This window comes from Macrosteles quadrilineatus, unplaced genomic scaffold (assembly GCF_028750875.1).
Source record: "Macrosteles quadrilineatus isolate MER2022 unplaced genomic scaffold, UCM_ALF_1.0 Scaffold_2__2_contigs__length_208266976, whole genome shotgun sequence".
Taxonomy (NCBI): Eukaryota; Metazoa; Arthropoda; class Insecta; order Hemiptera; family Cicadellidae; genus Macrosteles; species Macrosteles quadrilineatus.
The window spans coordinates 185477729-185621907 of record NW_026542595.1 but is presented as its reverse complement, the minus strand read 5'-3'; the positions used below and the strand labels follow the sequence as shown (position 1 = coordinate 185621907).

General features: G+C 35.4%; 4 protein-coding genes across 7 annotated transcripts; 3 read left to right on the top strand and 1 right to left on the bottom strand.

Moving 5' to 3' along the window:
• Window positions 1-1768: 1768 nt before the first annotated feature.
• On the top strand, window positions 1769-14044 carry LOC128986944 (uncharacterized). The gene is made up of 5 exons (XM_054407563.1): window positions 1769-1852; window positions 7093-7280; window positions 9050-9164; window positions 11019-11174; window positions 11868-14044. The coding sequence occupies exons 1-5, from the start codon at window positions 1826-1828 to the stop codon at window positions 13329-13331; spliced, it is 1950 nt and encodes a 649-aa protein (XP_054263538.1). The 5' UTR covers window positions 1769-1825; the 3' UTR covers window positions 13332-14044.
• A 2538-nt stretch (window positions 14045-16582) lies between these two features.
• On the top strand, window positions 16583-37570 carry LOC128986943 (uncharacterized). Its single transcript, XM_054407562.1, has 3 exons — window positions 16583-16636; window positions 23965-24073; window positions 35760-37570. The coding sequence occupies exons 1-3, from the start codon at window positions 16607-16609 to the stop codon at window positions 37481-37483; spliced, it is 1863 nt and encodes a 620-aa protein (XP_054263537.1). The 5' UTR covers window positions 16583-16606; the 3' UTR covers window positions 37484-37570.
• A 1832-nt stretch (window positions 37571-39402) lies between these two features.
• Window positions 39403-134717, bottom strand: LOC128987951 (high mobility group protein 20A-like). Of its 4 annotated transcripts, none has more exons than XM_054409080.1 (9): window positions 134611-134717; window positions 114451-114537; window positions 113542-113661; window positions 99593-99717; window positions 99320-99454; window positions 81577-81661; window positions 64221-64390; window positions 41282-41327; window positions 39403-39582 (listed from the first exon to the last, which is right to left on the bottom strand). In XM_054409080.1, the coding sequence occupies exons 2-9, from the start codon at window positions 114515-114517 to the stop codon at window positions 39440-39442; spliced, it is 891 nt and encodes a 296-aa protein (XP_054265055.1). In that variant the 5' UTR covers window positions 114518-114537; window positions 134611-134717; the 3' UTR covers window positions 39403-39439. The 4 variants fall into 4 exon arrangements, with proteins under 4 accessions (XP_054265055.1, XP_054265057.1, XP_054265058.1 ...); XM_054409082.1 differs by lacking the exon at window positions 134611-134717 and adding an exon at window positions 122071-122089; XM_054409083.1 differs by lacking the exon at window positions 134611-134717 and adding an exon at window positions 120298-120316.
• A 2080-nt stretch (window positions 134718-136797) lies between these two features.
• Window positions 136798-139755, top strand: LOC128985204 (uncharacterized). The gene is made up of 3 exons (XM_054404590.1): window positions 136798-138297; window positions 138769-138915; window positions 139747-139755. The coding sequence occupies exons 1-3, from the start codon at window positions 136798-136800 to the stop codon at window positions 139753-139755; spliced, it is 1656 nt and encodes a 551-aa protein (XP_054260565.1).
• The last annotated feature ends 4424 nt before the right edge of the window (window positions 139756-144179 follow it).

Here is a 144179-nt window from a genome sequence, read left to right as displayed (position 1 = left end):
ATGTCGGTGATCTCATCTTTTGAGCTGTTTTATATGTATATGTACGTAATAGAACATCCCAAGCAGGTCTTTGACCTAGGGATGAATTGTTTCATCGTAAAATAATTCCCAAAAGTGTAAGTTAGTTAATCTAAGTTATTCTTACTTTACTCTGTGTGTAAAGCTTTGTAAATCAATATATGAAACAATAACGACGTTTCTGATATCTGATTTTCTTTTAGCGAATTTCCCATATAGGGAATAAGCTATTACCGTAGTACTCATGGTAAGACCTGGACCCGGGACCGATTAATTTTTTCGTTTTGAGGTCCCTAGAGGCCAAAAACACCATCAGTTCATATTCATATATATATATATATATATATGTGTGTGTGTGTGTGTGTGTGTGTACGTGTGTGTCCGTTAGCACGATAATTCGAGCAAAAATGATTCGATTTTGATGAAATTTGGTACAAACGTGTAAACCTACGTTTATTCGAACGAGTTCGCGATCCAGCATGATCGGACCATGGGAACAGGGGTTTACGGGGGTTTTATGGGGTAAAAATGGGTTTTTCCCATTTTTGACCCAAAAAACATAAAATTTAGTAATTTCTTTCCAAACCATTTTGTAGAGCTTAAAAAAACAAATAATTTAGTATATTGAAGTGTTATTATGCGCCTAATAGTTACGGAGAAAATCCAAAAAAATTGTAAATTTAAAATTCCCATGTTATTTTTAAAGAGAATAAGTAAACTGTTGTAGTTTGCTTGTTTATGAACATATTTTGATCAAATTTGGAAAATGTTTTTATTTCTTACAAACCTATTAACATAAAAAACACCTTTTTACCCTCCCTGTTGCAGCAAACCTAAGTAGGCCTACTCGTTTAACTAATTCTATTTAAATAGGGAATAAATATGATATTTTTAAGGAGACATTTTAGTGTAAATCCTATCAGGCTAATGGAAATTTGCTTAGTCTGCAGGTTTGCTGCGGCGGGGGTATTTTCTGTATTAATTTAGTAAAATATAATAACAGTTGCTTCATTAATCACCACGATAATCACTGGTTTTGAATAACTGTAGGTAACATATGTTTTATCGGAACTACTTTCTTGGTCAAAATCAGAGGACGAATTTAGCAAAGAAAGAATTTACAGAAGGCGTAGGCCTAATCCATTCCAGCCTTGTTGGTGAATAAAGGTTTGGGATGAATAACCTCTACATCGCCGCAATTTAGATGAATTTTGAAAACAGCCGGTTTCTCTATAGTATAACACCCGCTGAAGAAAATCTGCAGATTAAGCCCTATTTAAACTATCGGGTTTTAAATTAAACTTTTCTTTAAACATATTAGATAATTGGTCCCTATTTGAATAACATTAGGTTTAATCGGATGATGTTCACTCGAGTTATCATTCTAACGGACACATACACACGTATATTTTTGTATATGAATTTTTTTATGAATTTTAACAGATTGTGTTTTTGGTTGGAATGAAAAATTAAATTGGTCCCGAGTCTAATTCTTACCATGAGACCTGCGGTAATTCGCTAAACCAATGTATTTATCTACTTCACGACTTTAACTGGCAAAAGCTGCATTATCGTTTAGCTAACAATAGGGGTGATTCAACACACCGTACTCCAGAGGAACCCCCTACACCGGTAGGCCTACCACCGCCGCCGCCGGCTCTACGACTCCCACGGCGTCAATGATGCCCCATTATCTCTCATCTTTCCGCCGCTGGGTCGACCTCGTCCTTGCAGAAGTGCTGGTGGAGGTGGAGAGTATAAGACCATCAGGGTGTCTTCCTCGGCAGTAGTGGCTAGTGACGTCAACATGTGGTTAAAGGATTGCCTTTTAGCGGTAGGTGACCTATTTTTTTTATTTTTCATAGAAACTACTTGGTAGGTCAAAGGTAAAACTAGAGCGACCTTCGGTGAAGTAGTCCGAAATAGCTTTGGATTGGTTAGCTTTGGTAGGCTGCTCAAAAACTTTATATCGAGTTTGCTTGTCAACAAGTGTATTGGGTTAACAAAATAAGCAACTATATTATCTTGAATCCATGTTAAACGTGGTTTTCTAACAACTTCAACTTTGAAGTTGCAATTTGGGCTAAACACATATAAAGTAGATGTACCTGAAATCCCTGAAATGGCACGTGCCCGAATTTTATCAAATCAGAAGTATGTTTCTCTTTACTACTATTTGATTTCCGTGCTAAAGCCTCCCCTGTGTTACGCTAGTGCTTTTCATTAGGATGTCGGCACAAAGTTTTTAATAATATTTAAATTAAATTACAAAAAACACAACCCATTTTTACGGTTATAATTATAGACATTCGGTCAGTGACATCATTTGTTTATGTTTATCATCCATACAGTTTCTTTATAATATTCGTGGATGTCATCTTTAATGTAAGCATAGGTTCATATGCACATCAGTTTAAAGGTCTGGTCAAGTGGAGTTCATTGCCGGAAACCGCGTCTCAAAAGGTTCATCCGTTACAAAATGGCGGCAGTACAAAGTTCTTGCGGAAAATGCCTGCACAGGCCTTAGTATTGGTCCGGGAAAGCTGAAACCCAGTTTAATTTGTTTTGAAGATTGAATAATATTAGTCTATGAGTTACATGACTTTAAAATACAATTTCAGCTCTCAGCTAATGATCAGACCAATACTAAGGCCTGTGCAGGTATATTCCACAAGACTTTGGACTGCCGCCATTTTGTAACAGATGAACCTTTTGAGACGCGGTTTCCGACAATGAACTCCACTTGACTAACCCTTTAAAATTATGTGCATATCGGCCTATGCTTCCTTTGAAGATTATGTACATACTCCTCATGGGCCGTCGCCTGGTGTAGGTAAAAAAAATGGCAATGCTTGCAAAAAGTTGTTTTCATACAATATAAGTTTATGTGAAAGGTTTGAATTTTCTAACGAATTTATTTAAAAAGATATCAAGCCGTTTCCAAATTTTTTGTCATCCTGTATATACTGTATATATAATATGAATTAGAACGGATGGTGTTTTTGGCCTCTAGGGACCTTAAAACGAAAAAGTAAATCGGTTTCGGGTCCAGGTCTTACCATGAGTACTACGCTAATAGCTTATTCCCTACATGGGAAATTTTCTGAAAACTAAGTTTCATTTATACCCCATTAATAATGGTTTCATTTAACCTACTTATAAAATAACTGCGAGATAAAAACTATTGTAAAACGAAAATATTTATCTCTTTGCCAAACAATTAAAACATATTACATAATGTATTTTAATGTATTTTAGATTTTAAATTTACTCTAGGCCTAATAGGAAAATATTTTTGTACAATTTATAACTTGTTTAGGCAGGTTCGTTCTTGTCTGGGTCCTTCCCCTTGGTCTTTTGAGGGAGAAGGATTGGACCTACAGATGGAGCCGAAACCTGGAAAAGTTCAAACTGTAATATTAATTTTTTTAAAGTAAAGGAATGCACGCAATACACTTTTACTCATAAAAATAAATACACAATTTTCAAATTGGTTTAGCTGCTGACAAAGTAAATAACCATTTATTTATTAAGTATACAGTAGCTAGAGAAAGTTCTACCAACTAACCAACTTCCTTAAACCAACTTCCTTATCGTGATAATGCATAGGTTGAAGGAAATTTCAAGGTAGCCTAAATATTTCTCACCGGTATTTATGTAAATAGTAGTCTCAAGTAAACGATATAGTTAATATATATTCAACAAAATCCTCAATAAAACGTATGTTTTCCTACAGTTACCTGACAAAACGGGCTTCCTTGCAACTGATTATAGCACGCAAAGTACCTAATAATTGCTGCATTAACTACTTACTTTTGCCGCACTCATTACAGTCAGATAACACTAAGATACATTATACTTTTGACTGCTGCTTGCTATCTTGTATTATATTATAATGAAAAGCATGCCGTAAAATCTATTCAAAAATAGGAAATAAACCTGTTGTTATTTAGCACAATTGTGGGTAACCAAATTTAAACTTTTCAAAGAAGCTTCACATTTTAGAAAAAGATGATAAGACTTCGCATTAATTTTTTGAATGTTTGGGGTGTAATCAGTAAAATTATTCGATTTTTCCCCGATGAATACTGTAATATCAGTTCGTTTAAATAAAATGACTTCTATCTAGGGAATGCAAGACCATTTTTTATAGATAAGAACTTTGCTAACCAAACATTTGTTATAAATTTGTTCTGTTCGTCTTTTCCAATAGTTCACACTGTTTTTTAGTGTTTTAAAATCTTTACACCATGCATCTGTCCATACCGTCATCAATATCCATAATATAAAAATAAGCGAAGGTTTAAAGGTTGAGATTCGGGTTGGGTTGTGTTAGAGGTAATTGCGGATCCTTTCCATCACTGTTAGTAAAAAACAAACATTCACGACGTATCAGGATATGAAATCTGATTCTATCCTCAGGTGAGTTAGTACCTAAATTCACCGACAAAGTAACAAGAAAAGAAAAGAAAAATAACAAAATGTTCAATCATAGCAATATTTATTCTAACCCAACCTAAAATTGTTTGGGTTTGTGGATACCCTGGTATTCGAGCTTCGATTCTACTGGTACTAGAACGTTCTTGGTCGAGTTTAGTTCCACAGAGAACCTATACATTATCGGATAAATATGGGTTCGGTACAAATATCGATTAACCTATTTGATCCTTTTCCGTTATTTTTACTACCACGACTTCTTTCTTGCAATTTCGTTTATTTACTACCAGAGTTTTTTTCATAATCGGTTTGGTTGGTTAGTTTAGTTTAGAATAGTTTCATTTTATAATTGACATATTCATAGACTATGCTAACTGTTAAAAATATCGGAATTGGGTGAAGCAATTTTCGATTCAATTTATACCGATACTACATTATAGTTTGTTATTACTGTTTTACTCACTGCCAGCTTCACCCATTACTTGCTGCACCAGCCTCCGTCGGTCTTCCTGAATTTTTGGCTCTGCATTTTTGACGATTGCTTGCTCAATGCACCAAAGCCCAGTAGCAACTAAGATAAACCTAAGAACTTCAACTTTTAAAAAGGGAGCTAATAGATTTAACCAAGCCATGATACAATTTTTGTGTTTAGGTAAGTAAATAAAAATAACAAAACTAAATAGAGTCATATGTTTTTCTGGCTTTTTTTGTACACGGTCCCTCGGAAATACTTTTTATTTTGGTTTCCAATAATTTTAGTGTTATTGTGTTATTTATTCAAAGGTGTTGTTTAATGTGAGGTTAATTAAGAATGATTTATGGATGAAAGTACCTTTGGAATTATGTCAGACGTAGTGAGCGGCAAGGAAGCGCCGCCGGGTCGAGTTGCGATGGTAGGTAATAGAATGTCCTCAATACGAAGGCACAACACTTGACACTATCTTCTTGTGTTGGTGTCTATCTTGATGCCAGAATAACGCACGTCTGAAGTTCATAAGGTCCAAAATGAGCGCTCACAAGAAGTTCCTACGCGACCGCGGTAGACCGGAATGGGAGGATTCACTGCTAAAACTGACTTTACACTGGTTAATAAAATTAATTTAATTTAAAGAGGTGAAAATGTTATGAGTACTGTCTAAACGGGCCACGGACTAATCCGAGTGGCAATAATAGAGAATTAAACTATGAGAGGGAAAGCCGCAATGACAGAGAAAATTAATTATGTCAAAGTGACATGTGTTAGGTAAACCCGGCAACCGACAGACTGGCCAAGCGTCCCGATGCGACGCTAAAACTTCGCAAAAATATCCTTCCGCCAAGTTAACCAATGGGCATTGTGCTGACCCCACTAGGTTCAATTGAAAACCCCTACTCTCTCTCTGTCGGCGGCAAATACAAATGCATACATTATATACAGTACAAGAAATAAAAACATTTTCCTGAAAACTTACTTAACAGGTGTTATGTAGTCCGACTCCTTATTTTAATGTAGAACTGGATCATTTTTTTAGGTCAAAGGACGTTTGGTAGGTAGGATCATAGATAGATAAAACATGGTAGGATTAATCTACCATGAGCTAGATACAACTGGAGATACCACTGAATGAAAGAATTGTGGTACGATGGCATCCATTTGAAATATGGGATAAAGTACATTGTACTTAGTTCATTGGATCGAGGGTAATGGGAGATCGTTTGTCTGTAATAAAGCTATGAGCCAATAAAGTTTTTCATCCCTAGTGTGTACCAACCAAACACAATTTTACAACAGAGTTACCGTGTTAGTGTGACCTCCAGTTGACTTGCTCAGTGATTAAATCCAATGGAATATTAGCAACAACAGGGGACTTTTAGATCTTGACAGATTCCCTTTCAAGCCTACAAGCTGCTGGACTGTTAGTAAGCTAGGTGTTCGATTGCAAAGGGCTGATCTACAAGCAGTTTGTGAATTAGCCGACTCGCGAGTTGATTGTAAACATTCCCCAATCAAGCCTTTAAAGGCCTTTTGGGAGAGGAATATGATTCTCTTCATCTTATCAAGAAAAAACGTGACATGTTGCTAACTTTAGATTCTTCCATTGGTGTTAGTATAATGACGTAGATCAAGGCTATATGGACCAGTGAAAAATTTTTTTCGAAAAGAACATAGATGTGTGTTCTACACACGGAATGTGTTATAGTATAACATTTTTTTCAGTTGTTTCTGAGGTATTTGGTGGCAAAATATGCTGTAACACACAACACGTAATCCGTACCTCCGTACGTAATCCGTTTATCTTTAATACTTTTTTTTACTTTTCGACGAAATGGCGACCATACAAAGTAGGTATTTTAAGTCAAGTATGAATGGAGATGAGTGTAGGATGAGTGGCGCGATCTTGTAGTCTTTTTAGTGACTACGGTTGCCGGATCGATCCTGAGGAAAGTCCATAGCTTATTGATGGTTCGAAACTCGACCCAGCTGTCCTTGATCATTTGACTTTTAAATGGTCCTGATTGATGGAACAGCTGGTCTTACTCAGTAGACTGCCAAAGGTACACATCACACTCCTTTCTACACTCATCCTCCACGCATATTTGGGTTACGCACCTAGGTGGGATCCCCATCTCAAATAATAATGATGATTGATGCCACAGGCAGTGGTGCTACTCGGGGTTGAGGCACAAACGAAGACAGCCCGTCAAGAGGCCAGTGGGGCGGCGCCCAGTGAGGATGTTCTGGATATCAGAGAGGACGGTGGTTATGGTTTCCGCTACCAGGCGAGGGATCAAGGAGGCCACTACGGGGAGGGGGCGGCGTCACCGGACAACACCGTCACTGGCAAGTAGGTGCACGCTTGCTTTATGGTAGTTGAATTTGTCGTACGAGTTTGTAAGTCCGATGTTATGTGGTGTGCCATTGGTCATATGATATGACCGTTGGAATGATTCTGCCTCTTTCAACATGCTTTTAACTGACCACGCGGTTGGTACAGATTATCACCATGGAATCTAATATTATAGTCTGTATGATGTGACATGTATCCTAACCTTCCAAATAGCTGGAACCGGACCGGGCCTAACATCAATGGCCAGTTCCAGGTAGATATAAAATCAGGAGTCACGTTCCGTCATACAGACTATACATCTTAAATTACCAAAGGGTCATTGACAATTACTTGATGCAAACTTAAAATCTTACAAAGATCACCTAGGAGAGTTACTTGTTCGGATTCCATATCGAATGTAGTTGTTCCACTGTGGCCCATGTTTCATTGCGGCTTCCTTTCATAGGTTCTCACTTTAAAATGAGTTGACTATGAAACAAGCGTTAGAGAGACACTGCTGGACCTAATTTAGGACTATTAAACTTAGAGACCAAGAGTCCTAAATTAGGCTCAGCTGTGTCTCCGCCCAACAGAATCTGGAATCTCACGATGACAAACATATTACTAGAGACGGCTATGCAAACACCCATTATAACGCCCGTTTTCTACATCAACTATCTTCCTTACTTTACATTAATGCGTTGAGCATTGCAGTCATTCAGCGTACAGGCGCCAAACCTTGAAGCTCCGATCTATAGTCTTCGCCACTTAACTAAAGTCGTTCACAAGCCTACCGTCTTCGCCACTTAACTAAAGTTAAGTGACGAAGACTATAGATCGGAGCTTCAAGGTTTGGCGCCTGTACGCTGAATGACTGCAATCCATGGCCGAATGGCTTGACCTGCACGACCATTTTACAATCATATTAGCGACGCTTCCATGAACGCCTGTTCAATGTTAACATTAATAAAATAATAATCTGCGTTTTTTGTAATGACATTGAATATTTCTGTTTTCGTCCCATCAAAAACCGACATTGTTTACGGTCTACTTAAGTTACTAGTTACTGGATATTTTTATAATAGCTCAAAAACTGTAAAAATTGTCTTTTTTAGATGGAATGTTTGTTAAATCAATGAGTAAATTAGTACATCAGATTATAACTTTATTATTGTTATATTGAACTAGGGCGTCAACGGAAGCGTCGGAAAGCGTCGCTAATAGGATCGTAAAAGGTTCGTGCGGGACCAGCCGGTAATGGCCCTGCAGGTCAGTTTAGGCTGCCTCACACTCAAGTTAAGGTGGCGAGGACTAGAGTGGAGTGTTGTGTTAAAATTTTGATTCTGTGGCAGCCCTAGAGATTGCGGGGCCCAAGGCAAAGTTCAATTCTCTTAATATGTGAAATTCAGTGGTGCGGGGAACTTGGAAAGCGCGGGGGCCCATGTAACGCCTTGTTCGCCTTTACGTAAGGCCGCCTTTGATTTGAGTTGAAATAGTGAGTGACCAAATAAATTTCATGTAGTTGCAAATAGATTCTCCAACCATCCTCTGGGTCAATGATTGTGTTGTTCACCTTTACAGCTATTTCTCACATGATGGGATGTAACTTGATTTGATGGGATTGATTGATTTGATTTGATTTGATTTGAACTTTGATAACTTGGTGTCTTAAAGTTAGGTCTAGTAAATTTAGATTGTTTTATCACAACAATCGAGGTCTGTATTGTTATACTTTGCAGTAGCTTGTAAGTATACGTTAGTTAATGTACTAATTGCTCATCTGATAGGTTCGGATACCGTGACCCAGGCTCTGGAGTGAACGTAGAGACTCGCTACACAGCAGGAGAGAGGGGCTTCCGAGCACAGGGACCTCTGGTGCATAGACGCATGGACCTATCCCAGGTAGTGATAGAATTACATTTTGAAATCTGTACTGCAATAGTAATAGACCATACAAATTAACACGTTCATTCAAAACAGGACAAGCGTCTTAAGATAAAAAGGTAAAAGATAGGCTATTAAGATATTGAAAAGTCGTTTGATTTTTTGATGGTCACATTGTGCTCGCCTAACAATCAAAAGGTTGCAGTATATTGGTTTAAATCCTGAGAAAAGTCAGTCAGTAGCTTTTTTTTAGCCAATTTCCCATCTACGGAATAAGGTATTACCGTAGTACTCATGGTAAGACCTGGACCCGGGACCGATTTACTTTTTCGTTTTGAGGTCCCTATAGAGACCAAAAACACCATCCGTTCAAATTCCTAACCTACATTTATTCAAACGAGTTCGCAAACCAGCATGATCGGACTTTGGGAACGGGGGTTTATGGGGGGTTTTATGGGGTAAAAATAGGTTTTTCCCCTTTTTGACCCTAAAAACATAAAATTTCACAATTTCTTTCCAATCGATTTTGTAGAGCTTAAAAATCAAATAATTTAGTATATTGAAGCGTTATTATGCGCCTAATGGTTATGAAGAAAATTCCAAAAAATTGTAAAATTAAAATTCCCATGTTATTCTTATGGAGAATAAGTCAACTGTTATAGTTTGTTTGTTTATGAACATATTTTTATCAAATTTGGAAAATTCATTCATTTCTTACTGAAGTACAGTAGCCATTATTACCATTTTACAACAAAAAAACAATTTTTATCCTCCCTGTTGCAGCAAACCTAAGTATGCGTTAAACTAATTATATTTAAATAGGGAATAAATGTGATAATTTTAAGGAGGCATTTGAGTATAAATCCAATCAGGTGAATGGAAATGGTCTGCAGGTTTGCTGCGGCGGGGGTATTTGATGATTCAAACTGGACCCAGCTGTCTCTGATCAAGCGATCATTGGGCTTTAAATAATATGCACCTAGGTGGTGTCCCCATCTCATGTGAGATACAATTAATAAAGATATTTGACAAAAATTTAACCTGAAGGTCATGTTGGGCACCCCTATTTCGATGTAGAAGGGTATTTCCAGCCAGTCTGTAGTTAGTACTCTAAAGCTGGTTCAATTTGTCTCTTGTTTAGGGTGCTCATTAACTACTTATGGTATGCAGCTCCTTTATTTGTTTTCTTTCTGTGAGTCTTCGCATATGGATTGGAGGGTGTAACCTGATGGATGTCTAGTGTTGTAATGGTGCAAGTCCCTATGTTCCTGAGTTCCTCTGGTTTTCTGATAGGATATTGCATGAAGGAATGGTTTGACAGATGTGGAATGATATCTTTGTGTATTTTTTTTATGATTAAGAGCAGCCGTTAAAAATGGCCAAGAACAGCTGGGTACAGCTTTGAAACATCAAAAAATTATTGATGTTTCTCCTATATATTTATTCAATATCTAATTTTTAGTGGTAAAACACAGGACTTCGGTCCCTGAGGTCCTGTGCTCAAGTCTCACAAAATCACCAATGGATTTTATCTAAGTGATTATGCCGCAACCACTAGTCTGAAGTTATGTCCCAAGCTAGATTCTATAGTGTCCTAGGACAAAAAAATTGTTAGAAAAACACTACTCGTATAACCAGTTAACCTCTCAGTACATATTCAACATCTACCAATTTATGTTACAACATTGCTGTTTAAAGCCTATGTCTTTCAGGGAAGAAAAACTGAATGAAATAGTTATCAAAATAAAATCAGTTGAGGAGGACAATAGCAGTTATGGAAGCTAAGCAAAAAATTTACCCCTAGTCATATAACTTTTGGTTACATCAAGGACCAAGGAAGAGGATACCTAATCTTGTTTGTAATGTTTTCAGATAAAGCTACCCTACAATCCGCCGGTCCCTCCAGACTCCCCCGACTACAATCCATCGTACTCCACATACCACGACCCCAACGAGGACTCTAGCTATCACTTTGACTTTGCCACTCAGGAGTACAAACGTACTGAGACAGGAGGACCACGTGGAGAGGTCAGTACAAACGTACAACTTCTACAAACATCAAACAATCTTTTTAGCTTTAAAATGGGAAGTACATAATTCATTTTAGAAAGCTGTAATTAAGTTATTAACTGATTAAATATAGATAAGATCGTATGATTTTTATCTAAACAAATGTTAAGGAGCAGGAAGGAATATACAAATTATTAATGATATTAGTATGATAAATTAATGATAAGGTATAAAATATATTGTGAAGGTAGCCTTTATTCCTTAGAAAATCTATTTACTCATTTTTCACTCTTTACTCACTCTGATTTCTCTGAATATTTAGGCTAGTGTTTGATTAAAGAAACACTACCCTAAAGTAGATGGGCAATTCCATTAAAATTTTAGAGATTTTATTATAAAACTTATTTTTTCAATTGAGCCAAAAGGGTGATGTAAAATGCCATTTTCTTGTTTTTATGCTATATTTTAATCACACCAATCTAAATGGATAACTTATTGTTAACTATTGTTCTTATGTTCTTATCAACTAATAAAGTACAAATAACTAAGATGTAAACAGAATAGTAAGTAGCACACTTTAATTTTTGTTCATTTTAGTAAAAAAACCTTTCAATTTCAATTGCTGGTCTATAAAGATGGAATGTCTACTCCATTATCCAAAGTCAATCGTTTAGCTCAATTAACACATTAAATTGGTAAATTTGCTACCAGGTAGCAGGAGCCTACTCCTATGTGGACGATGTCGGAGACATTCACAATGTGGAGTTTGAAGCAGACTCTCAGAGAGGTTTCCACGTCAAGACTCCATACCCAGACTCCAACCACAACTATAACGAACTGTACTTCCGAGGAGACGGTCGAGTACCACTGAGGGGTCGCACATCTATACAACGAGGTCTTGACGGAAGTTACAAGTTCACAACACACAGTCAAGACCAGAGAAGATCAGAAGTAAAAGACGCCCTGGGGAACACCAAAGGTTCATACACTTACATCGACAAAGATGGAACACAAAGGTCTGTACAGTACGTAGCCGGGCCGAATATTGGGTACAAAATAATCAATCAAGGATTAGGAGCAAGTCTGGACCCAGTGTTTCCCTATATACATCAAAACTACATCCCATCTAATTTACAAGGTGCAGGGAGCAAGCCGGGGTTTGGTTCTGGAGGCCCTTCTTTGTTTGGGGATGGCTCTGGAGGTACTAAACCGTTTAAAGGTCCTACTACAACACCTTTTGGTTTTGATAGTACACCTTCAACGGTAGGACCACTACCACCCTCTGGGGGGTACGGGCAAGGCTCTTATGGGAGTGGAGGAGGAAATAAAGGAGTAGGGAGTGGAGGGGGAAGTTTTGGAGGAGTGGGAGGAGGAAGCGGAGGGGGGAGTTTTGGAGCAGGAGGTAGTGGAGGAGGAGGAGGTACTGGTGGTTTTGGAGACAAAGGAGGAACTTTTGGATCTGGAGCTATAGGAGGCTCACTAGGGGGAGGTGGAGGATCATACGGAAGTGGTGGATCCGTGTACAGACCTGCTGCTGGACCTTGTTGTGCTGCCAGCACTGACAAAGGACCTAGACCATCACCAACTCCTAGGCCGGAGTCACCCCCTAAAGGTCCTGGGAAAGATGAAGAGCCCCCTTATCCTCCAAGTGGAGAAAAACCTCTCAACGGACTCAAAGACCCTCTTTTCACAACAAGTGATAAAAAACCGATAGCCTCTCCAGGCAAACCATCCAAACCCTCGTCCAACGATGATTTTCTCTCCCCCACATCAGGGTATCCGCCTCCTCCACACGCCGGGTTCCCAGAAGAAGACCCGAAAGCCAAAAAACAGAACAATCCTAACTTCAAACCATTTACGGTCGAAGACAATCTTTTTCTACAAAGGCCATTTTCTTCTTTACCTCCTGCAGGAAGAGAATCCAAATTCAACACAGATCGCTCTGATGACTTTGGTACCGAAAGTTCCATCACAAGCCGTCCTGAGTATGTTGATGATTTTGACAGAGACGGAGCTTATTCCGAAGACGAGTTTACAGGTTTTCCTCCTGGAGTCTCTGTCAAAGGAAGAATTCAATCTTTGGATATAAATCCGTTTGGGAATAAAGTTCCAGCTCCAGGCGAAGCTTTAGAGTTCAATATTGGAGATGAGGAAAGAAGGGGTTCTTATAACTAGAATTTGTATGCAAATTCTTATTTTTAGGTTGTTATGTTACAATCTACGCTTGAATCACAAACATAATCTCTATTTCAAAAATGTATCCACAACTTTAATAATATGTGTTTACACAAAAATTGGGCTCTTTCGTTACTAGTTTGACTAATGACTAGCAAACAAATGAACATAATATTTACACAGAATAGTTATTAATTACATCAAGGAATGGTATATATATATAGTTCATCACTCAAATAATGTGCTTTTTAGAATGTTAAGAAACAAAAGCCTTGTTCAACAATTATTTTCTTAGTCTTCTTTTAAGTAGTTACCATAGGGATTAGAAGAATTCAGTTTGTTTACTAATATTTTATATACAGTTTGTATTAGTTACCGGTACTCTCATTGTATTGTTTGTTTCTTGTATTACATTGTTGTTCCTATAACCGATTTACCTTTTTGAACTTCAAACTAGAGTTATACAATCTTTATTTTGTTTAATTGCTGACTTACCTGAAAATTACAACAATCTAACAACGAGTTTTTATATTGTTTTATTATGAATTATGAATTTATGATTTAAGCCAAAGAAATAATACTTTGATGTAAATATTGTACAAACTCATTAAACGTGTGCTATGTGTGAATGTTATCATTAGCAATAAGGTTGAGACACTTCTAAGTGAATGTAAATAATGTTACCAAATAAATAAATTTTAATATTTTTTTTTTTCATACCTTTTCAACATTTTTTCCCCATAAAAGACACTTCTAATTACTAGTCTTATCAAGGATAAAAATGTAGCAGGACATGAAGATTTTGATCCCAAAAATGTGGTTCGGATTCCACTATAAACTGAAGGTCCCTTAGTTGCCATCAGCTGTATGGGCTATGAATTAACAGCTGTTTTTAAGGAATATCTCGGCTTTAGTCACTAACAAGACTACAAGATCGCGCCACTCATCCTGCACTCATATTTGGGTTAAAATAAGCAAATAGTGGCGTCTCCATCTTAAATAATTGATTGATTGATTGAGTGACAACATTATTATTCACCATGGAATATATTATTTTTCAAATTAATTTTCATTTAATTTATTTGTTCATTTGTTTGTGTGTTTTTTGGGGACGTGTTCACAAACACACAAGCCATACTCATAACCAAGAAATGTACATTCAGAGGCGTACCCAGGGGGGGGGGGAGGGCAGGGGGCCTGGGCCTCCTCAGATTTAAAAAAACATACATTTTATTTTGGAACCCCCCCCCCCCAAACCAGTCAGTTGGTCCCTCAAACTCTATCCGTGTGTAACCTCCTGTGTTTATTGTTATAATTGTACTAAGAATATTTATTTCACTAAGTTTCAAAGTTGCTTACTGGAAAATAATACTACCTACAAATTACTTTTTATTATGATTTAAATTTACATCAATAATATAAAATTGCGTAAAATCATAATTTACCATGCAGTTTCTTTCATTGGGAAGAAATGTGTTCAAACAATATCAATCAGTTGAAGTTCTAAATACTTAGTGACTGGACTCAAGTTCTTAGAAATTCCAACTTCCTAATGGTCGGTCAATGAACTTAGTGTGGACTCGTGTTATAGGTAGTGAGTGACTCCTAATCATTTTGAAACTTAAACTTTTGACTATTGATTCAACTAGACATTCCCTCTCCACATTAAAGTTGATACAATTTTTTCAATCAAAATGGTCATAGTTTATGTCAGGGAGGCAACTTGGGCTGATTTCAATTACTGGTTTCTGACGAATACACAAATTCTTTTACCAAGTCAAACTGTGCATGGTACTTATGGACAACTATAGTAACTGTTGGGACCTATGTCAGCAAAAAAATATATAACGGTAGAAAATAAAATTTTAAACACTACAACATTCAGTAACTGGCTCAACTATGTTTTTTGGTAAAACATTGTGAAAGCTGGGCCATATAAATGGGATGACTACTTCAGAGTCTTAAAGCAATCTAAAGTCAATGCTAAAGCCCAAAGTTACAGCTGGGTCCAGCTTACTAGGATCGAACTAGGCCCCCAGTTTAGTAATTAGGTGGGCAATATAACCACTCAGATATCCAGCTTATTAATTTATGAAAGCCTATTTATTTTTACTACCAAGCAGATGTAGTAATCTTGATGTCATCTCAAATTTGAGGAGTACTCGGACAGTATCCAATTTTCTGCTTAAGTCACCTACTGACTCACCTCACCTATAACTTCCAATTATCAAGAGCAAATAGTGATGTCATCACTCCTGTTAGACATATGATGTCATACTTTGGCTTCAGTGAGACTGTGGCATGGGCATCTACAGGGGGGGGATTAAAAAAATCATCTAAGCTTTCTATAATGTTACACATCACAATGAGTCAAATAGCTGTCTAATTTATGTATACTCATAATTTTATAAAGGTGTATTATAACTAGTTAACTACAAAATATCAAGCGAAAAAAAAACCAAACAAAAAATTATTAATAATTAAATTTTGTTTAGAAGATTGCCTAGTAGAAGCTTGTCCAATCATCACTTTAGTGACTAGTGTCTATTGTTAACATATAGGGAAACAGTAATACACAAAAATTAGAAGTTATGGGAAAATATGGTTGTATTAGCAATGGGTATAATCATAGACAAATAGAATTAACTATAAACCGACAGCAGTGCTGCGGTTAGCATAAGTTCTCGCGTCCACCGGTTTTATTACGCTTATTAAAAATAAGCGTAATATAATTATCACAAACGCTTATTTTTTTATTATTCTAATTGATAACATTTCCCTCCACACATTTTTCACAATCAAAGAATTACTAGGATTTCCTACTGTAATTTTCTAATCAAATCAAATCTTTATTGATCATTAAATAAAATGTGTTACAACAGATTTTGTCAAATTATAAGGTAATCTCCATAAAAATAGCTCAAAAACATGACTAGACCTAAAGCATGAATGGCATTAAACAATATATTCAAATGTTTCCTATAAATAAATAATCAGTTCAACAACAAGGCAAGGAATTGGTAACTAAGTTAACTATAAATAAATAAATACTGGTGTATTTAAACTAGCGGGTTCTTAAATTTATTTATTACATTTTTATTTATAGTGGTCGAGTAGTACAAAATCAAACTAAACCCCTTGGAACACTGCATAAAATAACCGAAACAGTGGTATCAACCTGTCCTTGATCTTCCCATTTGACCTTGAGTATCACATATAGTTGACACTGCCTCAGCCATTGTCATCAAACACCTTCCTACCTCCACACTAACAGCATGGGTAGGCATACTACAGCCCTCTCATTGGTGAGTTAAAAATATATATTTTTATTTTGAAATTAATTTTAAGTACAGTACTGCATATTGGTTTTGAAAAGTAGAAATTGTTTATAAAAAACTGATGTTATTTTTTCTGCATTTAAAAAGTATTTAGTATCTAAATTTCGTGTTTCTATTTATTTCTGAAACGTAGTCTATTCAGAGAAATAATCAATTGTAGTTCAAGAACGGTTTATTTATTTTTTAACAGTAACAATATTATTTCGTAAAATGTAAATGGATACCCCTAAAATCCCAATCATATACTATGGTTTAATTGTTTGCATGGTTCTAATTTCCTTAGTCAATGGTTCTATGTTGAACCTGTGGTTGAACAAACCAATACAGATGTCACAAAAACAAAATTTAAAATGTTTAACACTTGCACTGTAGTTGCAGAATCCAAACAAATAATTCAAAACCAGTAATGTCTTATTCTTATCTAAGATTTAACTGGCAAAATGTTTTTTTTCTAGATTACCCTAACTAAAAATTAATTTTATTTATTTGCAATAGTTGTTAATTTAATTTTTTTAAAGTAGGCTAATAAACAGTGGGAGTATGTAAACAGTGTGAGTTAACTGTGACAGAGCAGGTAAAAATAACCATTTCGAGTGTTTTGTTTAGGGATAGGAACAAAATATCTGGCTAAGCTCGGTCACAACTAATGGAGAACTTTATTTTTTCATATTTGTAAAGCTGCTATTATTTTTCAGCACTCGGTATACGAAAATAGCTGATTTACAAACAGCTAAGCTTTACGAAAATAGTTGATCTCCCATCTACTACATATGACTTAACATGTTTCAAAAACTATTATCTGTCCAGCTGTCCAAAACAGAGGTTTTACAATAACTTTACAAAATTAGAGATTGTATAATTTGTTCTAGTTAAAAACCTCATACACACTAAGTTTTAATCAAAATCATTCAACCAGATCATTAGATTTTTCCGTTATTTTATTTTTTCTATAGAAAAATTACCATTAATTAAAACAAATTTCAGAGAAATGAAAAAGACGCCTGGAGATATCAATACCGTAGTCTTCACTGTGCCATCTAAATGACCTTTGTATCTATTTGATTTTTTTGTCTATGCCTTATTTGTTATGTACTGTAATTTATCTTTGACTTGTGTTTTTGCAGCATGTATTCAACTTTTTTGACGTATCCTAATGCATGTACATGTCTAATGGAATAAAATATTGATTCTGATTCTGAATGGATTTTATGGTACATAGTACCCATGTTCCAAATTTAAACAAAATCGGACGTCAGGTGCAGTCTGTAGCTCTATATTAAAATACGGTTTCCAACTATATTTTTTCTCATTGGGTAGCCAACAATTAAAACAGCTGATTACGGAAAGTAAATAAAGCGTCTTTGAGTCGAAAATGTGAATGACAAGAAACTGAATGACTTACGGAATTTAACTTATTGCCAGGAACTTCTGGTAACCAACAGGATAAGTAGGGACGCCATCGAGATTATTTTCATTTGACGATTGTGTCTGATAATTAGAGTGACCAACAGTATAGGTGGATGACTTAAGGGGTTTTAAAATGTTAAACATAAAATTTTAATTTGTCTTTGGTCCAGGAATGATTCCTCAAAAGGTTGGTAGAGTGTCCAAGGATGTTGACATCTCATCTACCTTTGAGTAAATTTCCCCCAGTTTTCTGCATTCATCCAAAACAAACACACAGACCCCACTTCTTCTGTAAAATATTTTATTTGTACCATAGTTATTACACTTTAAAGTGAACCGAACACAATACAGTATTTGTTTGATGAAATTCAAGGGTGATTTAAACTAAAACAAAAGTGTTAAACATGGGTGTGTCGTAGGTCAGCAAACTGTCATTAAATTCCCATTCTCAGCTTTAGCCTTGAAGAGGTGATAAGTCTAAGTGTCATCACTGACTCAGAAATATTTTGCACAACAATTAATATTTTTTTAGGATTAATCAGCAGTCTTCTAATTGAAAGGTTACGTATTACCTTTGACTATTAATACAACTTGCCCAACAGGAGGCCTTCATAATACAGCGTCCTGAATACATATTTTAATTTCTTACATTTTTAAGTTCAAGCCACAAAATGCCTTGTAAACCATAAAATTGTTGCTAGCATCTTAAGTAGGCTTCACTACTAGGGATTTTGGAAACCTGGGTAAAATCAGTTAATGAGCATTTGCAATGTTATTTTTTGTGTTAGTTTTCACCTAATATTAGTTTTCTCATGTTTGAATTTTATTTTCACTGTTCGTGAAATCAGTTCAAGGGAATTACCCAAAGTCAAAGGATCTATTACTAATGTAAAAATATTGTAATATTTATACTTGAGTCATAAGGTTATTGGCAGAATCTTTCAAAGGTAAAACTCATGTTATGAAGGTTACTAATACAACATGCCATCTGATTAAATATTTCTGTTCTAAGTAATCTAAAATGTTTAAACCTTTAGGCTTTTTAATTCAACAACCCAAATGGTATTGGTTAGTTAAAAAAGGACCAACTAAATATGTAAGTAAATAAACGATACCAGCAAACTGACACATACTTTCTCCCATTAGCTTGTCAAAAATCCATATAATGGGCAAGCGGTGAAAGCAACTATGATATTCTATGGTGAAAGTCACCAAAGTTGCAATAACTTTAAAACGTTAATTTTTATAGGAATAGGGAATGCACTATTTTTTGGGAGTTACAAGGACCATAAAATACTAAATTTTTATCAAAATTGTTCAAGTTATTTTTGTTAAAGCCTATTTTCTATGTTATGGATTTTTGTAAGAAACTCCTCATTGAAAAGCTAAATTTCAAAAAAGTTTTAATAAAACGCCTGGAGATAGTCTGTAGCTCTGTATGCATCCACATACTATGAAATTCATAATAGGAAAACATTTTACTCCTCTGAGGAATTTTACAATTTAAAATATTGTGAATAGGCTACAAGTTACGTTTCTCACTAACTCTATTTATCTGTATACTTGTACATTTATGTTGGTTTGATTTCACACACACACAAAGGTATTACTTCAAACGCAGAGGATACGCGTCCGGTAACCGGACGTGGATTAGACGTCCGGCAGTTACTGTCATAACCTAACCTAACCAACCAAACTTGCTGATAATTAAAAAATCAAATGAAGGTTCAATTCTTTATAACATAAAATTATAAATGCCAAAAATTCTAACAAAAGATGTACAGTTAAGAAGAAATTACATTCAAAGCAAAATCTGTGACAAAAGTTAAAGAAACCGATGGGTTTCGAACCAGGGACCTCTAGGATATCAGCCGAGCACTCTATCCACTACACCACGAACAAGGCTGACCGAACACCGTATCGTTGTGGTAATGGCGTTCCGGGACCCCGCAACCCGGTGACGTCACTACCGGACGCCTAATCCACGTCTGGTTACCGGACGCGTATCCTCTGTGTACTTCAAAACCCATTTATGGGTTCAGGGGGGCCTAAAACTCAACTAGAAAATATGAACAAAAAACGTATTTTTTCATATGAGTTACTGAGTACATAGGGAGAGAAAGTAAAAATTTAAACATTTAAAACCTTTCCACTCTCATTTTAGGGCCCACCCCGTGCCCTAGGTTTAATTTATTATTCAGGTAATAGAATGTAGATAATGATGTAATAAAAATGAGAATAATTACCTGAACAGAATAAGGCTTTCATTCACTAAAGAATCACACTTGAAACATGTTAGGAGTTATGTACAAACATTCAATAAATAAACAAAATAAATAACATGTGATTAACAAATTGAAACATAAAGTAAAGAAGGAAAGGCAGAGTATAGTTATTTGTGCAACTAGTAAACAAAGGGAGCAATCGACTCACTCGAGAGAAATACTTACTCGAGCCGTAGGCGAGTGAGGAATGGTTTCTCAAAGGCAATTGCACTTTGCACTCGAGTTGCACATAATATTTTTCCTACAGTTACCATAAAACAAATAAATTGGTAAAGAAACGTGACATATTTTTACACAGAAATACGAAATTTAATGATACAACAGTACAACAGCTGACCAGCTGATTTACAGCCAGGCTGCCAACGTATTTCGCGCGCATACAACCTTGTCTGCACGTTACGCGCTCAATGTTAACAATGTCAACAATGTTAACATTGTCTCACTGATGAGCGAATTGGCCACTTTTCTTTCTCAAATCAGTGAGAGAACATGTACATTGTTAGGTAACTGTAGGAAAAATATTTAACATAAGCCTACCAGTAATTGAACTTCAAATTACACTAATAATTACAAATAAAAAATTTTACTAAAAAAGAAGTAAACAAAATTTTTTTAAGCCAATATGTGATACGGTTGCGAAACGGCTGATGTCGGCTCACTGCTGACTAGAGAGTGGTAAGGGTTAAAAATAGATCTAAAGAGAATGAAAAATAAAACGGCTACTTTACGTTACCATTTGTACTTACTCAGATATTATATAACAGTGCATCTACCTTTATTAACCACTGGTGTACTCTAGTGGTTGTGGTTAACCTTGAGTTATCTTTACTTATGTTTCATCATGTGGTTGTCACACTTCTGTTTGTTTTCTTTTCACCCCTATCTTATTTAAATAGGGATAATAATTCTCACTTGTACCACAGTCTAACCAACACAAGTAGACTTCTCATCCCATTGTAAATTTTAAAGCTAGTTTTTCTTGTCTAGTTCATGTCCGGTGACACTGAACGTTAGGTAGTTGACGAAATTTTGTTTCTATCATTTTAGTGTTAATTTCATTATTTGTGCTTTACTGTTTGGTTATAACTGATGGATTAGTTTTTTAATGTTTATTATTAGATCGTTTTATTTGGTTAAATAAGGTTTTAAATTACTGAAAGAACAAGAAACTAATTGTAAACAAAACACAACCCTACACTGCACAGGACAGAACTAACAATAAAATTGGCTTCAGCTATTCCATAAGGATGAGAATTCTACTTAGGGAGTGTGTTCTATCTATGCGTGTAATACATTATTTTTGTCTTCAGTTAAGAGCCTTTCATATGTAATCTTACTATATATCCTACTAATATTATAAATGAGAAAGTTTGGATGTATGGATGTATGTTTGTGACAAGTAAACGCGAAAAATACTGGTCAGATTGGGCTGAAATTTGGTGTGATGATAGCTCACATTCCCGATTAACATATAGGCATATTCTTATTTCAAAAATCCTTTCGGGCTCCGCCCCAGTGGCTCTGGAGTTTCCCATGTTAACCTTATGAGAAATGGAATTATTGAATCTTAACAGCTGTTTCAATTAAACAAGTTGGTTCTGTTCTATGATGTTCAATAGCATTAAAGTTACAACTGTTACAAGGATTACCAACAGGGTGCAGCACTATTATTTCTTTTAAATTTATGACAACAGCTAATTTGCAACCAAAAGGTGAGTGAGCATAGCGAACGAACTTCAACCTGGAGGCGAGTTAGCGTAGCGAACGAGCGAACCTGAAGGCAAGTGAGCGCAGCGAACGAGCTCCAACCTAAAGGTGAGTGAGCGTAGCGAACGAGCTCCAACCTAAAGGTGAGTGAGCGTAGCGAACAAACTTCAACCAGGACGTGATTGAGCCATGCGAACGAGAAAATCTTGAAAATTAAGAAGTTAAACGGGGCAAAGCCCGCGGGTTACAGCTAGTAATATTATAAATGAGAAAGTTTGGATGTATGGATGTATGTTTGTGACAAGTAAACGCGAAAAATACTGGTCAGATTGGGCTGAAATTTGGTGTGATGATAGCTCACATTCCCGATTAACATATAGACGCATTCTTATCTCAAAAGGCCTTTTGGGCTCTGCCCCAGTGGCTCTGGAGTTTCCCATGTTAACCTTATGAGTAATCTATCTATATATTAATAGGCAAGCATGTTTCTTTAAAACCTTTTTTCTCAGCTCGTGTGCATCGCAGGGAAAATCTACGTATACTGTTGGAAAGATAGTTTCCTGTAGATGTGCAGAATGCCTTTAAAAATTAAAATAGGCTAACAAAGAAGAACAAAAAATGAATTTGAAAACTTCAAAAAATTAACATGGACCATATGGGTTGCCATGATGGTGACAAAATAACAACAACATGTAAACAGAAAATCAAAACAAATGGAGAAATTCCAATCATATGTTTTATTTACAGTGTGGGGAGAAAATAGAGAAGTCTGTACATTAATTATTTTTGGTCGAGTTTCGACCACAGGACGACCACTAGTTATATTTAAAAGGAATAAAATAATTTTGTCAGCTGTTTCAACTATCCAAGTTGGTTCTATGATATTGAATAGCATTAAAAAGTTACAAGGTTTACCAACAGGGTGCAGTCCTATTATTTTTTTTAGATTTATGACAACATCTATTATATAAGAAATAGTTTAAAACAAATCACTTTTCTAAATCCTCAGTTAGTGTCTGAGGAGACAGTCAATTTTTTGGGTATTCATATAAACAAAAATCTTGACTGGCTAACTGATTGACTGACATTACATACATTACATTAAGAAATTACGAAAAAAACCTTTCTTCAGCAATTTTTTCTCTCAGAACAATTTCTCAAGTCACTGACACTTAAACTCAATTAACAGTTTATCACTCATATTTTTCATCTTTAATCTCATACGGAATTCTTGTGTGGGGAAATTCTTGCCATAGTAAAAAGATTTTTAGGCTCCAAAAGAAGGCACTTAGAATTATTGCTAAAGTACCCCGAAGAAGTCCATGTAAAACCATCTTTCAGGCTTTTCAAGTTTTAACATTTTACGACCTATATATTTTAGAAGCATTATTTTGGGTTTTCAACAATTTGTCCATTTTCAGGGAGAGTCACACAAACCACAAGTATAACACTAGACAAAAGGACCTAATTAAGCCCACTAGCCATAGATTATCACTATTTGAAGCATCATCTGAATATATTGGACCGAATCAATCAAGGATTGAGAGAGAGAAGTAAAATTGTAATGATTGAACTTCAACTAATCAGCTGTTCAGGCCAATTTAGTTGTTGAGTGGTGCATTAGTGTTTGGTACAATGTTTGAGAGGTTATAATAAACAAAATCATAAACTCTCTTAGAAGTTAATGAGAAGTAATTTTTGGTAATTAAAACACTGACATAGGTAAAGTTGTGTACGCAACTCGCGTAAATAGTGTTAGCGCCACTCGTAGAAGTTTTTAAGGCTCGTACCTTAAATTTTCTACCTGTGTCGTTAACACTATCTTTACGCAATCGTTGCGTAAACTACAATTACTATGATGAAAAAGTATTTATTTACAAAATTAAACTGTTTCAGGGCCTAACCGTCTGTCTTGTAATATTCGCCAGTGTGTGTTATGCAGCTCCTCCCATAAGTCAATCAGTTTCACGAGATGGAAAATCATTGAGTCCACCAATAGGCACAGGTAGGTAACATTGCTATTAGGTTTGTTAGAAGGTACAAGTTATCGAAACATGTAAACGTCTAGTTATTTTACATAGTAGGTGAGCATTCTTAAGAGGTCTCATGGGCCTGATTTGGCATAGTGATTAGATAAAAAAATTACTTTCTACAATAGTTTTTATCAAACTTTCCACGCAACGTTGCATTGCCTTCTAACTTAGCCTGTGTACTTTTCCTTAATTTTGTTTTTGTACATTCTGTCAAACCGAACTTGGAAAGGCAAAATTTACATTCCTTGTGTAAATTAATGTAGCTTCTAAAGTTAGGCCTTACAGTTCTTGGATTATACTGATAATAGAGCTGATTTTATCAATCGCCACAATATGTTAACAGCTCATCAGTATTCCTATGATTAAAAACTGTTGCAGATTCGATTTAATGCCTGCATGTTGCATATAGTTTAAATACTCTTCAGCCAATAAACTCAACCTAACTCAGTGTTAGATCAAATATTGATCAGAAAAGTTCAACCGATTTATGTATGCTACTTACCAACAACAAATACAGTATACTCTATTGCCAAGGATATGTGCTAATTATGTCCCAGCTTCACTAGGCCTATATTAAAAAGTGATTTCTTTGTGTTTTTTATACTTTAATAGTTTAAGGTTCTTTTATTTTAATGAGAACCAAAAAGTCAAACCTTTGACTTCAGTATCTACAAGCTGCTATACCCCTGCTTTGCAACGGGAAGAAAATGTGACTTAGAGAGCTATTAAAGTAAAGTGGTGCTGATGTGTGTTTTGAAATACAGCAACTCTATGATTTAGTTTGAAAATATAAACTGATTTAAAAGCGTAAACCTACTTACTTTCAAACCCCTACTTTTTATATTAATACAGTCCACTCTTGGTAATTCAAACACTTGATAATTCAAAACTTTCGATAATTCAAAATGAAGGCTCAGTCCCTAGAGAATCTCTCAATATTTCAAATTTTTACCATGCATTTTGATACACTCGGTATTTCAAAGTCCAAATAGAGAGCAGGTCAATTTGTAACACGCAGTAATTCGAAGTTTCGTCGGAAAAACACTCTATAATTTGAAGTAACTCAGTAATTCGAAGTTTCGTCGGTTAACACTCTATAATTCGAAGTCATGCTGTAATTTGAAGTTTCGTCGAAAAAACACTCTATAAATCAAAGTCACGCAGTAATTCGAAGTTTAGTCGGCAAAACACACTATAATTCGAAGTGATCTCTTCCTGTTATAACAGGAAACTATACAGTACAGTACATCCTATTCCCATGGTAGGCTACTGTCGGGGAAAAAAGTTTAGACACTCGAGTTTGGAGCTCTACAGAATAGTAACCAAACTAACTAACAAAATCACGTAGTATATATAAATTTTCGTTGTTTTATTCTACGTATTCCTGTGAAAACAAAAAATTTTTAGCTCATTTAGGAAATTTTTTATGGCAGTCGGAAGCTAAAAACTCCCTGTTTTTAGAGTATCAAAACCAATCTTATGACTTTGAAAATTCGCACAATGTAAACTAAACGTCAGAACTTTATCAAACTTTAATACAATACATATATACATACATACATATATACATATATAATTAACTAATTTGTGAAGTTTCAGAATTTTTACTCTACCCAAAAATGTTTTTGTTGTAACTTTTGTAAATTAACTTTTACTAAAAAACGGCGAACGCTAGAAAGAAATTGAAAAGCTTGTTTTGAAGGTGATTGGTTTTGTACTTGAAATATTGATACTGCTCGATCACATTGTTACGCATATTATTTATATAAGTTAACATTTTATTTAGATAAAGCGGAGGCCGAATACGGCACTTCCAGACCGCCACCGGCTCTGACTGGGCGCAAACCCCGTACAGTGTTGCCAAATTGTACCCCTGGACACTGGGCAGCGATGGGCTACGAACTGTTGAGTCAAAACTAAACAGCAGTTATTATTATTATTAATTACTAACCATTTCCTATCACCTTTTCTAAAGAGGGCTTTGGACACCAACGGCACTCCCTCACTTCTAAAAAAAATATATAGCACTGGCAATCATTGCATATTCCGAATCTGACAATTTAGATTTAGCACCCAGTTTTAGCGATGTGACACTTACTAGCTAAAATTGAAGACAGACTGAGGTGGATTACTGATGACATATTTGGGATGGTAAAACTTTGGACCCTTTGAAAGAATGCCAAACATGATATTTCCTGTGAGTTAGTCGTCAGTGACACACACTGCGGGAATCACCTTACGCTCGGTCAAGGTCCATCGTGGCAACACTGCACTGGATTCCTGCGCGGGCGATGGCGTTTGCACCCCTTGCAGGCGCGAGATCAGCCAGTTTTTTGTTAATTTATATAAATAACATGCGTCACAACTTGGTTGAGCATTATCAATATTTCAAATACAAAACCAATCCCCTTCAAAACAAGCTTTTCAATTTTTTCCTAGCGTTTGCCATTTTTGAGAAAAAGTTAATTTACCAAAGTTACAACAAAAACTTTTTGGGTAGAGTAAAAATTCTGAAACTTCACAAATTAGTTCATTATATATGTATCTATATTGTATTGAAGTTTGATAAAGTTCTGACGTTTAGTTTACATTGTGCGAATTTTCAAAGTCATAAGATGGGTTTTGATACTCTAAAAACAGGGAGTTTTTAGCTTCCGACCGCCATAAAAAATTTCCTAAACGAGCTAAAAATTGTTGTTTTCACAGGAATACATAGAATAAAACAACAAAAATTTATATATACTACAGTACGTGTTTTTCTAAGTTAGTTTCGTTACTATTCTGTAGAGCTCCAAACTTTTTTCCCCGACAGTAGTGTTGGACGTTTTGATGTTTGTTTGTTTAGTTAGAGCAGTAGTCAGAGTTAGTTCGCTGACTTGTTTTTCTAAGTTGGCAATCCGATCTCTAGATTGCGCGACATCTCCTTGAGCACAAACGTAGTTGTCGACAGCTGATAGTTCAGCTATTGGCGAAAAATATAGCGCTAAATAACAGATTTCTTTGCAACTACAGTAACTGAAAAATAAGCCGTTGATTGGTTAAAAGTGTACTAAAATACGGTATGATGTTTTATTGTAACGTGCTGTACCTTTGTATGTATTAAACAAATGAACTCTCTGTAATTCGAATGGTTTATTTTTCTCCCGATAAATCGAACTCTTGATAATTCAAAACTCTTGATAATTCAAATTTATATGCTTGGCCCACCAATTTCAAATTATCAAGAGTCTACTGTAGATCCAAAAGAATATGACAACATACCTTAGTGTAGCAATAGCATCAATTGCTTCATATTGATGCTTCATAAATGACATGTTTTACTATAATTCTTCAATCTTATTCAAGCCTCTTTACATGTAGCTTACTATATAAATTACAAAATGAAACTTTGAGCAATACTTACTACCAAACGTATACAACCTTTCTTAAAAACCAAACATAACCCTCCTCAATCCACATAAAGCGTCACAAACATAATTTTCGAGTAAATAAACAAACACCAGTTCATTGTACTGACCAGCTGTTTCAATAACTAAATTAAATTAAATTATTTCAACTTTAGAATAAGAAGAATAAGAATAAGAATAAGAATCATTTATTCCATTGATCTTTTTACAAAGAAATAGGACACGTCATATACCGTACATTACAAAATAATCATCAAAATACAATAAATACAATCAAGTTTCTGATACATCAAAATATTATAAAAAAAAATAACAATTAATTAGACATAATAGCTTATTTTAATTAAAATTTAACATCAAAATTACACTTGATAAAGTCATTTATGCTGTAGAAAGGATTTTGAATCAGCCAATTATAAATTATATTTTTGATAATATTGTAATCAACAAATTTTGCACTGTCAGGTAGTTTATTAAAAAATCTAATTGAGTTGATTTTGAAGGAGTCACCCGTTTTAGCCAGTCTATGAGGTTTCATGCTGAGCTTGCCTCCACCCCTAGTGTTGTACTCATGAGTGTCAGATCTAAGGGGGAAAGAATGCAAGTTTGACTTGGTGTAGAGTAATACTTGAAAAATGTACAAATTTATTACTGTTGGAATTTTTAATTGTATGAAAAGAGGTTTACAATGAGCTAGGGATCTTGAATTAGAAATATTACGAATTGCCTTTTTTTGAATCGTCAAAATATCAGCTACATGAGGGGAATGTCCCCAAACTAGAATGCCATAGAGTATGTGGGACTGAAACAGACCGAAGTACGATAGTCTCAAATATTCTTGGTTAACAAATTTTTTTAATTTCCATAATAAGCAATCTACTCTTGATAACTTTTTGCAAACCGCCTCAATATGATTTGACCAACTTAATTTTGAATCAATGTGAAATCCTAAAAGCTTAACAGAATCTAGTCTAATTTCCTGCTTGAGACTCAATGTCAAATATTGTGTCTTTTCAAGATTAGAATGTAGCTCATTTGAAGAAAACCAAGCAAGAGCCTGTTCCTCAGCTTCAGCAGTGACCTGTTTCAGGTACTCTAAGTTTTTGTGACTGGCTAGTAAAGTGGTGTCATCAGCATAAATTATTGAATGGATATTGAGATTTTGAGACAAGTCATTTATGTATACTAAGAAAAAGAAAGGGCCTAAAACAGAACCCTGAGGGACACCGGTCTCTACAGGTTTCATAGCAGAACATTTGTTTTTAACTAATACATACTGTTTTCTGTCATACAAATATGATTGAATAATTTTTATTGTGCCATCTTCAATGCCATAGTATGATAGTTTACGTAGTAATACATCAAAAGGAACACTATCAAAAGCTTTACTAAGATCACATAAAACTAGCGAAACCGACTCCTTATTTTCAAATGCATTTAGTGATAAATCTGTTAAGCTAAGTACTGCCGAGGTGGTGGACTTACCAGGACGGAAACCATGCTGGCATTCAGAAAATAAATGTTGGGACTCGAAAAAATAACTAAGTTGATTGTACATTAGAGATTCAAATATTTTAGAGAATATCGGAATAATAGAGATAGGTCTGTAATTTTGATGTAAATTTTTATCTCCTTTTTTAAAAACTGGAATCACTTTAGATATTTTGAGCAATGAGGAAAAGTATCCTTCTGACATACATTTGTTAAAAATAAAAGCAAGTGGCTCACTTATTATATGGATGGTTTGTTTCAGTACTGAGTTAGACAGCCAATAATAATCCATTGAATTAGAGTTGGAGAATTTAGATACTACTTGTATTACATCAGTTGAGGAAATTTCTGACCATCTGAACATTGTTGTGTTTTTTGGAATATTACTCAAGAGTTCTACTGGATTATTGGGACCGAGATTAGTTCCTTTGCTTAACTGATTTATTGAGTCTATAAAGAAATTGTTAATTTCATCTGGATCTAAATTGACATCAGAACTGTGAGTTGGAGAAAACTCACTGCTTATAACTTTCCATGCAGCCTTGCAGGAATTTGAGGCATTGCTTATATACTGCTCCACAGCAGTTTTTTTGGCTTGCAGAAGTTCCCTTTGATATAATCTTTTTTGTTGCAAATAAACATTATAAGCAGCCTGACAGTGCTCTGAACCTTGCTTAAGCATATTCTTATAAATTGTGTACAGAGTTAACATTTTACTTTTTGTTTCTGCTAATGAAGGAGTATACCAATTAATAATTTTGGATTTTTTACATGCAACCTTATCAGTTACTTTAATCAAAGGAGAGCAAAAATGCCATAAATTAACATACTTCTTAAAAAAATCATCAAATAACATCTGAACATTAATTTTATTTTGTTTAAAATCATCAATCATTTGCCAATTTTCTTTTTCTAAATTATATTTAAATAAGTCAACATTTTCATTTTTTTGTAATCTAATGTATGTACTGCCAGGTTGTATTTTACTTCTGAGAGAGTTGGTAGCAGAATACATATTAAATAAAAGTGGTACATGATCAGAAAAACAGTGATCTCCCAATGTGATGTCAAACAGATTCCTATTAAAATTGACAATTATATTATCTATACAGGAGTTGGTTGATTATTTGAAGGAAAGAGATTAAAAGATCGTAGAAGGTTTAAAAATCTAAGGGAAACTGTATTATTTTCACATCCAACACCCATTTCAATGTTGAAATCACCAGCAATAATAAGTTTTTGATCATGTTTTAGTATTTTTTTCAAGGCATGCTCAAATTTAGTCAGGAAAATATCAACATCACCATTTGGAGATCTATAAATACTTAAAATAGTAACATTGTTATCAAGTAATTTAACACAACAACATTCAAAATTCATCTCAGAGTAAAACTGTGTAACATCAATAACTGAATATTTAATTGAATTTGAGATATAAATTCCTACACCACAATTTTTCCTGGCTTTTCTACAGACTACAGTTGCAGGAATAAAATTTTTAGGAATAAAAACATTAACATTATTTTCTTGTAACCAATGCTCAGAGATACACATTAAATTGACATTCTTATCAATGCATAAATCTTCCAACTCTAAAATTTTGTTTCTAATACAACATACATTAACTTGCATTAGCCTAAAAAACACACTTTGCTCTGCTTTTCACTCTCACTTTGTTGACCACTTATCACTGGCGATATGGGCAGGCAGTCTTGAAGTGCAGCAGCATAGCTCTCCAGGTGGTGACCCCTCACCTTGGGTGTCGAAGAGTGACAAATCTCTGTCTCGCTTGTCTGGTCAAGTGCAGTTGTGGAAGATGGAGCCGGGGAATAGTTGTCTGCTGGTAAAGTGATATTTGCTCTAGTTGAAGTAACCGGGCCGTTTGTGGTGTTGAGTAGGGTGTTAGTTGAAGTCTGTGCAGGAGCCGATTCATTTACTAGCTTATGAAGTTCACTTGTAAAAACTCTGTGTGACAAGCCATTTCTTAATTTACGAAAAGACTTTTGAAAGTAAGAAACTATTGTAATTTTTGCTAGAGTATGCTTTTGGAATTTAATTATATTGGATATAAAGTCTTTTGGAAGCACATTGTCTCTCACACACCCAATGGGAGAGCATATTAAGTGTTTCAGGTTTCTCTTTTTGAAGTCTTGTGTTAAGTGCTCAAATGCGGTTTCATAGTCCTGACGGGTGGGCTTGCCATAATACTTGTCTTTAGTAACAAGACTGTACACAAGAGCTCCAGATTGACTTTCCTGCCGTGTAAGGTGGTCTGTGATGCACTGGTCAGCAGAAGGCTTTTTGAAGTACTTTGCAAAAACAACTGCTACACCTGCCGTCATACGTCGCTCATCATTAAAGTCGCCAGAAATGCTGTGGGCAAATCCAACAGATCTGTCCTCTTGAAACTGCTCAATGACAGAAGACATGTGTGTCTCAATAATCCTTATATTTGCGTTGCTGGCTGTACTGTCCACAGTAGTGCTGGGAGGGCGTGATTTTTCTTTGTTTTTTCCAAAAACCTGTTTAAGTTTGAAGTAAATTTGTTTCGCTAATTTGTGCTTGCCTGTGCTATTCAAGTGAAGACCTTTACGGGTGAAGTGATTTCTGCTCAAAATATCCAAGTCAACCAGGTGCACCTTATTAATTCTATCAACTAACTCTCTTATGTAATTGTTAGCAAGACAGATTTCATCATGAACTTCATGCTTCTTGCCTACATCAAATCTTGGTGGTACTGTAGTTACAATGAGAGTTTTATTTTGGCTAATACTCTTGATTTTCTCTTCTAAGGCTGAGTATATAGGAGAGAGATCTTTCCGCAGTGCATCATTTGTTCCTGCAATGAGGACAATTACATCATCATTGGACTTTGAAAGCCGCGCTGTTTCTGCCACTTGATTAATGCATGCATTCGGCATAACTGTTCCAACAGCAGTGATCTCATCCTGATTAATTTGGTTAAGTTTGTAGCCTACATTTCTACTTTGGCTATCACCATACACAGTCACTCTAACTTTATTTGTAAACACCTTTTCAACTTTATCTTTCTTATGTTGAGGTTTTTTTATCTGTGGTTTTTTCTTTAGGCCAACATACTGATTATTTGCCTTTGATAGACTAGGAACATTTTGAGACAAGGTATCAAATTTGTTCTCGGTTACAATGGGACTGGATCTAATAAAAACTTTAGACTTAAATGTTTTTTGCCTTTTTTCTTTTGTCCATTTTTGTTTGTTTAGGTTGACATTCTCAGGATTAGGTGCTACAACGTGTGGTGGTACATGGTTTGCGTTAGGGTTTTGCTGGGTCAAGTTACTCTTTATTTCCTTTTTCAATAGAAGCTGTGTTAATGTATCTCTATTTATCCTCGTATATTGGTCATTGTAGATTATAAGTGCTAGCTGTGCTCGTTTCGTCAAGATATCCGATTCTGTAAATGTTGGAACTGATAAATCTGTCTCCAGTTTATAGTTGGAGGAGGCAAAAAGCCCAGTATTAATTTTTGAAGATATGCACTCAGCAGTCAGGAGCATGTGTATTCCACAATCTACACTGTTGGTTTGTCGAGCTGTCCTTACACAAGCCAAGGAATGGTTTGCGTCAGCATTGTAAAATGTAGCCAGCCTTTCGTATATACACTTAGCATGCAGGTGGTTAAGATTTTCTAGTGAGTCAAAATGATAAAATTTGTCTTGATCCTTATCCCACAGAAGAAGGCTCCAATGTGTCCCTGATCCCCCAATGCTCTGAACCTTAGAAGAATCATTTACAGGGATGAAGATAAACTTTTTATTTTCCAGATTTTGAGGTAAAAGAATTTCCCCAAAATTATCAAGGGTTTTAATAGCTAGTGTTAATACTGGACTGATGAAATGTACATCCTTGTGTGCAATATTGTTGTTTAAGATGTCAAAAACAATTTGAACTGTGTCATCTGTTACCCACTTGGACTCCAATAAAGCCAGAGAAATGTCCTTTTTATTTAGCTTATTTTCTTGTGGATTGGAATTTAGGATTGATTTCTTGAGGCTAGAACCCTTTGGTGAAATGGGGGTCTCATCCGCTTGTGTATTATTTGTCTCGGGTGTTGTCTCAGTTACACTAGGTGTAATGCCATCATACGGTACCAGTATTTCATCACTATTCTCTGTGGAGGATTGTTTGGCAGAGTGTATGGACTCACATGAGCTAGACAGATTCACTATAGTAACTGATGAGGAATTACTTTTATTTATTAAAGAATTGTTCTTGTTCAGACTTAGTTCGATTTCCTTAATAGCTACTAAGAAATGTTCTTTATTTTTTAGCTTTGGAGTCCCATATCTGGTTTTATTCTCCCTGTATAAACATACATCTATTTCTTTTGCACATCCTTCCTCACCTGTTCCATAGAAAATAACATTGTATCGAGGGATTTTGTATTTACAGTCAATACCTTTTACTATGGCTGGCCAATGAGAGTGCCCTTTCAGTTTGGCAAAAACTCTGTCACCAATTTTGAATTTTGTTTCTTTTTTTCCATCCATAATTAGGTTGGGTGGATTATGTCACACATTTACATGCATAAACCAACGAACTATCAAGCTATAACAATATAGCTACAATATATAATATATTGTGATACCCAATTTTAAATTATGAAGAAAGTTACTTTTGGTTATTAAAGGATGAGGTGGCTACTCAGTTCACCACCAAATTGAGCAAAAAAATGTCCATCACAATAAAGTGTGATAAATAGGTAGTTAAGTTAATATAAAATTAATAAAACAATAGAGATAAAATCTTCTATTTAAGCTGAAATATTAAAAGGCCAAAATCAACAATGAATGTTCATAGTCCAACTGGAAGTTCCAGCATTGTCATTTACTAGAGTCTCGTCCCTTATCACTCAGTATTTCCCTCTCACTCACTCCTTGTGCACAACCACTGTTCCAGTCAGTTGTTTCTTGGACTTGAAACTAGTTTCTTGAACCAGTTGTTTCTTTTCATGCAGTTTTATTCAGGAAATAACTACTTTAGTCAGATTTATTAAAAAACTAGCTGTGTACCCGTTCTACGCACGGGGATCTTATAATATTCAGTTGAAACCTTCTTATATAACGAACAGCAGTTGGTTTGCATATTTTAAGATATGCTGGCCAAACTATTATACATAGCTTCATTTTATGTTGTTTTTTGTTGTTCCGGATCGGTATGACAATCAATAAAAGGTTAAATTACCTCTGTGTCTGCCGGTCGATCCTATAACGGTAGGCTTACTTTTATTTTTACTATCTGATCTCGTTTGCATGGCTCAATCACGTCCTGGTTGAAGTTCGTTCGCTACGCTCACTCACCTGTATGTTGGAGCTCGTTCGCTGCGCTCACTTTCCTTCAGGTTAGCTCGTTCGCTACGCTCACTTGCCTTCAGGTTAGCTCGTTCGCTACGCTCACTCGCCTCCAGGTTGCAAATTAGCTGTTGTCATAAATGTAAAAGAAATAATAGTGCTAGTGCTGCACCCTGTTGGTAATCCTTGTAACTTTAATGCTATTGAACATCACAGAACAGAACCAACTTGTTTAATTGAAACAGCTGTTAAGATTCAATAATTTCATTTCTCATAAGGTTAACATGGGCTTCCAGAAATTCCACGTCAAAAATCGACAAAAACTTGATTTTCAAGGGTTTACTGTTAAATATCTAACTGTCTCATATTCGATGAAATACGTCTAAAACCATCTCATATATGTATAGTATTTGGAAAATAAGTTTCAGGCGGGACAGTGCTATAGTTATTGAGGAGTAGTTGTAATAAAGTGCGTATTTTAGCGTTACCAAGAGAATGACAGATAGACAGACAGACAGACAGACAGACAGACAGACAGAAATTGAGATAAGGTTTGATTCGGTTTCTCTGACCTATGAAATGTAAAAATAACCAAAAAGTTCATTATTCTAAGCAATGTACAGACAAAACTCTAATTTTATTTATATAGATATTGCAGTGTGTTATTTTAGAACAAATCAATTTGAAATTTTGTATCAAAATAATATTTTTTTATCCTCTATTAAATATATATTTACAAAGAATAGTGCCAAATATTAATTATTAAGTGAGCAGTATAGCTAAAATGGTCCAGTGAAAATCCATGTGATGGGTCCACAGAAACAATTAAGGTAAAGTTTAACTTTGCATATTTATTTTAATTTATGAGGATTTTCTAAATTTAATGGTTCTATAAAAACTAAATGCTTTACCAAACTTTTCTTGTTCACCTCATGCTTAAAATATACTGGAGCACTGAAAACTTGTCACTTTTTGAAGCACGCCCTTTGGAAATCAGCCTGTGGGGCAGAGCCCTTAGGATATTCGTCCATATCAATACTTTTCGGCAAATCTACGACACTCTAAGCTTCATTTTGATGTTCCACATGCCTATACTTTTATTTGGTAAATGGCCTTAACCGTTTGCATAAAATTTGATTGTATCACTTTAATAATATAATAGATAGTCTAGTGACACAAAGTTTAACCTGTGGTTTGAATATGCCTTGATCATATGAGTATACTATGCCTGTAAATTTAGGAAAAAGAGTTGGTGTGCAGTTAAATTTCTGTATCCTCAAATATGTCAAGATAAATGTAATAAATTTCTATCAAACTAATCTTTAAAACTAAGTTGTCAGCGATTTCATGATGTAAGAATAAATCATGTAAATCAAAGAATCACCATTTCAAACACATCCTTTAAAATTAAAGCCTTATTTTTGTTGCAGAAAAGGACGATATACTACACAAAGAGGCTGAGAGCCCTAAAACATCAGCACATTCAGTTGACATATCAAAGGAACATTCAGCAATCATTGCAAAAACTGATTCCATCCCTAACATCTCATCAACTTCTAGCTTAAATGAGGACAAAACTGAAGAAAAAGAAGAAAATGGAATCATCCGAGGCAAGTACTCATATGTGGAAGATGGAATCCCTGCCCAACTAGAATATGAGGCAATTCCACAAGTTAAATTTGAAGTAACTAAATATACAAAAGGTTCAAAAATTCTTACATCTCCGGACATTATTGCAAAAAGTAGTCCAGTGAATGAAAAGGAGCCTGAATATGAACATGCTTCAGTAATAAGCAAACCTTCAAGTATCACACGGAAAACACGATCTTTAACTGAACAAAACCGGCAATCAGAGCCTACAGAATATGAACTTGCAAGAGATCAAGAAAACAATGAAACTGATGTACTTCCTGCAGATGCTTCATATAAATTTGGATTCTCTGCTGATGGTCAGACCAGGAATGAAGAGTCAGATGCTGAGGGCAATGTTGAAGGGAGCTACTCGTACATTGGAGAAGATGGGATGATAACAAAAGTAGAATATGAAGCTGGTGCGGGAAGGGGATTCAGTGTCAAAAGGATAATACAACTACCAGGTCCAGTGAAGGTGGATCAGTCTTTTAGTAAACTAAATACAGAAGAAGGTGTAGGGCCGTCCAGTCATGGTGTAATATCTGAAGATCACATAGTTCAATCCCCTCAACGGACGTCCCTTGAACAACAAGATGATCCTGTTATTGAGAACGATGGATCATATTCGTTTTCTTACGCAACACCAGATCAATGGAGAGAGGAGTCAAAGGATACTAATGGTAAAGTAAACAGTCACTTTTATTCTATTATAAGAGAAAATAAATTCACACAAGCGCAGGCAGATGACTTGACTAAAGAGTTCATTGAAAAAGAGTTTAAACCTCGTATGACTCATTTTCTTGAAAATATTTTTACAACAGCCCTAAAAGAGAACACTAAAACTAGTATTGAAGGCTTACGTTTAGTACCATATGAGTCAAGTGAGAAGTCTGATGTGGCGAACAACGAAGGAACTGTTAAGACTGGAGTTTCATCTGATGGTCAAATGGAATTGAACCGTCCAACACAAAATGAAGAAATTGTTGAGCCAATGAGGGATGAAAATTTACCTCAAAGCGAAAGTGAAAATAATCCGCAAGATGTAAATGAGGGTATTGCAACAACGTTGAATGAAGATACATATTCCAATTTAAATCAAGAAGCGGATCCTAGCCTAAAGGCTAGTCAAAATGTATCCCCTACAATTCCTGCATTACTACAAGAAGATAAATCTGCAGTTGGGGAAACAACTAAGACAAATAATCCTGATGAACTGATAACTATATCGGCTAGTAACTCAATGGCTGATGGTTCATACAACTTTGCTTATGGAAACAATGAACAACTGAGGAGGGAATCTGTAGATACTAAAGGCAATGTTTATTCCAAGTATCAGTATAAAACCAAAGACGGAGGAAGAACAGCCGTGGTGTTTAAGAGAAGAGTAGTAAAAGATTCTACGGCCAAGGACGGTGGGGAGAGACAGTTTAAGAGAGATATACCTGTGGAGCATGTGAACACAGCACAAGTTCAGTCTTTCAGAGGTAGTGTAAAACATCAAAGACAAAGACAGCTTCACTGATTGAGGCATACAGTAGAACGAATGTTAAAATCAAAAGCTTAAAATAACTGATTTTGTACATTTTTCAATAAATTTAATACTTTCATATTAGTGTTTTGGTTCCTTCCATTGAAAAAATGAAACTTATATTTTAAAGAGTTGAAGTTCAGAAGAAATTGGTCACGCAGCAAGACTAATAGTTAAAAAATTGCAAAATGCTTGAATACACTTTTCTTAAAAACGTTCTGTTACTATAGCATGAAAATTGAAAATAATACCATTAGCATTAGCAGAGCTTAAAGGTTTTGTAATACGTTCATCTGAAAGTAGATTATAAATATGTTGTAAGAACATGTCTATAGGCTATGTAAGGAAAAAGTGTGTGAATTCCACTCACAACAACCAGCTTATCTCTGAGGGCTAAAACACTCAAACCATCCAACACATCATCAATAAAGGCCATTAACCACCTAGAATTATCCACCTTAGGTGTGTTATTTTATTAATACCACCTTAGGTGTGTATTCCCAGAACATATTCATATTCATATTCATAGTTCTTTATTCATTTTTTTGTACATAGTTTGTACAGTAAATAGCGTCATATATAATACAATACTAAATCTAATTAAAATCTACTATTAACAGTTAACCAAGCAAAAATGAAAAGTAATAACAAAAATATTTATATCTACAGTAGGTTATATCTGGGAGGTGGAAAATTCTTCTATGGAGTAAGGGGCCAGTTGTATTAAATATTCTTTCAGCAATTTCCTGAACTTATTTAAATTATTTTCTCTTCTTATGTTTTCTGGAATATATTTAAGAAAAGTATATCCTGTGTAGGTTGGTTTCTTTTCAAAAAACTTTAATCTATGTGGCAGGATAACCTCATTTCTCTTTCTAGTATTATACGAATGAGCTGGGGACTTAAAATTGATAGTTGTACAATTCTTTGCAATGAGAGTAGTTTCAATAATGTATTGCCCGTAAACTGTTAAAATATTTAGATTTTTGAAATGTTCTTTTGCTGGTGCATCATAGTCTAACTTAAGCATGATCCTGATTGCTCGTTTTTGCTGTTTTAATATTTTTTCCAAATTTAAATTTTTTGTTGAACCATACAGCGCTATGCAGAACAATATATGAGAGTGAACATGGGCGAAATAAATATTTTTTAATGTTTTCAGATCACAGTAATAAGACATTTTAGATAATGCGTGAATTCCTGAATTAATTTTGCCCAAAATTTTATGCACATGTTCGTCCCAACTCAGATTTTGATCTACTGTCAGACCCAAAAAATTTATACTTTTTTCGTGTTCAATGTTATGGTTATCATGTATTATTAAAGGTTCTAGTAGTATTTTACTTTGAGCTGTCTTGAACATTACAAATTTAGTTTTTTGTGGATTTAAAAGTAAATTGTGATTTCTCAAATAGTTTCCAAGGTTTTCCAATTCAATGTAAGAACACACTTCAGTTTCTTCTTGTGAGGCAGTTGATAAAACAAGATTTGAATCAAGCGTAAAGACACAACTTACTATTAAGCTTATAGATTAATGCGCTGTTTACTCCTCTCAGGTAGCAAAGAAAAAGCAAAGGCCCAAGAATTGATCCTTGAGGTACTCCAAACCTGATTGGCTTACAATTTGATGATATTTTTGTAATTTTATTATATTTAGTTAAGTGGGAAATTTCTACATACTGAGATCTATAATGGAGGTAAGAACTGAACCAATTTAAAGCATTTTGAGAGAGACCAAGAACCTGAAGTTTTTCTATTAGCTTTGAATGTCTAACACTATCAAAAGCTTTTGAGAGGTCCATAAATATACCTGTTGTAAAATTTCCTTTGTCTACTGAGTCTATAACAGACTCAGTATACTTCAAGAATAATAACACAAATTTACCCGAAGGTATTGTTAAATAATATTGCAATTGAGTTGTAAAAGTATTTTTAATACATTAAAGGTAGTTATTGGTGGAATTCTAGCTTGGACACAATTTCTTTCACAGAGTTGGTAAATGTTTGGTTAGTGTTTATGGGATCCAAGACTATTGAATGCACTTTGCTCATGTACTCATCAATGTTTTGAAGAGTTGGTGTTTCTTTGTTACCTGTAAAAGTAAATTGAATAAATGATAAATATCCTGTCAAATTTGTCAAAACATCATTAGTTATTTTTTCCTTAACAATGATTTGAAAAAAACATTTAACAAGAACAGTTCCAACTTATTGGCAAAATTGACAAATTCCGACAATTGAAAAATAATATCTTTAATCATTGCATTCAACATAGTCCTACCGTAATTCTTCTTAACAAGCTCAAAAACTGATTTAAGTGCAAATGCCTGCAGTTTTTGATGATTCTTGAATTAATCCCTATTACAGTAGATCCCCTCTTATCCAGACACTTTTTAACCGGACATCGGTTTAACCGGACTACACTCGGCAAAATTACATCTCTTTAACCGGACAATTTTTATCAGCACATCGGTTTAACTGTTATCGTAGGAAAGATTTGAGACCAGTGACCACATGTCTAAGTACAATTCTCTCCTAAATTTAAGTAAAATACTGTATACAGTATCCATTTAGACGGTTCATTTTAACGAGTGGTTGGGGACGTCGGTTTAACCGGAAAACCCGTTATCCAGACTGGCCTTGGTCCCAAAGAGTCCGGATAGGAGGGAGTCTACTGTAATTCTATTAGAGATTTTTAATGAAAGATATTTGATACAAGATATTTATTATTACGAAAAAAAAAAAACTGCCGGAACGGTTTTGTTTATTTTTTATTTATTTTTAGATTTTATTTGATTATTTGTTTTATTTTTAAATTTAACTTTTTTAAAGATATTTATTTGGTTTTACAGATATTTGATTATAAAAGTTTTTAGTAGCACCAATTTAGAAACAAAATTAATCAGCAGTAAAAATGGGTTAAAAAGGTGTACTTAGTCATTTTGTTGGCTTATTTACAAACGGCTGTTTTACAAACGTTAATTTGAAACTGAAAGATAGGCATTGCTGTCCAGGGCCAAAATTATATTTTGTGGCCGAGCAAGATTTTACATCCCTAGGGCCGAAAATCAGATGTTAGCTTATTTACTTAAAACACATTAATAACAGTAATAGAAAAGATATTCAATAGTCAAGCAGCATCTATTTGCATTGCAATAGACTTGTTTTATTGTCACCGCTGCCTAGCAATTATTTGTTATCATTTCTGCTGATTCCTTTCTTCACGTAACCTTAAAGTTTTAGTTGTGTTGACTATTAGCTTTGACTTTCATTAGTGTGCATTTTTACTGTCCATATTTTCTCAATTTTGAATAGTTTTATGAAAAATAGTGCTTGTACCACGGGTCAACAGGATTTTGCAGCTCTCGGTCGTTTTAAGCTCTCTACTTCGTCTCGAACATCAAAATAGTCTTGAGTTGGCAAAACCTAATTTTCGGGCCTAGGTACGAAATATACTATTATGAGTTCCTGGTTTGTGGTAAAAAATCTAACACAAACAAACAGAACAAAACCGTTTGCGACAAGACATCAGATCTTTATTTAATAAAAGTTTCTCGTGTGGAATAAAAGCAGGCTCAGTAATAGCGAGAGAAGCTACCTAATTCGGATAGGATTGTTATGATGTGTATGAGATCTTTCCAATACCAAAGCAGTTAATATAACATGAAGTTAAAAAATTTTTGAATAAAACTGTAGTTAAAATCTTAATGGAATAAGTATAAAAAGTAATAAGCATAAAAGTAAAAAGACTTCAGCAGTGAATTAATAAGCATTAAACCTATATAAACTCACCAGGAAGAGGAAGATTTGCAAATCCTGCAGCCAGAGTTGACCGCACCTGGAAAAAAAATAACATAAACATCTACTAAACTACTTAACAACCGCAACTCAACAAGGATTTAATCTGGAAACAGCTGTTTGCCGCCTGCTTAAGCAAATGGGATTTCATAACAGTAGGATAATGCAATTTGCCGGACACCAGCTGATTACAATTGCCGACTTTTAGTTATTCAACACCTCAGGTATTTAATAAACATAAATAATTATCAATTTACATCTAACAATATTTAAATAACTCATATAAAATTATTTTTGTACAGAAACCTAAAAAATAAACGGTATCAGCATTCTGACACATACTTTCTCCCATAAGTTTGTCAACAACCTTTATTGTGTAAGTGGTGAGAGTAAATATACGCAAATGGGATTTGTACAATTTTGTTCAGAATTTAAAGGACTAACATAACATAATATAACATGATAAATTTTTATCAAAATCGTTCGGGCCATTTTTGGGAAAATCCGATTTTTCTGTTATTTTATGGGGGTTTTATGGGAAAATGACATAATTTACAATAACTTTTGAACCGTAACTTTAACAGAAATGGGATTTGTACCATTTTTTTCAGAATATAAAGAGCTACAACATACTAAATTTTTATCAAAATCATTCAGGCCATTTTTGGGAAAATCGTATTTTTCCGTTATTTTATGGGGTTTTATGGGAAAATCCCCATTAAAAGTAATAAATTCTAAAAATTAAAAAAAAACTATTAAAACTGTAAGGACTATAACATACTATGTTAAATCAAAGCCGGATTTTTTTCTAAAATCCTATTTTTCGTTATTTTATGGGGTTTTTAATGGGAAAATAACATATTTGACCATAACTTTGGAACCGTAATTAATTTTTACAGATATGGGATTTGCACCATTTTATTCAGAATTTAAAGGGCTACAACATACTAAATTTTTATTAAAATCGTTCGGGCCATTTTTGAGAAAATCCGATTCTTCCGGTTTTTTATGGGAAAATCCCCATTAAAAATTAAAATTTCAAAAAAAATTATAAAAACGCCTGGAGATACCATGGATTAGAACCTACATACCAAATATCATCGAAATCGGACCACAGGTGTGGTCTCTAGCTCTATACACATCCAGACACACAGACACACACACCAATACCTACAAATGTGTCGGAACGAGATCCGAGTAAAAATCCAGCTGTTGGAGATCCAGCAGAAGGGGTGCTTTTTGAAAGAAAATACGTGATACTCTATATAATTAAAATGTCTGATACATGTTTGTCATGCCATATTTCAAATAATGCTAAAAAACTCCATTTGATTTTTCACATTTACAGTGAGATCCAGTATGTAAGTCGATATGAGATCCGCTTTGGCCTTGAAACTCGCTCTAATACACGCGTATAAAATGTCACGGTCAAACTGAGATCCGACACTTTTTCTAATCTGAATGATTTCACTGACATTGGCATTTGTTTGTGTGTTCACTGTATATTTAAAGACAGTCACTTAGAGATCACATATCCAGAGCTGCAACGATAACTGCTCCGGTCCGGAGACCAATCTGTTTGGGGAGGCCAACGTTCATATCCGAGATTCTGACATGTTGTGATGGGTGCAAATTTACAGAAGAAAATGATTTTTTTGCTTCATACTTCACTGCTGTGAAAACACCTGTTAGCGAATTTCCCTATAGAGAAGTAGCTATTACCGTAGGTCTCATGGTAAGACCTAGGCCCGGGACCGATTAACTTTTTCATTTTGATGTCCCCAGAGGCCAAACACCATTCGTTCAAATTTTTATATATCTATATATAGAGATATTTATATATATGTCCATCCGCACGATAACTTGAGTAATTTTTGTCCGATTTTGATAAAATTAGGTTTGAAGGTGTAAGGCAAGATAAACTTAAATGAGTTCGCGAACCAGCATGATCGGACCATGGGAACGGGATTTAACGGGGGGTTTTACGGGGTAAAAATAGGGTTTTCTCATTTTTAGCGAATTTCCCATATAGGGAATAAGCTATTACCGTAGTACTCATGGTAAGACCTGGACCCGGGACCGATTTACTTTTTCGTTTTGAGGTCCCTAGAGACCAAAAACACCATCCGTTTAAATTCATATATATATATATATATATATATATTTATATATATATTTATATATATATATATTTATATATATATTTATATATATATATATTTATATATATATTTATATATATATATATATTTATATATATATATATTTATATATGTGTCCGTTAGCGCGATAACTCGAGCAAAAATGATCCGATTTTGATGAAATTTGGTACAAACATGTAATCCTACGTTTACATCCTGTAATCCTGGATTCGAACGAGTTCGCGATCCAGCATAATCGGACCATGGGAACGGGGGTTAATGGGGGGTTTTATGGGGTAAAAATGGGTTTTTCCCATTTTTGACCCTAAAAACAAAAAATTTTGCAATTTCTTCCTAAACCGTTTTGTAGAGCTTAAAAAAAGAAATAATTTAGTATATTGAAGCGCTGTTGTATGCCTAACGGCATGGCCCCCACATTTAATTGTGGGCCCTGTTACCAGGATCTGGCTCGGGCCCCCCTACCAACCGGGGGGTCGGGGGGGTATGGAATACCCCCCAGCGTAGAGGGGGGGTCCGGGGGTCCCCCCCCGGGAAAATTTTGAAAATGTCATGTATTTTAGTGAGTTTTTAAGGCAATCTAGGTATTAAATTTGTGAGTGGTAAATGGCACTTTTGCAGCCTTTTTTAAGGAAGAAAAGAGTTCTTCAATGAGTGTTATAAGACTTAAAATTACAGGAATTCAGCAATTAAAACTATTATATCAATACACAAAAGCTCCATGCCTATTAATATTTTGTCCTTTTTATTTCCCTGTAAGAGGGTTTGGCTATCTTAACTGCTATAATTGTACTTTGTAATATGGAGTAGGAAAAAACTTACGTAAATTGAGTTTAACAGCTTACACCAATGAAATCATATTTTATTCAGTGACAATTTTCATCAAGAATTTTAACAATACTACATTTTTTGGGAGTGGATGCCTGAGCTGCCGAACTTGCGCCGAGTCGTCACGTAGAAAAACAAATGTGCTCGAGTAATGCCGAGAATGACCGATGCTATCCAATCCATGCTTTAGTACAGTATTATACCGAGCAAATTGGGAAGAAAACTTAGGTCAAAATTATTAGGCCTACAATCTTTCATATTTTTAAAACTCCAAAAGTAAAGAATTTTTAAGTTTGTGTCAAATAACCTAGATTGCAATAATTATTAATTGAAATATTCCATACATAAAAGTGCAACCGGGACCAAATGTTGATAAAACAGGACAAATAAGCGTCCCGAGAGGATTTGTCGGGACGGACCAGTCCCCCTAAAACGGGACGTCTGGTCACCTTAGCTATGGTACATAGTACATGTCAATTTTTCAATGCTTTACAAATTTTATTTTAACTTATAACTATAAGGATTCATTCTTGAAACTATCAGTTCAATTATAAAACCAAACTTTGTTTATTATGGGGGGAATGAGGTAGGAGTGGCTAGGCGCCTGGCGGGAGGAAGGGGTAGAGGGAGTTTGTGGAGCCGGCCACTGGGGCCCGAGCTGGCTGTTCTGCTGTTGTATAGTACATACGCACCTACGCACCTATAGAATTTAAATATAAACTTCCTTAGAATGAAGAATTAATACATTTTTAATTATTTAACTTTGTTTTTTGTAAAATATTTAAATATTATTTTTTTATCTTCAATTTATGAGCTGTAAAGTGATCTTCAATGGGGAAAAAATAAAAAACAAATGGGTAGGCCCGGGCCCCCTGAGGGCCCGGGCCCTGTGACTAGAGTTGCGCCAGCCCCACCCTTGTGGGGGCCATGCCTAACGGTCACGGAGAAAATCCAAAAATAGTGTAATTTAAAATTCCCATGTTATTCTTATGGAGAAAATGAAAATTGTTGTAGTTTACTTGTTTATGGATATATATTGATAAAATTTGGCAAATTTATTTATTTCATCCTATACTATTGACGTATAGTCAAAAAACACTTTTTACCTTCCCCGTAGCAGCAAACCTAAGCACTCGTTAAATATAATGTTATTTAAATAGGGAATAAATATGTCTTATTTATGGAAATATTTTAGTAAAAATGTAATCAGACAAGTTGAAATTCGCTTAGTCTGCAGGTTTGCTGCGGCGGGGGTATTTACCCTTAAAACACACAATTTTTCAATTTTTCTCCAGACCTTTTTAAAGAGCTTAAGAAAACAAATAATTTAGTAAATCAAAGTGTTTTTGTACGATAATTGGTTACGGAGAAAATTAAAAAAAATAGTTAATTTAAAATTCCCATGTTATTCTTATGAAGAATATTATAATATGTTGTAGTTGGCTTGTTTATGGACAAATTTTGATCAAACTTGGTGTGTTGATTTATTTCATACTAAGCTATTGATATTTCAATAAAAAAACAGACTTTATTAGTTTCCCTGTAGCAGCTAAACTAGGTACTCGTTTAACATAAATGTTAATTTAATAGAATCTAGGCAAAATAAATTTGCTAAGTCGGCAGGTTTGCTGCAGCGGGGGTATTATTTTTGTTATTTGTTTATGTTTATAAACTGCTAAATCCATAATTAACTTGTTTACTTTGCAACAGTAATGTTTATTATCTTTTTTGGATTTTGCCGTTATTAACAATCAAACATTATGTTATTGTACCATAAACTGTTTCAATTTGTACGACAAAAACTGTAAAATCAATGTAAATTTGATCTTAAAAGAAGGCATAACCTAAAGAATGCTATAGTTTTTTAAATGTTCATTTTTATCCCTTCTATTTAAAGTTCAAACTCAAATTTATTGTTTAATTTTGGTTGTTGAAAATTGAACATTGAACAGTTGATGAAACAATAACAAATGTTAGTTTTTTATGTCGGTAAAATCCAAAAAGATGAATACCTAACATATTTTTTGCATTGTAAACATTCTTTTCGCTTCTAATTAGTCTAAACAATGTAAAGATAATTTGTCAAAGGTGATTATTTTGTCATGACATAACAACATAAAATAGCTACTTCCCTATAGGGAAATTCGTTAAAACCCGGAAAGAACAAACAATAACGAAACTAGGGAACTTAACAGTGGCGTAGCGAAATATACTATTTTTGTTGTAGGCCTACTGCAGCAGAAACATTAATTTTTAATACATGAGTTGCGGGTCTAAAGAGCTCGTTTTCTTCCTTAGTAAAAAACAACAACAAAAAACAGTGTCTCCGCTGTCGTAAACTTTGATTGTAAGCAATCGCAAGTATCGAAAGTAAATATCAATTGTTGGTTGCAGCCTATTGTTGAATTTTTCCCAATAGCTACATTACCAAAATAAATAAAAAAACTGAAGTCGTTTTGATATTATTTTTGCATGAAAAGTATTTTTGCTATCTAAAATAGTTTGCCTAATAGTCTAATACTGCAATATTGTCAAAAATATAGTTCGTTACAAAGGCAAAAAGGGGTTTTTCAACCCATGCTCATTTCCCTGAAACTCGAGCTCGAGTTGAAAAGAGTCACTTCCTGCCCTAGTGATGAAATCTACTATTGTTTTACTTCATAAATATAGCTAACAAAGTATGAATAATTTTTTTTCACGCACCCAACTACAACTTTTCTCATAAAATAGTATGTAATTTGCATATAAAAAAATTCTGCTCATTGAATAAAGGATTAGGAGTTTGGAAGACAAGGAGGTGGGTACGACTACGTCGGAAAGCAAGAGTGTCAGAAGAGAGGAGACATTAGATGAGTGGAAAATGCAAGGGGACTGGATCAAGATTGGGAGATGGCCCATTATTGAACGCAGTTTCTCACAGGACATAGAAATTTCAAGGCGGAATTTCAATTCAATTAAATTTAATTCAATTCAAGTATTCAATTAAATTTAATTTGCACACATAGTGTATCTAGACAAGGATTGAAAATAGGACAAGCATAAGAAGAAAGAAGATTATTCACGGGGAATCGGCCTGGCAAATAAGTCCCAGATTTAAGCCAGAGGTGGTGGTGGGGACCAAGGGGCTTTGGTCTATCCTTTAGAGGTTATCGTCCATTAATCACAAGAGAATCTTTTAATGACTTTCACAAAAAGAAACTGCAAAAACAGCACGTAAACTGTGAACTCAATTAGGCCTTTTACAATCTCCACCTAACCAAGAAACCCGAAAACGCTAAATAAAAAAGATCAATACAAATCCTTCATCTCGTACGTCTAGATTGTGCACGATTTCGTGCGCAAGGTTCACTAGTATTTCGTTATGCTATTTCGTTAGAAAAATAAACCAACTATCACCGTTCGACCGTTGTATCATAAATTGTAAACAGCTACTTTAGCATAAATGAAAACAAGCTGCCAGTCGTTTAAGAGGTTATCTTTACATGAAAAGTATTTTAGCTTTCTAAATTAGTTTGCATAAAATAATGTCTCAGTATGACATAACATATCGTCCCCAAAAGTGTATCTTACCCATAATTGGAAACTTGAATATGTAAAACTGGTCATAAGCTTGGCTCATTATCTGGTCAAGTTTCCTCGAATCATGGTACATAGCGAATGACTGGTCATATCAAGTCCTAGTTAGTTATGAATTAATGAACAAAATATTTATAATTCTGTGCAAATAAATTTACTTAACTTTTTTAAATGACAGTACTTGTCTTTATTAATCTTTGATATTGACATATTTGATAAGAAATGGTACTTCTAAAGTCAACTTTTATCAAATTTACTTCAAGCTGGCCAGGAAAAGCATGACTAGACTACTTCAAACATACTTTCCCTTACACTATTACAATAAAACTTCTCACATATTGTTATACCAATGAAATAGGCAAAGGAATAGAACAACAAACCAATTATAAGAAACGGTTTTATTATATACTAGCTGTAACCCGCGGGCTTTGCCCCGTTTAACTTCTTAATTTTCAAGATGATCTCGTTCGCATGGCTCAATCACGTCCTGGTTGAAGTTCGTTCGCTACGCTCACTCACCTTTAGGCTGGAGCTCGTTCGCTACGCTCACTCACCTTTAGGTTGGAGCTCGTTCACTGCGCTCACTTGCCTTCGGGTTAGCTCGTTCGCTACGCTCACTTGCCTTCAGGTTAGCTCGTTCGCTACACTAACTCACCTCCAGGTTGAAGTTCGTTCGCTACGCTCACTCACCTTTTGGTTGCAAATTAGCTGTTGTCATGAATGTAAAAGAAATAATAGTGCTGCACCCTGTTGGTAATCCTTTTAACTTTAATGCTATTGAACATCATAGAACAGAACCAAACTTGTTTAATTGAAACAGCTGTTAAGATTCATTAATTCCATTTCTCATAAGGTTAACATGGGAAACTCCAGAGCCACTGGGGCGGAGCCGATTGGACGGATCACGAAATTGATGGTGTATATACCTATTCCATGACATTCTACACGTATGTACCAAGTTTCGTGGCAATCGGTTCAGCGGTGTCTGAGTTTATCACTGCCAAACAAACAAATATATATATATATATATATACAAACATCCTCTTTTATACTTATAGATTGTAATTGACTTATAACCTATAGTATTAAAAAATTAAAAAAATGTAACTTTCTACCTTAGAACCCTGATGACCAATGAACAATAAAATATCTTGGAGTATGGCTGGACAAAAAACTTAATTGGAACTACCACGTCAATAAAAAACTGTCCCAAGGTTATGCACGCCTTGCAAAGCTTTTCCCTTTAATCAATAGGAAATCTACTCTGAAGCCAGCTTGTACAGTTCTAATCTATAAATCAATAATTCGGCCTTTGATTACATTTGCATCTTTTATCTGGGGATTAGCTATATCAAAAAACAAACTCTTCAAAATTCAAGTGATTCAAAACAAAATTCTAAGAATAGCGGTGAATGCTCCCTGGTTTGTTAGAAACAGGCATATACATGTAGAGCTAGGAGTGGAGTCTATGGTCTATATCGGCCTAGGCTGTGGTTTCCTAGACACGTAATAGATGCGCTGCGTGTGCGTATCTAAGACGCAGCACACTTGTCTTATGGAGTTTCGTGTAAGCGGTTTCCTAGGCTGCGTATCTAATGCGCGCGCATCTAATACGCGCGCACCAATAGCTACGTATTTGACCGACTGCTTTCAGAGCAGTCTGAGTTACGCTGCGTTTTAGACGTGTCTTGTGCAATGGATTCGGAAGTAAATGTTGTACATAAGGCAAAATTCTCCAACAACAACGAAAAATTGATTGAATTTGTCTCTTCTAATGACATATTATGGAAATACTATGTTCATACAATTACAATTTTATAGTATTATATTTCATATCATTCACATTCGTTATGTAGAGTTAATTTCCCCATAATGTGTGATTTTAATATTTAATCCCCTTGTTACATGTTCCCTACAATTAATTTGTCCTCACATATTTTCATATTGTTGTTACTATATCTTCTATATAAATAAAATTAGAGTTTTGTCTGTACATTGCTCAGAATTATATACTTTTAGGTTATTTTTACGTTTTATACATTAAAGAAGCAGAAACGAGTCTTATCTCAATTTCTGTCTGTCTGTCTGTCTGTCTGTCTGTCCCTTTGTCTGTAACACTCAAGATGGCATTTTACGCAATCTTCTCCGTGAAAACCAGAGTACATATCAAGATCCAAGCCATTTTAATGTATTCACTGGATTGGCGAGAGTGTCTTTAGTGATTTAAATATAGCCTCACTACTTTGTAAATAAAATTATGGACGTTCAAAAATGCAGTTTTGTGCGATTTTTGTCAAATTTTCGTTCAATTTTTATCACAGAATCGTCTATGAAATAACGAACAGCTGTTCGGATCAAGATTATTTTTTCTAGCTGTCAATGACATGTTTACAAATGCTGTTTACAAATACCGCAACTATTTCGAATCACGTTTTGAAAGCAAATCCCAACCAAGTGAGATTAAAAACGTTTTTCTTACATAACGGATTTAATTAATCGCAAGTGCAATAATATAGTCTAATAGTGTAACCGTAAATGAAATTAAATAACTAGACATCGTCCAAATCGGAACCAGAAATTCTTTGAGTATAAAATGTTTCTTGAGTTTTGACAACCAGAAAGAAGAAGACCTTGAATCAGTGTTGTATAGGGCTGTGACACTGAAATGATCGTCGCCAATAGCTTACAAAAAAGGTTTCCACTCATTGACGGCGCTTCAATGGCGATTGTGTAAAGTGTAAAGTAAAAAATCACAACTGCAGTGGGTGATTGTAACAGAGGTTTAACAGAGGAAGTGCTAAACTCGCTTTTCCAATGTGTCACTTTCTGTTTCTACTCACCGTGTGATGCAATCGCTGGACCATACAGCCAATAGGCCCATAGCTCATATCTTGGGTACGTAAGCCTACATATTTATTCATAACAACCTTTTTGACGACGATCCTTGATACCGGTACTTTTCCATAGAATACATGGCCTACCTACTTAAAAAAAAAATTACAAATGACCAAAACCCCAACATTGTGTGATTTTCGTCACATTTCCTTCTAATGTTAATAGATATACTAATCATTGTTTAGAGAATGCGCAATCTATTAAATAACAAAAAGTTGTTTGGGTAAGGTTGCTTTTTTTTCAAACTGACACCGATAAGTTTACGCTATAACTTTTTACGAGAAAATCCAAAAGCAAGAGATCAATAACCTCGAAGCTAGATATTAATGTATTTAATTGGTCCGATTTACTGTAATTCTTAGGTAGGTTCTTACGTAGGTACTGGTTCTTTTCCTTAGAACCGGTAGTTTACAAATTAGATATCGTTGGTGTTGCACCTTATTTATTAGAGCCGTCCGTATTCAATTTAAGTGATGTATTAACTCTGTATAAGTTTTGCTTTTTCTGCCTGGATTCCAAATCTTAGCTTACCCGGTATGCTAAGAAAATGATAACCTATTTGAGTAAAACATTTGTTGGGCAAACCATCATGAATTGTTTACGCCTTTATATTGTTTATGTATCAATAGTTCGTGGCCTTTGTTGGATTGTTGTATTGTGTTGTTTTGTTGTATGTTGGTAACGCATTAATGTCCTTATTTCTCAGTGTTTCACGGAATGGACAAGAGCACCTTTGATACTGAAAATGTCAACCGGAATAAAGTGTTAAATGGTGAGGTTGAGGTAGTACTTTAAATACGTTTAAGTTAACCGATGTGGAAAGTAACTTTCAATTATAGGCCTACTTTAGGGCTACGCTTCATGGATCTATAAAACATTTTTAAGTTTAATCATTGGACATATGGACCAACACGATCCGGGCGACATTTAATTGCGAAGCATTTATTTTGGCTTGAACTGTCAGATACTGTATTTGCGAAGGTTTATATATAATAGTTTTGCCAGCATATCTGCAAATATGCAAACTAATTGCTGCTAGAAGGTTTCAACTGACTACTATAAGATCCCCGTGCGTAGAACGGGCACACAGCTAGTTAATAAATAAACCTCATACTGAAAAATATTCTTTTCAAGTCAGCACAACCAACTCCCAAATATAAGTGCCCCCCATAATCATTTTAAGAACTCCTGAACATCTTAGTATTAACTCTATATTAATTACTAGCATAGTACCCAAACTTCTTACGGGGTGGGCATATAAGTATAAAATGTATTTTCATCGATTCGGTAAATCCCTAATAGGTAAACATAATAACAGTAAAAGCAAAGTTTGACAGGGTAAATTAAGATTTATTGTTTTCATTTTAAATTGACATGTTTGCTTTAACACTACGGTTAAAAGATGCGTGAGGGCCACGTACGTAGCCTACAGTTCCTAACAAGTACTTTTCACTGCTTACGCTTCTTCAAAGCTTTTAATGCCAAAATATCCATTTCATTATCTAAATCTTCGTATAACATCATAGTAGCCACTGGTAATCTCTCCCGTGAACTTATGTTACGCACCAACCGTGTGTATTGTACGCAGTCTAGGAAACCACTCACGGCGGCTGCGTTTTTGGACCTGGATAAAAGACGCTGCGCATCTAAACCGCTGCGCATCTATTACGCGTCTAGGAAACCACAGCCTTGAAAAAACCACCTCAAAATTTTTGAAATCTTTAAACAATGTTCCTGGTGCATTAACTTTTCATCTTGGCGAAGCAACTGAGAACAGGAGGCTACGTCGAAGGCTCCCTCAAGATCTATTGGATGAATGAAGCCTAAAGAAGATTAAATATATTTCTCTAAATTAATTATGTTACAGGGTGTCTCAGGTCTGGGCGAACCCACGATGTTATTATTGTTAATTGTTTGTTCATTTTGTTAACACTAGTGTGAATAATGTCATCATTGAACCAGAAATAAATGCTTAAAAAATGTAATCACAAAACATAAAGATAACATAGATATCATATGATAGCATATGGTTTACATAATCAAAGATATGTAAAACTATTATTAATGATAATGACCATTTTAAAAGGAAAATGTAATATCAAAGATAACTAAAGTATAAACAAAAGTATTCTGAATAATAATCAAAGGATGACACCCGGCATTGAATATTATGTATCCATAAAGTTTATACTGGATCTTCATTAACATACATTTACAACAATGTGATTACTACAAATTTAACAATGTAATCAAACATTTGCAAAAGTCTTTGATAACGAAATATAACGTAGTCGTGAGGACACATGTTACAAGATTTAATGATTAGTAAAGTAAAGACCTCAATCACTTAAATGGTTTTTGATGTAGTAGGCTAACTACTAGACTACAGAGCCACTTGGCAATCGAGCTAATACAATTTTATATATATAGATACATCATCAGTGATTCAGGAAATTCAACCACTTCACTCCGCAGTCCAAAGTCCAACTAGGATCAGACCAGAACTACTCTTTTTACATTGGTCAGTTAAGGGGATCTCACTGTGACCGGGTGTGTATGATCGGTGTGCGTAGGCGACGCTAGCGCAACGTGGTGCCGGATTTCAGAACTTTATGCACACGCACACTATAGAAAAACCAGCCCAAATGAGATCCACCTGTTTTCGGCAAACTTCGGGTATTTCCGTGATCCTGACAAGCTCAGGAGGACCAATCAGAGGCTTTGGCGTTCCGAGATCAACCACCCCGGATCTCGAAGCGCCAACGGATCTCACTATGCCGTTGTGTAAACAAACTGCGGATCTCGTTTCGACACATTTGTAAGAGCACACACACACATACGGGGTTTTACCGAATACTCGTAAACACCTTATTGTGGCATCTTTCAAACTGCGGCCACCAGTGGATGAAGGAAGGTGGTAGAAACATGTGTGCATCGATATTTTTAATGAACACTCCATTTTAACATCTAACATTCCAGATTTTAATTGTAGCATCTTGCCACAAATCGGTACATATCAACAGTGTGTGGACAGGATGCCACTAATGCGTTGTAGCGCTTGAGCGGTGTGTTCGCCCCCCCTACTTCTCGCGTGCGCTGTTGCCAGTTCTCCGTTCTAGTTCCTTCATTCCGTTCTGTATTCATGTAGCTATGTCCTAGCCGCTGTAGCTCATTGCCCGCGCTCCTCACGTCGTCTTTTATTAGTGTAACGATTTTTTTTACAAGCAGTTTTTTCCAAGCTCCAATAATTTTGACAATTATTGGATTTAAAGTCAATGGACCAAATGAAATGTCGTGAGGATTACATAAAACTACATGCTATGTCGTTCATATTTTATCGTCACATTATATGTATGGTTTACGAACTTAGATACTTGGATTAAAGGCCTTAATGTGCTGGGTAAATTATCAGTTTCATGGGAATATACAAGAAATTTACATTAAAATACGCAATAAGTATGACTCCGTTTTTTCTGTATGCATATAATTAATTCATAATAATATAAAAGTATGTGTAACGAATTTTTCACCATACTATGATGTTTTTAGCTGTTTTACATACGTTAATTGGTGGCTGAAAGTTATGTTTTGCTGGCCATGCCAGTTGTCATAGTCATATAGGGGCCGAGCAGGTGTTTACATCCCTAGGGCCGCAAAATCACTTGTTCGCTTATTTACTTAAAACATTAATGTATATTAAATGCATAAGCTTTATCCATGGCATTGCAATAGACTTGTTTTTTGTCACAGCTGTCTGGACAGCTATTTATTGTTATTTTTGATTTTGCTGGATTCCTCAAAATATTTCACATAAATAAGAGGGACGTTATATTGCAAAACACACTTGGGCGAAAAATAGCGTTCGTACCACGAGCCAAAATGAGTTTGCAGCTCTCGATCGTTTCACGTTCTCAACTTCGTCTCGTACTTAAAATCCGATCTCGAGTCGGCAAAACCTCACTTTCGGCCCTAGGTACGAAATATACTATTTTTTACGGTGGATTTAGAGACCCAAAGATTCTCACTTCGTTGCGAAGCACGGGCAGAAACACTATAGTTAATTATAAGATTAAGTCTTTACTGTTTTGTCTGTACATTGCGTAGATTCATGAAGTGTTTGATTATTTCTACGTGTTATATAATAAGAAAGCCGAAACGAGTCTTATGTCAATATCTGTACGTTTGTTTGATTGTTTCTGTCATTGTGTCTGAAACGCCAAAATTCCAATTCACGTGTCCTACCTTGAGAAATCTAGAGTACCGTTCATGATCCAAATAGTTTTGTAATTCATTGTTCTTAAATTATTGTGGACGGACTCATCAATTTTGATGTTTATTCGATTTCACGTCCAGTGCCTTTGGATGACTGAAATCTGTCATCGCATGCTGATTGGTTCCTGGAATCTGGAATAATCCATCTTTCAGGATTAGAAGTGTGCTCTGTTGTTTCGACTTTGTTTTAGTCTCTTCAGTCATGGATAGGTCCGAAGACCACCATGAGACAACAGTAAATGTGATTTGCGTGGAACGTGTTCCTTACGAGATTCCAGCATTCACTGGGCAGTACGAGCGTTCGACTCGCTTTTACAAACTCTGTGTGACAGTGGAAGAATTTAGCAATCCACAATGTCAAGAGTGCCCTACTTTTCAAGATTTCACAGAGACTATGTATATTAATTTATTAATTATACCTCAATTAAGTTTAAAATGACTTTGATTAGTCATATCGAAATTCAGAAATGTCAACTAGAGACAGCTGAAGTTGGGTTCCAGATTCCAGGAACCAATAAGCATGCGATGACAGATTTCAGTCATCCAAAGGCACTGGACGTGAAAACAAATAAACATCAAAAGTTTTGTAATTGTTTAAATAAATTTGCCAAGTTTTATCAAAATATATTCATAAACAAGCAAACTACAATATTCTACAATATCCTTTATAAGAATAACATGGGAATTTTAAATTTACAACTTTTGAATTTGTTCTGTTACCAATAACCGTACAAAAACACTTTGATATACTAAATTATTTGTTTTTTAAGCTATTTAAAAATGTCTGGATATAAATTGGGAAATGTTGTATTTTTAGGGTAATGTTTTTCTCCATTTCATATATTAGTAACAATATGTATAGCCTAGTATCAATTTCAGTAATAGCATTGACTACTGTATTTAAACCTTAACACAAGTGTTTATATAGTCAATGAGGCTACTGGTGCTACCGCTGATGGCTTATGCAGACAATTTGCCAACTAGGAACATAAAATCAGCTGTTCCCCGTCCTCACTGTCGCGGTTGCTCGCCTAGCATATCAACAGCTGACTGCTGTAAAAATTGGATGAGGCGACAGTAACTTTTTCTAGTACCCTTCTTTACCATGCTATATGCCAATTCAATTTTGTCCTAAAAAATGTATACACATCTCTAAGATTTGTTGACAACTGACAAGCAATTCAAATACAAATTAAAAAAAAAACTATTGTTTATCATCCCTGCAAAACTGCTAATAGGTAATTCATGTTCAAATTTGCATCAGAATTCTGTTAGTTTAAATCAACGATCACATAAGACCAATAGATGGAGCACGCCTATCCAACTAACATACAAGCAGCTGAAGCCAGGTCCGCCATCTTAGTGCAGGTTAGAAGTGGTAGATGCCAATGAAAACGGAACCAAAACTTAATGTCCAGCTTCAAAATAGCTCGACATTTAGACTATTTAAACTAAATGTAAATCGTTGAAACTTCGTACGAAAGATGTCAATTAGTCTAGGACACTATTGGTTCTAACTAAAAGCTTAAAAGTTTATATTTTCTATTAGCGAATTTCCCTATAGGGAAGTAGCTATTACCGTAGGTGGCACGGTAAGACCTAGACCCGGGAGCGATTTACTTTTTCATTTTGATGTCCCCAGAGGCCAAAAACACCATTCGTTCAAATTTTTATATATGTATATATATATATATATATATATAGACTTATATATATATATATATACATACGTCCGTGAACGCGATAACTTGAGTAATTTTTGTCCGATTTTGATGAAATTTGGTTTAAAGGTGTAAAGCGGGATAAACTTGAATGAGTTCGCGAACCAGCACGATCGGACCATGGGAACGGGGCTTTATGGGGGGTTTTATGGGGTAAAAATTGGTTTTTCTCACTTTTGACCCTCAAAACACAAAATTTCCCGATTTCTCTTTAGACCTTTTTAAAGAGCTTAAAAAAACAAATAATTTAGTATATAAAAGTATTTTTGTTCGATTATTAGTAACGGAGAAAATTAAAAAAATTGTAAATTTAAAATTCCCATGTTATTCTTATGGAGAATATTGTCAAATGTTGTAGTTTGCTTGTTTATGGATATATTTTGATCAAACTTGGCAAATTTATTTATTTTGTACTAAGCTATCAATATTTTACTCAAAAACACACTTTATTAGTTTCCTTGTAGCAGCAAACCTAGGTACTCGTTAAACCTAATGTTATTAAAATATATTTAACTGAAAATCAATTCAGACAAATGGAAATTCGCTTAGTCGGCAGGTTTGCTGCGGCGGGGGTATTTTAAATCTTGAAATGAAGTCGGTACTTTTAAATGAGTTTTACAATATGACACAAAAAAGTTCGTCGGCTGCTACTGTTTTTATTTTTTGGTCAGGTAAGTTAAAAAAAAAAAAAAAAAAACCGTGGATTTTGTGGCTAAAGAGCTCAATTTCTTGGATCATATTTTTTTTAAATTTTATAAAGGAGAGTTGTATAAAGAGTTTCAGAAACCATCTTGTGACTTTGAAAATATATTGTAAACCAAACGCCAAACCTTTATCACACTTTAATAAGATATAGATACATATATTATAAATTAATTTGTAGCTTTTCAGAATTTTTCTTTCGCCCAAAAGGTTTTTGTTGTTATAATTATGTAAACTAACTTTTTGTAAGATACGGTAAACGCTAGAATAAAACTCACCAATTCAATTGTATTAATTGTACTATCCTAATAATTAGAACAATTCGTTAATTACGAGGAAAAAATGTGGTTCGGATTCCACAATAAACTGTAGGTCCCTTAGTTGCCATTAGCTGTATGGGCTATTAATTAACAGCTGTGTCTAAGGAACATGTCGGCCTTAGTCACTAACAAGACTACAAGATCGCGCCACTCATCCTACACTCATCCTTCACTCATATTTGGGTTAAAATACGCACATAGTGGCGTCCCCATCTTAAATAATTGGTAATTGGTAATTGGTAATTACCTCAATAACAGTTTACCAGTATCATTGTTGTGAGGGGTTGGGGTTAGCCATTGGTATCGTGGAAATAGTTATAACATATGTTTAAAAGCATTGTTGGTTGCCACGCCAGTTACTGGGATTGCGGAACTGAAATATCGTGTCGACGCCAATAGTTGAACAGCGTTGGTGGTGTAGTGGCTAGAGTACCCGACTGACGATCGTGAGATCCCAGGTTCGAATCTCCGCGGCCTTAACATTTTGCTTCTGATTTTGTTAGAATATGATTTTCTCTTAACTTCACTGATTAGTTTTTTATCTGAGCCATTCATAATTTAATTTTGTGATAAGAATGCATTTTTAATAAATACATTAACTTTTTGTTTGTAATCATTCCCTAACAGCGAATAATTGAGATAGGCTAATCGATTCTTAAAATTATCAATTAGTTTAAGTATAGGCCTATAACTTAGGTCTAGTTTTATTTTAGCAGTTAAAAGTAAGAAATATATCGTCAAGTGATTTCCCTTTTGTGCAATAAAATTTATTAATACGACTATTTTATTGTCTAAGTTACACCATTTAGTCTTAACCCTTACCTGTAAACCAAGTGGTTGTGATTTCATTTCGTAAAATGATTTTGTATTTTTAGCTACAAGTACATTTTTTACAAATTTACTTGCAAATCAAGGGCGGTGTGATTTTTGTTGGTGATGTTGAAGTGTTTTTTTTTAATGACCTCGTTTTATCTTCTACTTCTCCAAGCAACATAGACTTAGGCCTAATTAGTTGACTATTCATTGTTGTTAAAAAGAACAGAACTATTTTACAATTAAATATAAACGGCATGATTTTAATCACTCAATATAGAACTGATTGTTAATCAATTCGTATTACATGCAATAGACTATAATATGCTCTTAGTATTCATCCGATTTTTTTTTTGTACTGTATTTATAATGTGGTAGATTTGTTGACTAACATATGTCTAGGCTCTTGTTTACTTTTTAGTGTTTACCATTGAGACTGGAGTCACTACTCTATAGTTAAACGTTAGAGAAAAACGTGCCACTGTTTTGGCTAGTTTGTTTTTGGTGTTTCGTGTTGTTAGGTTGGCCGTGTGATCGGTTGGTGGGATGCTGTCAAATAATTCCAATTCATTCAAACATAACCATACTATTTATTTGGGGTTATGTTATTCGTTATTTCAAGGACTTGTATCAAACACGTATTTAAGTTATTGCACGTTAAAACCTCTGTATTTAAAGTTATTTTGAAACAATATAAATTGTTTTTGTTTGAAAGTAAATAAATACCAACCTATTTACCTTTTTTTCAAGCTATGTGGTGAAATAGGCTAGTCAAGTTTCCTGGTTTGGAGATATTGGTTTAGGCCAATGGCCCTATGGCATTTGATTAAATAACAACCATCGGTTTATGATCTTGTTAAAATATGGGTTGCTCTTGCTCGTAAAATAAATAAATAAACTTATATTGCAATCATAATGTTGAGTCGGCAGATTTTTGTTTACTATCATCAACAAAACAGGATGACGCCATCTTGATTTTGCCTCTAATTTGACATGTCCCACCAACCCGATCACCCGGCCAACCTAACGAAACGAAACTCTGAAACAAAACCAGGAAAAACAGTGGTACGTTTTTAAAACACAGAGTGGTTACTCCAGTTATTATTATAGCTCAGTGGTGTTTACCCGCAAATAATGTCATGGCGACCAATTAACCCATAAGGCCAATGTTAAATTTCTAAAAGTTTGCATTCATGTAGGGAAAAGACCTGTGGTCCGATTTGTACCATTTCAGATTTATACCTTCCCATGGTTGGGTACTATGACTGTGTTAAATTTTGTGCAGATCGCTTCAGCCGTTCAGGAGGAGTATTTGTAAAACAAAAGCAGGAGTGTAGTATAAGAGCTCCGCTCAATTATTTACTACACAAAATATTTGTAATGTAAAACATTGTTCACCACTCGGAGCAAAAGTATATTATTTATGGTACTTAAATTGTCTTATAGTACGTGGCAGTACAGTATTATTAGTTGCTTGTTGCACTGTTTTACACACTGCTCAAGCGCTTAACTCATTAAGTGGCATCCTGTCCACACACTGTTGATATATACCGAATTGCGGCATGGTGCCACTATTTAGAGTGTAGGCTGGCGCGAGAATTGGCAACATAGCATTAGGGAAGTTATAGTTCCAGCGGACGGCGCGAGGCGCGCTAGCTACCAGTATGGTTTCGTGTTCCACAATTCGGCGTGTACCTGCGCTACTTAAACTCACATCAACGAGTTCAAAAATACTCAATTGTGGCATGTGATGTTTAAACGACGTAATTAGTGATGTAAAATTCCCGGGAATTTAATATCGAGGAAATATTCCCAGGGAATATTGCCGGCAACATTCCCAAAATTCATAAATTCCCGGGAATTTATTTTTAATTAGCAACGTAGGTTTAAAAACTGTTACTTAATAGTTAAAAGCCATAATTATAAGGTTAAATCAACCACAAAAACTGAAATATATTATAATACAAAGTTTTAATTGAAATAAATAACTGAGAATTTATAATTTTATAAGCTAAATTGCTCAAATCGGTCACTTTGGTAATTTGTTTTAAATAAAACACAAACAATCTATTTTCAAAAAATTTTGATTTAATACAACTAGTGTACCTGTTGCTCGAATTCAAGCTATTTCTAAGTATTACAGGTGTTATTTTAAAACGAGTAAAAGTCATAATTTCTGATGACTTTAAAAGATTCGCCTCAAGAATTATGGAAATACTCAAGATCTATATAACAGATCGATATAATCAACATTTCTTGTAAATATCTTATCATTTTTCAAAGGCTGATCTTGTTTTTTAGTGTTTTCTACAAATAGCCTTACACATAGCCACATTAGGTTGTCCTTAATAATGATTATAAATCCTTAAAAAACAGTATTTCTATTTCTTCTCCTTGGTGGTGTTCTATGACTTTCCTAAGTTTCCATAGTTTGCAAATCGACTCTTTTATTTATTACTAAGAAATGCAGCACATTGTTAATTCAGTTTTCTTTTAGCGAATTTCCCTATAGGGAAGTAGCTTTTACCGTAGTTGGCAAGGTAAGACCAACGAGCACATAACATGATAAGACCTGGAGCCGGGACCGATATACTATTTTGTTTTGATGTCCTTAGAGGCCAAAAACACTGTTCAAATTTTTATGTCCGTAAATTGCATGTATATATGGCGGACATATATATACACGGACATATGTAGCCTATATACGTCAGTGAACGTGATAACAAAGAGTAATTTTTCTCCGATTTTGATTAAATTTGGTTTGAGGATGTATGGCGGGATAAAATTAAATGAGTTAGCAAACCAGCATGATCGGACCATGGGAACAGGGTTTTATGGGATAGAAAATGGTTTTTCTTATTTTTTACCCTCAAAACACAAAATTTCCCAATTTATCTCTAGACCATTTTAAAGTACTAAAAAACAAATAATTTAGTAGGCCTATACCAAAATGTTTTTGTATGGTTATTGTTTATTACAAAAATTTAAAAAATAGCAAATTTAAAATTCCTATGCTATTCTTATGGAGAATATTGTAAAATTTTGTAGTTTGCTTGTTTATGGAAATATTTTGATCAAACTTGGCCCATTTATTTATTTTATTGAAGGGTGACCTTCTTCCGCATCGCAGTCATGACCTTCCATTTTAATCTTTTGGAGGAATACAAAACTTTAAAGGGCCCCAGGGCCTCACTTTCTAATTATTATTTCCCTAAAAAAAGTTTCCTGCACAACTTCACGTTACGCTCTTTCTAATGACACCACAAACATATCTATCGGTTCAGGCCTAGTTGTCACAAAAAACCTGCTTGCGTATCAAATTAGTATATACAGATAATCAGAAACAAACATAACCTAGTAAATATACAGGAAATAAAAATATTATTTGAAAACAAATTTATTTAGTGTATTAAATCAAGACTACATATTAAAAACGAAAAGGTTAGATGGGAAATACTGAAATATTTGCTTTCTGTATTAATTTTTATGTTTCTTAGTCACTGTCACTTTCTATGTCAATTATATTTCCTTTGTCCTTCTCGTCATCTACATCTCCAAATCCACAAAAATCGTCTTCATTGTTACTTGTCAAGTCAATCTCATCCTCATCCCCTTCTTCGATTGTGAGAAGGGACAGGATGTCTTAATTTTCTTCCTGTCCTGTTTCCTCTGGGTTGCCTTCTGCTTGCTTACTCTCTCTTAGAGGTTGAGCATTCATGAGTTTCCAGATGTAAGAAAGAACTGTCAGTTTTGCTGCTCACTCAGATAAAAGTCTGTTTCTTTTCTTGGAATGCAATAATTAAAATCCATTCAGTTTCATAAATTCCAACATTTTTTTACAGAAATGTACATGGAATGACAACTCTTAGATTTAAATGTAAGAATTTCCTATAGGTAAAGTAGTTTTAAGGTTCTTTAACCGTCAATATGTATTAAAACGATCAGAATTTTAAAATTTTCATAAATTCCCAATTTTTGGGAATATTCCCAGTTTTGGGCCAAAGAAATATTCCCGGCAATATTCCCATTTTATAAGTTCCCTCCCACTGGGAATATTCCCGGCCCACATCACTAGACGTAATAATGCTGGAAAACCCAAAAAATGATCGAATTAGCTGTGGCACCCTAAAAAAGGTGCCACAATTTTTGAAGGTACCACAGTACGGCCACGTGCCTGTGAAGGATGCCACTATTCGGTGAATACAGACACACACACACAGACATCACTTCGAAAACCACTTTTTTGGGTCCAATGGGAACCCAAAACGAATATATCCACTCAAAACTCAAACTCGAAAATTTTGACGAAAACAATACTTTCAAAATACTTTACTTTAACAATACTTTACGAAAGTAATATAAACATTTTTGGTAAAGTAAAAATATACACTTGTTCAGATTGAATGTTACTGAACTAAAAAATCTTAACCTGTTATGAGTGATTGTTAAGCCCTTAAATCAGTAGAAACATATAACCGATTTTGACAGCTTTTCTACTGTTATGTTAGTTTAGTTAGTAATGGTAAAAAATATCATATGTCACTTGTCCAAAATGTGTTTACTAGACTCGTATAGTAATCCCACTCTCATACTTGTCTGGTAAACACCTATTTTCCTGACTATATTCCGTTCAGAAAATTTTGGCGGTTAGAGGGGAAGCGATTACATCCCCTCCTCTCGCCCTAACTATGAAAACACAGCCAACAGCTTATCAGCTTAGGTACATTAAGTCTATAAAAAAGTGGTGAGGGGACCCAGGAATATTATACTGGCCAAATTTTGTGAACTTACTCTAGTACGATAACATATTATCCTGTTGATTGGTTGATGAAATATAGCATTTACTGCTGAACCAAGTAAAGCGGCTGCATGAACTTGCCAGTTATACTTGTACTGTACTTACCACATACTGTATTTACCTTGTCTATCACAGCATAACCTGTAGTCATGCCTACCCGTGACAGGACAAAGATCTATGACTATTGACAGAACTAGTTTTTGGAGGAAAAAGTACTTGGCTAAGAAATACATTAAGAAAGAAGGACTGAAAAACAACTAACTTACCTTCGAAAACAGTTCCAGGCAATTGCATATTAAAAGTTCACGACACAATTAACTTGTTTCACCCCTACACGGGGGCTTCTTCAGGAGAAAGAGGTGGAATTCTAGGAACTGTTTTTGTGCTTTCAACAGCCTAGAACTCTATTCTTGTATAAGCTAGGCCTAGTTCTGTAGCCTATCCATTTCTTTATCCTTAAAATCATTTATTGACGAAACCAGACATTCCATCTCTATGCTAAAGTTATAGCCAATTTTATAATAAAGAGGACGTAGTTTTTTAATAGTGCCTCTGACAGGCATAATTTAGGTCACATCAACCATCATCTCAATAGAAAAAAACAAAGGAAATAAAATCAAATTTCAGACTAGCACAATCTTTGAGTATTCAACTATGTCCCTTTTGAATAAAAAGTAGGCCTAGGCAACAGATAGTCTATTATTATTGGTTATCTACTTCAGTGTCCAAAAGTCAATACAAAGATCAGCTGTTTAGACAGGACCATAGACCAATTTCAAATCATAAGCTAAAATCTTTTTTAGGATTGAACCGGCAACCCTCTAATATAGGTAGCAATTAGTTGCTTACCTGGTCCAGATGTTGCTGCAGCATGAGGTTGTTGCTGCGTTGATGCTCTGTGTCTGCTGCCAGTTTGTCCAACGCAGCTCTCATATTCTCCATGTGCTTTTGCAGAGTTGCGTTCTGCTGCTCGTAGTCCGTGTTGCTCTTCCGCAGCTGCCTTAACTCCGCCTCCCGAGCTGAATATCAACCAAAATCAAACAAATAATTTATCAACACCAAAAACATTACATCAAATACATTTCATGTAGGCCCCTATTGTAATTTATAATGTCTTAACCCTTACCGCGCTACAAATATGTCGGGTGGCCTTGACTGTAATGCTACATATGCCTAAAAATATATTTTCCCAAAAGTCAAAACTGAATATTATTTTATAACTTTAACAGTATAACTAACGTAATAAGCCAATATAATAGCGAACGTAGCAGAGAACGAAGTTTTCTGTGGAGTCTGCGAGTTAACCAAACACTTGCGAGTTAGTTCGTCCACAGCGCTGGCGTCTCTCATAGCAGAGACCGGCAAGTGTAGGGCACCGCCATTTTGAACAATCAGAGGGCGGGGAACGTTGTTATTGTGATTTTCCATCACGTGATATGTTCTCCAATAGCTGCTGCACTCTATCAGAAAAACTGGGAACTACAAGGACCAGCCAATGCACTCTGTATTAAAGGCGAGTATAGTCGTCTATAGCGTTTTGAGCAAAGGGAATTTCGGCGAGTATATTCGTGTACAGCGCGGTAAGGGTTAAATCTACATGGTGAATGAACGAATGAATGAATTAATTTATTTATTTATTCCACCACATATATAAAATTACACAACCAAATATACAAAAAGAAAAAGGGTTTTATGCAAAACTAAATTAATTAACTATATACATGAGTCAAAGGTTGTTCCTATCTTTTTAGTCCTGGAATTAGCAGACATAGGCTGTGCCTGTGCGTCTACTAAGTTGCTATACAGATTGAATTGTACTTTTCACAATTTGTGTCTATGGAATAAAGATGATTTGATTTGATTTGATTTGAATGAAATTAAGTGGTTCAATTTAGTTTTATTATATTTGTATGAGTGAAAAGTATATTTAAAGGAAAATGTTGATATAATAAATACACTAATATAAACTACAACATCAAAATACACAAACATTATAAGGTACAATGATCGACTCATGGAGTTAAATGTAAAAAGTCTGAGATGGGATAACAAACCTTATCCAGTAGAGTTGTCTTGATTTTATTTTTATCATTGACTATTGGATACTGAAGTAGCCATCCCATCCTTATATAATACATGATGGCGATTTCTACGAAACGCTACTCCTCCGTTAATAATGGATGGATTTTTACAAACGACGTGTCAAAATAAAGTATTTTTTGTGTAGACGCCCCCTTTCACCAATTCCTGTAATAAAAATCCTTGGGCATTGCCCCACAGGCCATCAAAGTTGGATTTTCTCCCATAAGATTAACATGAGGGAATTTAAATATTTAATTGGAAACTTTGTCCCCACTAATTTGAGAGAACGGCTGGGCGTAGAAACTTGGTAGAGGTGTCCAAAGAAAGGTCTTGGTCTGTAGATGAGTTATCAATAGAAAAACTAAGCTAAATCCCTTAGGGCTCTACACCAGAAGCCTTTAAAGATCCCTCCACAGAGTTGTTTACGTTTTGGCTATGTGAATAATACTTTTTAATATAACAATTTAACAGCTGTTCAATTTTAAATTGTATTTCAAACAACACATAATATTTTTTGGGAGTTACTGAATTGTACCAAACAAGTATTTGCAATATTATTTTCTGATTTTAAAATTGATTTTCCTCTTTATCATGTCATGTTTTGCAATATAACGCTCCATTACGAAATCAGTGGAAAATCCTTTTATCACAGCAATTCTTAAATTATTTCTTATTGAACTATCTTATATCTATTGTACGGGTTGGTGTCTGCCTTTTTCACCACTTTTGCCTACCATCATATTATTCTAGACCAGTGTTGGGAAGTAGCGCGCTACAAGTAGCGACGCTACAGTAGCGCGCTACTTTTTTTGTAGCTTTAGCTGTAGCTAGCTACATTTTTAAAGTAGTTGTAGCGGAATTTTAGCTACTTTTCTCGCTACATTAACATTGTTTGAGATAGTGATTTTTATCATAACCTCAACATTACGTGAAACAACCGCTTTCAAACTGAGATTTTCAAAAAAATTAGGCCTTCTTTCTTGGCTTCATACAGCTGGTTGCAGCCGTTTCATTCCCTATTACAACGTTGTGTGGACATTAAATGAGTGTTATCCACATTTTTGGCTCTCATTTCCTTAATTTACTACTCTATGATTACTGTCAGATAAAATAAAATCGCTAGATGCAGACGATGTTTAAACGTTACCGGTGACAAGAGAAGCTATTGAATGCTGCAAGTGATTGACAGGGAAATAAGTAATCAATTTAGTTTCTTTATTATATCGATAGTGTTTCAACTTGGGTTTTAATGGAAACCAACACTAAACCTTAAAATAATGAGAAAGCTGGTCTATCAACCTTTGCTTCAGCTGTTGATTGTGATTCATCATCACAAGCCCTTCCTTGGTTAGATTACGAAGATTTTTCAAAGGTTTACTAAATTAACAAAAAGGAAATTACCTGATGAGATTTAAGATATCCCTAGACTACATGATAATTGTAACAAAAAAATCTCCATATAACATGAAACTTATATTGAAAAAAATCACAGTTTGCTCCTGCTAACAGCTCTTGTGTAGGACTATTCCTAGGCTATGCTATAGGGTTAAGACGAATACCAAGTTCCAAGTTCAATTATTAGGAATATGCCTGTGTAGTCCTTGCAAGAACAAGCCTACTATAGCCAAGTAGGCCTAAATGTTATTTTTACTTTACAAATTTCAACATGTTTAAATTAAAAGCCGATTTCAGAATAAGTTGCTGAATACTGTTTTCTGTACCAACTAGGTTGAAGCACAATTTGCCCTATGCATAATGACAATAAAGGACGATTTCTTGACTTTGAAAAGTGTTATTCATAGAACAAGTAACTTTTTGCTATGGTTAAAAGTTATAGCAATCAGCAATGTCGTTTTTAACATTAAAAGTAAAGAAAGGCAATAAACTCCAATTTCAATAGGCTAGGCTCTGTAACACAAAAAAGTATTTTTTAAATAATCGTTTTACAGTCTTATTGGTCTTAATTTTTAATATAAGACATCTATAAATGAATCTATATTAAAGAAATAAAATAATCTTTTAAAATATAGTTTGGTTGTATATCCTTTGAACTTAATGAAATTTACAAATGCTTAAAAATAATGCAATATTTAAAAATAAGTACTAAATATGATGGGACACCCAAATATTTGGTTTTGTTGTTGTAATGTTAGGTTTATAATGCCAACAAATTAAATATAATCTAGGAGTAATTTGTTTTCCAAGTAATGTTGGATACAATACTGACATTTTTTGTTTATATGTTTGTTCAATAAAAATGTAGTTGCAATTAATTTTACATTTACCTAATGTTCGTGAAATAAAAAGTAACGTCTTTGGAAAAGTAGCTAAAATTGTAGCTGTAGCTACATTTCATTGTAGCTGTAGTTGTAGCTAACTACTTTTTCGGAACTGTAGCTGTAGCTGTAGCTAAGCTACTTTTTTGGAAATGTAGCAGTAGTTGTAGCTAGCTACATTTTAAAAGTAGCTTCCCCAACACTGTTTTCTACACATATCAAATATTTATGTTGAAATATCTGCTCTTATCGTGTCTAATAAAATCCAAACATAGAAACCTTGCCTAAAATGGTACCCATCTTGACAAATTATTTGCACCTGCTTATACTACGGACTTTGGCACACTGGGTTGGTAACATTTTTGAAAATAACACTACATTTTGGCTGTAAAATATGGTACAAAGAGAAAATACGATTTAAGCAGCTACTGTCATGACAGAAAGGTCATATTCCTTTTAAACTAGATCACTTAGGGGCGGTTCACGAGCTCGGGACTTCATAGTCCGCGACCAGACATTGGCCCCGGACTATATAAGCGACGACCAAAAAATGGGTTCACGAGTCAGAGCCTAATGATGTGAAAGCCGGGCCCAGTGTAGGTCGAGACCAAATCCATAGCGGAGCCTAATGACAGGGATTCGCAGGGAATTTCTGTTGAGACGTTGGTAACAACAGTCTGGAAACACATGTGAAGCCACTGCTGCTGACATACGTACTTCCATACAATAGGATGATCGTGAAAAAGGCTGAACCAAAACGTCCAAAACAATTATTTTTCGTGTATTTCATTGTCCCAATGCTCACCTATAAAAATCTATCTAATTTTATTGATTTATAAACACAACAATCCACGTTTGTATGAAATCAGATAATGGAAGTCTGTAGTGAAATATATTTCTGTGTGCATTCTTATAATTCAATTAAGATGCATGTCATAAAATAACTGGGTATTTATAACCAGATGAATGCCTATTTTGCATAATTGCCCGATAATTTAGGATGGTATTTTGGATAGGATAATTTTAACTAAACTTATAATGGTACAATTAATTATTGAAACTAAAATGTATTTAGAGGTACTGATTATTAGATATGAAAATCGTAGGTATGTGCTGGTTTTAATCGTGGTTGGAATATAAGAATATTCTTTCCGTTATTCTTACACTCTTTAATAATCTAACTGTTAAATGTTGAAAATAATATTCTGCAGTTAGCTCGTAATATTATTTATGTTAACAGCTATGGTTATTAATTAACATTTTTTGTGTTGTTGCGATTTTTAAAATCTGTTTCATTGCTATTACAATGCGTTTATATTTAAGAAAACCTTTTTTTTCTTTGTTTGTTCTGCTTTAATTACCAAACAAATAGCTACCTTCCAAGCTTTGCTAACATCAAATAAATCACTAGTTTCTCGATGAAAAGTGCCATCAGCCAAAAATATTAGTGCAACTAACATTTTTTTCAATTTAGAATACTGTAATGGATTTTACTGTCGGGAAATCCGTGCCTTGGAGTGAACGCCTCAAATGACTCATTGAGGCATCTATGGAACATTTTAATCTATCTTTAAATTCATCAGTCATAAAAGGGTTTTAGTCATGATAACGAGCTGGTCCTATGCAAGGTAGTGGAGTAATGGTACATAATTGTTAACATAATAAAGTATAGATAGTGCAACACAAGACGGTGATATCACCACGAACCATACTCAACGACTGACGATTTGCTTGATGTTTCCCACGGCAAAAAACTATTGTGTTCCGCCTATCAGTTTGGTCAGCAACTTATATAGTCTCGAGCTCGTGAACCCGATTTTTTAAGTCGCGGCCCAAATACCGGTTATTTCCGGATTCTGGGCTCGGACTACGATAGTCCCGATCTCGTGAACCGCCCCATAATCCTTTATAAGATACGTTGATTACCATGTAAATGTCAATAACAGCCAATTTAAAGTATTTTTGCTTTTTGGAAATGTTTCATTGCTATGTCATTTGCATTATTTGATGCCAATGAAGCCGCTAAGACCATATAAACAAGGAGGCCCCTAACAGTTCAAGAATAAAAGCCAACTTCACTTCAAGTATTCCGCTACATTTAACATTCCGATTCCATAGAGAGATTATTTTGACAACATTATCATCACGATTCAGATGTTTTACTCATCATAGAAAGTTATGTTATTGATAAGGCTGAGACAACTAACTGACATCCCCCAAGTCAAGGAATTCCAGCTTTAATAGTAACCCCACAATCAATTTCTCAAAACTATGCTAGAGGGTTCATTCATTGGCACAGAAGTACAATATTAACTGATGCGACGTGACGAAGGAAAATTTAAACTTACACTGTAACGGATATACCTCCCTTTGAAGTTAGAATATGCCTTCCCAAAAAATATTTTCTTTTCAAATAAAATCACATTACACTGATGAAATCACAGAAGTGTTTAGCTACAAAAGACCTACCAATGTGATTTTAATACTATTTAAAGGTTCTTCCAAAGTAAGAGATATCATATAACACTAATAATAACTCCAATGACGAACGGTATGGGAAATATTTTAATCATTGAATGGCCAACCAAATTTGGCAACTAACGCAATTAAAATCATTATTGTTTTTACACTTATTACCCTTTAAACAATGCTAAACGCTCAAAATATGCATATTTTACCCAATTTATCGTAGTTAGATAAATTAACGTAAGCCTTGAAAATAACCGTCGATTTCGACAGGTTTCACCTACTCTATATGGAACAGCTGATGCAATTTTTTTATTAAAATAGGACATAGGTATGTGAGCCAGTCACAGAATGCGTTAGGGACTAAAATTCAATTTTCTACCTTATTTATTGTTGATGACCAAGTTAATCATAAAAGTTGCTATAGTTTGTTGAAGCTATATGACTTTGTTAAAAAGTCTGTGTATTTGACATAAATTAGTGCTTTAGATCAGCACAATCTATCGGTGGCTCGCATCAACTACGACGATTTTGAAAATAGGGGTGTGCGAATAGTGATTTTCAACCTCGAGCCGAGCCGAGCCGAGCTTTTTAAAAAATTTTCGAGCTCGAGCTTTTTCGAGCCGAGCTTTTCCTAGTGTCACCTTATCTAAATTATTAAACTTTTTTTCTTAAAACAGTGCATAATAATAATAATAATGTTCAGTCAATTTTTAAATAAAGACAATGTTATTTTAATACATATGTTTAAAAACATTGAGAATTGTCAAGACACCAAATAGTAGATAATCACGATAAGAACTTAACTAAATTAAGATGCAAGAAATAAAAGGATATCGATTGAAGGGCTGACGAGATATGCAGTGCAGACAGAGACAATCAGATTGTCTTTCATAACAGAGCAGCAACGCGACATTGAATGACGACAAAACAACTAGCAAGTCGATTAATAATGTATATTGTAACTACTATGAATATCTAATTCTATTTTGTATAAATAAATACAAAATAAATTTAAAAACACATGATTATTCTTGTTATTTTCATTACACAAAATATTTTTGTTTCATGAATTGTATTAATCAAAAAAAGAACATGGTTGGTTTGGATCCAAAAAGGTGGAGAGACAAGTAAAAAGTAAACTTATATATTTAAAAAATATACCGTAATTGACATATAGAGGAAAAAGACCAAAACACTAAAATTAATAGAATAACACACAAAGTAAACAAGAAATGAAATAAAGAACACGATGATTTAATACTGTCACTCAATTTTGTTATCTAGAAGGGTCGGCGAACTAATCAATAAATAGCCAAAACCAGTTTCCTCCCCTTCACACAGTCTCACCGCCCCCCTCCTCTGAAACAATAAACCCTCACACCCACCCGCGTTGCTGTTTTGACAACAGGTTTATGAATGCGATCACTATTTTTCATTTTCCAGAATTAACTATCAATTATTATTATTTGCAAGTTACAAATAGGAAACTACATCACATTATGGTATTCAATGATCCATGTATTATCAAAAATTAATAATTCATTACTTATTTTGATAATACAAAGCATTCATTACAGCACGCACCACTTATTGATATATATATATATATATATATATATATATATATATATATATATATATATATATATAATCATCAAAGTAACTGTTACTTTATACAAAATAAAATAGGTACAAAATTGTGTGGCCAGTCAAACTTTATAAACAAACATTTTATTCTATAAAATATAGATGGTAAATAGGGGTTGGTTTAAAGGAAATAAAATACAAAACAGATTAATTAATTATTTTGATAAACATCAGAAAGGTTATGGGATTGATTGAACTAAAATAACCCAGGGAAACTTATAAGTAGAAAAGTCGTCAACCACAATCTGTTTAATCAGTACGTTGTTAGAGAGAGAGAGAGAGCAGAGAGAGGGAGAGAGGGGAAGAGAGAGAAAGAGAGATAGCAGATAGGGGCGTTTGATAAGGAATCTGAAAAAGTAAACAAACAAGGAACAACGGCACGACGATACTCGTTTACAGCCTTATTGTGTCGCCCACTACATTTGCACACGTGACCACATTTTGTTTCTTCCTTATCTTTCATCCGTCCCAAAATAGAATTCCTGAAATAGTTTGTTGGTATAATCTCCCCTCCCACACAAGCACAGAAAACGTACTACTATAACCCAGAATGCCAACCGCATGGTAAAAAGCATTAAGCGGTTTGAGAGAGCTTTGCCTGTCAATCCGTAGGCAGCGCCACCAGCGTTGCTATGCTATTGCATTGCAACGCTGGTGGCGCTGCCTACGGATTGACAGGCAAAGCTCTCTCAAACCGCTTAATGCTTTTTACCATGCGGTTGGCATTCTGGGTATAGTAGTACGTTTTCTGTGCACACAAGGCAAAGGCGCAGTGCTTAGTGCGCACTGTAGGTTGTCACGGCAACCGTGTGTCGTCATAGCGACGAGCCAATCACGCACTCGCACTGCGTTGTATATTACGATACGGATAGCTGTCAGCTGTGCTAGAAAGACACCGCGATGATAGGTGGTAGTTTGTCACTTTCCTATCTCCTCAAAATTACGATCGATAATCATTGCGTCTTGATTGAGCTGAGGTTCGTGCTTATCAAACCTCGAATGCATGAACAACTTAGAATTGTGATAACATTGTTTTCAATTACGACCCAAATTAAGTGTTTTTTTTAGTTTTGACAGTATTAAAAGCTCGGCTCGAACTTCGAGCTTTTTCAAAATGCCTCGAGCCGAGCCGAATAATGAAAAGCTCGACCAAAAAGCTCAAAGATTCGAGTACTCGCACACCCCTACATTCCATAGAGAGATTATTTTGACAACATTATCATCACGATTCAGATGTTTTACTCATCATAGAAAGTTATGTTATTGATAAGGCTGAGACAACTAACTGACATCCCCCAAGTCAAGGAATTCCAGCTTTAATAGTAACCCCACAATCAATTTCTCAAAACTATGCTAGAGGGTTCATTCATTGGCACAGAAGTACAATATTAACTGATGCGACGTGACGAAGGAAAATTTAAACTTACACTGTAACGGATATACCTCCCTTTGAAGTTAGAATATGCCTTCCCAAAAAATATTTTCTTTTCAAATAAAATCACATTACACTGATGAAATCACAGAAGTGTTTAGCTACAAAAGACCTACCAATGTGATTTTAATACTATTTAAAGGTTCTTCCAAAGTAAGAGATATCATATAACACTAATAATAACTCCAATGACAAACGGTATGGGAAATATTTTAATCATTGAATGGCCAACCAAATTTGGCAACTAACGCAATTAAAATCATTATTGTTTTTACACTTATTACCCTTTAAACAATGCTAAACGCTCAAAATATGCATATTTTACCCAATTTATTGTAGTTAGATAAATTAACGTAAGCCTTGAAAATAACCGTCGATTTCGACAGGTTTCACCTACTCTATATGGAACAGCTGATGCAATTTTTTTATTAAAATAGGACATAGGTATGTGAGCCAGTCACAGAATGCGTTAGGGACTAAAATTCAATTTTCTACCTTATTTATTGTTGATGACCAAGTTAATCATAAAAGTTGCTATAGTTTGTTGAAGCTATATGACTTTGTTAAAAAGTCTGTGTATTTGACATAAATTAGTGCTTTAGATCAGCACAATCTATCGGTGGCTCGCATCAACTACGACGATTTTGAAAATAGGGGTGTGCGAATAGTGATTTTCAACCTCGAGCCGAGCCGAGCTGAGCTTTTTAAAAAATTTTCGAGCTCGAGCTTTTTCGAGCTGAGCTTTTCCTAGTGTCACCTTATCTAAATTATTAAACTTTTTTTCTTAAAACAGTGCATAATAATAATAATAATGTTCAGTCAATTTTTAAATAAAGACAATGTTATTTTAATACATATGTTTAAAAACATTGAGAATTGTCAAGACACCAAATAGTAGATAATCACGATAAGAACTTAACTAAATTAAGATGCAAGAAATAAAAGGATATCGATTGAAGGGCTGACGAGATATGCAGTGCAGACAGAGACAATCAGATTGTCTTTCATAACAGAGCAGCAACGCGACATTGAATGACGACAAAACAACTAGCAAGTCGATTAATAATGTATATTGTAACTACTATGAATATCTAATTCTATTTTGTATAAATAAATACAAAATAAATTTAAAAACACATGATTATTCTTGTTGTCTTCATTACACAAAATATTTTTGTTTCATGAATTGTATTAATCAAAAAAAGAACATGGTTGGTTTGGATCCAAAAAGGTGGAGAGACAAGTAAAAAGTAAACTTATATATTTAAAAAATATAATTGACATATAGAGGAAATAGACCAAAACACTAAAATTAATAGAATAACACACAAAGTAAACAAGAAATGAAATAAAGAACACGATGATTTAATACTGTCACTCAATTTTGTTATCTAGAAGGGTCGGCGAACTAATCAATAAATAGCCAAAACCAGTTTCCTCCCCTTCACACAGTCTCACCGCCCCCCTCCCCCCATAAGCCGGGAGGCCCAACACTTTGTCCTTGAAACACCCTAGCCTCTGAAACAATAAACCCTTAAGGCGGGGACACACTTGTCATACACCCTTCCGATCCTACTACGATCCGATTTGCGGGATTCCAGAAGGATCGGTGCGGGATCGGAGGGGGTGAACACACATGTCATACACGCTTCCGAACCGGCAACCCATCTCCGATTTCCTCCACCGGGTAGATCAACACTCGCCAGTCTGATTCGTAAACGTTAACTACGTGCAGAAGGTGATAAATACTGTATGTTCAAAAACTTTTGTATTCAGGATTTAGCCATGGTTTGCCTAGATGAAGAGGAAGAAAGTTAGACATCTCTGGAGGGCAGTGGAAAACGGAGAATTTGGGTCCATTCTGCATGGAAGGAAAGCATAAGTGCCCATTTTATATATTATAGGTTTTTCTCTCTCGAGTTCGTTTAGCTCTCCTACCCGTCCGATTTTCATGATTGAGGTCTCGAATTGAAGGTATGCACGCACAGATTTCAAATCAACCATCGGCATATATTTATCTCAAACCATTGTTCCAATAAAGGTGATTTTAAAGAAATAACCCGTCCTGCATCCGACAAACAAATAGACTGCAGTGTCGGTGCGTGATCGGAGTCAAAATCGGAGTAGGATCGGAGTATGACATGACGCGTGTCGGAGAGGTGTAAACAACCGCGTTCAATGTTATGTACCATTCCCCTCTCCGACAGTCGTACCGCAGTATGATCGGAGTCGGATCGGAAGGGTGTATGACAAGTGTGTCCCCGCCTTTACACCCGCCCGCGTTGCTGTTTTGACAACAGGTTTATGAATGCGATCACTATTTTTCATTTTCCAGAATTAACTATCAATTATTATTATTTGCAAGTTACAAATAGGAAACTACATCACATTATGGTATTCAATGATCCATGTATTATCAAAAATTAATAATTCATTACTTATTTTGATAATACAAAGCATTCATTACAGCACGCACCACTTATTGATATATATATATATATATATATATATATATAATCATCAAAGTAACTGTTACTTTATACAAAATAAAATAGGTACAACATTGTGTGGCCAGTCAAACTTTATAAACAAACATTTTATTCTATAAAATATAGATGGTAAATAGGGGTTGGTTTAAAGGAAATAAAATACAAAACAGATTAATTAATTATTTTGATAAACATCAGAAAGGTTATGGGATTGATTGAACTAAAATAACCCAGGGAAACTTATAAGTAGAAAAGTCGTCAACCACAATCTGTTTAATCAGTACGTTGTTAGAGAGAGAGAGAGAGCAGAGAGAGGGAGAGAGGGGAAGAGAGAGAAAGAGAGATAGCAGATAGGGGCGTTTGATAAGGAATCTGAAAAAGTAAATAAACAAGGAACAACGGCACGACGATACTCGTTTACAGCCTTATTGTGTCGCCCACTACATTTGCACACGTGACCACATTTTGTTTCTTCCTTATCTTTCATCCGTCCCAAAATAGAATTCCTGAAATAGTTTGTTGGTATAATCTCCCCTCCCACACAAGCACAGAAAACGTACTACTATAACCCAGAATGCCAACCGCATGGTAAAAAGCATTAAGCGGTTTGAGAGAGCTTTGCCTGTCAATCCGTAGGCAGCGCCACCAGCGTTGCTATGCTATTGCATGGCAACGCTGGTAGCGCTGCCTACGGATTGACAGGCAAAGCTCTCTCAAACCGCTTAATGCTTTTTACCATGCGGTTGGCATTCTGGGTATAGTAGTACGTTTTCTGTGCACACAAGGCAAAGGCGCAGTGCTTAGTGCGCACTGGCAACCGTGTGTCGTCATATCAAATCAAATCAAATCAAATCAAATATGCTTTATTCATAAAGTACAGTTTTGTACATTGAATGGCGTCAACAAACTTAAATCTATCTTAAATTAATAATTTACAAATTTGCATATCTTGGATCATTATGTACATTAAAAACTAAGAACCAGGAAATGAAAATAATCAAAACTGAATTAATTACTAATGCTAAGAAGGGAGGTGGAAAAATACTCTTCCAGGGAATATAACGCTTTCTCTACTAAATAAAGTTTTAGTTTTCTCATGAAATTCTTCCTGCTTTGTTCATTTCTGATTTCATTAGGAAGATGCTTAAAAAATTTTAATCCTATATAGGATGGTTTTTTTTCATAGAATTTTAATTTGTGTTTACTAGAAATAAGGAATTTTTTATGCCGAGTGTTGTATGGGTGATAATTTGTCTCAGAGGTGCTCAAGGAGTTTTTTGCTAGAATAATTGTGTCGTAAATGAATTGGCCATATACCGTTAAAATTTTCAGTTCTTTGAATTTGTTTTTGGTTGTTTCGTTGTGTTCTAATTTCAAAATTATTCTTATTGCTATTTTTTGAAGTTTAAGTATCCTATCCAAATTTGCTATTGTAGTTGAACCATAAAGGCACAAACCATAGGATAAATGCGAATGGACATTAGCATAATATATGTTTTTTAATGTTTTATGGTTACAAAAATAAGACATTCTAGAGAGTGAATATAGTCCTGAACATAATTTTGAAAGGAGTTTATCAACATGTTCATCCCAGTTTAAATTTTGGTCTACAATTAGACCTAGAAACTGTGTACTTTGTTTATGTTCAATTTCTTCTGCATTATACATGATATTTGGTTTAATTAACTTTTTGTTTTGATTTGTTTTAAAAGTTAAAAAGTTAGTTTTTTTGGGATTAAGCTTCAATTTGTTTTGCTCTAGAAAGTTTCCAATGTTTGCCAATTCAACAAAACTCAAAATTTCAACTTGTTGCACTGACTCAGCCGATACTTTGAGATTTGTATCATCCGCATAAAAACAAAGATTGTTCTGAGGCAAACATGAGAGTGCACCACCAGCATCATTTATATAACATAAAAACAACAGGGGGCCAAGGATTGACCCCTGGGGTACCCCACATTTAACCCTTTCAGTTTCAGAAGAAAATGTCGTAATTCTGTTATCATGATTATGTGTGATTTCTACAAACTGACAACGATTATTTAGGTATGACTGAAACCATTTTATTGATTTTTTTGTAACCCCTAAAATGAGTAATTTATCTATCAGTTGGGTGTGGTTGACACTATCAAATGCCTTAGTTAGGTCCATGAAAATTCCAATTGTGAACTCCCCTTTATCAACCGATTCAATTATAGATTCTATGAATGACACTGCTGCTGTAATTACAGATTTTCCAGGCCTAAATCCATGCTGAGTATTGTTTAATAGTTTAAATTCTTCTAAATAATTTAATAACTGACTGTTAACAATTTTTTCATAAATTTTTGATATTACTGGTAGGAGAGAAATAGGACGGTAATTTGACACAGTTTCTAGGTCGTCTTTCTTATAAATTGGTATTATTTTAGATTTTTTTAATTGATTTGGAAAAATTCCTGATACAAAAGATGAATTTATTAAATGACTTAAAATATGGCTCAGACATTTTTTGGCATGCTTTATAACTTTAATAGGGACATCATCGTGTCCAACAGAATGTTTGTTTTTTAAAGAGTTAATTACTTTTTCCACCTCCCCCGCATCAATAAATTTTAAATCAAAACCTCTTTTAATACATTGCTCATTTTCAATAAGACTTTGATTTTCAATCTTGCTCTCACATTGGTTGCCACTGACATCCTGATCAACATTAGTAAAATATTTGTTGAACATGTTAGCAATAGTTCTAGGATCACTTAAGCTACAATTTCCCTCTTTCAAAGTAATATTTTTATTTCTTGTTCCCTTTCCTTTCCCAACTTCAGAATTTATAATCTGCCATACTGTTTTTTGTATATTGGCTGATTTTTGTATTCTATTTTCAAAATAATTTGTTTTAGCTCTGACTAGTTTTGCCTTATATTTCAGTTTGTTTTGTTTTAACTCGTATTTCAAGGCAGGATTTTTGTTTCTACGAAGTTTTAAGGCCAATTGTAGTAGTTCTTTTTTTTCATTTTTCAGGTCTTCTGAGATCCAATTTTGTTTGCGTTTCTTTTCTGTTACAGTAATTTTGGGAAACGAAATGTCAAAAAAATGCTTAAATGTACTATAAAATTCATCATATTTTCTTTCAACAGGAGCCATGTAAACACTCTCCCAAATCTCATTTTCCAAGAGGTTTTTAAATAAATTCAAATTTTGAATATTAAAGTTACGAGTTGTACGTTTTATAGTTGATTGAACCTCTTTTGTATTATTTAGGTTTTTATTTTTTATAAGGAGCAATTGCCCATCATGATCTGATAGACAAGTTACAATTCCCTCAACAGTCACTTTGCAATCATGACAGTTTTTAATTATAAAGTTATCAATTGCCGATTCAGATTCCTCAGTAACTCTAGTTGGGAAATTGACCAGATACCTCATTTTATGAACTTTTAGTGTTCTTTTTAGTAATTTATGATTAGGGTTATTTTTTAGAACATCAATGTTTATATCCCCTCCTAAAATTATATTAACAAACTTTTTGGAAAAGTGGGAAATTAACATGCTTAACATAGCGACGAGCCAATCACGCACTCGCACTGCAATGTATATTACGATACGGATAGCTGTCAGCTGTGCTAGAAAGACACCGTGATGATAGGTGGTAGTTTGTCACTTTCCTATCTCCTCAAAATTACGATCGATAATCATTGCGTCTTGATTGAGCTGAGGTTCGTGCTTATCAAACCTCGAATGCATGAACAACGTAGAATTGTGATAACATTGTTTTCAATTACGACCCAAATTAAGTGGTTTTTTAGTTTTGACAGTATTAAAAGCTCGGCTCGAACTTCGAGCTTTTTCAAAATGCCTCGAGCCGAGCCGAATAATGAAAAGCTCGACCAAAAAGCTCGAAGATTCGAGTACTCGCACACCCCTACATTCCATAGAGAGATTATTTTGACAACATTATCATCACGATTCATCACGTTTCAGATGTTTTACTCATCATAGAAAGTTATGTTATTGATAAGGCTGAGACAACTAACTGACATCCCCCAAGTCAAGGAATTCCAGCTTTAATAGTAACCCCACAATCAATTTCTCAAAACTATGCTAGAGGGTTCATTCATTGGCACAGAAGTACAATATTAACTGATGCGACGTGACGAAGGAAAATTCAAACTTACACTGTTGTAACGGATATACCTCCCTTTGAAGTTAGAATATGCCTTCCCAAAAAATATTTTCTTTTCAAATAAAATCACAATACACTGATGAAATCACAGAAGTGTTTAGCTACAAAAGACCTACCAATGTGATTTTAATACTATTTAAAGGTTCTTCCAAAGTAAGAGATATCATATAACACTAATAATAACTCCAATGACGAACGGTATGGGAAATATTTTAATCATTGAATGGCCAACCAAATTTGGCAACTAACGCAATTAAAATCATTATTGTTTTTACACTTATTACCCTTTAAACAATGCTAAACGCTCAAAATATGCATATTTTACCCAATTTATCGTAGTTAGATAAATTAACGTAAGCCTTGAAAGTAACCGTCGATTTCGACAGGTTTCACCTACTCTATATGGAATAGCTGATGCAATTTTTTTATTAAAATAGGACATAGGTATGTGAGCCAGTCACAGAATGCGTTAGGGACTAAAATTCAATTTTCTACCTTATTTATTGTTGATGACCAAGTTAATCATAAAAGTTGCTATAGCTTGTTGAAGCTATATGACTTTGTTAAAAAGTCTGTGTATTTGACATAAATTAGTGCTTTAGATCAGCACAATCTATCGGTGGCTCGCATCCACTACGACGATTTTGATTAAAAGACTGGCGACAACTTTAACATGGGAATGGAATGTCTAGTTGTATTAGGAAGATTTTATCCCTACAAACATTAACTGTCAATTAAATTTGTCGCTTAGGACAGTTTTAGGAAGGTGTTTCGTAACCCTCTACCAACCTTTTAATTTAAGGTATTATTCCTAAGTGTATAACAAATTTAAATATTACATTTCAATCGTGTGATAGTCTATGATTAACCACAGAGGTACCATATGTATTTGTAAAAAATTGCTTTTATACATTAAAACCATGATACTTTTTTTTGCAAGAATATTAATACTAACGTCACTAGCACCTGAAAGAAGTATCAAAATTTTGTAATGTAAAAATTCTAAATGGCGGCCATTTTAGTTTTTTGAACAAGAATAACTTAAAAACTGTGAATCATATTAAAAAACACAACAATTATGTTTTATTGGAAATATGAATACAAATAATGTAACAAAAATGCAATAATAAATAACCGAGATATGATATTTTGTGTTGCGCACCTAGTAGTGCTTATGAAACTATCATATTGGTTCGGTCATTGTCACACTGTTGCAGATAATAACCAGAGTACTTTGACCTAGACTGGACTGTCCGACCTTGGCACTAAGAAGGTTGAAATCTCTAGGAAGGTTGCAACTTAGGAGACAAGACGAATGGGCGTCTCACAGCTTCTAGGCTATGTAAAATGACTAGGGCTGTCAAACTGAGCTGAGGGGTGTTATAAAAGATCAAAATATCAAATTAGCTAGGAGTAAAACTATCCCCCCCCCCAAAAAAAAAAATCTTTAAGGAGAAGTGTTGCCACAGATATTTCTGGCACACTCGGCTGACTAAAACTGTACTTTAATAAAGATAATAACCAGTTGAACAAAAGTAAAGTGGTGAATAGCCAAGTAGCTGTGCAGATGTGAGATGCCCAATTTAAGTGATATTTTTGCTTTAAGGTTACATAAATCAAGACACATACAAGGATTCCAGCCTACCTTTATTGTGATCTAAAAACTCTTCCGTGAATATTGGAATGTCAAATCCAGTAAAAATTTGTTCTGCCTCTTTTTCAACCATTTCCTACGACAAAAAAGACACACTTTTCAGCATAAGCTTTTACTTTTAAATAAATGTAATAACAGTTTCGAAAAAATTATACATACAGCAAAACTTAAATAATAAAATAAAATATAAATTATTTAACTAACTTTTAATAAGAGGTAATGTTACAATAATTTCTTAGTCTATATTGTTCATCAAGTTAAAAGAATAACTATAAACCTCAACTAGTAATTTATAAGTTTATTGGTATAGGATATAGGTCTAATTCAGGAATTCCAAATCTTTCTCGACCAGCATTTTTTTATAGTTTAAATATTTTGATATACCACTTGGGCGACACTAATATGGAGAACAGAGGTTTATTTTAATTTTAAACGTGTTTAAAGATATGTACATTGTTTTGAGCTAAGCCACTAATTTAAGGTTACATTTTCACTTTGAAATATAAAATAGGAGAGATATGTTCTTTAGTTATGTTGTGTTCGTGGGTTGAATTGGACTTAGGAAGTGGACTGCTGAAATAAATACGATATTTTACATGTTTTAGACACGGCTACAAACGGGTGGTTAATGTTCGAATTCTGGAGGTAGACTGACTGTTGTAGGGACGTACGGACATGGACGGTGGTGTGATGTAGGTGGAGAGGGAATCAGGTGATGTTTGTAGCCAATGAGATTTATTGAAAATCATACGATTCATAGTGGCGTGATGTACAAGGAAATCATAGCTACAACGGATATTAATATTCTTAAGATATATTACAATTTCCTCCCTTTTAAATTTGAACAAAACACTGCAAAAAAATGTCAACTTTTAATATATAGTCCATTGGTGGTAGAGTGATATTTCTTGACGCTTAACCTAATCAACAATCAGAAAATGTATAATCATCATTGGGTATAACACAGTATTTAACATCAAGAATCATGGTAAACAGCAAACACACACAAATACAAATTGGTAAAAGAATCATAAGTCTAATCTATTTACAGGTTTCCTAACGCGTTCAGGATTGCGTCGTGGTGGAATTCGACAGGTGTTACTACTACTACTATCACTACTACGCACAGCTGATTTTACGCACGCGGATACGGGCGTAGTACTATGTGTGGGGGAAGGGGGGAGTGACTTCCTGGCTGGTGGTGTAGATCGCCACGCTGGAGAAGCGGGGAGTGACCTCCTACCATTCGCTGGGGTGGTTGCCATGCCAACCGGCTTGCTGACTACGTCCTTGGCGGGGGAAGAAGTACAATGCCTCTGGTATTGCGGCGTTGCCAACTCTGGGTCTGAGCTAGCGGATGTAGGGGTTGCCACGTTTCTATGTACAATATTTTCAGCAAAACCCGTATCTCTGTGCAGCGGACTGTTATTTAAACCGATCAGCTGATCTATGTGACGCTTAGTAACAATGCCTGAACTTAACTCTATTTCATACATAACAGGACTGATTTGCTTGTGTACAGTACCCTGTAACCATTTGTTGTTTGACCTATAATCTCTCATCAAAACAGTTTGACCTGGATAAACTATCCTAGTACTCTTTGACTTAAAACTATTTTTACATTCTTCTTGTTTCTTATTTACAAAATGTGTTACGTTTGGTCTCAATAGATCCAAACGGGTGCGCAGTTTTCTGCCAAACATCAGTTTACTGGGTGTTTCATTGGTAGTTGAGTGAACAGAGTTTCGATAATCGAACAATATTCTACTCAAGGCTACGTCAACATTTACATTGTCATGAAAAGCACGCTTTATTTTGTCTTTAGCAAACTTAACGCTGTTTTCAGCTTGCCCATTACTTTGAGGATGGTAAACAGGACTGAATGTGTGTCTGATACCGTTCATTTCCATGAAATGTTTGAATTCAGCTGACGTAAATGGTGGTCCATTGTCAGAGTGTAGATTAACAGGTAATCCAAACCTACTGAATAATTCTCTTAAAAACTGTATAGCTAGTTTTGCGGAAGTTGAACTAACTTCACCTACTTCCAACCATTTTGAGTGAGCGTCAATAACGATCAAATACATTTTATTTTTGAAAGGCCCTAGGTAGTCAACATGAATGCGTTCCCAAGGAGTGGATGGGTAGTGCCAAACGTGTAATTGGCTTTTAGACGGATTTTTCTGTGTTTCTGACTTTACATGTTCAAATGTCAAAGGTAATGAACTCTCCCGTAAACAATGTAAATAAGTACCTTGCCACGCAAACTCATCAGTAGCATTGTTGTGATTAACACTCAACGGCAATCTAGATAACAAATCTTCGTTGTTTTGATCCGATTTTACTTCACCTACTTCCAACCATTTTGAGTGAGCGTCAATAACGATCAAATACATTTTATTTTTGAAAGGCCCTAGGTAGTCAACATGAATGCGTTCCCAAGGAGTGGATGGGTAGTGCCAAACGTGTAATTGGCTTTTAGACGGATTTTTCTGTGTTTCTGACTTTACATGTTCAAATGTCAAAGGTAATGAACTCTCCCGTAAACAATGTAAATAAGTACCTTGCCACGCAAACTCATCAGTAGCATTGTTGTGATTAACACTCAACGGCAATCTAGATAACAAATCTTCGTTGTTTTGATCCGATTTTACATATTGAATGTCAAATTCGTAACCGGACAAGAACAAAGCATATCTTTGCATGCGACCAGCAGCAAAATTAGGCAATCCCTTTTTTGAGCCAAAAATACTTAGAAGCGGTTTGTGATCAGTATACAAAACAAACTTTCTCCCATACAAATATTGATTGAATTTTTTGACTGCAAAAACAATAGCAAGAGCCTCTTTTTCTATTTGTGAATAGTTTCGCTCAGCTGTTGAGAGTGTGCGTGACTGATACGCTATCGGTTTCTCTACGCCATCTGGTGAGACAATACTTAAGACGGCGCCTAGGCCTACTGAGCTAGCGTCTACGGCTAATTTTAAAGGTAAATTGGTGTCATAGCGAGCCAAAATAGGGGCATTAGAGAGTAGCTCTTTTACCTTGTCAAAAGCTACAATACAATTCTTATCAAAATTGAAGGGTGTGTCCTTTTTGAGCAGGTTGTACATAGGACTTAATATAGTGGAACAATTAGGAATGAACTTCGAATAGTAGTTAATTAGACCTACCAAAGCTTTGACTTCTGTCACTGTTTTAGGAACTGGAGCGTTTTTTATAGCTTCTACCTTAGATTCGGAAGTGTGTAGACCTTGTTTGTCAATTGTCGTAACCTAACGTTACGCTAGAAAAGTGGACGATATAGCAAGAGAACCACTTACGTTCGTTGGTGGACATAGAAGAAGGAGCCGTGACGAATCATCCCACTTCAGGGCTCAGTGCACAGTGCAGCCACCCCGCAAAACATAATAACTCTTCCGTTACTAATAATATTATGACTGTTCATATATGAAACTATAATGACTTCTACTACACTCGTCTTCCCCATAAAAAAAAGTCAATATCATAAATTCAAAATTAACTCAACTTTCAAAATAAAATAAATTCACTTTCAATAAAATGCAACCAAAATTTCTTCTTCCCATTATTCATTAATAATTTTACAAGTCCAGCCTGTGAGGCTTTCGCACAGTCCGTGCAGACTTCCTCAGCGAGGGTGGTGGGCTGCACTGTGCTAGCGGCGACGCAGGAGTTGGCTGAGGCTGGGCTTGCCCTAGGCTCTCCCTGGGACTGGTAGTAGGCCTAGGTACAGGTGACATCATCATGGGACTAGTTGGTCGATCTCCGGCGGGGGTGAATTCTTGGGTACTTGGGGTGATACAACGGGATCCTTGGGTGATACAAAAATCTCCTCCTCTTCTGCATACCGAGCTCTCAAGTGATCCGCATGACAAAATCGGGGTTTTCCACCAATAACACTCACCAGATAGGTGACCGGACTTCTCTTTAGAATTATTTTGCCAGGAACCCAAGATATCTTTTCATTTCGGACAGTTTTGACATAGACTGCCTGACCTTCTGAGAAAAATCTGCTTCTTCCCCTAAGCCTATCAGCTGCATCTTTTTGTTCCCTGTGTTTTTGATCAATGGATGACTGGAGATTGGGTTTTAACATAACCAACTGAGTACGAGGCTTCCAAGACAGTAACATTTCTGCAGGGGTTAAGCCAGTAACTGTATTTGGAGTGTTGCGGTACGCAAACAAGAAATTATCTAATTTCATTTGAAGAGTGGTACGCTGAGAACGCTGATGTTCCTCAATCACTTGACGCAAAAGGTTTTTCTTGACCTCCTGAACACTTCTCTCCGCAGATCCATTTGAAGCCGCATGATACGGGGGAGTTAATGTGAACTTCACATTGTTGTTATGCAAAAAGGTTTTGAACTCTTGACTAGTAAAAGATCTTCCGTTGTCCGACACCAGTTCGACAGGCAATCCATACGATGAAAACAAGGTACGGAGTTTCTCAATAACCTTGGAAGAATTCATGGAACTCATGATAAATACCTCTAGCCATTTAGAGTATGTGTCAATCAAAACTAAAAGTTGCTGTCTCGACTCTGGATCCTCCGCAAAGTCAATGTGTATCCTCTGCCATCGGGTTGATGTTGTAGGCCATTGCTGCAACGGTACTTTAGGTATCGAATTCCTAGTTAACTGACACGCAGAACAAGAGGCCACCACGTCTTCAATCGACTTCTCCATGCCTGGCCACCAGACATAACTTCTCGCCAGCATCTTCATGCGTGTAACTCCCGGGTGTTGATCATGCAACATTTGAAGCACAGATGAATACAGTTTCTTTGGAATCACTACACGAGAACCCCACAGCAAACAACCTTGTTCCACGGACAACTCGTCCTTCTTCCTTAGAAAAATAGCTAGTTCCGGCTCAACCGAGCTCGTCCAGCCGTACATCACAAAATCTCGGACCTTCGAAAGAATCGGATCCTTATCCGTCATTTTACCTATATGCAAGGCAGTAATAGGTGCAATGTCCTTGACAACACAGAAATTGTTCATCACTTCTGTACACATATCTACATGTGAAACAAAATTAGCATCCAGCTCTATAGGTTCCGCTTCTGCTAAGGGTAACCTAGACAACGCATCAGCGTGAGGGACATCCACTCCCTTCCGGTACCTAACCTCCAAATCATATGCTGATAGAATCAAGGCCCATCTCTGCAGCCTAGCTGCCGCCATACTAGGAACGCCCTTTTTAGAGCCAAAAATAGCCGTCAACGGCTGATGATCAGTCTGTAGAATACAGTGTCTTCCATATATATACTTATGAAACTTTTTGACTCCAAAGATCAAAGCCAGAGCCTCCCGATGTAACTGAGAATAATTCCGTTCACTGGAACTTAGCGTTTTCGATGCGAAGGCAATTGGCCTTTCCTGACCATCGAGAAGATGAGATAGAACAGCAGCCACCCCTCTGGGACTCGCATCACACGTCAGAACTATGGGCTTTTTAACATCATAGTGAACAAACAAACTTGAGTCCAACACCCATGATTTACTCTCCTGAAAAGTCTTAGAACACACCTCCGACCACACCCATGGATGATCCTTATGTAATAAGTCATAAAAACAGCTTATTCTAGCAGACAGGTTAGGTATAAATGCATGATAATAATTTATTAGACCAATATAGGCTCGTAACTCTTCCTTAGTACTAGGCTCAGGCGCTTTACGCAGCGCAGTTAACAAACTTTCTTGTGGACGGAGACCATCTCGAGTAATCACATGTCCTAAATACTCGATTGAAGATTGCAAAAACTTACACTTTTGTTGGTTTACTCGAACACCAAACTCATCAAGGCGTTGCAGCACCTGCGCCAGACGGGCAAGCCCCTCTTCCTTAGAGCGAGCCGCCACTAAGACGTCATCTAAGTACGCCACCGTTCCTGGAAGACCTGTTAAAATTTGGTCGATGGCTGACTGAAAAATTGCAGGAGCTGAAGACAAACCATATGGTAGCCTTTTTAAACGATTGTAACAATTGGTTTGTTACAAGTTTTTTTTACTGTTTAAGAAAATGCTTAAAATATTATTTAGGGTAAAGTTTTGTTTTAATTTCAATTAAGCTAGTTCAGTGCTAGCTGGACAGGTTATTATTGGGGTTTGGAGATAGTAAGTGAGAGAGAGAGACAGAGAGTGAGTGTGAGGGAGAGGGATAACTTGCTATTGATAACTGTGGGCCAAGGTAGTTCTTGCTAAGACAGTGGATGTGTTAGACTTAAATTTGTTGGTTGGCAGATGTTAGTTTTTTTTTTTGCTGAGTGCCTTGGGAACAGTGGTTATATATATGGGTCCCTAGCCAATGCAAAGTCTTTTATCTTGTGCTCTTGGTCCTGTAAAGAAGTATATCTACAAGTGTTAAACCCTCAAGTTGAGGTAAGAATTTTTATGTTATTTTAGTAGGATAATTTTAAAACAAAAAGTTATTCCAGGAATGAATTTAAAAAGTTTGAACCAGATTGACCAGATAAAAATGTGTAAAGAATAGTAATTTGAGTTGTAAATATGTGAGCACATGGTTGCAAACTTGTTCTTTCAGGTCCATTTTCATTAAAAACTGCTTATTTTATTGAGGATATTGTGTTTAAAGATGTAAACACGTTTAAGATGTTGAGCAATTAGTTTGTAAAAGAAATATTAACCACAGAAATAAATAAATTATATTGAAATGTGTGCAGTATGCTGAAGTAACTATGTGGCTCTATTGCATTGTCACCTAGAGTCATGAACAGTAAATTCAACCTTGTTGGAAAGGATAATTTATTTCAGTAAAAGGAACAAAGTAACTGTGACTGTCAATCATGTTGGTGCTATTTATTATTTTGAAAAATGTTATGGTAATAATGTGCAGTATTGAGGTTAAATAATGTTGAGTTTACGCCATTAGCAATGAATATAAATTTTGAATAAGTGTAAACCAATGAAATTAATAAATGTATTATTTAGCTTCTGTATGGGGAACATACTAAGGAGTTAGGGACCAGGGAGTTAAATATTTAAATAAAATCGGAAGGCTAAGCAAGGGGAGTGTTCACAGGGTTCAATCTTGTGGAATATGGATTTCTTCCGGAAGTGCACCTTTGCTCGTCTGTCTTTGGTAACATCGACCGCTGCCTAGACTGTCGTAGGACCTAGACGATACAGCCCGAGGCGAAGGATACCTTGGAAGGTGGTCTGCCAGTTGGGGGAGTCGTGGAGTCGCTGGTCCCAGGAGTCCTGGTCCTGTATCGACGACTCGAGTGGCTGATGTCTACAACTTGGACGTTACCTCAGACTCAAGGATCGAGCTCTCTTCGGAACACTTCGGATGAGTACCACATAGTGGATAGTGGATATTGTTTAATTGGGGCCCCTAGATACTTAGATATCAAAGAACACATTGGTTTTTATAAAGATTGTGTGTAATTTAACATTTTTAAGGATAATACTGCACATTTAAAGTAGATACTGTTTATAGGAAGATATTTATTTGGTTAGGTTTGACAGAGAGAAAAAGTTGTTTTTTGGTTGAGAATTGTCATTTTATTTGATTTTAATTTTTATTGTTGTAATAAATCTTTTCTGGAATAAGATGCTTTTATTTTGTTATGACCCGAAGTTCTGGCGTCTCACAGGCATTCATACCTGGTTTAAAGTCCAGTAATTATTCTTGTGGTTCAGTTAATATTAGTTGGATCGCAAGAGTCGTTACAAGTTGCGCCACTCTGCTAATCAGGATGAATGTGTGTGGGTTAGCTATGAGGCTTGGGTTAGAGCAAAATAAGTTTTAATGAGTGCAGTCGTAAGTCAATCAGTCATGTCGTTCAATGTAGATCTACTGCTCAAGGATGAGCTGATATATGAATTGCAGTGGCGAGGGTTCCCCGTAACAGTAAATAATACAGTTCCCATTTTGAGAAAGAAATTAAGGAAAGCTTTAAAGACTGGGGTGCCTACTGACTGGCAAAATCTTACAGTGCTAAGGGTTTCTATTGAGTTTGACAATTGTAAGGAGAAGATAGGTGAGCTTAAGAGTGTGTAGAGGGGGTAAAGGAAGCTGTGCAGTTGCACAGATTGAAAGAGAGAGTAAGTCACCTTAGGCGTAGGCTACAAAACTTGCTAGAGAATGGGGAGTCGAGATTAGGTTTAGAGTTGAGAAAAATAGTATATCAGTGGGTGACAGAAACGGGAGAGTGGGAATCTTTGCTGGGTAAGAGATTAAGTGAAGTTGATGTAGAAGTAGTGCAGGAAAGTTTAAGAAAATTAAGTCAGAGTCATGAGGAGGAGGAAGAAAAGGTTGAGGTAGATGTTAGTGAAATGGGGGGTGATGTTTTTGACCCAGATATTAGATCAGTCCCAGGGATAAAGGTGTTTCTGTAGCATTAGAGTCAAGGGAGAGTCAAAGGGTAGATAACATTGTGGGTAATGTAAACACTGATAACAGTTGCCTAACTCCAACTACTGTCAGTCATGGTCAAGGGTTGTTTACAAAACTAGCTAATCCTTTAGAAAGAATTTTAAAGGAAATTCCCAAACACAAATGGTCTTGATCACAAGAAACTCCTAATTTTAATAAATGTTGTTAATAAAATCAAACGACACGGTAAATTGAGAGATGTACAGATACTTGAAGTGGTAGCTAGTTATGTAAGTGAACCTTTGCTTGGGAGAATTAATCATTTAATTGAATCTGGATTAAGTCTCAGGCTTGCTCAAGATGCCTTACTAAGGTATTTTATACCACGTGGAATGTATGAGAAGCTAAAGAGGGACATGGTCCACAGACCACAACAGATAAATGAACCACTCTCAATGTATGTAGGTGAAATAAAAAACAATGTAGAGCTTTTATTGTGTGACTATTCTGAATCTGAGCTGATTGACATTATTATAATGGGTATTAATCAAAATGATAGGAGTAAGCTAGTTTTTCAGGGAATTCCGAAAACCTTTCACGATCTAGAGAGGATGTGTATGTTTGTACAAAATATTGATTATCATGACCAAGAGAGAGAAGAGTTGAGGAGGGGTACAATACAACCAAGGGGAGGTTATCAGATAAGAAATGGTGTAAATAATATCACAGACAGGGAACAGAGTAGTCAACTAAATAATATCACAGAGCGCAGGGAACAGAGTAGTCAACTAAACAATAGAGTTTGCCATTATTGCTCTAGACCGGGTCACTTTATTAGGAACTGTTGGAAACGACAGAGTGAAATCCAATCTGGAAATCATAGACAAAGTTTTAATAGAGGGGGTCAAGGGGAAAACCTAAATAAAGAGTCTGTTGACACCTCTGGAAGTCAGGTACAGGGAAACTAGGTTGTTGGAAGAGTGCCTTCCCTAAAACAGCAAATGTAAATATGAAGAAGGTTAAAACTGGATTACGTAACTCCCCAGGTTATTTGAACAACATAGGTGTAAAGGAGCATTTTAAAGTAGAAAAAATCAAATTAAAAAAGAAAGCTAGAAAGGAAAGGAACAAACATTGGTTTAAGACAAAGAGAGGTGTATATAACTTGCCTATGTTGGATATAGATTTCGGTAAAGGTGTAAAACAATGTGCATTATTGGATACAGGATGCTCTGTAAATATGTTAAGTAGGAAGTTATATGACAAATTAGTAGGTCAGAAACTGATAAAGAGTTATTCTAAAGATAAGATCAGTTGTTTAACTGCTACAAATGAGTCAGTTGAAATATTGGGGGTCTGTAATCTCAAGATAAAAATCCAAGATAAGGCATGGGTGCTAAGGTTTGTGATTGCTGAGAGATTAAATATGGATGTGATATTAGGAATGGGTTTTATGGAGAAAGCTGGTTTAGTACTGAATTTAAGGGAAAACAAGGGTTATTTTACATTTGATCCAGAACATATATTTCAGTTAAATGTAAGCGTGGATCCGGTTGTAATACCAACTAAGGATGGGGTACAAGAACTTAAGATAGGCTGTGAGGAGTTAAAGGAACGTATAGTAAAATTAATTACCGAAAATGCAGACGAACGATACAGACCCTTATGGGTAGCTAGGGTCAACAGATGTTGCGATTCATCCGCTACCGCCAATTGCTGATACGCATTTGAAAGATCAAGGCAGCTAAAAACTGAGCAACCGCCTAGAGTTGCAAAAATATCTTGAGCCTGTGGAAGCGGATAATGTTCCATTTCAATACACTGATTAAGAGTAATCTTATAATCGGCACAAAGCCTAACACCATTAGGCTTAGGGACAACCACAAGTGGAGTGCTCCACTGTGAATTAGTAACTCTGTACGCAACATCCTCTTGAACCATGCGGTCCAACTCACTCTCAACTTTCTCCCTTAACGCAAAAGGCACTGGTCTCGCCTTACAAAACTTAGGGACTGTCCCCTCCTTTAAGACAATATGAGCCTTAACACCCTTAATTTCGCCCGTTCCAGGCTGAAAAACTGACTTAAATTTACTCTTCAATTTAGCAATGTCCAAATCAGAACTGTGATCCACAGTGGCTTTACATGAAAACACATTTTGCCAATCTAACCTCAACTGGCCTAACCAGTTTCGCCCCAACAGAATCGGCTGACTCTTACTTTCTAAACTAACTACTGTCAAAGGCAAACTCGCCTGCTGATTATTATATTTAACATTGACATTCACTTGTCCCAGAACAGGTACATCATGACCTGAATAAGTAGTAAGTTTCACATTTGCTGGCCTAAGTTTGAGGTTAGAAAATTTTTCATAAAATATCTCAGAAGGACATATAGTCAAGGCACTGCCTGTATCTAGAATCATTTATAAATATACATCATTAGCCACTAGGCCTACCTTATAGCCGTTGTCTGATCCTGATTTAAGGTTGTACAGACCTATCTCTGCCATTGGAACTTCTAGGCCTAGGCCTACCTCTTCCTCCACTTGATGGACCCCCATCCTAGGTGTCGACTTTTTACCATGGAAACTAGAAGATTTCTTGGCTTTACACACTTTCTTGAGATGACCTACTCTCTGACAACCGTGACACTTGTAACTGGCGAACGCACACGCACTAGGCCAATGACCAGCAGAACCACACCTCCAACAAGAGTTTCTAGAATTTTGATTTTCACTACTCCTATTCACGAAAGTTTTAGGCCTATTTTGACTTTTCACATTGATTTTCACAATGTCCCCACGAGGTTGCACAAATAGGCTTGACTGCGATTCGGCCTGTTCCAGCCTGAGCGCTGACGCATAAGCTTCGTCAAAGTCCAATTCCTCCGACAACAATTTCTGCCGGATAGTTTCATTAGAAATGCCGGAAATCACTTTGTCCCTCAAAGCGTCTTTCAAAAAGGTACCAAATTTGCACGAACTAGCCAAATGTTTTATTGAAACCACAAACTCCGCTATGCTTTCGCCCGGCTTTTGCACACGAGAGTAGAATACATATCGCTCCGCCACAACCAACTTCTTGGGCGCATAATGTAATTTCAACAACGCTGCAAGTTCATCATAGGTCTTAGAATCTACCTCTACCGGTGATAATAAATCGGATAGGACCGATAAAACCCTGGGACCAATAACTGTAATTAAAACCGACACCTCGTTCTCCTTCTTAACATTGTTCGCTTTGAAAAAAAGTTTCAGGCGCAACAAATAGGGCACAATGTCCTCCTCACTTGGATTAAATTCAGAAATCCTGCCAACACTAATACTCGCCATTTTTAATCATCTCAACTATAATACGCACTAAAACAACAACTGTTATCGCGTACTACCCTAACTATGATAAAAAGGTTTATTACCGACTGCGCCAAAATGTCGTAACCTAACGTTACGCTAGAAAAGTGGACGATATAGCAAGAGAACCACTTACGTTCGTTGGTGGACATAGAAGAAGGAGCTGTGACGAATCATCCCACTTCAGAGCTCAGTGCACAGTGCAGCCACCCCGCAAAACATAATAACTCTTCCGTTACTAATAATTATGACTGTTCATATATGAAACTATAATGACTTCTACTACATCAATACAGAAACCTAAATACTCTACTTTAGGTGCAAAAAATTTACATTTACTCTTCTTAACAGTAAGACCATTTTCTTTAAGACGTTTGCAAACTTCCCTAAGCTTTTGATAATGTAATTCATCATTTACATCTGTAATCAAAATGTCATCTAGAAAGCAAACTACATTAGGTAAATCTTGTAAACATTGTTCAATTCTGTACTGAAATTAGCTAGTTGCGGATGAGATTCCGAACGGCATTCTTTGATAACTAAACAACCCTTTATGCGTACTTATGGTACATAGTTTTTTAGACTCTTCCTCTAATTCTAGTTGCATATATGCTTGGCACAGATCTATCTTACTAAATTTTTCACCTTTCTGTAAACTAGTAAACAAATCATCTATTCTAGGGATTGGGTACTTTTCTACCTCTAGACTTGGGTTTAATGTAACCTTAAAATCTCCGCAAATACGGATTCCACCGTCTGGTTTAAGTACTGGAACTATGGGAGTGCCCCAATCAGAACTTTTGACTGGGAGAAGTACACCTTCTTCTGTTAACTTCTCAAGCTCTTTTTCTACTTTAGCTTTAAGTGAAAAAGGTATAGACCATGGCTTAAAGTACCGAGGTGTGGCGTTAGCTTTCAATTTTAATTGAACTGGTTCACCTTTGTATTGACCTAATTTATCAGTGAAAACCTCGGGAAATTCTTTAAACAATTCTTGGGTTAGTTCAGTGCAATGTTTACTATGTACAGTTTGATCGATACTAGCGTTATTATCAATGCCAAAAATTTTATCTTTGAAAGATATTTCCACACCAAGGCTCTGAAGCCAATTACGTCCTATCAGAGGATGAGCTCCCTTCTTAATTACATACAATTCTAGACATTTGTTTACTCCTTGATACTGTACATCTACTTCAATTTTCCCTAACGGAACGATTGGTTCATTTGTGTACGAACTCAGAGATAAGTCAGTGGATAACAATTTACAAGTGTTGAGATTTTCATTGTAAAAGTTTTAACTACATACACTTACGCTTGCGCCTGTGTCAACTTCAAAATGAATTGGTTTTAACTTAACTGTTAATTATAATTTAATAGGGCTTACTTTAGCATTTTCTACTTTACTTTCATTCATTTTGAATAAATTTGGAATATCTTCCTCATAGCTTTCAGCTTTAGGGTTATCATCGCTTGCACTCGTTACTGCTTCTACATAATTATGCCTACTGTTATATCTATTACTAAAATGATGAGAATGTTGTTTTTGTGACTTACTCTTAGCCCCTTAACATCTAAGTAGCCGTCTAAGTAGCCTAGTCAAAATCCGCCATTGCCACTTATTTTTGCCGTTTTTGACGATTTTTACTTGTGATTTAATAAACTGTACCAGTTGTTTTTCTAAAGAAAATAGTTATCAATATTGTTTGTAGACATCTTCAAAAACATTAAGCTTTAACAATACCCTACTAAAATTTGTGATTGTGGGGGGGGGGGGTGGGGTTCGGGGGTTTCTTGAGTTAGGCCTATAATAAAAATTTGGCCTACAATAAAGTCTACAACTCTAATAAATCGTCATCCTCAAGCATGTCACCAGCCATTACGACTAATATTTACTACTCATTCAACACTACCAAGTAAATAACCACCAAAAAACACAATTATAATGACACGCATAATGTACGTAAGCATTACGTAAGCTTCCGCAAGCAGTAAAGTTTTACTGAAACTACGAATGGAACTGATCGGGACCATTACTGACCTATAGTACCACTAAAATCCACCAGATTGCAGCACTAGTCAAGCAGCACTGTCAACAACTTGTTTACGTACGTATATCAGAGATAAGGCGGGAAGTGAGCTGTTAAAAATAAAACACAACAGCTGATTACGTCAACACGAGATAACTCGTACGTGGCGGTTGCTCTGAAAACTAGTATCGCCCGGTATATCTCGTGCGTGGCGGTTAAGGGGTTAGATCGGCAAACCTTAGCAATGTGATTCTTCTTTCCACATGCGTTACACGTTATACCTAACAATCGACACTGATTTCGTAAATGAAATGCACTTCCACAACACGAACACTGCACTTTGTTGTCGTGCGAAGAGCTGCTTTTGGGGTGATTGTGGTGACCTGTATGTGCGGTGACGGTGACACTCGATGGTGCGCTGCTTCCGCCTGGTACTCTGCGATGGTGTGACGTCATCTTTTGTAGTCGCTCGACGTTGCGGCTCCCGTTGATCGACAAGGCTGCGGCATTCTTCTCAGCGGCTTCTGCTGATGTGATGATTTTGACGGCTTGGTCTAAGGTTAGGCTGGTTTCTGCTAACAATTTTTGTTTGGTCGATTCGTTCCTGATTCCGGAGACTAGACGATCCCTCAGGTAGTCATTTAAAGATGCGCCGAAATCACAATGTGTAGACATCTTCCTTAACTGCGCGATGTATTCCGCAGCTGATTCTCCCTCGTGCTGAATTCTTTTGCTGAACTTGTATCTCTCGGCGATGAACGATGGTTTCGGGTAGAGATGATCTTTAATAATAGTCACTATTTCCTTAAAACTCTTCTTCGATGGTACGTCGGGCGTGCACAGATCCCGTAGTAAACTATACGTTTTAACACCAGCAACAGTCAATAAAGTGCTAACCTTCTTCTCCTCCTTAATATTGTTACATTCGACAAACAGTTCAAATCGTTCTATGTATGAAGACCACGTCTCGGAGTTCTGGTCGTACTCGCCGATGCTGCCAATTATCCCGGCCATGCTGGAGTAACCCGACACTTCACTACTATCTTCAAACAACAGTAGTAAGTCTAAGTCCACTTCGTCATCCGACATTCACAAACGCGTTCGAAATTTACACTACGCGGCACAATCGAACAGTTGCATTGTGCGGTATGTAAATTTGACCGACCTCGTCGCCATTTGTTGTGTTCGTGGGTTGAATTGGACTTAGGAAGTGGACTGCTGAAATAAATACGATATTTTACATGTTTTAGACACGGCTACAAACGGGTTAAGGTTCGAATTCTGGAGGTAGACTGACTGTTGTAGGGACGTACGGACATGGACGGTGGTGTGATGTAGGTGGAGAGGGAATCAGGTGATGTTTGTAGCCAATGAGATTTATTGAAAATCATACGATTCATAGTGGCGTGATGTACATGGAAATCATAGCTACTTACTTGATACTTACTTGATACTTGTATTCTTGATCCTTGACTGACAATGTCAGATAGATCGCGTCATGTCTTTAAAAATGAAAAGACTTGATTTCAATTCAATTCAATTCAAAACCACTTTATTCATTTCCTGTACATAATACATTGAATAGTGTCAACAGTTGCTTAGGCCTAATAGTTATGAAATACATTTCTAACATAATAAAATAAAAACAAAATTTCACAAACTTAATTTTTTTTTTAAGTCTAAACAAAAAATACATAAATTGAATTTGTTTTTGACTTCAAAGACTATTCAACTCTTCAAAAGAAAAAATAGCCTTGCTGGTGAGAAATCTCTTTAATTTATTTTCAAATATTGTTTTGGAAGTCTCTGATTTAATTTCAATTGGGAGATTATTATAAAATTTTGATCCCGCATACATGGGTTTTTTCTCAAAAAGTTTTAGACTATGGTGGCCAATTGCAAGGTTTTCCCGATTTCTGGTGAAATAATTATGACTATCCCCAACTCGTTCCAAATCATGAAGTCTGTCCTTTACTGATAAAATTGTTTCATAAACGTACATTCCGTAAATTGTCATTAGGTATATATACATATATAAAAATTTGAACGAATGGTGTTTTTGGCCTCTGGGGACATCAAAATGAAAAAGTAAATCGGTCCCGGGTCTAGGTCTTACCGAACACAAAAATCCACTTGATATTAGATTCTGAGATTCTCAGAGATGGTTCAGTCTGGATTAAAGGAAAGAAAGTGGGTGGGATCTCCAAAGCACACGTTGTGCACTGCAACAGAAGAACCTTTACAAAAATAGCTATGAACAGAAAGAAGAGCAATCACATGCTAGAGGTAATAGGAATTAATTTTTCGTTTGGTTTTTAGGGATTCTGTGAGTGAACAAAGTAATGAATGGTCACAAATGATAATGTTTCCGAGGAAGACTTAAATTATGAATTGCCGGAAACTCAAGGAAATCAAGTGAAAACTAATGTTGAAGTTGACAAAATTTAAAGAATGGAACATTTTTATTAGCAGAATTTAAAGGCACACAGAAAGATAACAGTTACAGATACTTGTGTGTAGCTGAAAGTGAAGTTGAAGAAGATGGAGAAGTGAGAGTGATATGTCTTTAAAAGTGTATGGACAGTACGAGGAAGAAATTTATTCTAGATGATATTAACAAGTCTTATATTGGATTTGAACAGATATTAAAGCTTTTTGACACCCCACGATTAAAATCCAAGGGAGAGCGCATATTTTATGAATTTCCACAACCCATAGACATTTTTGAGAAAGCGTGACTGACGTCTTACAACAAGGACATTTTCTCAAAAAAGTTTTACAATTCTGCAATTTAATTTTGATAAGAAATCTTATAGTCCTGTGTTAATAAATATGCAACTATTGTCTCTATTAAAAATTAAAAAGAAAATAAGTGGTATCTATTTATAAACACCACTTCAGTTTAATTGTCCCGTGCAACACGTGTTGCACGGGACACTTTTTAAATCTATTATAAAACAAAAAATAAAGTACATAAAAAATAGTAAACTACATTGTTGCCTTCATTTTATATTTTATCTTTATTGCTTTGAAGTTGTAATAAATAATATAAATTAGTTTGGGATTTAAAACAAAAATCTCACCTTTTGTGTGTTGCACGGGACAAGCAAACATGGATTGGAAATTTAACAATATCTCAAAATCTATTTAATATTTCTTTTTTCTTTTACAAAGGTTTAACAAATTATATTTTCAATTATTTACTAATATAAGTTGTTTCAATTTATTGACTCATCTAACCATAAACATCTTTACTTAAAATTCTGGAAAAAAGTACCATTTGACTGTAATAGAACTTGCCCAAGTTTGAAGCTTCATTTCATGAAAAATAATTTTTTATTTTAATTTTAAAGACTGGTTAAGGGATATTTTATTATTGTTTTATATAAAAAACAATGTTTGAACCAGTTTTAATCAATTCTTAAAAATAACAATGCAGGACCACTTCCCAGAGAATCGCCCAACGACTAAGTACTATGATTTTATGCTGCTTTATGAGTTAATGTTTTTATCGACATTTCTTATGTTCTGAAACAACATGTTGTAGTAGCCTATGCTGACTATGGTAGCAGTAGCTTGCAGTACCGGTACTAGACTTTCTATTGTTCTGTTCTTTACATGATTTATTGCTTTAACATATCACGACTGTGCAACACTATTATTTGTATTTTGACTATGAAAATGCAAATTAATTATCACATTAAAGTCCATTTTATAAAGTATTCGCTGTGTTTTATGGGTATGTAATATATGTTCATGCCATGTTGGATTAACCGTGGTTTTCAGTTATCGGTGGTCTCCTCCCATCACCCCAGATAATTGAGGTTCTACTACATCCGGTTAGTCCGGCCGTTTTGTAGTCCGGTCCCGAGGTGGCCGAACTAGAGGGAGTCTACTGTAACCTCAATTCTTTGCCACATTAGAACAACGTGTAGAAAGAAAATGGTTAACAGCTTATCGAAAATTTAAAAAAGTCATCTATCTCCTTACCTCATCTTGAGATTCCTCTTTCTGTTTTTTGTTAGCTTGTTTCTGAGTAAACAGTCGGTAAGCTTCTGTTTTCTTGTAGGCATTCATCTCCTCATTATAACGCTCTTTATCTTGATCAGCAGCATCTAGATATTGCTGACAACAAATTTGATCAGTATTCCAAGAAAACCACCAGTCTGGCACACAACAGTTAATTGTTAATTTTTTTCTTTCAAATAGATCATCATGTTTACACTAATTAATTGGTATATCATAAATAATATAATAAAATACCTGTTTTTCCTCTGCTGGAAGGTTGCTCCATTCTCCCGCAAGAATCTTAGTTATTTCAGAAAATGGCATATTTGGGTTTTCATTTCTAACAGTTTCTCTCCGATCATTGAGGAACCGAACATAACCTGGAAGTATCACACAGCTTTATTGGATATTCAATATCATTTAAAAGAGTTTGCAATGTTATAACTCATCATAAACAAGTAGGTAGAAATATAAATATACACAAATTAATGGATTTAAATATAGGCCTAATATATATATATATATTTTTTTTTTTTTACTAAACTAATAGAACTGTTCACGAAACTGTTCTAAACTAACCTAACTAACCAAACTTGCTGTAACATTTCAAAATTACGTTTGATAGCTTATATATTTCCTTATATATATAAGCCTTTTATATAAACATATAAAATATATGCCTTTTCTGTTATCAAACGGAATTTTGAAACGGTAACTTAGGCCACAGCAAGTTTGGTTAGCTATGTTAGGTTAGTTTGGAATAGCTTCATTTCTTAATCCAATATATAGGCTATTATCTTTGCCTAAACAAGATTAGTCACAGAGAAGTAATATAAACAGAGTTAATATCTGTGTTGGGCGTAATCCGTGTCCCCATGTACCGAGCGTGTCCCCACTTTTTTTTAGTTATTAATTTTTTTCTAAAGAATGGTTAAACATACGAAATTGAAACTTTGCGCAAACATTTATGACAACTAGACGAAGCTACCAAAAAATTATGAAGATTTTTAAAATTCATAAAACAAAATGGCGGCCATTTAAAATTTTGTTTCTCAAATAACTCAAAAACCGTTGATTTTACAAAAATTGTACAAGTATAACTTTATGGAAATGTTATTACAAATCGATTGACACCTTCATTTTGAAGATTGGACAAGTATTAACTGAGATATGGTAGTTTTAGTGATTCGTAACCGCTGGAGGTTAGTTGCAGCGCATGCTGAAAGCGGTCCGTATCACTAAAACTACCATATCTTAGTTAATACTTGTTCAATCTTCAAAATTAAGGTGTCAATCGATTTGTAATAAAATTACCTTAAAAAAGTTATTCTTGTAAAATTTTTGTAAAATCAATGGTTTTCGAGTTATTTAAGAAACAAAACTTAAAATGGCCACCATTTTGTTTTATGAATTTTAAAAATCTTCATAATTTTTTGGTAGCTTTGTCTAGTTGTCATAAATGTTTGTGCAAAGTTTCAATAACCATTCCTTAGAAAAAAATTAATAACTTAAAAAAACAAAAAGGCGGCTGTGTGAGTAACTAAGGACTTCCGGACAATTTAAATATGATATTTAGGTATGTTAACTACCCAGGAACAATGCCCTAAAATATTGGTAGAGAGTTCCGGGACACTCTGTATATGGAGAACTATACGGTAGATGTAGGCTATATTTTAAATAGTTCAAAATGTAAATTGAAAGGGCCAGGAAATTTGTATCTTTGCTGTGTTTTCGCTATTACTTAATTACTTAACTAAATATGTGTTAATTGGTAAGTTTTTAAAATATAGCCTATTCAACTATGGGTACATGCATTACATAATGTTATCGTAGAAAGAAAAACAAGTTTAAAAGTACATTACACACTTGAATGATATTCTAAAGAGTTCAAAATAATGAACTATCTTGCTTATATTACATATTTACATTGAAGTTGGTTATGCAATAAAATTATTTACACTAATATACTAAATCTTCATTAAACAACTTACTCACGTATAACAACGTAAAGAAATCATACGCTAAGTTTGAAGTAAAATAAATAATAACATTTTATACATTCCTACATCAAATCGTTTGACACTCTTTAATTTACAAAATATTAAAATAAAAATTTGCAAGATACTTAAGTAAATAAACATTAAGTGGCTTTTATTGATAGCCAACCATTATTATTTAAATACTACCTATTTAAAGTAACAATAGATTTATCAGTAAAGAAAGTTTATAAGCCGGATGTACGTAATAGTGTAAAAAAATCAACAGCCCTATACGCAAAACGTTTAAAACCTGGGACTTGGACATAAAAATATGACAGTGTTTTACTGGTTTGCAAAATCAAAACTAACTTTGTACAATGTATTAAGACTTGTTATACTATAGGAACACACACTCTTAAGTTTGAAGTTAAATAAATATAAATTACATAGTTTTAGACCTTCCTAATTAAAATCGTTTGAGATTCATTGATTATTCACATAATTAAAAAATAAGTGTACGAAATAATCCACTGGTATTACAAAAGTTATGCCTAAAAGGTGTACCGGTAACAACTTAACAACTACCTAGTAAAACAATTTTCTCCTAACACATTTTTGTACATCCTTTGATGATCTTTGTTTCTTACGCGCAATTGGAAGATATAACACACACGAACGTCTTTTAATTTCGTACCTTAATTTGATGAACACGAGTTTGTCAATGCAAAATGTTCGGTGAATGTAGCATTTTTCAAGCCACCCAGGAAAGACATCGTTAACTTCATTTATACAAACAGAAACTAAAATTTTCTTGACGCCAATGCTTGTAATTAAACTATTTACATTTCTTTCAAAGGCACTCATGCAGATGTCCATCACATTGCAAAACTCACTAGACGGCACTTTTAAGTTTCCAAAATCTGAGGGTATTTTGGTGCTGTACGCTTTGAAGGGTACAAATAACTCATCGTTATTTTCCAGGAATTTATTTTGTTTTGAACACAACTCGGAACATTTTTAAGACAGGAGTATTTCTTTTCTAAGTGATATAAAATAACTCTGCTTAAGTACGTTACCGCGTACACAAAAAGTCAACAAAACTAAAACTTTAAGGCTATGTGAAGAAATATTTAACAAAATCAGCAGAATAAATAATAGTTGCTAGACAGCACAATAAAACAAGTCTACTGCAATGCACTGCTTGTGTACTTAATACACATTAATAAATAAAGGAACAACTGACTTTTGGCCCTATAGGGATGTAAAAACCTGCTCGGCCAAAAAGTGACGACGACACAGCTGGCATGGGCAGCAAAATGTAGCTTTCAGCCTCCAATAAACGTTTGTAAAACAGCTAAAAACCTCATAGTGTGATGAAGAAATAATTATTTATGTTCTTTATGCAACTACAGCTGTTGCACCTTGCTACAATTGACTATGAGTTGCATACGTACTATAAATTTGGCAATGGACAACATATTAGGGACTATGAAAATTATAAAAAATTGATATTCAGCGAGTAATTCGGATAACTTCTCAGGATGAAATAAATATTTATCCCTCGTCTTTACAGCTACTACTCCAATTTTTTGCCGGTAAAAGAATGATGGGATACGGTACAATAATTTATTGTCTTTTTTTAAATTTTCAATTGAAATATTCTTTGTTCATACATTTGTACAATGGTGTCAAAGTTTACAAAAAGAAATAGAAATGACGACAATCCTATGTATAACAACCGTTATACTAATTTTTTTTCTAAATTAAAAGTAAATTACTCAATGTTTGTGGTATGTAAATTCATTTTCTGACCAATTGATTAAATTTTATTATATAGGTTATTATTAGCGTGTATTACATAGGCTACTAATGTAATACGCAAGCAGTTTTTTGTGACAATTACTCTGCATTTCTAAAACAGTTGTAGGTAATATTCAAAAAGGAATTCTTTGTAGAGGGTAGTTTTAACTATAAAAGAACGTCTTGCTTAACCATCTTTTGATAATTTAATATATTATTAACTAAATAATTATAACGTTGATAATGTCCTATTTTGTTAATACATGATTATTTTAATAACTTTAATAATTTTAATAACATTGTGGTCTTTAACATGTCATGAAAATAACGAAAAGTTAAAAGACCTTAGGTATTCGTACAAATGGTACAATTTAAACGCCGACCGGCCACTCATAGTCTTGGCCTATAAACACCAAAGCGATCCGTTACGTTCTCTTCCAGCTTGGAGTTGAGTAAATAGTGGAATTTGACGAGCAGGAAGAGCAATTGACATGCGCGCGCTACACTGCGGGAAAAATGTAAACTAGAGCACCCGCGCAACAGCCGTCCCATATCCTTCTTCACTCTGTTTATATTACTTCACTGTGGATTAGTTCTTAATCCTATTCTCTAATACGAGCTAAAACTCAATAACTCGGTTATTGAACCAAGTATAACTTAGACATATTTGATATGGCTGTTTGACTGTCTGTCTGTAATTTAAATGCCTTTGAAGAAAGGAAAATGTGTCTTAAAGGAAAACAAAAATATCGATATATCAAAAAGAAATCATCGATAATAATTAATGTTTCCCTTAACCTGAAAGTACCTAAGGGGCGGTTCACGAGCTCGGGACCATCGTAGTCCGAGCCCAGAATCCGGAAATAACCGGTATTTGGTCCGCGACTTAAAAAATCGGGTTCACGAGCTCGAGACTTTATAAGCCGCGGACCAAACTGATAGGCTGCACACAATTAAGCAGGGATAAAACCCGGTTTAAAAAGTTGGGTTCACGAGTCCAGTTACAGATAGTCCCGGCTTCTGATCATTAGTCCCGGTGGGTTCACGAGTCAAGTCCGAGCCCAAATGAGATGGTTCGGGCCCAAAAGAACAATGGTGTTTGGTCCCCAACTCAGACATGGTAGGAGGCAGGTTTAAGGTGACATCATGCCGGTTTTATCTAATTAGCTCCTTTATTTTTATTATTTTTTAAAAACATGGTGAAAAGGCTTATAAAACATGAAAAAAATCATCAAACAACTTAAAATGACAGATAAATTATGCACTTAACAAAGTAGTATCATAACAAAGATATTTTTACTGATAAACCCCATGTTATTACAATTTTAACGATACAATTATGCGTAGAATATAAATATAACCAATCAGCCACAGTTTAACCACCGTTATCTAACATAATTATCAGAAATAGTTTTTTTGTCGTGGTTGTGCACATCAAGCAAACCGACAGTCGTTGAGTACGGTTCGCGATGATATCACCGTCTTGTGTTGTACTCACTGGTCGCCGTGTGTATTGAATATGACTATGAAATATCTATACTGTATTATGTTAACAACTACGTACCACCACTCCACTACCTCGCATAGATAGGACCAGCTCGTTATCATGACTAAAACCCTTTTATGACTTGGTGAATTTAAAGATGGATTTAGATGTTCCAAAGATGCCGTCAATGAGCCATTTGAGGTGTTCAATCTAAGGCACGGATTTCCCGACAACAAAAACCATTACAGTATTCTAAATTGAAAAAGAAATGTTAGTTGCACTAATATTTTTGGCTGATGACACTTTTCATTGAGAAACTGGTGATTTATTGGATGTTAGTAAAGCTTAGATGGTAGCTATTTGTTTGGTAATGAAAGCAGAATAAATAACATTTTCAGTTCAAAACTATGCTAAAAGAATTAAAAAAAAAATTTTTTCTAAATATGAACGCATTTTAATACCAATGAAACTGACTTTAAAAAAACCAGGGCTGTTTACATAAATAATATTACTAGCGAACTACAGAATATTATTTCAACATTTTACAGCTGGATAATTAAAGAGTGTAAGAATAACGGAAAGATTATTCTTGGATTACAACCATGATAAAGATCAGCTCACAGAAAAGATTTTTATAGGTATCTAAATAGTCAGTACCCCCAAATACATTTTAGTTTCAATAATTGTACCATTTAAATAAGTTTAGTTAAAATCAGTCTATCAAGAAATCACCATCCTAAATTATTAGGCACTTATGCCTAATAGGCATTGATCCGGTTATAAATAACCGGTTATTTTATGTCATGCATCTTAATTGGATTACAATGATGCACACAGAAAAATGTATTTCACTAAAGACTTCCATTTTCTGATTCCATACAAACGTGGCTTGTGTTTATAAATCAATAAACTTTGATAGATTTTTATAGGCGACCATTGAGACAACCAAATACGCAAAAAATAATTCAAAATTCATGTTTTCGGCCCCTGGACTATATTGTTAAGACAATAATAGGTTTTTTACATACCTCAGTCAAATAGTCCAAAAATGGTATTGCTCAACAGCTTACATGTTTCGTTGCGAAGACAACATTATCAAAGCTTGCAACTCGTCAAAAACACATTTAAAACACGAACACGAACACAGAAGACATTAATACGGTACGAATACACGATTGACATTTAGATAGCGCTATCATAATACTGATTTGGTCCGGCGCGGCGCGGGGCTGGTAGCAGACTGGAGGTCACGTCACGTCGTCTCCTCTACTGTTATCACTGATGTTATCAGATCTTCGATCAGCTGTTCCTGAGTTTAATATTGTATTAAAAATCGAGTGAGACTGGAACTGTAATTTTTCGTTAAGGATGTGGTCTTTACACTGTTCGTCATTATAAATTTTATAAATCTCGAACTCCTCCAAGGTGTCAAGTTTGCTACCTTTCCCACAGACATGTAGAATTTTTAAACCATCGTCAATGCTACTCATCGAGTGATTTGAATCAACCAGGTGTTGTGCAAAGGCTGATTTTTGTTTGACCATTTTTGGAGTTGGCCTATGTTCTCTGTAGCGGGTTTCAAATGCCCGACCCGTCTGGCCTATATATTTGCATGGGCAATCTGGGCAACTGATCTGGTAAACACCGGTGTTGTTTAATTTGTTGCTGGACCCTTTATTATGCAAGATGTTCCTGAGGTATGTAAAAAACCTATTATTGTCTGAAAAATAATTGTTTTGGACGTTTTGGTTCAGCCTTTTTTCACTATCACCCTGTTGTATGGAAGTGCGTATGTCAGCAACAGTAGTTTCCAGGTTGTTACCAACGTCTCAACAAAAACTCCCTGCGAATCCCTGTCATTAGGCTCCGCTTCAGATTTGGTCTCGACCTACTCTGGGCCCGGCTTTCACATCATTAGGCTCTGACTTGTGAACCCGTTTTTTGGTTGTCGCTTATATAGTCTGGGACCAACGTCTGGTCGCGGACTATGAAGTCCCTAGCTCGTGAACCGCCCCTAAATATCTTATGTAATAGGTTAGGTTAGTGACTCTATTCATGTATGTGTATTGAGCCGTGACATGCCCACCAAGCGTCCCACCAATGTCACGCCTCAGTGTTTTTGTATAGTGCGAGTGCTGGCCTTGCTCCGGAACTCAATCGGTTTGGGTCGGGCAGCAAACCTGCAACCCAGAGTGAATGTCCGCTTGACTTGTGAACTAGAAGACGTGCGGCTGTCATAGGTTACTGTCAAGATTTTTGTTTAAGGTTATGTCAAGTTATCTTTTACGATCCTTTCAGTTTTTCTACTGTGTTGCTTACTAACCTAATCTTCAGTAAAATGTAGTTTAGTGTGCCGAGAACGTCAGATGAGGTCCCGGATGTGAGGCTTCACCAGCCGCTGTCCTCGGAGAGGGTCGCCCGGAGGGACACTCCATCTTCTGCCTCCTTGGGCTGCCTACGGCCCAGCTTCTCCGGGGACCATTAAGCTACTCACCGTCACCCACCACCACCGCCTGCCACCAGCAAGGATAATAGTTGTGCCACGCAATACGCAAGTTATACTTTGAAATTACGAACATTTTAAAAAACTTTATATTTGAAGGGGGCCCCGCAAAATGATCGATTCTTCGTTATTTATTTTTATAGTATTGTTATTTATTTAATTGTTAATTTTTTCAAAGTTTAAAGTATATTTACAGTTACCATCTTTAATTATTTCATTGTTAGGCCTAATTTGTTACTGGTACCAGTTTTTGTAATTCAGAAGGGTAAATTTTTTGAAAGATTTTTAAATGAATTCTTTGGATGGCTGACATTGTTGATTATTGTTATTTGTTGATTTTTGATTAATTATAGGCTTTGTTGACAACTGTTTGTTTGTTTTTAATATTCACCCACGGCCTTTCACTTTTGTTAGGGATGTGGGGCGGCCACTCGCACTGTCACTATGGGGGGCATGCTTCCAATAGTTGTTCGTCTGGGGGCGGTGCGAGGGGTCGGCTCAGATGGTAGCAGAGCGTGGTTTTTTGTGCTCTATCCACGAAGGGCCGTGGTTGGATTTGATTTTTGGGTGATTCTGGTCTGGCAGTCTTAGGAATTTTTTGAAGAAAAGTTGTTGTGGTGGGGTAAGCACACTGTTGTAGTTTTCTATTAGGAGCTCGCCCTTGGCCGAGTCACCGGGTGGAATCTGGTTAATGACTTGCATCCTTTGGGAGCAAGAGTGTCAAAAGCATGGCCAAACCCAAAATTGAAACTGTGTGTGTGTGTTTACCTCATCACACAAATGTTAGGTGTTGTCGTTTAGTGTATGTATGTATGTGTGTATGTGGTGAGTGTAAGTCCGTGTTTTGTTTTGGTGGCTAAGGCGGTGTGTATGGGCAGGTTCTTCTGTTTGGGACCTCATCTGACTGTAGGCATTTCAGTCCAGAGTCTTTAGTTATTTAAGTTTGTGAATTGTTCGTTGTAAAAAAAATTTTGTTGTGTGTGTTTTGAAGGTAGACCGACTGACTGAGAACAAAATGGGTTTGTTTGCTCCACTGCCCAATCCCATTGCTGGGGTTTTGAGCGACATTCGCCCGGTTGATGGTTTAGAGGTGGAACCTTTGTTAGAGTTTTTGGGAAAGGTGTTGCACCTGAAGGAGTTCCCAGGCATGGAGGACTCAGTAGTGTTGGAACTGCTGGTTCCACTCTGCCTGAGACCTCTTGGTGACAAATTGTTAGACTGTTTGAAACGGGGAGTAAATTTTGACAATTTTCACAGTGAAGTGCTTGAGCTCTTTGTCCCCTTCAGGGTCATGGAGAGATTGAAGGTTGAGAGAGTGTTTCGACCTCAAAAATTTGATGAAACTCTCAGTCAGTATGTGGGTGACATTCGTGGCGTGTGGCGTGTCCTACGGCTGGGCATCCCTGAAAACCAACTGGTGGACATTGTCTTGCAGGGGTTGAAGCCTGAGGAGCGGTCCAGACTGATTTTTGCTCCGAAGCCTTCTTCTTTTGCAGACCTGGATAGGCTGGTCATCCTTTCACGGAGCGTTCAAGACGCTGATTTTCAGAGGGAGCATGTTCCGGGGCATCTTCCCCAGACTGTTCCCCATCCCGTTGTAGCTTCCGTGGGTCAAGGTCCTGAAATACCGCAGAGACAGAGGCATCCTATTGTTTGCTTTGGCTGTGGTCAAACAGGTCACATGAGACGAGTGTGTCGTCAGAGGGTCAATCTTGCGACTTTGTCCAAAAACCTGAGTAGCTCACAAAGGGAAAGTTTGCCTAAACCGCCCTGTGAGAAAGCTGTTTTGGAGAAAGTCAGCAGGAATTTGGTTTCTCTGAGTACTGCCCCTTCTGGGAGTGCTGGTTTTGGGGAGCCTCTGTCGCGGGGAATGAGGGAGCTTGCATGCATGGGAGTGAAAGCGGCGCGCTCAACTTGCCCACGACTCAACATCTTCTTAGGTAAAACGGTGCAGAAGGCCCTTGTGGATTCTGGGTCAGCCCGTTGTCTCATTTCCCTTTCCCTGTTTGAAAATCTAAAATCTTCTGGGCTAATCAAGCAAGTTGAGCGAAGTACCCACATCTGCTGGACTGCATCGAAATCCCCACTTCCTATCATCTATGAAGCCCGTTTGAAATTCAAGATTGAACATTTTTCTTGGGTGTGGAGTTTTTGGGTAGCCAAGGACCTTTGCATACCTGTCATTTTGGGAGCGGATTTCATCAAGCATTGTGGCCTGATTTTGGATTTAGGCAGAGGCCAGTGCTTCTTTCGTTTCGCAAGACGGGTGCTCATTCCTTTTGCGGATGAAATTGTGGATGGTGCAGCTGTGGTCGAGCCTGAGACACCCAGCAAACCAAAGGTTGATCCATTAGGGCATCTGACTCCTGGTGAAGCTGAAGCTATCAGAACATTGTGTTCTCGTTTTCCTGAGGTGCTGACGCCAAAGCTTGGAGTCACCAATCTTTTGGAGTACGAAATCCGTTTGACTGACACCCGTCCAGTTCGTTCTCATCCTTACAAACTTGCTCCACCCAAAATGGAGACACTCCGTGGAATCATCAATGAGCTTCTTGAAAATGGGGTAATTGAGCCTTCTCGCTCAAGTTACGCAAGTCCAGCTTTTCTAGTTCCAAAGCCAAATGGCAAGTCTCGAATGGTTCTAGATTATCGCAAGTTGAATGCTCAGATTGAAATTGACTCTGTCCCTCTCCCTGATTTGCACTCTGCGTTCGATTGGTTCGGTAAGGCCAAGTATTTTTCCGTCTTTGATTTGAACCAGGCTTACCATCAGATTCCTTTGAAACCTGAATCTCGACCTCTCACTGCCTTCTGCGTTCCGTGGAACTTGTACCAGTTCACACGTGTTCCCATGGGCCTAGCTGTGGGAGCCCAGACCCTCACCAGACTTCTGGACTCCATCTTCCATGACGTCAAGTTCAAATTTGTGTTCAACTATCTTGACGATCTTTTGGTGTACAGTGAGAGCTTTGAAGACCATCTGGTTCATCTTGAGGAAGTCATGAATAGGTTGCTTAGGGCTGGCCTTACCGTAAATCCCGAGAAAGTTAGTTTTGCTCAGGCTGAGATTTCTTTCCTAGGTCATCTAGTATCTTCACGAGGTGTCTGTATCGATCCGGCTAGAACCCAGGCTATCAGGGAGTTTCCTCCTCCCAGAGATGTCAAAGGCATTGCCCGTTTCATTGGCATGGTGGGTTTCTACCGGCGTTTCATCCCCAATGTGGCTGAGTTGGCGGCTCCTCTCAATGAGCTTCGGAAGAAGGGCGCCAAGTTTGTTTGGGGTGAAGCACAACAGATGTCTTTTGATCTTCTGAAAGAAGCTATCATGCAACCCCCGGTTTTGGCGATGCCAGATTTCAGTCGAAAGTTTGTTTTGCAAACCGATGCTTCCTCCGTCGCTATTGCGGCTGTGTTGTCTCAAGAGGTAGATGGTGTTAGGCAGCCAATTGCGTATGCCTCACGCACTTTGAACCCATGCGAAAAGAAAAGCTCTTCTGTGTATGAGTTAGAGTGTTTGGCTGTCGTGTTTGGAGTGAATAAGTTCAGACGTTTTTTGGAACATAAAGAGTTTTTGCTGGAAACCGACAACCAAGCACTCTCGTGGCTCCTTGCACATCCTCGCCAGCTTGGGAAAATTGGTCGTTGGGTGGTCCAAATATCTTCCCTCAAATTCCAAGTGCAACATGTTCGAGGCACGCAGAATGTGATTGCTGACACTTTATCAAGGATGTATCACTCACCTGACGACCAACCTTCTGATCAGGAGGAGCACACTGGGTGTGCCGTGCTCCTGGAGTTTCCCCTTGCCTTTTCTGAGTTCATCCCACATCAGCTAAAAGATCCCGAGCTGGCTAAGATCATTGGTGAGCTTCAAAATGGGGGAGCCCACCCCCCGTATTTTCTGTCCCAGGGTGCCCTTTGTTGTCGAGACCGACAGCGAGGTAAACCCAAGATTGTGCTGCCTAGTCTTCTTGTACCCATGGTCTTTGCGTACTTTCACTCTTCCCCTGTGGGTGGGCACTTAGGGATTCACAAGACCATTGCGAAGGTTAGGGACATGTTCATCTGGAAGGGTATGGACAGGGACATTGCGGCACGAGTACGTTCTTGTCAAACATGCTCGCTAAGCAAGCCTGCTCAGAATACCAAGTATGGGTTGTTGTCATCTGAGGTGGCGGAGAGACCTTTGGAGAAGGTTTTCATAGACTATGTAGGGCCTCTCCCACGTAGCAAGTCAGGAAACAAATTCTTGCTTGTTTGTGTGGATGCCTTCTCCAAGTTTTGTTGGCTTTTTCCTTTGAGGAACGCCACTGCACAGCTCACCGTGCAGGCACTTCGTACCCATTTGTTCCAACACTTTGGAATACCCGCCACCATTGTTTCCGACAACGGAACTCAGTTCGTGTCTCACCTTTTCAAAAGAATGTGCTTTGGGCACGGTATCCGCCATGTGACTACTTCTCCTTACTATCCACAGCCTTCCCATGCTGAGAGGTTCAACAGAAACCTTCGATCCGCTCTCATAGCTTTTCATGCTGACAAGCAGACCACCTGGGATCAGGAACTTCCTTGGATCCAATTTGCTTTCAATACTGCACACCATGAGAGTCACAAGGCGGTCCCTTTCGAGCTGTTGTTGGGCTATCCACCCAACAATCCCTTGGCAAATGTGTGGAAAATTGGCGACCTTCTGCCACCCCCTGGTGCAGCCAATGTCAAGGCCACTTGGCAGGCGGCTAGGAGGAACTTGATCAGAGCTAGGGAATTGGTCCGGAGGAAGCACAATCGAGGTCGGTTGGACAATCCTTTCCAGGTGGGGGATTTGGTTTTCTGTAAGGCTCATCCGGTCAGTTCGGCCGTGGACAAGAGAGCCGCTAAGTCGTCTCATCGGTGGTCAGGTCCCTACCGCATCTTGAAGTTCTTGACTCCTGTCTCCGTGCGGCTTGGAAATCCGCAGACTGGAGAAGTTTTCCGGAGGGCTCACATTTCTCATCTGAAGCCTTTCCGGGGAACAATTCCGTAGGTCATCTTTCTTTACTCTTGTGTCTGAGTGGGAAGTGCACTGGGCCAGAGAGCTTGATCACCTCTTCTGTCCCTTGTGCGCTGCTGAAGATTTTTCCCTAGTAAATTTTCCAGCACTGGCCAGTGCAAACCCTGGGGGTGAGTAGTCCCTCCAGTTGAAAGACTTTTGGCGTTCCCCACTTCAGACACTTGAGTTGATCTGTGGTGTTGAGATCTTCTAGAATTGGGAGAGGTTGTTTTCTTTTTTTTTTTGGAGAGGAAGTCCTCCTTTGGGGGGGGAGGTTGAGCCGTGACATGCCCACCAAGCGTCCCACCAATGTCACGCCTCAGTGTTTTTGTATAGTGCGAGTGCTGGCCTTGCTCCGGAACTCAATCGGTTTGGGTCGGGCAGCAAACCTGCAACCCAGAGTGAATGTCCGCTTGACTTGTGAACTAGAAGACGTGCGGCTGTCATAGGTTACTGTCAAGATTTTTGTTTAAGGTTATGTCAAGTTATCTTTTACGATCCTTTCAGTTTTTCTACTGTGTTGCTTACTAACCTAATCTTCAGTAAAATGTAGTTTAGTGTGCCGAGAACGTCAGATGAGGTCCCGGATGTGAGGCTTCACCAGCCGCTGTCCTCGGAGAGGGTCGCCCGGAGGGACACTCCATCTTCTGCCTCCTTGGGCTGCCTACGGCCCAGCTTCTCCGGGGACCATTAAGCTACTCACCGTCACCCACCACCACCGCCTGCCACCAGCAAGGATAATAGTTGTGCCACGCAATACGCAAGTTATACTTTGAAATTACGAACATTTTAAAAAACTTTATATTTGAAGGGGGCCCCGCAAAATGATCGATTCTTCGTTATTTATTTTTATAGTATTGTTATTTATTTAATTGTTAATTTTTTCAAAGTTTAAAGTATATTTACAGTTACCATCTTTAATTATTTCATTGTTAGGCCTAATTTGTTACTGGTACCAGTTTTTGTAATTCAGAAGGGTAAATTTTTTGAAAGATTTTTAAATGAATTCTTTGGATGGCTGACATTGTTGATTATTGTTATTTGTTGATTTTTGATTAATTATAGGCTTTGTTGACAACTGTTTGTTTGTTTTTAATATTCACCCACGGCCTTTCACTTTTGTTAGGGATGTGGGGCGGCCACTCGCACTGTCACTATGGGGGGCATGCTTCCAATAGTTGTTCGTCTGGGGGCGGTGCGAGGGGTCGGCTCAGTATGTACAAAAATTAATAAAGAAATTTTGATTTGATTTTATAGCCCATAACTGTCTAGTGCCTGAAGCCAACACAACAACAATAGTCACAAATCCTACAAATCAATTATAACACATAATTTGTACTGAAATTTGTCTCTATTTATCTCTAATTTTTTATTGAAATTAATTAATTAGGCCATACTTAAACTAACCTGTGAGAGGCATTTTAGGTGCTGTTTGGTCTCTAACGGTTCTTTTTCTTTTCTTCCCTTTTGTCGTTGATGCTTTCTTGACCGCGCCATTTTCTGTTTTCTCAATATTATTCAAAACCCCTGCAAAAAATTAATTTTGTATTAATTTTTGACAAGTTTGTGCCATGAAAATCCTTTTAAAATGAGGTACAACGTGACTAGTTAAGCCTTTATTCTACCTCACTTTTTACAGTGTAACAATAAGTTACTTAAGCTATTTCTTTTCGAATCTTTTTTTTTAATTATCGTCATTTGATATGAAATTTTAAATTTTAAACTAAATTAAAGGGTTCTTGAAATTTTTTCATAAAATCAGACATTTTACTATTTTTTTTATCAAAGTTCGCCTCAATAAAAAAGCATTTTCTTTTTCTGCATCATGATAGGCTACTCCTGACGCAAAAGCGCCATCCCTTAGCACTCTAAATATATATATACTTAACAACAATGAGGGTGTAGGCCTAACTTGGAAGGTTGCTTGATAGTCATAAAACTACAAGACCAAGCCAAAGCTAAGAAGAAAACTTAGCCTTGGAGAAAATTGCTGAGCGTGAAGAAAAGGATCTCCCAATCTCTGTTAGTTAGGCCTCTCTTTTACAACATATAGGTAGGTGAATGTTATGTCATTTTCTACCTGGTACAGGGAGGATTAAATCGTTATTTAACTTACTTAATTTAATTTATTTCAAATGCAGATTAAAATCCATTCCCAGCGGGGCCGGTTAGATCTGGTAGATGTTCCACAGAAACGCCCTGGCACATCTTTCTTACCATTTAAGTTAAATGGTAGCTAATCACACAGATCGATTCTTGTTAGACCTACTAACTTAAGTACCGGTACTGTAAGATTATCAAAAGTTAAACACTAACCTGCATCTGGGTCACTGATTTGGTCATTTAGCTGTTCTGTTCTGTCAATACTGTCTTTTACATCCATTTCCTTTTCTCAGAAAATCTCTACAAACAAAAATAATAACTTAGAGAACAATGAACTTAGGCCTATATATCTAAGCTGACAAACACACACTAGGCTACAGAGAACAAATAACATGATCTTCTATTATTCTAATTCCGTAAGGAATTTCTTGTGCACAGCAAAACTCTTTTATTTATGAACCGATTTTGATTATTAACCCTCCGAGTGTCCCTAGTTTTGGCCCTAATGTCTGCCTATTTTTTGCGCATTTGCAAGGTTTTATTAAAACGGATCTGAGAAGCTTAAAAACAATGTTAATTATACTGTTCTATATACCATTTTGTTTGGAAAATCATGGGCTTCAATATTATACATAAAACATAAGGAACATTTGTTTCAAAAAAAGTTTTTAGGTAAAAAAAATATTTTGGAAAATTTTCAAAAAAAAAATAAGTTTGCGCTCAATGAAATTGTATAAATTATAGGCCTATAAATATTTGAAAATAGCCACTTTGTTCTAAATTTTATGAGGATTCCAAAAATATAATAATATAAGGAAGTAGATTTGCAAATAAATAAGTTATGGGCAAAAAACATTTCGGTACATAGTGTTTAGCTAAGAATGCATAGCCTAACCATAGCTAGGAATCTGGCTGATAATTTACATCAATATCACTACCTACTTCTTCAGGATCATCAACCAGCCCTTCAAAATCACTTAAATCTTCTTATAATGCACCACGTATATCACTACTTTTGATTTTTAACACTAAAACAATGATAAACGTAATAAAACACATCAGTCATCGGTGCGAGGTTAACCAAGCTGTTTACAAATACGCACGTCAGCTGTCTGCTACAATTATGATCGGCTCGAGAAAAAAAAGCGCTTAGAGACAGACCTCGGGAGAAAGCTTAGTATCTGCCAAATAAAACGATACCTAACTCAATCCAGTTCAATCCGATTTTGTCAGTCATAGAGCCTTCGCCGTAAACAGTGTTTGTGAGTCGAAATTTCGACACAAAACACTACACAAAGTGTGTTATGTGTCGAAATTTCGACACATAACATTCTGAGGGTTAAGGAGTCAAATTAAAGGGAATTCTCTGTAGAAGTCATGGAATAACTTTTGTCACGCTCAGTTCAATGTGCTTTGCTCCATTGGACTTTAAAGTTGTCATGTATTTTAAATATACAAGTCCAAATTTGTTAAGATTACCTAACATATGATTCATTTCTTTAAAGAAAACATCTGTCTTCATAAAAATAGCCCGTTTCCCTTCTTTCACTTTAATATTTACTTTTTCGGTTTACCCATCAGTTTACTTTCAAATACAATGATAACTTATGAGATGGGATAGTTTATTTATGCAGTTTCATTCATAGGGAGTAAAAACCAGTCTATTTCATTATGTGATTGTATTTTATTTTCAGATAATGGAGTGTTTAACGTTTTCATAGATATTTTTATGTGTAGTGTTTTCTAATTTTTAATTTTGATTATCATAAAATTCTACCTAAAAGAAACAATCCCGTGTTTGAGATTCGGCGACGTATTAACAACAGAGATGGTATGATAATAAATTGTGAAAAGTTACCTATGCTGGTTTTTGAAGTTCAAAGAAATGTTATGCGACCGCTTGATTTTTTTTAAATATTGCACGGACAGATACTGTCACAAAACAGACTATTTTGACTTAGGAGATCTTAGCGTACAGTACAAAACAGATTTAAATTGCCAATAAAATTAAATGAGTCAGTCTCAGTCTTCGGAATAAAATCCAATAGTAACAAAGTTAAATATTTGTAAAATACAGTAGAACCTCTTTAATCCAAACTAATTGGGACCGGGGGTAGTTCAGACTATTGAATAGTTCGGATTACAGAACATATTGTTGTCATTACATAACAATAGCTAAAACAAGGCTAAAATGGATTGTAATTGTAACAAGAAAAGTTAAAAAACGCTTTATAAAGTAAAATACAGTGTTTATTTAATACAGTACCGGTAGTAAACATAGTGAATAAACAGTACTGTACATTAAATACAGTATACAATATAGAACTACTGTACTGCGTATAAAGTACAGCAATGAGGTGTTCGGAGTAGAGGATGTTCGGATTACGGGGGTTCGGATTAAAGAGGTTCTACTGTAATATTATAGGATGAAGCTTCTATGTCTAATAAGTATGCTTTATCTTCTGCAGAATAATTAATGCAAGATATCGCCAGAAGAGAAGGCTAAGCAAAACCTTTTGGTGGAAAGGTTTAGGAGGTAATTTCCGGCAATGAACTATCATAGTCTCTGGAGCGAGTCGCTGTGAAATGGTAGAAAATTCAATAATTATATCACCTTTATGGTCAATGTTTAAAAATGTTTCACTTGCTAAAAACATGAGAGCAAATCCAAGGGAATCAATATTTGCTGAATATCTTTTACGAATAAGGAATGGCCAAGAGAGCTACCCTAATGGTCTTTGTGAGACATTGATAAGTCTTCCACCACAATGTATTGCGAATAAAAATATCATTGACGAAATCTTCAGTGAAGGATTCTCTGAAGTTGCTTAAAAAAAGACAAAAATCACGAAAAAATTTAACCAAAGAATAAACATGGTGACCAAATTAATAATAAAATAGCTAAGCAGCTAAATAATGATAGCAGAGTTTACTACTTAGTGGACACTTTGATTCAAGAAGAGGAAGACCGGTTACATGTCCCTAATGAATTTCTCCACACTTTAGCACCGAGTGGTTATGTCTCACAAGTTATGTTTATAAATACCCCCGCCGCAGCAAACCTGCCGACTAAGCGAATTTCCATTTGTCTGAATTTATTTTCAGTTAAATATATTTTAATAACATTAGGTTTAACAAGTACCTAGGTTTGCTGCTACAAGAAAACTAATAAAGTGTGTTTTGAGTTAAATATTGATAGCGTGGTACAAAATAAATAAATTTGCCAAGTTTGATCAAAATATATCCATAAACAAGCAAACTACAACATTTGACAATATTCTCCATAAGAATAACATGGGAATTTTAAATTTACAATTTTTTAAATTTTCTCTGTTACTAATAATCGAACAAAAATACTTTTATATACTAAATTATTTGTTTTTTTAAGCTCTTTAAAAAGGTCTAAAGAGAAATTGGGAAATTTTGTGTTTTGAGGGTCAAAAGTGAGAAAAACCAATTTTTACCCCATAAAACCCCCCGTAAAGCCTCGTTCCCATGGTCCGATCGTGCTGGTTCGCGAACTCATTCAAGTTTATCCAGCTTTACACCTTTAAACCAAATTTCATCAAAATCGGACAAAAATTACTCAAGTTATCGTGTTCACGGACGTATATATACATATATATACAGGGTGACAATTAAGTCTTAGGACGACTTTATAACTTTTGAACGACAAACGATATCACAACCACATTTGGTATACCGTTACTGGAAATTGTTAACTACTTTTCTGTGTACATGGTGGTCGGATATCACCTTTGGGGGACGGCCCGTCGGGGGTCAGAAGAAAATCTTTAATGACATTCTATGTTGAGTTGTACATCATTTTAAAGGTCTACTTCAACTGAAAACAATGCCGCAAACCGCACTTTAAAAGGTTGATCCTGCGCAAAATAGCAGATGTTCAAAGATTTTCAAAATTAGCCAATTTCTTTAAATTAAAACACTTTTTTAAATCTTTAAACAACTGTCCAAAAAAAAAACCTTCTTGATTCTTGATTCTTGATTCTTGTCATTTTTTAACGGATGGTCCTTTTGAAGTACGGTTTGCGGCATTGTATTCTACTAATAAATACCTTTAATTTGATGTGCATATCGACCTATGCTTCCATTCAAGATTTACTTCCGACTCCTTGTGGGCCGTCGCCCTGAAGAGTTATTTGGATCACTGAATGTGAAGTTATGGGGATCATTTTAAAGGGAATTTTAAGCAAAGAAAAATGCCGCAAACCGTACTTCAAAAGGACCATCCGTTAAAAAATGACAGTTGTTTAAAGATTTAAAAAAGTGTTTTAATTTTAAAAAGAAATTGGCTAATTTTGAAAATCTTTGAACATCTGCCATTTTGCACAGGATCAACCTTTTGAAGTGCGGTTTGCGGCATTGTTTTCAGTTGAAGTAGACCTTTAAAATGATGTACAACTCAACATAGGCTGTCATTAAAGATTTTCTTCTGACCCCCGACGGGCCGTCCCCCAAAGGTGATATCCGACCACCATGTACACAGAAAAGTAGCTTACAATTTCCAGTAACGGTATACCAAATGTGGTTGTGATATCGTTTGTCGTTTAAAAGTTATAAAGTCGTCCTAAGACTTAATTGTCACCCTGTATAAATATATATATATATGAATTTGAACGGATGGTGTTTTTAGCCTCTAGGGACCTCAAAACGAAAAAAAAAATTGGTCCCGCGTCCAGGTCTTACCATGAGTACTACGGTAATAGTGTATTCCCTATATGGGAAATTCGCTAACAAATTATACTAGGCCTACTCAACAAAGGAATACATACAAGAACACACCTACACACACGTCTACGAAGTTATTCATAGTCCAGGCCCCAGGGGCTATCAGAATAAATAATATAGTAACAATAGGTCTAGTATCCTTTTCTTAATGTTCATCAATGATCTGCCTCCTGTAGTGTCAAATTCAGAGTTACATCGGTTTGCTGATGATACTTCCCTCATTGTCTCCAGTCAAAATCATGCACAGCTAGAAATCCAAACATTTATTGAGAGTACAGTAGTTTTGTTTTCCAATGGCTATACGAGAACTCTCTACATGTTAATCCTCAGAAAACATCACTTTTAGAATTTCGTATACGACAGAATTCGTCTAATCCATCTGAATCTTTAAATTTACCTGTCGACAACATCAACATTGTTTCTTCTTCTAGTGTTACATATTTAGGAGTAGTCATTGACAGCAATCTGAAATTTTCCAGTCACATCGACAACATTCACAATAGACTTAGTACTAGTGCTTTCCTTCTTCGTAGGCTCTCCTGTTATCAAGATAGACGCATCCTTCTGACAGCTTATTACGGTCTTGTTTACCCCTTTCTTACGTGTGCCCGTTTGGGGTAACGACTTACTTCAAACTAAGAAAATATTCAAACTGCAAAAAAGAGCCATCAGATTAATCTTCAACCTAAAATATAGAGAGTCTTGTAGATCTGTCTTTCGTACAAATAATATGTTGACCTTTCCATCAATTTTCATTTTTGAATCTTTGACCTTCTTAAAAAAAATTCGACAGTGTTTCATATTAAAGGGTCATCTCGCCACAGCTACAATCTCAGGAGGAACTTTAACCTACATATTCCACTATCTCGTACCACTTTCCATAAAAACCAATCATTCCGTATTTTTAATTCTCTTCCTAATAGAATCAAGGACAAACATGATTTAAAAAAATTTAAGTGTGGTCTGAGGGAATATTTAGTTGATAAGGAATTTTACAGAGTTTCTTAGTTTTTAAATTGTAAATAGTTTGTACCTTTTGAAGTTTGTATCTTTATTTTAATGGGTCTGATTTTACTTGTTTAGTTTCAGTGACTTTTGCCCTGTACATTTATGTATTATTATGGCAATGAAACATTCTGATTCTGATTCTACATTGGGCTAGCTGAAAGGCTGCCAAGAGGATGAATAAGGAGAAATTTTCCATAAAACAATGTAATGTTACCAAATATCTAGGTGTAGGCCTACTTTTGGATGAAAATCTATCATGGAAGATGCATGTAAATAATTTAAAGAATTCATTACGTTACTCACTTAGATCTTTTTTCCACCTCAAATATTGCTGTCCTCTTCCCATCTTAATTAGGTTGACCACTCTTTAATCAATTCTAAGCTTGAATATGGAATTTCTTTGTATGGAGGTGCCTATGTGTCGAATTTAAAATCTTTAATAACTTTACAGAAGAAATTTGTCAGATTAATATGTAATGTAAATTTTTATTCTCATTCTCTACCTTTATTTGTAAGTCATAATATCCTTCCCTTCAGATATTTATATATTTTTAAAGTATAGACTATATTTTTCAAATTAAGTAGTAATGCAGGACCAAAAGTTGATAACATTCACAATTATTCAACCAGACAAACTGCACATAACATTCTACGTTTACCCAAACCAAACTGTACGGTACCCTGTTTAAGAAGTGTTTTATTTATTTATCAATTAAAATTTTTAATGTCATTCCTGTTTCTGTAAAGCAGAGTAGGTCATTTAGTGTTTTTAAGAAATCTTTGAAAAAGTGGCTATTAACCAAGTCATATGATGAAATAGAACAGTTGTATTCTTAATAATATTAGTAAGTCATGTCTAGCTCAAAGTATTTGCTTTATCTTGGTAAGTATCTGTATTTCAGAGTCTGGGTTTTCATCGTTTCCTTCAATTTCTTTAAATGTTCTCATTATTATAGTTACATAGGCCTACTTTTCGTTTTACTTCCTAGATAGGCCTATTGGTGAATTTTGTTTTCTTTGTTGTCTTTTCCAAACAAAAGTTACTGGACTAAAGGTAAATTTAATTTATAGGCCTAATTCATTTTGTTATCCTTTTCAGAGAATTTTTTTGTTATTGTTAAGTATTAGTTAGTTGAGACTCCCGCCCACACACAGAAGTTTTAATCTTCTTTGGGTGTGTATATTTCTTCGCAAGTTGAAGCAAACTGTTTTTATTTAATTAAGTTAATTAACAATAAGTTTTGATTACATTGTAAAGTAATTTGTTTTTATAGATCTTTGTAATTTTATTGTATTACTTGTGGGAGAAATAAAGATTTATTATTATTATTATTATTATTACTTTAATTGCATATAAATACATTTTATTATTATTTTTAGATATAAAATACCGGTACGACAAACATCATAAAAAATATATAAATCTTAACTTACTATATATTTTTCTTTTAACTAAAATGTTTTAGTGATATACTGGCATTTTTGGTATATAAATACACAGAGGATACGCGTCCAGTAACCAGACGTGGATTAGGCGTCCGCCAATGACTTAACCGGTTTGTGGGGGCCCGGAACGGAACACCATTGCCACAACGATACGATGTAGAGCCATCGGTGTTTGTGGTGTAGTGGATAGAGTGCTCGGCGGATATGCAAGAGGTCCCTGGTTTGAATCCCATCGGTAACTTAAACTTTTTGTCAAAGATTTTGCTTTGAATGTCATTTCTTCTTAACTGCACATCTTTAGTTAGAATTTGTGGCATTTATATCCTACCTATATAATTTGATTTTATGAACAGAATTTAACCTTCATTAGATTTTTTCATTATATCAGCAAGTTTGGGTGGTTAGGTTATTAGGTTATGATAGTAACTGCCCCGGTTACCGGAGCGTATCCTCTGCGAAATAAATAAGACGAAGCAAATGGGTTAAATGAACTTTGTGGTTTGGCAAAAGCGAGCCAAAGCCAACATAGAATTTTAAGAGTTAACCTACAACATTATTAATCAATAATCAGTAATCACATAATAATATGGTTGTCTACAACTTGTGTAGGCCTAGGTACTTACAACTTACAATATTAGCGATAGGGTACAGGTTATTTTAGAATCAGCGTGAAACTGGCAATAGAACAGCAATAACCCATTCCACTTCTCCTACCGCCCCTCCGACGAATATACGTCACAGTAAAACGTCACAACAATGATGGCGTCACAGTAGGATTCGTCACAAAGCAGCTGACATAACCTCCAAAATATCAAGTGGCGGCAATTTTTTTTGCGAAACACGGCCAAGATGGCGTTTGGCGGTACACGCACAGCGTTGATTATGAAGGTTAAGTAATATATATGTATAAAACTGTACAATACGTTGAATGAAATTAAACTACTATTTCATTATTTAGAGAATAAAGAACAATATTAAAGACGTTTGAGGTTATTTTAAGTAGTAACCACCTCCAATTTTTTCCAAATGATAAAATTATTAGCTGACTACCATAAAAACCTATTGCTGGCATCTCCCCTTAAGTTTTTCTCTCGTTTTTCTTTTGATATATGTTAAACACATGGTTATGAACAAAAAATGACGTATTCAAGGTTAGCCCACTCTTTACTAGTGTAGCTATTCAGCCTGGAATGCACTTCATATGACCTTGATTGCACGACGACGCTTTTACTAAAATTCATGTTTTATATGTCTATTTACATTATGTAGAGCATATTGCACAACACCAAGCACTTTTTAGCTAATTAAGTAGTTACCGCATCGATTTGAATCCAAATCTAAAATTACTATTTGACTACCATAAAAACCTATTGCTGGCAATTCCCCTTAAATTTTTCTTCAGTTTTTCTTTTGATACGCGTTAAACACATGGTTATGAACAAAAAATTACCTCTTCTAGGTTAGCCCACTCTTTAATAGTGTAGCTATGTATCCTGGAATGCACTTCGTGTGACCTCGGTTGCACGCCGATGCTATTACAAAAATGTATGTTCTAAATGTCTATTTACATTATTTATCTGGTATTGAACAATACTGGGCACTTTTAAGCTTATTAATGTAGAAATCACCTTGATATTAATACAAACTAATAAACTACCTAAAATTACTAACTAAATATAGTAAAAAACCTATTGCTGGCATCTCCTCTTAAATTTTTTTCTCGTTTTTCTTTTGATATGTGTTAAACACATTGTTATGAACATAAAATGACGTAGTATAGGTTAGCCCACTTTTTAGTAGTGTAGCTATGCAGCCTGGAATGGACCTCATAATAGAATAATAAATTACCATAAATTTCTATTGCTGGCCTATCCCTTTGGTACGATTTTCTTTATTCTTTCAAAATATGTTTATTACATCATTACGAACTAGAAAACACGTCGCCTAGGTTAGCCCACTCCTTTACAGTTGAGATAGGTAACTTTGAATTAAACTGGTGTGACCTCGGTTCCATAAGAACCTAATTTACTAAAACTCAACTTTTTTCGTTTATACATGTTAGTTACACCTTAATAAACAATACCTAACGCTATTTCGATAAAAAATATTACTATTTATCAATTTAATGCATTATTTAAAATCTGCCTCAATATAACAATAAATTACCATAAATTTCTATTGCTGGCCTATTTCTTTGGCACGATTTTCTTTATTCTTTCAAAATATGTTTATTACATCATTACGAACTAGAAAACACGTCGCTTATGTTAGCCCACTCCTTTATAGTTGAGATAGGCCATTTTGATTGTAGCTGGTGTGACCTCGGTTCCATAAGAACCTAATGTACTGAAAACCAACTTTTTCGTTTATACATGATAGTTACACCTAAATAAACAATCCCTAACACCATTTCAATAAAAAATATTATTATTTATCAATTTAATGCATTATTTAAAATCTGCCTCAATAGAACAATAAATTACCATAAATTTCTATTGCTGGCCTATCCCTTTGGCACGATTTTCTTTATTCTTTCAAAATATGTTTATTACATCATTACGAACTAGAAAACACGTCGCCTAGGTTCGTACACTCATTTATAGTTGAGATAGGTAACTTTGAATTAAACTGGTGTGACCTCGGTTCCATTTGAGCCTAACTTACTAAAAATCAACTTTTTTCGTTTATACATGTTAGTTACACCTTAATAAACAATACCTAACACCATTTCGATAAAAAATATTATTATTTATCAATTTAATGCATTATTTAAAATCTGTCTCAATAGAACAATAAATTACCATAAATTTCTATTGCTGGCCTATCCCTTTGGCACGATTTTCTTTATTCTTTCAAAATATGTTTATTACATCATTACGAACTAGAAAACACGTCGCCTAGGTTCGTACACTCATTTATAGTTGAGATAGGTAACTTTGAATTAAACTGGTGTGACCTCGGTTCCATATGAGCCTAACTTACTAAAAATCAACTTTTTTCGTTTATACATGTTAGTTACACCTTAATAAACAATACCTAACACCATTTCGATAAAAAATATTATTATTTATCAATTTAATGCATTATTTAAAATCTGTCTCAATAGAACAATAAATTACCATAAATTTCTATTGCTGGCCTATCCCTTTGGCACGATTTTCTTTATTCTTTCAAAATATGTTTATTACATCATTACGAACTAGAAAACACGTCGCCTAGGTTAGCCCACTCCTTTATAGCTGAGATAGGCCATTTTGATTGTAGCTGGTGTGACCTCGGTTCCATAAGAACCTAATTTACTAAAACTCAACTTTTTCCGTTTATACATGTTAAATACACCTTAATAAACAATCCCTAACACCATTTCGATAAAAAATATTATTATTTATCAATTTAATGCATTATTTAAAATCTGCCTCAATAGAACAATAAATTACCATAAATTTCTATTGCTGGCCTATCCCTTTGGCACGATTTTCTTTATTCTTTCAAAATATGTTTATTACATCATTACGAACTAGAAAACATGTCGCTTATGTTAGCCCACTCCTTTATAGTTGAGATAGGCCATTTTGATTGTAGCTGGTGTGACCTCGGTTCCATAAGAACCTAATTTACTAAAACTCAACTTTTTCCGTTTATACATGTTAGTTACACCTTAATAAACAATACCTAACACCATTTCGATAAAAAATATTATTATTTATCAATTTAATGCATTATTTAAAATCTGCCTCAATCTAACAATAAATTACCATAAATTTCTATTGCTGGCCTATCCCTTTGGCACGATTTTCTTTATTCTTTCAAAATATGTTTATTACATCATTACGAACTAGAAAACACGTCGCTTATGTTAGCCCACTCCTTTATAGTTGAGATAGGCCATTTTGATTGTAGCTGGTGTGACCTCGGTTCCATAAGAACCTAATGTACTGAAAACCAACTTTTTCGTTTATACATGATAGTTACACCTAAATAAACAATCCCTAACACCATTTCAATAAAAAATATTATTATTTATCAATTTAATGCATTATTTAAAATCTGCCTCAATAGAACAATAAATTACCATAAATTTCTATTGCTGGCCTATCCCTTTGGCACGATTTTCTTTATTCTTTCAAAATATGTTTATTACATCATTACGAACTAGAAAACACGTCGCCTAGGTTCGTACACTCATTTATAGTTGAGATAGGTAACTTTGAATTAAACTGGTGTGACCTCGGTTCCATATGAGCCTAACTTACTAAAAATCAACTTTTTTCGTTTTTACATGTTAGTTACACCTTAATAAACAATACCTAACACCATTTCGATAAAAAATATTATTATTTATCAATTTAATGCATTATTTAAAATCTGTCTCAATAGAACAATAAATTACCATAAATTTCTATTGCTGGCCTATCCCTTTGGCACGATTTTCTTTATTCTTTCAAAATATGTTTATTACATCATTACGAACTAGAAAACACGTCGCCTAGGTTAGCCCACTCCTTTATAGCTGAGATAGGCCATTTTGATTGTAGCTGGTGTGACCTCGGTTCCATAAGAACCTAATTTACTAAAACTCAACTTTTTCCGTTTATACATGTTAAATACACCTTAATAAACAATCCCTAACACCATTTCGATAAAAAATATTATTATTTATCAATTTAATGCATTATTTAAAATCTGCCTCAATAGAACAATAAATTACCATAAATTTCTATTGCTGGCCTATCCCTTTGGCACGATTTTCTTTATTCTTTCAAATTATGTTTATTACATCATTACGAACTAGAAAACATGTCGCTTATGTTAGCCCACTCCTTTATAGTTGAGATAGGCCATTTTGATTGTAGCTGGTGTGACCTCGGTTCCATAAGAACCTAATTTACTAAAACTCAACTTTTTCCGTTTATACATGTTAGTTACACCTTAATAAACAATACCTAACACCATTTCGATAAAAAATATTATTATTTATCAATTTAATGCATTATTTAAAATCTGCCTCAATAGAACAATAAATTACCATAAATTTCTATTGCTGGCCTATCCCTTTGGCACGATTTTCTTTATTCTTTCAAAATATGTTTATTACATCATTACGAACTAGAAAACACGTCGCCTAGGTTAGCCCACTCCTTTATAGCTGAGATAGGCCATTTTGATTGTAGCTGGTGTGACCTCGGTTCCATAAGAACCTAATTTACTAAAACTCAACTTTTTCCGTTTATACATGTTAATTACACCTTAATAAACAATCCCTAACACCATTTCGATAAAAAATATTATTATTTATCAATTTAATGCATTATTTAAAATCTGCCTCAATAGAACAATAAATTACCATAAATTTCTATTGCTGGCCTATCCCTTTGGCACGATTTTCTTTATTCTTTCAAAATATGTTTATTACATCATTACGAACTAGAAAACACGTCGCTTATGTTAGCCCACTCCTTTATAGTTGAGATAGACCATTTTGATTGTAGCTGGTGTGACCTCGGTTCCATAAGAACCTAATTTACTAAAACTCAACTTTTTCCGTTTATACATGTTAGTTACACCTTAATGAACAATACCTAACACCATTTCGATAAAAAATATTATTATTTATCAATTTAATGCATTATTTAAAATCTGCCTCAATAGAACAATAAATTACCATAAATTTCTATTGCTGGCCTATCCCTTTGGCACGATTTTCTTTATTCTTTCAAAATATGTTTATTACATCATTACGAACTAGAAAACACGTCGCCTAGGTTAGCCCACTCCTTTATAGTTGAGATAGGCCATTTTGATTGTAGCTGGTGTGACCTCGGTTCCATAAGAACCTAATTTACTAAAACTCAACTTTTTCCGTTTATACATGTTAGTTACACCTTAATGAACAATACCTAACACCATTTCGATAAAAAATATTATTATTTATCAATTTAATGCATTATTTAAAATCTGCCTCAATAGAACAATAAATTACCATAAATTTCTATTGCTGGCCTATCCCTTTGGCACGATTTTCTTTATTCTTTCAAAATATGTTTATTACATCATTACGAACTAGAAAACACGTCGCTTATGTTAGCCCACTCCTTTATAGTTGAGATAGACCATTTTGATTGTAGCTGGTGTGACCTCGGTTCCATAAGAACCTAATTTACTAAAACTCAACTTTTTCCGTTTATACATGTTAGTTACACCTTAATGAACAATACCTAACACCATTTCGATAAAAAATATTATTATTTATCAATTTAATGCATTATTTAAAATCTGCCTCAATAGAACAATAAATTACCATAAATTTCTATTGCTGGCCTATCCCTTTGGCACGATTTTCTTTATTCTTTCAAAATATGTTTATTACATCATTACGAACTAGAAAACACGTCGCCTAGGTTAGCCCACTCCTTTATAGTTGAGATAGGCCATTTTGATTGTAGCTGGTGTGACCTCGGTTCCATAAGAACCTAATTTCTCAATAGAACAATAAATTACCATAAATTTCTATTGCTGGCCTATCCCTTTGGCACGATTTTCTTTATTCTTTCAAAATATGTTTATTACATCATTACGAACTAGAAAACACGTCGCCTAGGTTAGCCCACTCCTTTATAGTTGAGATAGGCCATTTTGATTGTAGCTGGTGTGACCTCGGTTCCATAAGAACCTAATTTACTAAAACTCAACCTTTTCCGTTTATGAACATAAACTCTATGAACATAAAATGACGTAGCCTAGGTTAGCCCACTCTTTAGTAGTGTTGCTATGTAGCCTGGAATTTACCTCATGTGACCTCGGTTGCACGACGACGCTATTTCACAACTTAAATGTTTTATATGTCTTTTTACATTATTTAGCTGGTATTGAACAATAGTAGGCACCTTTTAGCTTATTGAAGAAGAAACTACCTCGATTTTAATCCAAAATTAAAAAATTACCTAAAACTACTAACTGGCTACCACAAAAACCTATTGCTGGCATCTCCTGTTAAATTTTTTTCTCGTTTTTCTTTTGATATGTGTTAAACACATTGTTATGAACAAAAAATGACGTAGTATAGGTTAGCCCACTTTTTAGTAGTGTTGCTATGCAGCCTGGAATGGACCTCATGAGACCTCGGATGCACGACGACGCTATTACACAAATTAATGTTTTATATGTATATTATTTACATTATTTAGATGGTATTGATCAATACAAGGCACTTTTAAGGTTATTAAAGTAGAAACCACCTTGATTGTAATCCAAATGAAAAAATACCTAAAATTAATAACTTGCTGGCATTTCCCCTTAAATTTTTCTTCAGTTATTTTTATATGCGTTAAACACATGGTTATGAACAAAAAAATGCCTATTCTAGGGTAGCCCACTCTTTAATAGTGTAGCTATGTATCCTGGAAGAACCTCATGTGACCTTGTTAGTAAAATTACCTAAAATTACTAACTGACTACTATAAAAACCTATTGGGTACCGGTACCTAAAATCTAGTTAAACCAAACCAACCAAAGTATGTAACTTAACAACTAGTTTCAAACCACACCAAAGTATCTTAATATCTATAGTTCAAACTAAACCAAAGTAACTTAACAACTAGTTTCAAGCCACACCAAAGTAACTTAACATTTATTACAAACCACACCATGTAACTTAACGATTGATTTCAAGCTTTCTGCGTCAGAATATATCTATTCTTCAGCATTTTTGTTTTATGATGCGGCCTCCTCCTCCCCTTTTAGCCGCCCATTCCTCACTCATATAAATGGCTGTGGTCCTAAATACTTAAAACCACATGTGGTAGTGTTTTAATTGCAATAAATGGTAAAAGTATCAGCACCATGTCCCAATCTTTTAATAGTACTATGCGGCCTCCTCCTCCCCTTTCAGCCGTCCTGTCCTCAGTCCCACTTCCACTATCAAGTCCCACTTTGTCACGTCCCCCATCCACAACCATCAAGGCCTTCTTTCTTCCACACCCCACATCAAATCACAATAAATCCTTATCTCCTTCCCTCCCATCCCCCACAACATCAATACACCCCTCGAACCCCATATCTGATGCCCCGCCAGGAACCTCCCTCTCAACCACGTCAGGAGCCAGCCCCACCAGGCGTATGATTGGTTTCTTATGGTCATTGTAATAAAATATTACAATTGTATTTATTCTTAAAATTATTGTATTTATTCTTAACATTTACTTTTATCATTATTATTTTTTTTAGAGTTTAAATATATGCAGTTGTAACTATAATATTTTTCATCATTATTACAACCTTTTACACTAGATTTTTAGGCTGGATTATTTATGAAACAGAGGTTATTCCAACAAAGATGACATGGCTCAAATTGAGAGAACGACGAATTAAAGGAAATTAATACTGTAGTAAGCAAAAAGAATTATGGTATAGTTAATTACGCTTTGAATAATGTAAATAAGCATAACTAATTTGTTAAGTAATGTAAGTAGACTATGAAACATTGAGATGACTTGAGTGGAATATTTGAAATATAGTAAAAAGACAACTATAGCTTCATATGCTCATAACAAACATTAATTTGTGTAATAGTCGTCTTGCATGACCTTAATAGGCCTAATTAAGGTGTCAAACTTACAAAATCCCAACAATGAAAAAATCTAATTTTGATGTTGTCCAAAAGGTCCAATGTGCACTGAATTTAAAGAGTTAAAAAGAAAAGTTTATACTTAATTTTGAAAAATAATGTTGAAGTTGAGTCCTCTTGAGGTTTACTATGATATTACTTGATATAAACTGGGTTTCTTGATGATATTAATTAATTTTATTTAGATAAAATCTGGAATACTTTTAACTAACAGTTTAATCTTCCACTCTGGCTTCTTTCTCTCTCCAATCTCAATGTTCACATAATTCATTGTTGAACACGTGGCTATGGAATGAATATTATTGATGATTAATTGAACAGATTAATGAAATTGTATAAATTAGGGGAATGAATACTAGGCCAGCCTTTATGATGAGTAATTAATAACAAAGGTGTATGAACAAAAGTTAATATTTTAAGAAACTTAAAATGAATGAAGTGAGATGAAATATTACAATTCCCATGTTATTCTTATGGAGAATAAATAAACTGTTGTAGTTTGCTTCTTTATGCGGATATATTTTAATCAAATTAGGCAATTTGGTTTATTTCATACTAAGCTATCAATATTTCCAGAGATGCCAGCAATAGGTTTTTATTGTAGTCAGTTAGTAATTTTAGGTAATTTTTTAATTTGGATTAAAATCGAGCTGGTTTCTACTTCAATAACCTAAAAAGTGCCTAGTATTGTTCAATACCAGCTAAATAATGTAAATAGACATATAAAACATTAATTTGTGTAATAGCGTCGTCGTGCAACCGAGGTCACATGAGGTCCATTCCAGGCTGTATAGCAACACTACTAAGGAGTGGGCTAACCTAGGGTACGTCATTTTATGTTCATAACAATGTGTTTAACACATATCAAAAGAAAAACGAGAAAAAAATTTAAGAGGAGATGCCAGCAATAGGTTTTTATTGTAGTCAGATTTAGTAATTTTAGGTAATTTTTTAATTTAGGTTAAAATTAAGGTTGTTACAACTTTAATTAGCTAAACACTGCTTAGTATTGTTCATTACCCTCTAAATAATGTAAATAGACATATAAAACAATAATTTGAGTAATAGCATCTTCGTGACACCGAGGTCACATGAGGTCCATTCCAGGCTGTGTAGCAACACTACTAAGGAGTGGGCTAACCTAGGCTACGTCATTTTTTGTTCATAACAATGTGTTTAACACATATCAAAAGAAAAACGAGAAAAAAATTTAAGAGGAGATGCCAGCAATAGGTTTTTTACTATATTTAGTTAGTAATTTTAGGTAGTTTATTAGTTTGTATTAATATCAAGGTGATTTCTACATTAATAAGCTTAAAAGTGCCCAGTATTGTTCAATACCAGATAAATAATGTAAATAGACATTTAGAACATACATTTTTGTAATAGCATCGGCGTGCAACCGAGGTCACACGAAGTCCATTCCAGGATACATAGCTACACTATTAAAGAGTGGGCTAACCTAGAATAGGTAATTTTTGGTCCATAACCATGTGTTTAACGCGTATCAAAAGAAAAACTAAAGAAAAATTTAAGGACAAATGCCAGCAATAGGTTTTTATGGTAGTCAGTTAGTAATTTTAGGTAATTTTTTATTTGGATTCAAATCGATGCGGATACTTTGGTGTGGTTTGAAACTAGTTGTTTAATTCAAAGTTACCTATCTCAACTATAAAGAAGTGGGCTAACCTAGGCGACGTGTTTTCTAGTTCGTAATGATGTAATAAACATATTTTGAAAGAATAAAGAAAATCGTGCCAAAGGGATAGGCCAGCAATAGAAATTTATGGTAATTTATTGTTCTATTGAGAAATTAGGTTCTTATGGAACCGAGGTCACACCAGCTACAATCAAAATGGCCTATCTCAACTATAAAGGAGTGGGCTAACCTAGGCGACGTGTTTTCTAGTTCGTAATGATGTAATAAACATATTTTGAAAGAATAAAGAAAATCGTGCCAAAGGGATAGGCCAGCAATAGAAATTTATGGTAATTTATTGTTCTATTGAGGCAGATTTTAAATAATGCATTAAATTGATAAATAATAATATTTTTTATCGAAATGGTGTTAGGTATTGTTCATTAAGGTGTAACTAACATGTATAAACGGAAAAAGTTGAGTTTTAGTAAATTAGGTTCTTATGGAACCGAGGTCACACCAGCTACAATCAAAATGGTCTATCTCAACTATAAAGGAGTGGGCTAACATAAGCGACGTGTTTTCTAGTTCGTAATGATGTAATAAACATATTTTGAAAGAATAAAGAAAATCGTGCCAAAGGGATAGGCCAGCAATAGAAATTTATGGTAATTTATTGTTCTATTGAGGCAGATTTTAAATAATGCATTAAATTGATAAATAATAATATTTTTTATCGAAATGGTGTTAGGTATTGTTTATTAAGGTGTAACTAACATGTATAAACGGAAAAAGTTGAGTTTTAGTAAATTAGGTTCTTATGGAACCGAGGTCACACCAGCTACAATCAAAATGGCCTATCTCAACTATAAAGGAGTGGGATAACATAAGCGACATGTTTTCTAGTTCGTAATGATGTAATAAACATATTTTGAAAGAATAAAGAAAATCGTGCCAAAGGGATAGGCCAGCAATAGAAATTTATGGTAATTTATTGTTCTATTGAGGCAGATTTTAAATAATGCATTAAATTGATAAATAATAATATTTTTTATCGAAATGGTGTTAGGGATTGTTTATTAAGGTGTATTTAACATGTATAAACGGAAAAAGTTGAGTTTTAGTAAATTAGGTTCTTATGGAACCGAGGTCACACCAGCTACAATCAAAATGGCCTATCTCAGCTATAAAGGAGTGGGCTAACCTAGGCGACGTGTTTTCTAGTTCGTAATGATGTAATAAACATATTTTGAAAGAATAAAGAAAATCGTGCCAAAGGGATAGGCCAGCAATAGAAATTTATGGTAATTTATTGTTATATTGAGGCAGATTTTAAATAATGCATTAAATTGATAAATAGTAATATTTTTTATCGAAATAGCGTTAGGTATTGTTTATTAAGGTGTAACTAACATGTATAAACGAAAAAAGTTGAGTTTTAGTAAATTAGGTTCTTATGGAACCGAGGTCACACCAGTTTAATTCAAAGTTACCTATCTCAACTGTAAAGGAGTGGGCTAACCTAGGCGACGTGTTTTCTAGTTCGTAATGATGTAATAAACATATTTTGAAAGAATAAAGAAAATCGTACCAAAGGGATAGGCCAGCAATAGAAATTTATGGTAATTTATTATTCTATTATGAGGTCCATTCCAGGCTGCATAGCTACACTACTAAAAAGTGGGCTAACCTATACTACGTCATTTTATGTTCATAACAATGTGTTTAACACATATCAAAAGAAAAACGAGAAAAAAATTTAAGAGGAGATGCCAGCAATAGGTTTTTTACTATATTTAGTTAGTAATTTTAGGTAGTTTATTAGTTTGTATTAATATCAAGGTGATTTCTACATTAATAAGCTTAAAAGTGCCCAGTATTGTTCAATACCAGATAAATAATGTAAATAGACATTTAGAACATACATTTTTGTAATAGCATCGGCGTGCAACCGAGGTCACACGAAGTGCATTCCAGGATACATAGCTACACTATTAAAGAGTGGGCTAACCTAGAAGAGGTAATTTTTTGTTCATAACCATGTGTTTAACGCGTATCAAAAGAAAAACTGAAGAAAAATTTAAGGGGAATTGCCAGCAATAGGTTTTTATGGTAGTCAAATAGTAATTTTAGATTTGGATTCTAAACGATGCGGTAACTACTTAATTAGCTAAAAAGTGCTTGGTGTTGTGCAATATGCTCTACATAATGTAAATAGACATATAAAACATGAATTTTAGTAATAGCGTCGTCGTGCAATCAAGGTCACATGAAGTGCATTCCAGGCTACATAGCTACACTAGTTAAGAGTGGGCTAACCTTGAATACGTCATTTTTTGTTCATAACCATGTGTTTAACATATATCAAAAGAAAAACGAGAGAAAAACTTAAGGGGAACCGCCAGCAATAGGTTTTTATGGTAGTCAGCTAATAATTTTATCATTTGGAAAAAATTGAAGGTGGTTACTACTTTAAATAACCTCAAACGTGTTTAATATTGTTCTTTATTCTCCAAATAATGAAATACTAGTTTAACATTCAACGTATTGTACAGTTTTATACATATATATTACTTAACCTTCATAATCAACGCTGTGCGTGTACCGCCAAACGCCATCTTGGCCGTGTTTCGCAAAAAAAAATTCCCGCCACTTGATATTTTGGAGGTTATGTCAGCTGCTTTGTGACGAATCCTACTGTGACGCCATCATTGTTGTGACGTTTTACTGTGACGTATATTCGTCGGAGGGGCGGTAGGAGAAGTGGAATGGGTTATTGCTGTCCTATTGCCAGTTTCACGCTGATTATTTTAGATAGGTTAGCCTTTTACGATACTTATTACTGTACTTCACCTGTGTTCAATTTATAAATGTTTACAAGAAATATTTGAGAATAAAATACGCTTACCACTTATCAGCGTTACACAGAAACAAATCTCAGACTCACAGTAAACTTACGGGGTCTGACTTAATGACTTAAACAAATGGAAATGAGGCAACGAACGATACTCGACGTTCTGGTTCTAGTGGTGGAACAAAAGAACTGCAACTGTTTTATTGAAACTGTTTCGGAGCTGAAACTGTTTCGAAATGAAACTGTTTCGCGAAACACCCTGTTATAAACAGCTGCAGAACACTGCACAGTAAACGCTTTCGTTGTTGACAACTACTGGCAACATTTAACTGCAAATTAAATGAAACAGTTCTGGGGTGTGCTGCAGGTACGACTGGCTGTTGCAGTTGTAAATAGCTGCGCGCGAAATGCAGACAATGATCACATGTGATTTTCATTTAATTTATTTTTACTACCGTACTGCATTTATTCCTACATTTCTTTCTTATTTTTTACATTATTGTTTTATTTAGTTAACACAAAATATTGTATCTACATATTATGTGTTTTTTTTTATATAATTACTATTATTTTGTTCTTAATTCTTAGATTATTGCAGTATTAAAATAAGTTTTGTTATTCCACAATTGTTTTGTGACACTTTAATCTAACGTCCTCATTTCCAGCAACGAGAAGTGAGTGAAATTGTGAAACAGGTCAAAGGTGAGCCCAAAACATTTCTCAATAATTGCAACTGCAACTACGAAGCGCTACCGCAGCTAACCTTTTGTCTGCAACTCTTTGAAACATGTAAGAATCGTCTGTACCACGCGAAACAGTTCTCGGTTCTCGGCAGGCTGCAGATAGGCTACGAAGCGCCAACGCAGCTGCAGCTAAACTGTTGTCTGCAACTCTTGAAACAGGTTAGAACAGTCTGCTGCGCCCAACATAGTATACGTATCGCTTCTAGCGGACAATCTGTAAACTAAAGCTAACCTGTTGTCTGCAACTGTTTAATTAAACTGTTGTCGAGTTGAAACCGTTGCAGTTGCAACCTGTTGCACTTTGACAACAACTTATTCCACCACTATCTGGTTCTGTACCCACGAACACCTCCACTTCCACTTCCACATGCACAGTAGTCCTTGGAACAGTTCCTGGGATAACAGCTATTTGTGTAATAGCTTCATTGTAACTCTGTATTGGTCCTGATTAGATAGTTGTTTCATTCAACAGTTGCAGCAGTTGCAAGCAAACTGTGCATAGTGCATTGTGGTTTTGGTTTTGTAAAGGAAAAGGTGTTTATTCTTTACTGTTTATTTACTTTTGACTTGAGCTGCTTGAAAAGGTGTTTTATGATTATGAAAATTAAAGTGCTGTGAGTGTGCTGAAGCTGATTTGTTATTAGGTATTGACAATTAAATGTTTTACCTAACCCTCCATGTTAAACTTCCCTATCCCAAGCGTGATGTATATAACTTCGTTACTTCTCGAGTGGTGTAAAGTTGAAAAAAACTCACTCGGTGATGTAATGAAACCCATTTAAATAACATTGAGTGCTTAACTTAAAAAATATACCTCTATGGAGCCAACAACGTTCAACGCTAGAAATCAGCTGTGCGCTTGAATATTATTGTTATGTTTTGAAGAATTTTCCTAACCTAGCTTTTGTTTGTAAATGAACGTTACTGTTAGAAGATGAGTGAAATGGATAATGAAAAATATTGTTCGTAACCTCCTGTATATTGTCGGGTCAGGTAAAATCTTGTACGTTACACGTTACGCAAGAGCGTGTTTACATCACTTCGGTAAATTATGCAACTCGCTTCCGCTCGTTGCACAACATTCACCTGCGTGATGTAAAAACGCCCTTACTATACTTGTAAGGTAAATAGCTATTACGTGCATGAATTATTTATTAAGTTTTAAGTGTTCACTTAACCTATATTTTTCGGATTCCTCAAGAAAGAGGGTTAGGTTGAGTTGTGTTTGTGTTTGTGTGTGAATTTGTTAGATTGCAGTTTTTGTAGTGGTAGGTCTAGGTTTATTTTAAGTAAGTTGGGCCTTTCAGTTGAGTTTAGGTCTAAGTTATTGCCTTTGAAATAGTTAAATTAATAACTTATCTATTTATAAGAGTAGGCCTAAGTTAGGCTCTAAATGTCAACTGGAATGTCGAATGTGTGTGTAGAATTTTTGTTGTGAAGTTTTAAGTGTAAGTAGTTTGTTATGAACTTTTGAGTGATTCAGTTTTAATAACTTAGAATGACGTCTCATGTGTGTGAACTGTGTGATAAGACATTCACTAAAAGGTTTTCTCTGAAGAGACATTATGATAATGTTCACAACGGATACAGCCCTAATGATGGAAACCCCAATTGTTCACAAACTGTTCAGTGTGCGATATGTAGTTCAGACCTTGGTAAGACAGCCAATTTAAAGTGTGAACTGTGTGATAAGACATTCACTAAAAGGTTTTCTCTGAAGAGACATTATGATAATGTTCACAACGGATACATCCCTAATGATGGAAACCCCAATTGTTCACAAACTGTTCAGTGTGCGATATGTAGTTCAGACCTTGGTAAGACAGCCAATTTAAATGAACACTTACTTTCTAAACATCAGATCAATGTTGAATCAGAGAAAATTACATTTACTAGTGAAGATGAATTTTTAAAGTGGAAGAAGTGTCATGAAGAAAGTGAAAAATCTCTGTTCATCAACAGGAGGGGTAGCTACCGAAGTAAATACAAGAAAGTGACATACTATCAGTGTCATCGTTCGGGTAATTACCGAACGCACTTGTCTTCTGAGTGTCAGCGTAAACGATCCATGAAAATTCAGGGAACAAAGAAAATAAATAGTTACTGCCCTGCAAAAATGAAAGCTACTACTTCGATGATAAATGGAAGCGTTGAAGTGGAATTTTGTAAGACTCACGTAGGACATCAAGCTTTGTTAGCCCATTTGAGTATCCCTGACGATGAACGACAAACTATTGCAACCAAAATTGCCCAAAAAATCCCGTTTGATGCTATTATTGATGAGGTTCAGAAAACAGTTACTAAAGAGGTTACGAGGAGACATCTTCTGACAAAACAAGATCTAAGAAATATAGTGAGAGAATATAGTTTAGATAGTGAATGTGTACGGCATACAAATGATGCGATCAGTGTTGAAAAGTGGGTAGAGATGGAAATAGCTAGTGACAAGAACTCAGTCATAATGTACAAACCTCAGGGTCTTGATTCATCCGATTACCCTGAACTAACCAAAGACGACTTCATGCTGGGCATAATGACTGAAGCCCAAGCTGGCATGCTCAAGAAATATGGAAGAGATTGTATCTGCATTGATTCTACCCATGGAACTAATGCATATAAATTTGAAATGACGACTATCTTAGTGCTGGATGATATGCGTCAAGGATTTCCTTGCGCATTTTTGTTTTCAAACAGAAATGACCACATAGCTTTGGACTTGTTTCTAAATTCAGTAAAGAGCAAAGTCGGAGAAATCAAAGCAAAGGTACTTATGACAGACATGGCAGATGTATTCTATAATTCTTGGAAATCGACTATGGGAGATGTTGACATGAGATTATTCTGTTCATGGCACGTGCAGAGAGCTTGGCAGAGAAGACTGAACACGGATATTAAAGATTTGGACCTGCGGAAAGAAACATTAAAGAAAATGTACACTCTACAAAATGAAGTGGACGTGAAAAACTTTGAAAAGATTATGCCTGTGATTATCAGCGAGGTATGTCAATTTTCTGAAACAAAAGAATTTGGCTTGTATTTTAAGGAAAACTACGGCAAAAATTATAAATCATGGGCCTATTGCTATCGCAAAGGAGCAGGTATCAACACAAACATGCACCTTGAAAGACTTCATGGAATTTTCAAGCACCTGTACTTGAAAGGTAAGATGGTAAAGCGCCTTGACATCACCCTACACGCTCTTCTAAGATTTGTAAATCGCAAGCTGTTTGATCGATTGATTGTTCTCCATAAAGGTAAGCTCACCCACAAACTTCGAAATATAAGAGACCGGCATAAAAAAGCTATGACACTAAGTTCCACAGAGGTTATTTCGAATGATACAAATAATTGGCTTGTTTTCTCTTCAACATCTGACTGTGAAGTTTATACAGTGTCATTGAATGAAAATCAATGCGAAAACTGTCCTCTGATGTGTGAACATTGTAATGCATGCATTCACAAGTTTCAGTGCACTTGTATTGATGCTTGTGTTAAGTGGAACATGTGTAAACACATACATTTAGTATGCTCTACACTTGATCACAACATACCGCCTGTGCCTTTGCACCCTGAATTGAATGGGCCACATCTGTCTCCTGAAAACAATGACAAAGAGGTAAGTGAAACTGAATTTGACAAAAATGAAACAAGCCTGATTCTTTCTACGGTAAGAAACCCTTCACAGAACAATGATGTAGAAACTATGAGAAATAAAGCAACAAACCACTTTTTTTCCATTTTGAAAAGAGCAACTTCAGTTCAACAAATAGAAATTGTTGAAAGGACATTGAAATCGTTAGATCCTCAAATTGACGCTCTTAAAGAGAAAACATCCAGCTTATTTGTTCCCATTGATAACATTAATGTAAGAAAAAATATTGAGCCTCAAAGACAGTTCTCACTAAAAAAAGAACATCAATCGACTGAAACTGAAACCTACTGTTAAAGAGACTCATGAGATTAGAATTGCTGCACTACAGAAAGCTAATAGTAATATACAGTCTTTGGAAATGTCATCAGATTTGTTGTGAATACGTTAAGGGTAAAGGTAGAATAGGAGAGGTTAGGTTAGGCTACTGTAGGCTAGTTTAGATTAAGAGATTAATTAATTTATCAAGTTATCTTAATCAGGTAGGTAGGTAATCTTAGTCAGGTAGGTTTGTCTGGGCTAGATCAGGTTAAAATGAGATAATATGCAATTCCATCCTTTCTTGAACCATCCAACCCTATTAAGTTAGCCAAATGTAATCCAAACTTTCCTATTCTAACCTATTAAAAATAATAATAAGGTGATGTTAAGGTAACTACCTAACTTACGTGAAGTTTATAGGTTAGGTTATAGGTTTTCATACTTGATGCATCCAAGCAACCGGGCTGTAGTGATGCTGATGGTTTTTTAAAACCTAAACATTGTTAATACTAATTATATTGTAAATGTGCTGTTTAGGCTATATGAATTCAGCTGGTAATGGACATTTTAATGTCAGTTAGCCTACAACTTTTTTGAGATATGTAGTAAACAGCCTATTTCTGTTAAAAAATTATCAATTCATTTTGGTTAGTAAATTTATTATTAAATAGATTAGGAAATTATTCATTGAAATATTCAATTTTCATATCTGAGTCTTAAACAGCACATATTTTAAGTTTCTGCCTTATTTATCCTCGTGGCCAGGTAGGCTCCCGGGTATTGTATTCACACTTTTAATAGGGAGTAGTAGCCTAAGGTCACTCCTATCACACCACCTGTCAGGGCAGATGGGGTGAATTAATTGAGTTTAAAGCCCATCAGGCGAAAATGGTTGCTTCCGGTGCTACGTCACTTTGTGACGTCATAGGTGATGTGTAATTGGGGGGGGGGGGGGTGTATGAGGGTGATCATATGGTTTTCAAGGTCATAGGTTTGTGTTTTAAAAAAAGGAAGCTATTCTACACTTGTAGTGTAGGATAGCTTCCTTGTTTTGTTTATTGTTTATTTGTATAAAACATGAGGGATGACAATAACTTACATACTATTACAATTAATAAGGAAAACATGTGCGAACGTACGTATCTAGAGTGAGTGTCAGCTAAAGTGTAAAACGAATGAGTTTATTGGTGGCCTTTATAAAGGCCGTTTTGTGGAGCTCGGCGACGCTTGTGTACTTGGATGTTTACTTCTTCAACTCCTCTATTGTATTATGGAGCTCTGTCCATCTTGCCATGTCTGCATTGTGCTCGGCCCATTCGATGTTGTCTCGAGGCTGAGCGCACCAAACACGATCAAATTTGTGTCGAAGCTCTTTCTCCTCCTCTAGCAGTTGAAGTAGTTTTTCCTTTCGTTTTCGCTCCTGGTCTTCTGCCTCGATGCATGCTTGGTGTAGGTCAGAGTCTTCAATATCGCTTGTCCACTGTTGTTGTTGTAGGTTGGCCATCTTGTGCAAAGTAAACGAGAAAGGTTGAGTTGACTGGTGAAGAGCTGGATGCGAAGTGACTGTTGCGTGTAAAGAAGTGCAGGTCCCTGACGATGTGGGCGGAGCTAAAGCAGTAGGGGTGGGGGAAAGTAGTAGAGGTGGGGGAGAGCATTATGCGGGTATCAATCCATACGTTTTAAAAGTAGTTTGATTCTACGTCCTTTGTCTTGTGAGGGATGTTTCCGTTTTTATTGATACGTTTTACAATTGCATTGACAATAGGAGAACGATTCACATTTTTTACAAGCCATTCCATCTACTTGACATTCAGGTGTTTTGAAACACTTTAGATTACAACAATAGTATTTGAAATCGTATTCAGATTTGTGATCAAAAGATGAATTAGAATTACACTGTGACATGTTGCTCGACTGAATTCTAAAACAAGAATGAAAAGCAATGTGTTGTGAGCTGCTATTTATAGTGCAAGAGTCAGCAGCTGTCATGCATCTGCCACATCTTAGTCCACATTCTTCCAGAGTAGGTTAACCATTTGTGTTAGATCGTGTATGTAATTTTGATGCTTGTCTTGATATGTTTTACACCTACATATGCAATAGCCAACAGAATCACATTTTTTATAAGCTTTTCCATCAACTTTACTTTCAGGCTTTCTAAAACATTTTAAATTACAACAATAGTTATCCAAATCGTATTTGGATTTGTAAACAAAAGGTAAATTGTATTTACGCTGTGACATGATGCTCGATGAATTGTTGAAACAAGACTGAGAGCAACTGCGTGTAAGACCTGTTATTTATAGTAAAAAGTTCAAGGTCATTTGTTTGAATTTTAAAAAAAGAAACAACATATCAGCATATAGAATTAATTATATGCTGATATGTTGTTTCCTCTTTCAATTTATTTATTTATTTATTTATTTTTAATGACATAAACATTTTACAAACATATGTACATAGATGGTTATTTACAGAAAAAACTTAAAACTAACATTGATGGGTGATGTGTAGAGATAGTTCAGTGGAATTGTTTCCGCAAACTCCGTGTGATACCAAATAGAGGGATCCTGGTTGAATACCTCGCAGGTCTTCGTTTTGTAGTTGCTGCACAAATCGTCTTGGAAGATAAACTTGAAATTTCGGTTCATCACCTGGTGAAAACGGTGCCTCGCTCAGTGATGCTAAAATTGCGTCTCCATGTGAAGTTTCTGTCTTCTTCAGCTCGTGAACGATGTAGTGTTTGTGTTCCTTCAATTCGTGACATTTCTTAGTACTTAGAATGCTGGATTTGGACTTGGTGTTGAACTGATCCACCAAAGACTGGAGAAACTGTTGTGAAGCCATTTTCTTGATTAGGACTACCCTGTGAGATGGTGCCTCTGCGATGTCTGGAGTAATACTGATGAGGATCCTGAGACTGTCCACTGTATTTATAGCACACGTTCCCCCCTCCACTGCTATTTCCTTCGTAATACTTCCACTGTTGCTGTTTGAATTTATTTTTGTCCCAATAGTGAAGAACTAGAAAATTAGCTAATCGGTATGCGTTTTTAGTGCACATTGTGTTACTGTGCGATAAGAGTGATCTGTTAAAGTACAAATAGGTCCATAATTAATTTGATGATCCTTGTCCATTCTTATGTCGAAAACATCGTGATATGTGTATTGTTGTATCCATTGTCTTTTTTCCGATCCTCTTGTATAAATATGGGAAAACTTGTTAGAAAAATGATACATGATATTGTTCAAGTGCTTATAGCTTATCAATCCTTCGTTCCACTGAATATGGTGAAAATGTTTGGTTATCCATTTGTTTGTTCTTCTTGCTTTGTCATTCAATTGGTTTACTGAAAATGGAGCTTCAAATATAAACGGGTATACGACATGTGTAATCAAATCTAAAATCACTAATTCTTTTATCACAAATTCATCTTTGTTATCACGAAATGCTTGAAATTCTATTACACAGGGTTTTATATCCATAATGTTTAACCCTATCTACACACCACCACGTATAGTGTTCAACTGAATTCACACCGCGCCTTGGTCACTCTTTTATACTGTTTTTCTTTAATTACACTTCTTGGGTTGCTGGTTCTTCTTGGTTTATAGTTTCATATTCTTCAACAGCTTCTATCGCTTCTTCATCAATTGATTCGAAGTTCCTTAACTGTCTCCACATACCAACTTCATGAGGCAATCTATTAAAAATAGATGGATCCACGTGTCCGTATAATATGGTGCTTTCCGGTTGTTTTTCCAGTGTATCAATTAAATACTCCTTGATGATTGAACTTGAGAATACAAGTTGTTTCATATATCTAGAGATAGGAGACGTTGCATGCATTAAAATGTAGAATTCTTCACGTGAGAGTAAAATTTTACTTTCATGTTGAGTTAAATCTCTAAATCGTACTTGTAGTGTTCCACGATTCTTTACTATGTCAATTTCATTGTCAGAATCCAAAAGTCGAATATTAGTTTTCCTTCCGCAAACATTAGTATTTAAGTAACATTCAATTAGATTTAAATGTTTTAGAAAAGATTCCCATGCCGTTTCAGAAAATATAACCATTTTTGTACCATGCTGCAAGATTACTGTAGGTGTATATTCCGAAGATTTCATTAGTCCAGCTGTTACACTTTTACCCAAACATAGTGAGATAGGATAGTAAATGCGTAGGAAAACTTCTTTCAAAATATTAATTGGGATTGTATCTTCATCTTTCCGCTTCCTTTTAGTGCCATTTTTTTTAGTTTTTTCTTCTTTTTCTTCCTTGTCCTCCTTGTTTTCTTTGTCTTCTTGTTTTCGAAACTTTAAAAACTCTTCTATTTCATTGACGATTTCTTGATGGTTTTCTTGATCCAATAATGCTGCTTCCTCTGCATCCTTTTGTACGACTGATGGAGAACTCATTTTACTCATGATGTAGTGTAGGATGTTACCCATTCAACGAACGAGCAAAGACTGATTGGTGGTGTGCGAAGCTCCTCCTTTTATAGCCGACTGGTTCCATGCTCCATGTTCCATGTTCCTTGTTCCATGTTCTATGTTCCATGCTCTATGTTCCATGTTCCATGTTCAATGTTCCATGTTCCATGTTCCATGTTCAATGTTCCATGTTCCATGTTCCATGTTCCATGTTACATGTCCCATGTTCCATGTTCCTTGTTTCATGTTCCATGTTCCATGATCCATGTTCCATGGTCCATGTTCCATGTTCCATGGTCCATGTTCCATGTTCCATGTTCCATGTTCCATGTTCCATGTTCCATGTTCCATGTTACATGTTCCATGTTCCATGTCCTATGTTCCATGCTCTATGTTCTATGTTCCCTGTTTTTTGTTCCATGTTTCATGTTTCATGTTCCATGTTCCATGTTCCATGACCATGTTCCATGTTCCATGTTCAATGTTCCATGTTCCTTGTTCCTTGTTCCATGTTTCATGTTCCATGTTCTATGTT

Coding starts and splice junctions, on each gene's coding strand:
- LOC128986944 (XM_054407563.1), top strand. CDS start 1,826: ATGTGGTTAAAGGATTGCCTTTTAGCG. Junction 1,853..7,092: donor TAAAGGATTGCCTTTTAGCG/GTAGGTGACCTA, acceptor TTGATGCCACAG/GCAGTGGTGCTACTCGGGGT. Junction 7,281..9,049: donor GACAACACCGTCACTGGCAA/GTAGGTGCACGC, acceptor CTCATCTGATAG/GTTCGGATACCGTGACCCAG.
- LOC128986943 (XM_054407562.1), top strand. CDS start 16,607: ATGGGTAGGCATACTACAGCCCTCTCATTG. Junction 16,637..23,964: donor ATACTACAGCCCTCTCATTG/GTGAGTTAAAAA, acceptor AAACTGTTTCAG/GGCCTAACCGTCTGTCTTGT. Junction 24,074..35,759: donor GAGTCCACCAATAGGCACAG/GTAGGTAACATT, acceptor TTTTTGTTGCAG/AAAAGGACGATATACTACAC.
- LOC128987951 (XM_054409080.1), bottom strand. CDS start 114,517: ATGGATGTAAAAGACAGTATTGACAGAACAGAACAGCTAAATGACCAA. Junction 99,718..113,541: donor ACCTAAAATGCCTCTCACAG/GTTAGTTTAAGT, acceptor TGATACTTCCAG/GTTATGTTCGGTTCCTCAAT. Junction 64,391..81,576: donor GTTTTTAGATCACAATAAAG/GTAGGCTGGAAT, acceptor GTTGATATTCAG/CTCGGGAGGCGGAGTTAAGG.
- LOC128985204 (XM_054404590.1), top strand. CDS start 136,798: ATGACGTCTCATGTGTGTGAACTGTGTGATAAGACATTCACTAAAAGG. Junction 138,298..138,768: donor TGCCTGTGATTATCAGCGAG/GTATGTCAATTT, acceptor CACAAGTTTCAG/TGCACTTGTATTGATGCTTG.